This window comes from Anser cygnoides, chromosome 30 (genome assembly GCF_040182565.1).
Source record: "Anser cygnoides isolate HZ-2024a breed goose chromosome 30, Taihu_goose_T2T_genome, whole genome shotgun sequence".
Lineage (NCBI taxonomy): Eukaryota > Metazoa > Chordata > Aves > Anseriformes > Anatidae > Anser > Anser cygnoides.
Window position 1 is genome coordinate 3,826,510 of NC_089902.1, and position 139,710 is coordinate 3,966,219.

The following is a 139,710-nucleotide window of genomic DNA, read 5'->3' on the forward strand; positions in this document are numbered from 1 at the left end:
TTGGACGGGTATATGCTTCCTTGGATTAAAAACTGTATGGGTGGCTGGGCCCAAAGAGTTGTGGGACATGGAGCTAAATGGAGTTGGAGGCCGTTCTCTAGTGGTGACCCCCAGGGCTCAGTTCTGGGGCCAGTTTCCTGGAATATTTTCATCAGTGATCTGGACAAGGGGATTAAGTGCACCCTCAGTATGTTTGCAGACAACACCAAGTTAGAAGCGAGTGTTGGTCTGCTCAACAGTAGGTGGGCTCTGCAGAGGGTCCTAGATAGGCTGGACTCATGGGCCAAGGCCAAATCTATGAAGTTCAACAAGGCCAAGTGCTGGGTCCTGCACTTGGGGCACGACAACCTCATGCAATGCTGGGGAATGGCGGGTGGAATGCTGCCCATCGGAAAGGGACTTGGGGGTATTGGTGGATAGTCGGCTGAATAGGAGCCAGCAGGGTGCTCAGGTGGCCAAGAAGTCCAACAGCATCTGGGCAGAATGAATCCAGAGGAGGGCCACGAGGATGATCAAGGGGCTGGAGCACCTCTCCTCTGAAGACAGGCTGTGGGATTTGGTGTTGTTCAGCCTAGAGAAAAGAAGGCTCTGGGGAGACCTTATGGCGGCCTTCTAATACCTAAAGGGGGCTGTAGGAAAGCTGGGGAGGGACTCTTCATCAACTAGCATAGTGATAGGACTAGGGGAAATGGTTTTCAATTGAAAGAGGGTAGGTTTAGATTAGATATTAGGCAGAAGTTCTTTTCTCAGAGGGTGGTGAGGCACTGGAACAGGCTGCCCAGAGATGTTGTGGATCCCCCCTCACTGGAAGTTTTGAAGGCCAGCTTGGATGGGGCTTTCAGCAAGCTGGTCTAGTGGAAGGTGTCTCTGCCCACGGCAGAGGGCTTGGAATTTTAGGATCTTTAAGGTCCTTTCCTACCCAAACTACTCTGTGATTCGCTGATTCTGTAAATCCAAAACACAGCACCACACCAGCTCCTAGGAAGAAAAAATTAAGTCAATCCCAGCTAAAACTCGGACTATATCCACCCCTGACTCCATACCATTGTTCCTATGTCATGCTCAGGTCTGACACTTTCTAAATAACTATCACCACTTTTCCTCTCTTTTGATATACACACAGAGATATCTTGCCCTTAGTCTATTTGTGTCCTGGTTTTGGTTAGGATTAATTTCCATCCTAGTATCATAGAATTGTAGAATGGCTTGGGTTGGAAGGGACCTTAAAGATCATCTAAGTGAACTCCCCCCAGATTCCACCCACTAGATCAGGTTGGCCAAGGCCTCATCCAGCCTGGACTTGAACACCTCCAGGGCTGGGGCATCCACAACTTCTCTGGGCAACCTGTTCCAGTACCTCACTACCCTTACAGGGAAGATTTTCCTCCTGATGTCTAGTCCAAATCTCCCCTCTTTTAGTTTAGACCACATCCTCCTGTCATTATCTACCCGAGTAAAGAGTTCTTCTCCAGTTTTTTTAAAAGACCCATTTAAGGATTGAAAAGCTGCAAGGAGGTCTCCCTGGAGCCTTCTCTTCTCTAGGCTGAACAAACCTAACTCCTTCAGCCTGTCTTCACAGGTGAGGTGCTCCAGCCCTCTGATCTTCTTTGTAGCCCTTCTCTAAATTTTGCTGTGAGACGTTCATATCTTTCTTGTGCTGGTGGCCCCAAACCTGGACACAGTACTCCAGGTGAGGCCTCACAAGGGCAGAGCAGAGGGGGACAATCACCTGCCTCTATCTGCTGGCCGCCCCTCTCTTGATGCAGCCCAGGATGCACTTGGCCTCCTGGGCTGTATGTGTACACTGCTGGCTCATGTTGAGCTTTTCATCCAGCAGAACCCCCAAGTCCTTCTCTGCAGGGCTTCTCTCAATGAGTTCTTCTCTCAGCCTATCCCCATGTCTGCGATTTCCCCGCCCCAGGTGGAAATGAAAGATTTCAGGGAAATGAAAGACTTGGGAAGCCTGACTGGCAGTGAAGACTGAGGAGAAGACGTTGCTGAGTCCCTCAGCCTTCTCCATGGCTGTCATTACCAGTTCACCCTTCTCATCCATCAGAGGGGGTACAGTCTCCTTGGCCTTTCTTTTCTGATCAATGTATCTCTAGAATCTCTTCCTCTATTTCCTTGCTTCACTTGATAAGCTCAGTTCCATGAACTGAAAGCATGCATGAAACTGAATCATGCGTGAGGGCTTGGGGAAAGTAACCCTGGATCCACAGAAGGCATTGGGGAAACAAAATTTATACGTAGGAAGTGTAATTTTGTGGAGGTGCAGAGCTGATGGGCACATTGTGCAGGGTGCTCCTAAAGACCTTTGTGCCCTTTTCCCTCCTGACTACAATGCCACTTCTGTCTCAAGACTAGAGTAGCCAACAGAGGTGAGACAGATACTCTGGGATCAAGAATGTCACAAGAAAGCTGATCCCAATAAAATATGGGGAGGCCAGGAGCAGCCTGGACAAGAGAGATGTGAGATTTTGGGGTGGGAAGAAGAGCTTGGCCAGCAGAAACGTATGATTTCATAGAGGTAAGAGGGTTCATGTAATGTAGATGCTGTGGTAACACTGACTTAAAACAGCCATGTATGGCCCTTACCTTACTTGAACCAGGAATTTTAATCCCTCAACCTAAATGCTACTCCAACACTCTGACAGGAATCCACTTTCTCTCTTGCTAACCCTAATGCCTTCCCTTAACACTAGCATTAAAATGGTCTCTTTAACCCTAGACTTCTTGGCAGACCTAAATAAAACCCTAAGCCAGAGAGCTAGTCCATACCTTAACCACAGAACTGACACCACAAGCAGAACACCAAACACTCCCACTAAAACTCTGCTTAATCTCTAACCCAGAAAGTGAAAAACAGGTACCGAGGGGGCTCTGGAGGTCAGCTACGTTTCCCCTAGGTCAGCTCTGCCTCAGGCTCTCCTGCCCCAGCAGGAGGAATGTGACTGGGGCAGTGACTGGGAGGTCACTTCTGTCTCTGCAGCTGATAGGGCAGCAGCAGGAACGTGTCACGCAAAGGGACTGTGAGGTCCCTTGTGTCTGGAGGTGGCAGGTCAGCCTTGGCTTCTCCCTGGGATGTGCACTTTGGGGCTGCCATCTGCCAGTGGCCCTGCTAGGCCAGCAGAAGGCCCCTGCTTGGCATGCTGCCTGTGGGATCCCCTCTGCCTCCATCCCCAGGACGACCCAGACAGAAAGAAGGCCCGCACAGGGGTTGTCCTGTCCCTTCTGCTTGAGGCCAGGACTGGACAGCAGGAGGCACAAGGCTTGGCTGTGTCTAGCCAAGAAGCTGCAAGGCCAGCAGCAGGCCCAGGCCTTGGCAGATGCTGGTGAGGTGACTTCTGTGTACTTGGCTGACAGGCCGCAAGGAGCCTGATGGGTTGGGATGCCTGCTTCAGGCGTGGTTTCCACCCTGATGGAGCTTTCTTTGGTAGCAGGAAAGAGCAGGAGAGCTCTTTCTCTGCCACAAAGTACACCTTGGAAGGTTGGCACTCGCCACGAGGAGGAAGAAATGTCCAGGGAAACAACTGGTCTTCCTCCTAGAGCTTGAGGCAGAGAAGATATTAAGTGCCTAAGCCTTTACTTCATATCTCGTCACCAGGTTTCCCCCACATCCATTAAAGGATGATGATTCTCCTTAATCCTCCTTTATTAACATATTTATATAAAATTTTTTTATTTTTATATTTTGCCTTTGACAAAAATCTGTCCCTCAGATAGCCTGGTGTGGAGAGGACAGAGGCCTCTAACAAGGCTGAGAGTCCCAGCAGGACCCAGGGCTTTGTGTCCATGGCTCTGGTTGTTTTCTCTGCCACTGAGGCCTAGGAGGAGACAGCTTATCGGTAAAGCACCAGGGCCTCATTGCCTCCTCGCCCCCACCCATGAACCAGGCAGGGCTCGTAGCATTCTGCTGCACTTGGCCATGCACATCCCCATTTCCTCCTGCCCCACGAAGAGCCCTGAGCAGTGTGTGAAGGGAAAGGATCTCCCTTCCCAGGGGCTGGGGGTCAAGGCCTGGTTCTTTTGCTTGGTGACACACATCCAGTTTCCTACACATATGGTTCACCTTCATATTGCCTTTGTCTCCTTGTCCTCACTGCCTCCAATGCTGTGCTCTAACGAGCTCCAAGGGAGGCTGTGTCAGTGCTGGCCCTCAGGGGGACACTGCAGGAAACTTGCCTCTGACTTGGACTTGTTGAGAGATGTCTTCAATTGTCTCTCAGTGCCTGAGGTTCGTGGGCTCCTCAGCAAAGCCCCCCGAGGGGGGATTCCAATGCCTTGGGCTGGGCGTGTGTTGCTGAGTTTGGCCTGGCTCGTGGGACAGAGAGAGCTCGTGGCAAGAGGGCCGTGGTGCAGAGAGAGAGCTGTGCCCAGGAGCAGCTCCTGTGCACAGCGCAGCAGGGCTGGGGGCTCTGACCGCAGCTGGCACGGGGAGAGGAGAGAAGGAGAGAGGGCTTGGAGGTAGTGAGGAGCGCAGCAACAGAGGGCAGCGTGTGGCAGGACAGATCTGCAGGCCCTTGGCACCGTGAGTCTCTGGCAGCAGGGCCATGCAGGTGGGGTTGCCAGAGGGCAACTTCTACAGTTCTGCTGTAGGAGTTCTACTGTAGATGTTCTACTTCTACTTCTACTTCTTCTTCTACAGCTGGCACATCCGATGGCTGATAGCAGCTGTCGGGATGGGTCTCTCTGTTTCTCCAGTGAGGAGTAGAAGATACTTTAGTGAATGGCATTTATGATTGCAATTTTCAAGAGAAAGACCAAGCCAGGCGCTACCAGAAAAGCAAGTCTTTTTCTGCACTCCGTGCCTGAAGAATCCTGCGGTGGAGGGGAGGCAGGTTTCATGGTAATGAGTTGTCAGGATTGTACAGGAGATTGAGACTCCTAGAGCATTGCAGAGAGGGACCAATATGCCATCAATGAACTTCATAAAGTCCCTTCCCGCACCTCAGCCCACAGACTGCACCAACATCATCATTGTGGTCCTCTCAGGCTTTATCCTAGCTGATATTTAGGAGCCGCAAACCCTCCGATGCCCAGTGCCCTGCCTTTGGGAGGTCTCTGCAGGCTTGAGGTGAGCACAGATCATTTTCAATGAGCAGGAGCTGCCTCCTCTGCAGGCAGAGCTGCAGCACAGGAGGGTGTGCTGAGTGTCCGTCTGTCCCTCCCTGGCCTTGCCTCCCCTGGCAGCAGCACGCTGCCATTCCTCCTGGCTTCTCCACCTGGCCGTGCTGCTGCTGCTCTTGTTCCCAGGCTGCCTGGGGATGGGGGTTTCACCTGCCCATGGGGTGAGCCCTCGGGGTGCTTGTGGGAAGGGGAGTACGAGCACAGGGTGAGGGGTCTGGAGATGGGCACTTGGAGCCTGGCTTCTGCTCTCAGCAGTGTTCAAACTCTTCTCAGGAGAACCTCCTTAGTGGAATTGTCCTGCAGTCAAAGAGATGCCCGCACAGAGCAACTGAATCCAACGCAGGAAAGGGATCTGCCAACTACCTGTGTGCAATTGGGCAAGTGCTATGAGGGACTTAACTGTGAAATGGGAATGGTTTTCTCAGGTCACTCTGCCGTATTATTAGTGTATTTCTGTTCCTTGGGCAGGACACCATGCCCGGAGGCAGGAAATGCCCAATAGCAGCTTTGTGAGCGAGTTCCTCCTGCTGGCATTCGCAGACACGCGCGAGCTGCAGCTCCTGCACTTCGGGCTCTTCCTGGGCATCTACCTGGCTGCCCTCCTGGGCAACGGCCTCATCCTCACCGCCGTAGCCTGCGACCACCGCCTCCACACCCCCATGTACTTCTTCCTCCTCAACCTCGCCCTCCTCGACCTGGGCTGCATCTCCACCACTCTGCCCAAAGCTATGGCCAATGCCCTCTGGGACACCAGGGCCATCTCCTATCAGGGATGTGCTGCACAGGTCTTTCTGTCTGTCTTCTTGATTTTGTCAGAATTTTATGTTCTCACCATCATGGCCTATGACCGCTACGTTGCCATCTGCAAGCCCCTGCACTACGGGAGCCTCGTGGGCAGCAGAGCTTGTGCCCAGATGGCAGCAGCTGCCTGGGGCAGTGGCTTTCTCAACGCTGTCCTGCACACGGCCACTACATTTTCCCTGCCTCTCTGCCAAGGCAATGCTGTGGACCAGTTCTTCTGTGAAATCCCCCAGATCCTCAAGCTCTCCTGCTCAGATGCCAACCTCAGGGAAGTTGGGGCACTTGTGTATAGTGTTTCTTCAGTCTTTGGTTGTTTTGTTTTCATTGTGGTGTCCTATGTGCAGATCTTCAGGGCTGTGCTGAGGATGCCCTCTGAGCAGGGCCAGCACAAAGCCTTTTCCACGTGCCTCCCTCACCTGGCAGTGGTCTCTATGACTGTTAGCACTGGCATGTTTGCCTACCTGAAGCCCCCTTCCATCTCCTCTCCGTCCCTGGATCTTGTTGTGGCAGTTTTCTACTCGGTTGTGCCTCCAGCACTGAACCCCCTCATCTACAGCATGAGGAACCAGGAGATCAAAGATGCAGTGAGGAAAATATTTCTATACGTGCTTCTTCATCATCAATAATGACTTCATTACTGTGATTATCATCATATCATTTTTGTCATTTTACTTATTATCAAAATGTAATAATAGAAATAATCCTAACAGGACTACCTGGTTATTTGGGAAACTGATAGAACGATTTCCTTAAGTATTTTTATTAATATTTTAACAACATTTTATATTGATAGAAATAATGTTATTCTTGTCCTCCTGCATACCAAGTGTTAAAATTATTTTTAACCAGTCATAGAGTCATGGAATCACAGAATGGCCTGGGCTGGAAAGGACCTCAAAGATCATCTAGTTCCAACCCCCCTACCATGGGCAGTGACACCTCCCAGGAGATCATGGTTGCTCAAGACTTCATCTAACTTGCTCTTGAAGACCTGCAGAGATGGGGCATCCAATACCTCTGTGGAAAACCTGTTCCAGTGTCCCACTATCCTCTGAGTGAAAACCTTCCTTCTAACCTCTAATAGGAATCTCCCCTCTTTTACCTTAAAACCATTCCCCCTTGTCCTATCATTATCTACCTGAGTAAAGAGTCTTTCTCCATCCCTTTTATAAGGCCCCTTTAAGGACTGAAATTCTGCAGTGACATCACCCCGGAGCCTTCTCTTCTCCAGGCTGAACAGCCCCAACATTCTCAGCCTTTCTTCATAGGAGAGGTGCTCCAGACCCTTGATCATCTTCGTGGCCCTCCTATGGACCCACTCTAATAGGCCACATCCTTCTTGTGCTGGGGGCCCCAGATCTGGATGCAGGACTCCAAGTGGGGCCTCACAAGTGCAGAGGAGAGGGGGACAATCACCTGCCTCCACCTGCTGGTCGCCCCTCTCTTGATGCAGCCCAGGATGCAGTTGGCCTTCTGGGCTACAAGCACACACTGCTGGCTCACGTCAAGCGTTTCATGCAGCAGAACCTCCAAGTCCTTCTCTGCAGGGCTACTCTCAATGAGTTCTTCTCCCAGCCTATCCCTGTGTCTGGGATTTCCCCGGCCCAGGTGCAGCACCTTGCACTTGGACTTGTTGACCCTCCTCAGGTTAACATGGGCCCAAATTTCAAGCTTGTCCAGGACCCTTTGGATGGCATCCCTTCCTCTGTTGCATCCACTACACCCCTCAGCTTGGTGTCATATGCACACTTGTTGAGGGTGCACTCTACCCCACTGTCCCTGTCATTGATAAAGATATTAAACAGCACTAGTCCCAGGACAGACCCCTGTGGGACACCACTCATCACCAGCTTCCATTTGGACATAGAGCTGTTGACCATCTCTCTCTGGGTGTGACCTTCAAGCCAACTCCTTATCCACTCAATGGTCCACCCATCAAATGTGTATCTCTACAATTTGGTGACCAGATTATCATGGCGGACTGTGACAACACAATTCCAAGTAGATGACATCGGTCGGTTTTCCCTTGTTGTCTGATGTGGTCACTCCATTGTAGAAAGCCACCAGATTGGGCCAAAACAATTTACCCTTTGGTGAAGCCATGCTGGCTGTCTCTGATCACCTCTTTGTCTTGCATGTGCCTTGACATTGATTCCAGGAGGATCTTTTCCATGATCTTGCCAGGCACAGAGGTGAGGCTCACCATTCTGTAGTTCCCTGGGTCCTCCTTTCTACCCTTAATCAAAAGTGGAGTGACGTTTCCCTTTTTCCAGTCACCAGGGACTTCACCTGACTACCAGGACTCTTCAAATATGATGGAGAGAGGCTTGGCAACTACATCAGCCAGTTCCCTCAGTATCTGCGGTGCAAGTCATCAGACCCCATAGACCTGTGCATGTTTAGTTTCATCAGGTGGTCTCGAACCTGCTCTTCACTTACAGCAGGTGGGACTTTGACCCCAGCTTCCATCTCTGGGTTCAGGGAAATGAAAGACTTGGGAAGCCTGACTGGCACTGAAGACTGAGGAGAAGACATTGTTGGGTTCCTCAGCCTTCTCCATGTCTGTCATTACCAGTTCACCCTTCTCATCCATCAGAGGGGGTACACTCTCCTTGGCCTTTCTTTTCTGAGCCATGTATCTGTAGAATCGCTTCCTGTTATTCTTAGCTTCACTTGATAAGCACAGTTCCATCTTTGCCTTGGCTTTCCTTATCCCATCCCTGCACATCCGAAACAAAACCATGCGGGAGGGCCTGGAAAAAGGAACCCTGGACCATCGAAGCCATTCTGGAAACAAAACTTGTAGGTAGGAAGCGCAGTTTTGTGGAGGTGCAGAGCTGATGGGCACATTGTGCAAGATGATCCTAAAGACCTTTGTGCCCTTTTCCCTCCTGACTACAATGCCACTTCCTTTTCAAGACTAGAGTAGCCAACAGAGGTGAGACAGATACTCTGGGATCATGAATGTCATCAGAAAGCTGATCCCAATAAGATATGGGGAGGTCAGGAGCAGCCTGGACAAGAGAGATGTGAGATTTTGGGGTGGGAAGAAGAGCTTGGCCAGCAGGAATTAATGATTTCGTAGCGGTAAGAGTGGTCATGTAATGCTGATGCTGCAGTAACACTGACTTAAAAGAGTCACGTATGGCCCTTATCTTACTTGAACCAGGAATTTTAATCCCTAAACCTAAATGCTACTCCAATACTCTGAAAGGAATCCATTTTCTCTCTTGTTCACCCTGATCCCTTTTCTTAACACTAGCATTAAAATGCTCTATTTAACCCTAGACTTCTTGGCAGACTTAAAACACCCCTAAACCACAGAGCTTGTCCATACCTTAACCACAGACCTGACACCACAAGCAGAACACCAAACACTCCCACTAAAACTTTGCTTGATCTCTAAGCCAGAAAGTGAAAAACAGGTACTGAGGGGGCTAGAGAGAGGTCAGCTCAGCCTCAGGATCTCCTGCCCAAGAAGGAGGAATGTGACTGTGTCTTTGGATACATGCTTATCCAACGTTGATAAAGGGCCAATTACCTTAAGAGAACTCTCAAAAAATATTATGACAATCTTTGGTTTTTCTTTCTCTGTATTATTACTTTCTTACAAGTATGAAAATATATTTATTTAAATATTTTATAGGTATCCTCTAATCTCTTGATTATTATATTTACTTTGATCCAATACTATCACATAGCTGTGTAACCGGGCATCATGGGTACTTACATACAATAAAAGAATCCAAAAGAATTTCACTGTTTCTAAGTCCTATCTCTTTTCTTCTTCTGGAGGTGGGGGAGCAGCCCCAGCACGCAGGAGGGGCTCAGGGCCCAGAGCCCAGCTGCCACAGGGAGGAGCAGCCCCGCTGGCCCTCGCGGCTGCCCCTCACTGCCCGCTGGGCTCTGCCTCTCTGCTGCCTTCGGGTCGGGGCTGCTGCTTCCCTGGAGCCATGGCCATGGCCAGCAGCAGGACGTGGCCTTTCCACTGCTGCTCTCTTCTGGCTTCCACATTGTGCTTCTTGTATTTGGATAAGCCCTGAGATCTCATGTATGTTGGTGACAGTCCTGTTACCTCTACATTGGCATCTCTTCAATATCTCTGCAAGCCTCTTGCAAACCTGGTTTCAGGAATACACCCAAGGAGCTGCTTCCTGAACAGACCTCTTGCTTTTCTGGGCCTCAGAATGGATCAGAACCCCAGAGTGACCAGTGAAGGACCAAGGGCTGGACCAGGAGCTCCTTTCTTGCTTGCCTATGGCGAGAAAACAATAACTGGTCCCTGAAATATCTACTTGGGACTGTCCCAGTGGTGCTGGGTCTGATGGCAAATGGCATCCTGGAGAGGAACCTGGAGCTGCTCTGTGCCTGGGCCAGGCCTCTTGTGCTGGCCTGGGGAGCGGGGCTGGCCCTGCGGGGCACAGGCACTCTGTGCTGGGGATGTCCCAGGCAGGAGAGCAGGGCTCCTGCAGCTTCACGGCCCTCCATCTCCTGAGCCGTGGCTGGCCCCAGCGCGGGGGCTGCTGGGGAGGCCCAGAGCCGCCTTTGTGCCAGCAGCTGCGGTGCCTTGCGAGGGGCTGGGGCTGTGCTGGCCGTGCCCAGAGCCCTGCAGCAGGCTGCGGTGGGCACTGGCCTGGGGCCAGCCCAGCCTGGGCTGCTGGGCTGGGGAGAGGTCCGGGAGGTGGGGAGAGGTGGGCAGGGGCTGGGCTGGGCTGGGCAGTGCCCGGCAGAGGGCACCAGCAGCGTCAGGGAGCGGTGGCAGCATGCAGGGGAGGGCTCCCAGCAGGGCTTGGTGCTGCAGAGCCAGGGCTGGGGAAGGGAGCCCCGAGCTGCAGGGGCAGGGGACACGAGGCCGCTCGGGGCCCTTGCTGGCCAGGGCAGAGCAGGAAGGGGAACCAAGACATTCGTCCCCTCACCGCAGCCTGCCACAACCTGCACGGCGCTCACGCAGGGCCAGGATCTGCCTCGTGGTGCGCAGGGAGAGGGCAAAGCCTCTCTGAAGAAGAGGCTGAAACTGAAAAAGATCCCTCCGCTGCCCCATGGTGTGACAGGGCCAGGGTTGGAAACGTTACCTTTATTTGATACAGTTCTTGTATAATTTGCATTGGTGATGGCACAAAAAGACAGCTCCTTCACCAGTGATGTACATCCTTCTTCATGTTGGGACACAACTCAACGTCCTTCACTCTGCTTTATCTCACAGATGAACTGGATTAGGTCTCCTTGATTACTCTGAGGCACAGTGCAGTGCTTTTTGCCTTCTGACACTCCAGCACAATATGTGTGACTTTCCCTTACTCTGTGCATTGACCTGACGGGTCATTTCACATTTTTCACTTTCATATCCCTAGTTGGAAGGGGATGATTCCCCAAAGTGGGGCAAGCTGATGGGTTCTGCCTCAGCCATTTGAAGTGTCCTGCTCTTGAGTCTTTCAGGCTGAGTTTTCCACACAGGACCCATATCGTAAATGGATGTTTAGGTGTCTACTAGGAAGGAGGAAGAGTGTCTTGGGATCCCAATGGTCATTTCAAATTAAAATCTATCCCAAAGAATGGCTGAAGAAGGAATTTGCCTTGAAGGGGTTTCCTGTGCTGGGCTGGGCTGCAGTTTCAAGGAGAAACACCACTGCTGGCAGTGGAGGTGCCCGGGAAACATCACCTGTCCCCACCTTATCCACCAACGGGCTCTGGTCTCCTGCAGGTCCTTTCAGACAGCTTCCATTCCAGGGAATTACTCTAACTGCACCAGAGCCTCTGGAGGCCTAATGTTTTCATTGAAACCGTAACCAGGAAATGTGATTTCAAGGAAATATTTCAAATGTGAGTAAACTTCTCTGAAGACCTTGGCACTGGTTGTATATGGTCAGACAGCAAAGCTCTGTCTCAGTACCCAGTATTTTCTTCCGAACTTAAGTCATAAAGCTCATTACCTCATTACCTCAAACGATTCAATCCCTTCCGTAAAATGTCACACAGTGTAATTTCTCTCATGAAGAAATATGCATTTTCAGGATGTATATTTGTCACAGAAAAAGAAATACTGGTGTTCACCTGCACTTGCATTGTCATTGCTCTGTCTATCATTGCGTGCTCCCTCATCTTCCAGATACATCCACACGTCTGGATTAAACAGTCCATGCTGAATGTCCCCTTTCCAGCTGCCTGTCTGGACCTATGCACTTCCCATGGTTCTCCTGGCTTGCCCTCCCCTTCCTCCTGGATCACTCAGACCGCCCTCACCAACCCAGGTGCTGCTTTGAGGAGCAACTGGTTTGAGGAGCAAATCCTCAGAGGAGGCATACAGGATGAGGAGCTTGCTTTGCTTTTGGAAACTTGCTGCATGTTTTCCTGTTGATTGGTTTGAAATAAGGAGAAACCCTTCTGCGCCTGTGTGCATCCAGGTCTCTAAGGCAAGCAGGAGGGAGCTGGTGCAAAGGAGCTGTAACATCCAGCTGCAGGCTTCTGGGCCGAAGTCTGGTGGAAGGAGAAGTGATGCAAGCGCCAAAGAGAGAAATGTCAGGGCTGGGGTGCTGAGGAGCAAGGTTCTCCATGCAGTGTCAGACCTCAAGAGTCTGCTTTTCCTCCCTATGCAGGTCTCCAAAGGAGACACCCTGGATCAATATCAGTTAGAGAATAATGCTCCAAAGTGAAATTCAACTAAACGCATCCTTGAGATGAGAAAAGATTTTTTTCAGGTGCTTCTTGAAATCTTCCTCCTTAACTACACCATGAAAGCTCTCCAATTAGCGCACAAGTCTTGAAGTCTTGAAGAAAATTATGGGAGAGATATGTCTGCTTAGGACGTTCTGCATTTTAATGAGTTCCATGGTGTATTTTGGTGCTCAGTCTATGAAGCTCAGGTACTGAGAGGAGAATGATGTAACCGCTTGAGAAGGTATAGTCAGAAGGAAAAGCTGAAGTGACTTGGAGTATTAATGGGCCCCACTGAGGGCTGTTACTATCAAAACCTCCCCAGGGACTTGCTAGGGCAGATCATTGGAGGCCATGATTCCAGACAGGCAAAGCGCTGTGCTGAGAAAAGTCTTGGTTGGTTTTGGTGAAGCAGAAGGTCCAAGGCCTGACCCCAGCCACTGGGAGGGGAGATCCTGCACCCCCACGTCTGGCTCAGGGCTCTTCTTGGGGTCTGTATGATGTGGTGGTCAGTGTGATGCCACGGGAAGAACCTCATTAGGACACCTCCCCACCCCTGCACAGGGTATCAAGGAAGCAGTGAGGCCCCATTGCAATGACTATATTTCGTCTCCTCAGAAGCTCTAGCCAAAGGGACAAAAACATCATGGCTGTTGGGGCCTTCCGTTCCCGCCAGCACCCTCTGCCTTCTCCTCTGCAGGCTTTCCTATGCTGTTCCACACTTTGCCCTATTTCCTTGAAGTCTGCAGACACCCATCTCTGTCCACCACCTTGCTCTCATCCCAGCATTTCCATCATTTCACCAATATCTCATCAACCCTCACCAGCTGTTCCTTGAAACACAAAGCTAGGGTGTGATCATAGATACTCACCAGCATCTCCCAAGGCCTGGGCCTGCTGCTGGCCTTGCAGCTTCTTGGCTAGACACAGCCAAGCCTTGTGCCTCCTGCTGTCCAGTCCTGGACTCAAGCAGAAGGGACAGGACAGCCCCTGTGCGGGCCTTCTTTCTGTCTGGGTCCTCCTGGGGACGGAGGCAGAGGGGATCCCACAGGCAGCATGCCAAGCAGGGGCCTTCTGCTGGCCTAGCAGGGCCACTGGCAGATGGCAGCCCCAAAGTGCACATCCCAGGGAGAAGCCAAGGCTGACCTGCCACCTCCAGACACAAGGGACCTCACAGTCCCTTTGCGTGACACGTTCCTGCTGCTGCCCTATCAGCTGCAGAGACAGAAGTGACCTCCCAGTCACTGCCCCAGTCACATTCCTCCTGCTGGGGCAGGAGATCCTGAGGCAGAGCTGAGCTCAGCAGAGCATTCCCACCCATCTCCTCCTTGTGGCCCACAAGCTGATCAGATCCATGGCCCCTCACATCCATCTCTGAATGCCATGTGGCTGCAGAGAAGTCTCACAGTTCCTGCCTTGCCCCAAGGGGCCAAGCACCTTAAGTTAAGGGTTAGTAGAGGGGCTGAAGGTGAGGAGGTTAATGCACAGGGACAGGGGCTTTATGTGTTAGATTTTCATGAATGGAATTAGGGACTAGGTCTCATATTTCTGGGTTAGAGATTAAACAATGCACAGGAGTTCAGGGTTTGGATGTTAGTTGTTCATGTATGGCATTAGGGACTACGGGGAACATTTCTGGGTGTGAGCTTAAGCAAATATTGAGTGGGAGGGTTTGGTGTTGGGCTTTGGGTTTCAGGTTTGTGGTTAGGGTATGTGCAAGCTCTTTGGTTTAGCATTTTGTTTAGGTCTGCAAGAAGGCTTGGGTTAAATAGAGCATTTTAATGCTTGTGTTAAAGGCAGGGATCAGGGTGAGCAAGAGAGTAAAGTTAATGGAAAGGTGTTATGGACTAATTTTGGCTTCAAGGGATATTGTGGTCAATACTTAGAGCAGTGGATTCCTGTCAGGGTGTGGAGTGGCATTTAGATTTAGGTATTAATGTTACAGGTTAAAATAGGGCAATGGCCTCACATGTCTGCTTTAAGTCAGCTTTACTGCAGGATCAACATTACCTGAGCATTCTTACCTCTCCAAAATCATTAGCTTCTGCTGGCCAAGCTCCTCTTCCCTCCCCCAGATCTCACATCTCTCCTGGGCAGGCTTCTCCTGACTTCCCCATATCAGTCATCTTCTTAGGGGCAGCTTTCTGATGGTTTTCATGAACTCAGAGTATCTGTCTCACCTCGGTTGGCTACTCTGCTCCTGAGAAAGAAGCATTTCCTAAGCCAGCACAGAGAAGGACACAAAGGCTGTAGGAGCACCCTGCACAATGTCCCCAGCAGCTCTGCACCACCCTGAAATTGTGCTTCCTGCCTCCAGCTTTTGGATCTAGAATGGCTCCTATGGATCACAGTATCACACAGTATCACAGATTTCTAGGTTGGAAGAGACCTCAAGATCATCGAGTCCAACCTCCGACCTAACACTAAGTACTCCACTAAACCATATCGCTACGCTCTACATCTAAACGTCTTTTAAAGACCTCCAGGGATGGTGACTCCACCACCTCCCTGGGCAGCCCGTTCCAATGCTTAATAACCCTTTCGGTAAAGAAGTACTTCCTAACATCCAACCTAAAACTCCCCTGTCGCAACTTTCGCCCATTCCCCCTCGTCCTGTCACCAGGCACGTAGGAGAACAGACCAACCCCCACCTCTTTACAGCCTCCTTTAAGGTAACTGTAGAGAGCGATGAGGTCGCCCCTGAGCCTCCTCTTCTCCAGGCTGAACAAGCCCAGCTCCCTCAGCCGCTTCTCGTAAGACTTGTTCTCCAGACCCCTCACCAGCTTCGTCGCCCTTCTCTGGACTCGCTCGAGCACGTCCATGTCCTTCCTGTAGCGAGGGGCCCAAAACTGAACACAATACTCGAGGTGCGGCCTCACCAGAGCCGAGTACAGGGGCACAATCACTTCCCTAGACCTGCTGGCCACACTGCTTCTTATACAGGCCAGGATGCTGTTGGCCTTCTTGGCCACCTGGGCACACTGCTGGCTCATATTCAGCCGACTATCAACCAATACTCCCAGGTCCTTCTCGGCCAGGCAGCTTTCCAGCCACTCATCTCCCAGCCTGTAGCTCTGCTTGGGGTTGTTGCGCCCCAGGTGCAGGACCCGGCACTTGGCCTTGTTGAACTTCATACAGTTGACAGCCCATCGCTCCAGCCTATCCAGATCCTCCTGCAGAGCCTTCCTGCCCTCGAGCAGATCGACACACGCACTTAGCTTGGTGTCATCTGCAAACTTACTGAGGGTGCACTGGACGCCCTCATCCAGGTCATCGATAAAGATATTAAAGAGGACCGGCCCCAGTACCAAGCCCTGGGGGACACCACTAGTGACCGGCCTCCAACCAGATTTGACTCCATTCACCACAACTCTCTGGGCCCGGCCATCCAGCCAGTCTCCAACCCAGCGAAGCGTACGCCAGTCCAAGCCCCGAGCAGCCAGTTTCTTGAGGAGAATGTTGTGGGAAATGGTGTCAAAAGCCTTACTGAGGTCAAGGTAAACCACATCCACAGCCTTTCCCTCATCCACCAATCGCGTCACTTGGTCATAGAAGGAGATCAGGTTCGTCAAGCAGGACCTGCCTTTCATAAACCCATGCTGACTGGGCCTGATCGCCTGCTTGCCCTGCAAGTGCCGCGTCATGACCCTCAAGATAATCTGCTCCATGAGCTTTCCTGGCACTGAGGTCAAACTGACAGGCCTATAGTTCCCCGGGTCTGCCCTGCGGCCCTTCTTATAGATGGGCATCACATTGGCTAGCCGCCAGTCAACTGGGACCTCCCCCGATAGCCAGGACTGCCGATAAATGATGGAAAGCGGCTCGGCCAGCTCCTCCGCCAGTTCTTTCAGTACTCTCGGGTGCATCCCATCCGGCCCCATCGACTTGCACACATCCAAGCTCCGTAGCAGATCGCCAACCATTTCCTCATGGATAGCGAAGGCCACATCCTGCTCCCCATCCCCTTCCACCAGCTCAAGGCACTGGGTATCCAGAGAACAACCGGTACTGCCGCTAAAGACTGAGGCAAAGGCAGCATTAAGCACCTCAGCCTTTTCCTCATCCTTAGTAACTAGGTTTCCCCTCGCATCCAGTAAAGGTATGGGTGCAGGGTAACTTCTCCCAGGCCCTCATGCATGCCTCAGTTTGCCCCTGGCATCTTGGAGGCAGTGGCCACTTCTTTGCAGAGACCTGAAAGCAGTCCTGAAGGATGACTTTAGGCAAAAGCTGACACCTCTGACATGACGACCCCTGTCCAAGACCTCTTCCACTACAGGGCCTACTAATACTTAGGAAGAGAGGATCTCACAAACTGTGTGCAAAGCAGGTGCCTTCTGCTGGCCTATCATGGACCCTGGCAGATGTGAGCCTAAAGGCACTGATCCCAGCCAGGAGCCAAGGAGGGACCTGTCTGCCGCTTCAGAAAGAGCTCAACACACAATCCGCTTTAGAGACATTGACTTAGGAAAAGATTAGGAATTTCTGAGGCAACACTTACCTCATAATACCATACCTACAAAACACCCCCTTTTTGGCCCAGGACCTGCCCACGTAGAAGTGATCTGGTTGTGACCCTTCAAGCCCGTGGCACTGCTGCTGGGCTCCCAGACCTTCTGATGCATGGGAGCCAGTTCCGTGCCGGTTCTGGGAGGTGCTAGGGCAGGAGGGACCTTGCAGGCAATGTTTCAGTCCCGTGCCTGTTGGCGGTCTCTCAGCTCCTTGCACACAGCAAAGAACACGCTCACATCCAGAAGCCATGTGCCTGAAGCTGGCCTAGAAGACACTCAGGGGAAGCGCCCTCCCAGCCCCAGCCCCAGCTCCAGCCCCAGCCCCAGCTGGCGGTGCTGCTCTGCAGAGCGAGGGGGCTGTGGTGCCCAGGGCACAGGGGCACTCTGCAGGGCCGTGCTGGGCAGGCTGGGAGGCAGACCCAGCTCATGGGGTCACTGCTGTTGTCCCAGGGCTGCAAGGAATCTCTCGCCAGACTCCTTTGGTGGGACTGCTGCATGCCCTGGGGCTGCAGAGCTTTCCTCTGCCTGCTCACAGCAGATTGAGCACTTGAGCTCTGGTCAGTCCACATGGGACAGGCTCACGCTCTGCAGGCTCCATTCACTGCTGTCTCCCGTGCTCACGCTGCCCCTGCAAATATACCCAAATGCTTTGCACACACTACTCTTGCCCGCAGGTCCCACGTGGCTCTCCAACCTTCCCCTCTTCCCCTGCAGTAGTGGCATCTCACTGGAGGAGCTCTGTGCATCCCCCTTAGCACATGGTCCCCTCAGATTTGACTTTTCCTTTACCAGACTGTTCTTTGGATGGTCACTCATTTTATGAAGTTTTCTATTCACTACCCACTGAGCTCCTTGTCCCTGGAGATCCCCTGACATCTTCTGGCAGCTCCAGATTCCTCTCCAGGCTGACATCGGCCATCAGACCCACTGCGGGAGGCACAGTCCCGTGCTGATAAGTCCAAGACCAGTTGTTGTCTGCTTGGGGAAGTGCCACCACAAATTGAGCTCTTGGTCCATCACTTTGTTCCTTCACAGACCACCCTGGACTTTCAGCCGGTGTCCTTCGCTCCATGAAGAAGCCCAGGAAACAGAAGAGCAGGGAGCAACCCCTTGGCTCTATTCCTGATAGCACATTTGGAAGAGGTGCCCAGGCTTCTGGGTTTGCCCTGAGCAGCCCCTTTTGTTACTGTGGTGCTAGAAGGGAGGCCAGCTGTGACCCAGGGCTGCACAGTGCCTGCTGCTGCCTGCAGCCACAGGGATGTCACTGCAGAGACAACAGGACTGTCACCAAGGTACATGAGACCTCAAGACTAACACAGATAAAAGAGCACAAGAAAACAATGAGGAACCAAAAAGAGAGCAGCAGTGGAAAGGCCACGTCCTGCTGCTGGCCATGGCCATGGCTCCAGGGAAGCAGCAGCCCCGACCCGAAGGCAGCAGAGAGGCAGAGCCCAGCGGGCAGTGAGGGGCAGCCGCGAGGGCCAGCGGGGCTGCTCCTCCCTGTGGCAGCTGGGCTCTGGGCCCTGAGCCCCTCCTGTGTGCTGGGGCTGCTCCCCCAGCTGCACAGGAGATGGGAAGAGACGGCAGCTGATAACAATGAATTTCTCCTGGCTTCTTTACTGTATTTATCTACATGTGAAGCCCAGTTTTACATGAGACTATTGGGTCAAAGTAAGTTAGAAAAAATAACAGGCAGAATGTCAAGAATAACTTTATTTAAATGAAAACCACAACTTGGAGAAAATATTCATAAAGACAAATAATAAAAAATATTTTCCAGTTTCTGAAATAAACCTGGAACTCAAGTGAACATTAATGGTTCAAAAAAAGCATGTATCCAAAGAGGTTCTTCATGGCCTCCTTGAGGTCCTGGTTCCTCATGCTGTAGATGAGGGGGTTCAGTGCTGGAGGCACCACCGAGTACAGAACTGCCACCACCAAGTCCGGGGTTGGGGAAGAGATGGAGGGGGACTTTAGGTAGGCAAACATGGCAGTGCTGACAAAGAGGGAGACCACAGCCAGGTGAGAGAGGCACATGGAAAAGGCTTTGTGCCGACTATGCATATTAATAATAATAATAATAGTAATAATAATAATGTGTACAAACAAGTGATGCACAATGCAATTGCTCACCACCTGCTGACGGATGCCCAGCCTATCCCCAAGCAGCCGGCCACCCTATCGTGGCCAGTACCCCCATATAAATTGTTCAGCATGACGTCAGATGGTATGGAATACCCCTTTGGCCAGTTTGGGTCAGCTGTCCTGGGTCTGTCCCCTCCCAGCTCCTGCTGCACCCCCAGCCTGCCTGCTGGCAGGACAGAGCGAGAAGCTGAAAAGTCCTTGGCTTGGTGTAAGCACTGCTCTGCAACAATTAAAACATCAGCATGTTATCAGCGCTCTTCTCATCCTAATCCAAAACAGAGCACCCTACCAGCTACTAGGAGGAAAATTAACTCTGTCCTAACTGAAACCAGGACAAATGCTACACCTAAGGGTCACAACTTGCCTGAGATTAACTTGAGTTAAACTAGAAAGGAGAGATAGACAGTTCCTTAGTAAGTAAATAATACAACTAGAATCAGTTTCTTCAGTGTGGCTTTCAGCTCCTGGTTCCTCATGCTGTAGATGAGGGGGTTCACTGCTGGAGGTACTACCACATATAAAACTGCCACCACCAGGTCCAAGGATGGGGAGGAGATGGAGGGGGGCTTCAGGTAGGCAAACAGGGCAGTGCTGAGAAAGAGGGAGACCACAGCCAGGTGAGGGAGGCACGTGGAAAAGGCTTTGTGCCGGCCCTGCTCAGAGGGCATCCTCAGCACGCCTCTGAGGATCTGCACATAGGACACCACAATGAAAACAAAACAGCCAAATGCTAAACATGCACTAACAACCAGAAGTACAACTTCCTTTAGGTAGTCTGAACCTGAGCAGGAGAGCTTGATGATCTGGGGCACTTCACAGAAGAACTGGTCCACAACATTGCCTTGGCAGAGGGGCAGGGAAAAGGTAGTGGCCGTGTGCAGGACAGCATTGAGAAAGCCACTGCCCCAGGCAGCTGCTGCCATCTGGGCACAAGCTCTGCTGCCCACGAGGCTCCCGTAGTGCAGGGGCTTGCAGATGGCAACATAGCGGTCGTAGGACATGACTGTGAGAACATAAAATTCTGCTCCAATCAAAAAGGCAAAGAAAAAGACCTGTGCAGCACACCCTTCATAAGAGATGGCCCTGGTGTCCCAGAGGGCATTGGCCATGGCTTTGGGCAGAGTGGTGGAGATGCAGCCCAGGTCGAGGAGGGCGAGGTTGAGGAGGAAGAAGTACATGGGGGTGTGGAGGCGGTGGTCGCAGGCTACGGCGGTGAGGATGAGGCCGTTGCCCAGGAGGGCAGCCAGGTAGATGCCCAGGAAGAGCCCGAAGTGCAGGAGCTGCAGCTCGCGCGTGTCTGCGAATGCCAGCAGGAGGAACTCGCTCACACAGCTGATGTTGAGCATTTGCTAACATTAAACACAGCTGTCTGTTGAAGAGGATAAGGCAGAAAAAAGTTAAAACAGACTTCTCTGAGGAAAACCTATTGCAAGCCTTAGAGCACCCCTAGCCCAAGCCTCTCTCTTCGCAGGAGAACCTTTTTGCAGCTCTCCTGCTTCAGCTGCAGCTGGTGCTGGCTGAGAGTGGCCCTGGGAGCAGGGGCTGCTGTGGGCTCCAGAGGAGTCCTTCCTGCTGTGCAGCAGGAGGGAGGCAGGAACATGGGGGAAACTCAAGTTCAGTCCACTGGTCAGACCAGAAGATTTGCAGTGTTGCTTCAAGGAAAGTATCCAACGATTGTGTAGAACAAGAGGCATTTATTTGCTTCATTTTCTGGTAGCTACGCCTGTAATGTTTAGGAAGAACCATCTATTCGGTTTTCCCCTGAGAAGAAACTACCGACAGCTGGGAGCAGAGAAGCCCCAGACCAAGTGCAGCTGGACAGGATCCTCACCTGGTCTTGCATGAGCAGGATCTCAGCTTTTCCCTCTTTGCCAGGGCTGCAGAGGCCTCACTCCAGCTGCCCACAGACAGCCATCCAGCAGCACGGACATGGCCTTAGCACAGAGGTGTCTTCTCCTTGGGGCACCTGGATAACACAAGGATGCCACGAGAGAGCTGCATCCTTCTGGAGAGAAGCCTGCAGACCAGAAGAACACCCCACAGACAGACATGAATATTTTCAGTCCGGGCTGTTCCACTATCCCATCTGCATCCCCTGCAGTATCTGGAGGAGGATTGGCCACTCCAATCTTGGCTGACCAGGGGCAGCTGGGTTATGACACTCCAAGGGGCTTCTGCCAGACTTCCTCACCTCGCAGTGCCATCCAGCAGGACCCCCAAAGCCTACTGCATTGCCCACTGCCCCCCCAGCAACAAGACCCAGCAGGAGACCCTTCCAGGACGTGCAGCTGCATGGCCCTGCAGCCAGAGACGTACCTTGTCAAGGGCTGTGCAGATTTCTCCTGCAGGCAGCTCTCAGCATCCTCCCACTGCCAACTGCCTCCAAGCCCTCTCTCCTTCTCTCCTCTCCCCGTGCCATCTGCGGTCAGAGCCCCCCAGCCCTGCTGCGCTGTGCACAGGAGCTGCTCATGGGCAGAGCTGTCTCTCTGCACCACGGCCCTCTTGCCACGAGCTCTCTCTGTCCCACGAGCCCGGCCCAGCTCAGCACCACACGCCCAGCCCAAGGCATTGGAATCCCCCCTCGGGGGGCTCTGCTCAGGAGCCCACGAACCTTTGAACAATTGAACAATTGAAGAATCACGAACAATTGAAGACATCTCTCAACAAGTCCGAGTCAGAGGCAAGTTTCCTGCAGTGTCCCCCTGAGGGCCAGCCCTGACACAGCCTCCCTTGGAGCTCGTTAGAGCAGAGCATTGGAGGCAGTGAGGACAAGGAGACAAAGGCAGTGTGAAGGTGACCCTGATGTCACTTTTGCAAGCTGGATGAATTTCATCAAGCACAAGGGTCAGGCCTTGACCCCTGGAACCCTGGAAGAGAGACCTGTTCCTGTCACACCTTGCTCAGGGCTCTTTCTTGGGCTGGAGGAGATGGGGATGTGGATGGGCAAGTGCAGGAGAATGGTACGAGCCCTACCTGGTTCATGGCTGGGGGCAAGGAGGCAATGAGGCCCTGGTGTTTTACCGATAAGCTGTCTCCTCCTAGGCCTCAGTGGCAGAGACAACAGCCAGAGCCATGGACACAAAGCCCTGGGTCCTGTTGGGACTCTCAGCCTTGTCACAGCCCTTGCTGCTCTCCACACTAGGCTGTCCTAGGGACTTCCAGACCTGTACCTGTTTTCTTGCTGGCTGCAGACCCTTGTCCATGTGGTATCTCAGAGGATCTGAGCTGAGTCTGATAACTCAGATCTTCTTGGTGGCCATGCTCCTCGTAAGGCAGCTCTGCAGGAAGCTGGCCTGGTTCCCGGTGAGCAGCACCACTGCTCGTATGGCATCCCTCGTGGTGCCCAGGCCCTCCTCCTCCTGGGCACTGCTCACTCAGCAGGGTCCCAGTCTGCCCTGATGTGTGGGGTTATTGTTCTTCTGGTGCAGGACTGGGCTCTTCTCCTTGTAAATGCCACGATGTTTCCGTAGGCAAAATCCTGCAGTTTCTCAAGGTTCTCCCACATGGATGCTGCATTCTGTCAGCTGTTAACATCTGCAGGCAGACAGTTCAACCTTCGTGGGATTGTGCTTTCTCTGACAAGACAGCGGCATGAGGAGCTGCAGGAAGGTTTGGATAACACAGGAGTAACCAGCTGAATGGAATCGCAGCACAGAGTCACAGAAGGGCAGGGGATGGAAGGCTGCCAGGTTCCACCTCCTCTGTGCTTCCTTCTCATGCATGCTGTCAGTTTGTCTGGAGCTGTGTCCTGAATGTTATGGGACTGTGCAGGTCAAAGTTAGCAGGGCCAAAGCGCTGGTAGAGCTCAATCTGTCTATTACTGTCAAAGACAATAAAAACCGTTTATATAAACACTTTAATAAAGGAGGACTAAGAAGACTCATCATCCTTTAATGGATGTGGGGGTAAACCTGATGACAAGAGATGAGGTAAAGGCTGAGGCACATACTTCCTTCTTTGCCTCAGTCTCTAGGAGCTAGACCAGTTGTTCCCCTGGACATTTCTTCCTCCTCATGGCCAGTGCCACCCTTCCTAAGTGATTCTGTGGCAGTTTTTTCTCTCCTGCTCTTTCCTACTACCAAAGAAAGCTCCATCAGGGTGGAAACCACTCCTGAAGTAGGCATCCCAACCCATCAGGCTCCTTGCGGCCTGTCAGCCAAGCACACAGAAGTCACCTCAGCAGCATCTCCCAAGGCCTGGGCCTGCTGCTGGCCTTGCAGCTTCTTGGCTAGACACAGCCAAGCCTTGTGCCTCCTGCTGTCCAGTCCTGGCCTCAAGCAGAAGGGACAGGACAAGCCCTGTGCGGGCCTTCTTTCTGTCTGGGTCCTCCTGGGGATGGAGGCAGAGGGGATCCCACAGGCAGCATGCCAAGCAGGGGCCTTCTGCTGGCCTAGCAGGGCCACTGGCAGATGTCAGCTCCAAAGTGCACATCCCAGGGAGAAGCCAAGGCTGACCTGCTACCTCCAGACACAAGGGACCTCACAGTCCCTTTGCGTGACACGTTCCTGCTGCTGCCCTATCAGCTGCAGAGACAGAAGTGACCTCCCAGTCACTGCTACAGCCACATTCTTCCTGCTGGGGCAGGAGATCCTGAGGTAGATCTGAGCTCTCTCTAGACCTCTCGGTACCTGTTTTTTCTTTCTGGGGTAGACATTAAGCAAAGTTTTAGTGGGAGTGTTTGCTGATCTGCTTGTGGTGTCAGATCTGTGTTTAAAGTATGGACAAGCTCTATGCTTTAGGTTTTTGTTTAGGTCTCCCAAAAAGTCTAGGTTTAAATAGAACATTTTAATGCTAGTGTTAAGGGAAGGCATTAGGATTAGCAAGAGAGAAAACTGATTCCTGTCAGAGTGTTGGAGTAGCATTTAGGTTTAGGGATTAAAATTCCTCGTTCAAGTAAGATAAGGGCCATACGTGACTGTTTTAAGCCAGTGTTACCGCAGCATCAACATTACATGAACCCTCTTACCTCTGCGAAATCATTAATTTCTGCTGGCCAAGCTCTTCTTCCCACCCCAAAATCTCACATCTCTCTCGTCCAGGCTGCTCCTGACCTCCCCATATCTTATTGGGATCAGCTTTCAGATGACATTCTTGATCCCAGAGTGTCTGTCTCACCTCTGTTGGCTACTCTAGTCTTGAGACAGAAGAGGCATTGTAGTCAGGATGGAAAAGGACACAAAGGTCTTTAGGATCATCCTCCACAACGTGCCCATTGGCTCTGCACCTCCACAAAACTGCGCTTCCTACCTACAAGTTTTGTTTCCAGAATGGCTTCGATGGTCCAGGGTTCCTTTTTCCCAGGCCCTTATGCATGGATTTGTTTTGGATGTGCAGGGATGGGATAAGAAAATCCAAGGCACGGATGGAACTGAGCTTATCAAGTGAAGCAAAGAATAACAGGAAGCGATTCTACAGATACATGGCTCAGAAAAGAAAGGCCAAGGAGAGTGTTCCCCCTCTGGTGGATGAGAAGGGTGAACTGGTAATGACAGACATGGAGAAGGCTGAGGGACTCAGCAACGTCTTTGCCTCAGTTTTCACTGCCACTCAGGCTTCCAGGGTCTTTCATTTCCCTGAACCCAGAGATGGAGACTGGGGGTCAAAGTCCCACCCACTGTAAGTGAAGAGCAGGTTTGGGAACACCTTGTGAAACTAAACACGTACAAGTCTATGGGGCCTTATGACATGCACCCCAGGTCCTGAGGGAACTGGCTGATGTAGTTGCCAAGCCTCTCTCCATCATATCTGAAGAGTCCTTGCAGTCGGGTGAAGTCCCTGGTGACTGGAAAAAAGGGAAACATCATTCCCCTTTTGATGAACGGTAGAAAGGAGGACCCAGGGAGCTACAGAATGGTGAACCTCACCTCTGTGTCTGGCAAGACCATGGAAAAGATCCTCCTGGAATCAGTGTCAGGCACATGCAAGACAAAGAAGTTATCCGAGACACCCAGCATGGCTTCACCAAAAAGTAAATCGTGCCATATCGAATTGGTGGCTTTCTACAATGGAGTGACCACATCAGATGATAAAGGAAGACTGACCAATGTCATCTACTGAGACTTCTGTAAGACCTTTGACACGGTCCCACATGACATCCTGGTCTCCAAATTGGAGAGAGATGCATTTGATGGGTGCACCATTCAGTGGCTAAAGGTCAAAACCACAGAGTGGCAATCAATGGATCTATATCCAAGTGGAGGGTCGTGACAAGTGCTTTACCTCAGGGGTCTGTCCTGGGACCAGTACTGTTTAATGTCTTCATCAATGACATAGACAGCGACATTGAGTGCAGATGACACCAAGCTGAGTGGTGGATACTATAGATACTATAGTGATATACTAGTGATACTATAGAAGGAAGGGATGGCATCCAAGGGGTCCTGGACAGGCTTGAGCACTGGGCCCATGTGATCCTTATGACGTTTAGGAAGTCCAAGTGCAAGGTGCTGCACCTGGGCCAGGGAGATCCCAGACATGGGGATAGGCTGGGAGAAGAACTCATTGAGAGCAGCCCTGCAGAGAAGGACTTGGGGGTTCTGCTGCATGAAATGCTCAACATGAGCCAGCAGTGAGCACATACAGCCCAGAAGGCCAAGTGCATCCTGGGCTGCATCAAGAGAGGAGTGGCCAGCAGGTGGAGGCAGGTGATTGTCCCCCTCTGCTCTGCACTTGTGAGGCCCCACTTGGAGTCCTGCATCCAGGTCTGGATACCCCAGCACAAGAAGGCTGTGGGCTGTTAGAGTGGATCCAAAGGAGGGCCACGAAGATGATCAAGGGGCTGGAGCACCTCTCCTATGAAGAAAGGCTGAGAGAGCTGGGGCTGTTCAGCCTGGAGAAGAGAAGGCTCCGGGGTGATGTCATTGCAGATTTTCAATACTTAGAGTGGTCTTATAAAGTGGATGCAGAAGGACTCTTTACTCAGGTAGACAGTGATAGGACAAGGGGAAGTGGTTTTAAACTAAAAGGGGAGATTCCTATTAGAGGTTAGAAAGAAAGTTTTCACTCAGAGGATAGTGGGGCACTGGAACAGGTTTTCCACAGAGGTATTGGATGCCCCATCCCTGCAGGTCTTCAAGAGCAAGGTAGATGAAGTCTTGAGCAACCACGATCTCTTGGGAGGTGTCACTGCCCATGGTAGGGGGATTGGAACTAGATGATCTTTGAGGTCCTTTCCAGCCCAGGCCATTCGATGATTCCATGATTCTATGACCGGATGAAAATAATTTTATAACTTGTTATGTAGAAAGATAAGAATAACATTATTTCTATCAATATAAAATGTTGTAAAAATATTAATAAAAATAGACTTAACGAAATCATTCTCTCATTTTCCCAAATAAACAGGTAGTCCTGTTAGGATTATTTCTAATATTATATTTTGAAAATAAGTATAATGACAAAAATGATATGATAATAATCACAATAATGAAGTCATTCTTGATGATGAAGAAGCATGTATAGAAATATTTTCCTCACTGCATCTTTGAGCTCCTTGTTCCTCATGCTGTAGATGAGGGGGTTCACTGCCGGAGGCACCACTGAGTACAGAAATGACACCACCAGGTCCAGGGATGGGGAGGAGATGGAAGGGGGCTTCAGGTAGGCAAACAAGCCAGTGCTAACAGTCATAGAGACCACGGCCAGGTGAGGGAGGCACATGGAAAAGGCTTTGTGCCGGCCCTGCTCAGAGGGCATCCTCAGCACTGCCCTGAAGATCTGCACATAGGACAGCACAATGAAAACAAAACAACCAACACCTATACAGAAGCTGACAGCAGTAAGCCCAACTTCCCTGAGGTAGGCATCTGAGCAGGAGAGCTTGAGGATCTGGGGGATCTCACAGAAGAACTGGTCCACAGCATTGCCTTGGCAGAGGGGCAGGGAAAAGGTAGTGGCCGTGTGCAGGACAGCATTGAGAAAGCCACTGCCCCAGGCAGCTGCTGCCATCTGGGCACAAGCTCTGCTGCCCACGAGGCTCCCGTAGTGCAGGGGCTTGCAGATGGCAACATAGCGGTCATAGGACATGATGGTGAGAACATAAAATTCTGACAAAATCAAGAAGACAAACAGAAAGACCTGTGCAGCACATCCTTGATAGGAGATGGGCCTGGTGTCCCAGAGGGCATTGGCCATGGCTTTGGGCAGAGTGGTGGAGATGGATCCCAGGTCGAGGAGGGCAAGGTTGAGGAGGAAGAAGTACATGGGGGTGTGGAGGCGGTGGTCGCAGGCTACGGCGGTGAGGATGAGGCCGTTGCCCAGGAGGGCAGCCAGGTAGATGCCCAGGAAGAGCCCGAAGTGCAGGAGCTGCAGCTCGCGCGTGTCTGCGAATGCCAGCACGAGGAACTCGGTGATGGAACTTCTGTTGGACATCTGCTGTTTAGAGGCATTGGGTTCTGCTCAAAGAATAGAAAGACATTCATAATGTACAACCGACTTAGCAGAGGAAAACTCCTACCATTTCTCATTTAAACCTCCCCAAATGATTCTCCACATCCAGGCAGGCATATGGCAGGTCCCTTTCCTGAGTTCTACTTGGTCCTGCCTTAGGGTGTCCCTGGGAGCAGGAGACTTTGTTGTGGGCAATGGAAGAGTCAGTCCTGTCCTACAGCCAGACATAAAGAGGAATTTGGTTTTATCTCAGCTTTACTTTACTCCTAATACCAAAGACTTTTGCCGCAGTTTGGCTCACATTCAAACCAACTGTTGAGGAGTGCTGTTGGGATTTTTTATTTTTATTTTGTATTTTTTATTCTAGCTGCCCCAAGACACCTGAAGGCTGCTTCTAAGTCCGAGTTAAGGCCCGAAGTCCATCAGTCCTGCTATCAGCTGCCCTCTGTGGGCATTTCTTTGATCTACAAGACAGCTGCACTCAGAAGAACATCTCAAAAAAAACATGGACGCTGCTCAGAGCAGAGGAAACCAGGCTCCCAGTGCCCATCTCCAGACCCCTCACCCTGTCCCCGTACTCCCCTTCCCCCAGGCACCCCGAGGGCTCACTCCATGGGCAGGTGAAACCCCCATCCCCAGGCAGCCTGGGAACAAGAGCAGCAGCAGCACGGCCAGGTGGAGAAGCCAGGAGGAATGGCAGCGTGCTGCTGCCAGGGGAGGCAAGGCCAGGGAGGGACAGACGGACACTCAGCACACCCTCCTGTGCTGCAGCTCTGCCTGCAGAGGAGGCAGCTCCTGCTGGGGACAGCGGGGGCTTGAGGGCAGAGGCTGTGCTGGTGGCAGAGGAGAGCAGGGGGTGTCCCAGGGAAGGCGCCTGCCCTGCTGGGGCTGGCAGGGAGGTGCCTGAGCCTTCCCTCGCACAGCATTTCTGGCAGCAGCTCCCTCTGACCGCCTGCCCATGTCCCTGCTGCCTGCCTGTGTTCCTGCTGGGAGCCGCTTCTGTGTCCCCACGTCTCCTCCCTGTCCATGCTCACAGACCCATCCCACAAGATGTGTACTTGGATTCACTCAGATTCCCCTCCACTGCAGGAATCTGAAAGTACAGAATTCAAAAAAAGCTCAGATAAACTGATGCTCAGTCTTCCTCTTGAAATGCCCCCTTATAAATGACATTCTCTACAGCATCTTCTACACTTTTCTGGAAAAACAGAGATACAACTATCCCGACAGATGCTGTCAGGCATCGGATTTGCCAGCTGTAGAAGACCCCTCTGGCAACCCCACCTGCATGGCCCTGCTGCCAGAGACTCACGGTGCCAAGAGCCTGCAGATCTGTCCTGCCACACGCTGCCCTCTGTTGTTGGCTCCTCACTGCCTCCAAGCCCTCTCTCCTTCTCTCCTCTGCCCGTGCCAGCTGCGGTCAGAGCCCCCAGCCGTGCTGCGCTGTGCACAGGAGCTGCTCCTGGGCACAGCTGTCTCTCTGCACCACGGCCCTCTTGCCACGAGCTCTCTCTGTCCCACGAGCCCGGCCCAGCTCAGCACCAGACGCCCAGCCCAAGGCATTGGAATCCCCCCTCGGGGGGCTCTGCTGAGGAGCCCACGAACCTCAGGCACTGAGAGACAATTGAAGACATCTCTCAACAAGTCCAAGTCAGAGGCAAGTTTCCTGCAGTGTCCCCCTGAGGGCCAGCACTGACACAGCCTCCCTTGGAGCTCGTTAGAGCAGAGCATTGGAGGCAGTGAGGACAAGGAGACAAAGGCAATGTGAAGGTGGCACTGATATGTAGGAAAACTGGATGTGTTTCACCAAGCAGAAGGGCCAGGCCTTGACCCCCAGCCCCTGGGAAGGGAGATCCTTTCCCTTCACACACTGCTCAGGGCTCTTTGTGGGGCAGGAGGAGATGGGGATGTGCATGGCCAAGTGCAGCAGAATGCTACGAGCCCTGCCTGGTTCATGGGTGGGGGCGAGGAGGCAATGAGGCCCTGGTGCTTTACCGATAAGCTGTCTCCTCCTAGGCCTCAGTGGCAGAGACAACAGCCAGAGCCATGGACACAAAGACCTGGGTCCTGTTGGGATTCTCAGCCTTGTCACAGCCCTCTGTCCTGTCTACACCAGCCTGTCCTAGGGACTCGCAGACCTGCACATCTTTTCCTGCTGGCTCTAAGCCCTTGTCCGTGTGGTGTCACACCGGATCTGAGCTGAGTCTGATAACTCAGATTGTCTTGGTGGCCATGCTCCTCGTAAGGCAGCTCTCTAGGAAGCTGGCCTGGTTCCTGGTGAGCAGCACCACTGCTCGTATGGCATCCCTCGTGGTGCCCAGGCCCTCCTCCTCCTGGGCACTGCTCACTCAGCAGGGTCCCAGTCTGCCCTGATGTGTGGGGTTCCTCTTCCTCTGCTGCAGGACTGGGCTCTTCTTCTTGTAAAGATCAAGTGGTTCATTTAGGCCAAATCCTGCAGTTTCTCTAGGTTCCCCTGGACAGATGCTTCTTTCTGTCAGCTGTTAATGTCTGCAGGCAGATGGCTCACCCTGATTATGCCGTCTCTCACAAGGTAACAGCAGCAGGAATTTGCAGGACAGTTTGGACAATACGGCAGCAACCAGTTGAATGGAATTACAGCACAGAATCATTTAAGGGTACGGGATAGAAGGCTGCCCAATTCCACTTTTTCTCTTCTTCCTTCTCATGCATGCTGTTATTTTGTCTGGAGCTGTGTCCTATATACAAACACTGCACCATACCAGCTAATAGGAAGAAAATAAAGTCTATCCCAGCCACAACGAGGACAATATCCACCCCATATTCCACACCATCTGCATCGTGCTCAGCTCCAGTACTTTCTAATTAATCTCCACCACCTTTTCTCTTTTGATATACACACAGAGATATCATGCCCTTAGTCTGTGGGTGTCCTGGAGTTGGCTAGGATGGAGTTAATTTTCCTCCTAGTAGCTGGTATGATGCTGTGTTTTGCATTTAGCATGAGAAGAATGATTATCACACACTGATGGCTTAGTTGTTGCCCAGCAGTGGAGGGCTGGGGGTGCCTGAGGAGCTGGGGGGGACAGAAGCAGGACAGCTGACCCCAAGTGGCCAAAGGGATGTTCCATACCGCAGCCGTCATGCTGAACAATCAATATGGGGTGGCTGGCCAGGGTAGGGGGTACCACTGCCGCGGGACAGGCAATCACCATCACGGTCATCGTCATCATTGTCCGTATTATTTGTCTTCCCTTTCTGTCCTATTAAACTGTCTTTATCTCAACCCATGACTTTTTTTTTTCAGTTTATTTTATTTTTTTCCCCCTCCTCATTCTGTCCTGCATTCGCTGGGGGTGTAGCAGGGTGTGTGTGTGAGGGAATGGCTGTGTGGTGCTGAGCTGCCTGCTGGGTTAAAACACGCTCTTTTTGGTGCCCGACATGGAGCATAAAGTTTGAGCCAATGACAGATCTCACCACAGCATGTTAAAAGTAAACCTTTATAAGCATGAGTTGATTTTAATAGTTGCTGATCACAAACTTGATTTTCTTTCTTTTTTTATTTTTTTTTTTAATCTCAGGTCTGTTGTGCTCAATTTCAGAACTGTGTTGTATAGCACATGACTTCCTGTATGTCTCCCCTGTCATGCTGTTTATCTTTTCTGATGGCTGCTTCAAGTTTATTCTTTTGTTGTATCGTGTAACACTGGCTTATGATATGACTCAGAAACTATTAAGAATTACACTCTTGACCTTTTCTCCTCAGGAAACCAAGCCATGGGGGAGACAAGGGGAGGACACTTTTCCCCACTGCTTCACTCTCCCTTTCTCCTTCACCTCCCCCTTCTCCTCCAGCCTAATTACACTAGCTCTTCAAAGCTCTGAATATCCTTGGGATGGTCAAACCAGCATGTTCCTATTGTTATGTCTCCTGCATATTTTTCAGCTTTTGTTTATGTTTAAGCAACTACTTAATGCATGCCATCCAGAGATCTGTCCAGAGGCAGGAGAGTGAGGAGTGGCAGGGACTGTGGGAGGATCTGGGCAGGCACCTAGAGCAGGGGGCACCTCCAAAGCTTTGGAACTTCATCCCTGAGAAAGTACAGAATCCTAAAAAACTGCGAAATGCTTGAAAAAGTGGTGTTATCACCCTGGCATTTCCAAAGAGACACATACCACTGCAGTGTGTTTGGTCTCGGCCTGTGCTTACAGAGCCACAATCAATGATCAATGCCACTCCAACCTCTGTGACAAGCCCTGCAGCCACTCCAACCCCTCTGACAGACCCTGCAGCCACTACAGCATCTGCAAAATGCCCTGCAGCAACTCCAGCTCCTTTTATGGGCCCTGTGTCTGCGCCAGAAAACCAATCTTTTGTCTGTATCAGTTGCTCGTATATGGAAGAAAAAACAGTGGATATGGAAGTCAGTTTTTCTTTATTTATTTTTATTTGTTTATTTTTTTTTTAAGAAAGGAAAGGAACTCCTACCCAGACAAGAAAGGAGGAGAAAGAAGATGAGGCAGGCTTCAGAAAAGCTGGGCCATCATGTGAGTAGGAGGACCAAGAGGAAGAGGTCCTAAGAGCATCAGTAATCACGCGATCCCTATCCCTGTGCTGCTCTGGTGCTGGGAGAAACGGGGCCCCTCCCTGGACTCAGGGGGCAGGAAAGGAGAGATGGTGGGTACACATTGTGTGTCACCCTGTGGTTTCACCTGTGTGACCATGGAGAGGACATGAGAAAGTGGGATGGAAAATCTGCCTCAACCCTAGAGGCACGGGTACGTGAGTGGCAAGGAAAAACAACCCCTAAAAGGGGTTCTTAGAGAACTGCTGCTCCACTTTCCAGCGGGCAGTCCTGCAGACACAGTAAGGAATACTATGAGCAGGACTAGAGGGGCCCTGCCTCCAGCCAGGGGGAGGAAGGGGACCATCGGCTGTATTGGACTGTGTGGATTTGATGGCCTTGCACATCAGGCCCCCAGAAGTCTCAGGCTCCAGTGGACACCACTGCACAGCGTACCCTAGTGCCATCAAGCTGTGGAGGGGTGAACCCATTTGTATGTCTGGAGTGACAGGGGGATGCCAACACTGACCTGTACTGGAGGCTGAAGTGAGTCTAAGTGGGAAGGAGTGGCAAAAGCACCCCACTGGGACTGCCCCCGGACTCTGTGCATCCTTGGAAGAGACTGCTTCAGGAGAGGAGAGATATTTCAAGGACCCAAAAGGGTATGGGTGGGCTTTTGGCACAGCTGCCTTGGAGACGGAGGACATGATGCTGTTGTCTGCCTTGCCTTGGTCTCTCACAGGACCCTTCTGTTGTGGGGTTGATGAGGGCTGAAGGACAGCTGGTGCCAATCACTGCCACAGCCGTGCACCTCAGTCAGTAGAGCACCAACCGAGTCCGCTGACAGAGGATTGTCGTGGCCTGAAGGAAGTCATGCAGTGCTGAGTGCTGCCATGCCGGACACGGTAGAGCTTCCCTGCACACTGGGATCAAAGGCACCCAAGCGTTTTGCCACAACTGATATCGCTAATGCATTTTTCTCCATCCGTTTGCCAGCAGATTGAAGGCCACAGCTTGCTTTCAACCTGGCATCGACTGCCCCAGGGCAGGAAACTCAGCCCTACCATTTGCCATGGACTGATCCAGAGTGCCCTGGAAGAGGAGGAAGCTCCTGAACACCTGCAGTACATCGATGGCATCGTTGTGTGGGGTGACAGAGCAGAGGAAGTGTTTGAGAAAGGGAAGAAAATACTCCAAATTCCTCTGAAAGCTGATTTTGCACTAAAAGAACTGAAGGTCAAGGGACGTGCACAAGAGATCCTGCTGCAGGCTGGCCAGGGTCAGGGGGACCAATGTTCAGGGACAGGCTGAGCATTGGTGAGGGGCTTCTCAGCAATTGCATGGTGCATCACTTGCTTTGTACATATTATTCTTATTAATGTTATTATTATTATTGTTATTATTACTATTTTAACTTCCTTTTCTGTCTTCTCAAATTTTAAATCATTCACTATTGTCTGGGCCCTTGTGCTAGTTGAAACAAATACACTGTCTACACATCAGGGTCACCTTGACATTGCCTTTGTCTCCTTGTCCTCACTGCCTCCAATGCTCTGCTCTAACGAGCTCCAAGGGAGGCTGTGTCAGTGCTGGCCCTCAGGGGGACACTGCAGGAAACTTGCCTCTGACTTGGACTTGTTGAGAGATGTCTTCAATTGTCTCTCAGTGCCTGAGGTTCGTGGGCGCTTCACCAGAACCCCCCCAGGGGGGATTCCAATGCCTTGGGCTGGGCGTCTGGTGCTGAGCTGGGCCAGGCTCCTGGGACAGAGAGAGCTCGTGGCAAGAGGGCCGTGGTGCAGAGAGACAGCTGTGCCCAGGAGCAGCTCCTGTGCCCAGCGCAGCAGGGCTGGGGGCTCTGACCGCAGGTGGCACGGGGACAGGAGAGAAGGAGAGAGGGCTTGGAGGCAGTGAGGAGCGCAGCAACAGAGGGCAGCGTGTGGCAGGACAGATCTGCAGGCTCTTGGCACCGTGAGTCTCTGGCTGCAGGGCCATGCAGGTGGGGTTGCCAGAGGGGTCTTCTGCAGCTGGCACATCCGATTCCTGATAGCATCTGTCGGGATTCTTGTCTCTCTGTTTCTCCAGCAAAGTGTATAAGATGCTGTAGAGAATGTCATTTATATGAGGAAATTTCCAGAGGAAGACTGAGGCTTGGTTTATCTTTTGGGAAAGGCTTTTTTTTTTTGGATTCTGTGCTTTCAGATTCCTGTTCTGGAGGGGAATCTGAGTGAATCTGAGCACACAGCTTGTGGGATAAGTCTGTGAGCATGGACAGGGAGGAGACGTGGGGACACAGAAGCGGCTCCCAGCAGGGACACGGGCAGGCAGCAGGGACATGGGCAGGCGGTCAGAGGGAGCTGCTGCCAGAAATGCTGTGCGAGGGAGGGCTCAGGCACCTCCCTGCCAGCCCCTGCAGGGCAGGCGCCTTCCCTGGGACACCCCCTGCTCTCCTCTGCCACCAGCACAGCCTCTGCCCTCAAGCCCCCGCTGTCCCCAGCAGGAGCTGCCTCCTCTGCAGGCAGAGCTGCAGCACAGGAGGGTGTGCTGAGTGTCCGTCTGTCCCTCCCTGGCCTTGCCTCCCCTGGCAGCAGCACGCTGCCATTCCTCCTGGCTTCTCCACCTGGCCGTGCTGCTGCTGCTCTTGTTCCCAGGCTGCCTGGGGATGGGGGTTTCACCTGCCCATGGAGTGAGCCCTCGGGCTGCTTGGGGGAAGGGGAGTACGGGGACAGGGTGAGGGGTCTGGAGATGGGCACTTGGAGCCTGGATTCCTCTGCTCTCAGCAGTGTTCAAACTCTTCTCAGGAGAACCTCCTTAGTGGAATTGTCCTGCAGTCAAAGAGATGCCAGCACAGAGCAGCTGAATCCAATGCAGGAAAGGGATCTGCCAACTACCTGTGTGCAATTGGGCAAGTGCTATGAGGGACTTAACTGTGAAATGGGAATGGTTTTCTCAGGTCACTCTGCCGTATTATTAGTGTATTTCTGTTCCTTGGGCAGGACACCATGCCCGGAGGCAGGAAATGCCCAATAGCAGCTCTGTGAGCGAGTTCCTCCTGCTGGCATTCGCAGACACGCGCGAGCTGCAGCTCCTGCACTTCGGGCTCTTCCTGGGCATCTACCTGGCTGCCCTCCTGGGCAACGGCCTCATCCTCACCGCCGTAGCCTGCGACCACCGCCTCCACACCCCCATGTACTTCTTCCTCCTCAACCTCGCCCTCCTCGACCTGGGCTGCATCTCCACCACTCTCCCCAAAGCCATGGCCAATGCCCTCTGGGACACCAGGGCCATCTCCTATCAAGGCTGTGCTGCACAGGTCTTCTTTTTTGTCTTCTTAGTTGGAGCGGAGTACTGGTTTCTCACCATTATGGCCTATGACCGCTACGTTGCCATCTGCAAGCCCTTGCACTACGGGAGCCTCGTGGGCAGCAGAGCTTGTGCCCAGATGGCAGCAGCTGCCTGGGGCAGTGGCTTTCTCAATGCTGTCCTGCACACGGCCACTACCTTTTCCCTGCCCCTCTGCCAAGGCAATGTTGTGGACCAGTTCTTCTGTGAAATCCCCCAGATCCTCAAGCTCTCCTGCTCAGATGCCTACCTCAGGGAAGTTGGGGCACTTGTGTTTAGTGTTTCTTTATTATTTGGCTGTTTTTTTTTCATTGTTTTTTCCTATGTGCAGATCTTCAGGGCCGTGCTGAGGATCCCCTCTGAGCAGGGCCGGCACAAAACCTTTTCCATGTGCCTCCCTCACCTGGCCGTGGTCTCCTTCTTTGTCAGCACTGCCATGGTTGCCTACCTGAAGCCCCCCTCCATCTCTTCACCATCCCTGGACCTGGTGGTGGCAGTTCTGTACTCGGTGGTGCCTCCAGTACTGAACCCCCTCATCTACAGCATGAGGAACAAGGAGCTTAAGCAAGCACTGTGGAAATTAATGACTAGATGTGTTTCAGAAGCAATAAATTTCCATTCTACCTTTGCAGATGACTAGTAATATCAATGACTAGAAGAACAACTAATATTATATATGTAATTATTTTTGTGTTTGTGTATTTATGAGTGTTTTCATTACAGAACTTTCTTTGTTTCAATGTCTAAAGTTGCCCATTAAAATGATATGATTCATCTCATTCAATCTCAGAGAGTCTGTATATGAGGAGCCAGGCCCTCTGTGAATTGAAATAAAAGAAAGGAGCCTGCACTGCCTTCCTTGTGTGACGTCCTTCCTCTGAGAGCTGCTCTGGCTCTGCAGGGGCAGTGCCATGTGCAGGGCTGCAGAGGAAAAGAGTCCCATCCCAGCAGCACGGGCAGGGAGCACCAGCGCTTGGGGCATGCCGAGCTGCTCTCTTGCCACTGCCCCCCTCTGGTGCTGAGCCCTGCTGGTGGGGTCAGGCCCGGCTGCTCCTGTAGCTTGGTGCCAGTGCTGCTGTGGGGCTGTGCTGGGACTGCAGGCAGGGACAGGCAGTGGGCACGGCAGTGGCACAGCCGGCCTCCAGAGAAGCATTTCAGTACTCAGAAAGAATCTCCTCAGGGCACTGCTTGAAGGCTGACGACTTCTTAAAAAACTGTGGTCAAGAACATTTCCAAGGAATCGACAAAAAAGAGGATATTTGCCTTTCGTGTTCCTCCACTAGATCCATGTGCTGAAATCAGGGTCACAGCACGGTCTTGCAAGGACTGAGGGCTCGGCAAGGACTCATCTGCTGTTCGTTGCACCTGGCAGGCAGCGAAAACCACAGAGCCGTTAGCTCACTGCCACCACGTGAATCGAAAACAGAAGAAATACAAGAACTCATAGGTTGAGGTAAAGTCAGTCTAATAAGAAAACAAACAAACAACAACAAAAAAAGAAAAAAATTAAAAAAATAAAAAATATAAAAATAATAAAAACAATAATAAATAAAAATAAAAATAAAAATAAAAATAAAAATAAAAATAAAAATAAAAATAAAAATAAAAATAAAAATAAAAATAAAAATAAAAATAAAAATAAAAATAAAAATAAATAAAAACTAAAACTAAAACTAAAACTAAAACTAAAACTAAAAATAAAATAAAAATAAAAATAAAAATAAAAATAAAAATAAAAATAAAAATAAAAATAAAAATAAAAATAAAAATAAAAATAAAAATAAAAATAAAAATAAAAATAAAAATAAAAATAAAAATAAAAATAAAATAAAAAAGTGCTCCCTGTTTGTCAGCAATGCCATGTTTGCCTACCTGAAGCCCCCCTCCATCTCCTCACCATCCCTGGGCCTGGTGGTTTCATTTCTGTACTTGGCAGTACCTCCAGCAGTGAACCCCCTCATCTACAGCATGAGGAACCGGGACCTGAAAGACACAATGAAGAAAATGATTCTAGTGGTAATATTTACTTAGCAATGAATCGGCTATCTCCCTTTTCTAGTTTATCTCCAGTTAATCTCAGGCAATTTTTGACCTTTAGGTAAGTATTCTTTAAAATTCTGTTTGCAGATAAATATTTGCTTTCATTTCTCTTTTCCAGATGACCAACCCTCTGTGTGACCCAGAGGCTTTCTCTGAATGTGTTTATTCCTAAATGACATCTGGCCTCTGTTGTGGCATCTTGTTAATAAAAGTGAAGTTGCTCATTGCTCAGGGCTCTTCTTCCCAAACTGGAGTGCAGAAGGCGCTCAGGGAATGCCAGGCTCAAGGCCTCACTCTTGTGCTTGGGTGCCACCTGGACACAGGGACAGGAGGGCATGGGGTGGGGGGGTGAGGGAGTCAGGGCTGGACTGAGTCGTCACTGGTGGAATCCCAGTGCCCCTGGAGGCCCTGACTGGTCAAGAAGCAGCTTCCTGGGATTGCAATGTGATAGGGCTGGCGGCATCAGGGAGGTATCGGGAGCCACCAGGATACCCTAAGGGTTCTCCTGGGATGCCGTGTGCCTTGTGTTGGGTGGGCAGCGAGTGGGTCTTCACAGTAAAGCCAAGCCAAAGGATGCACGGGCTGATGGGAGCTCTGCAATGCCAGGACACACAGCGAGGCCACAGCACAAAGGTCTCAGAGTCCTTCAGTGAACAGTAGGAAAGGGCCAAGATTGGGTGACCAGGCAAGGGCAGGGGAGTGGGGAGAGGTGGGCAGGGGCTGGGCTGGGCTGGGCAGTGCCCGGCAGAGGGCACCAGCAGCGTCAGGGAGCGGTGGCAGCATGCAGGGGAGGGCTCCCAGCAGGGCTTGGTGCTGCAGAGCCAGGGCTGGGGAAGGGAGCCCCGAGCTGCAGGGGCAGGGGACACGAGGCCGCTCGGGGCCCTTGCTGGCCTGGGCAGAGCAGGAAGGGGGCCCAGGGCATTCGTCCCCTCACCGCAGCCTGCCACGACCTGCACGGCGCTCACGGAGCATCCAGGGCCAGGCTCTGCCCTGTGGTGCGCAGGGAGAGGGCAAAGCCTCTCTGAAGAAGAGGCTGAAACTGAAAAAGGTCCCTCCGCTGCCCTGTGGTGTGACAGGGCCAGGGTGGGACAGCTGACCTTTATTTGATGTAGTTCTTGTGTAATTTGCATTGGTGATGGCACAAAAAGACAGTTCCTTCACCAGTCATGTACATCCTTCTTCATGTTAGGACACAACTCAACGTCCTTCACTCTGCTTTATCTCACAGATGAACTGGATTAGGTCTCCTTGATTACTCTGAGGCACAGTGCAGTACTTTTTGCCTTCTGACACTCCAGCACAATATGTGTGACTTTCCCTTCATCTGCGCATTGACCTGACGGGTCATTTCACACTTTTTGCTTTCATATCCCTAGCTGGAAGGGGATGATTCCCCAAAGTGGGGCAAGCTGATGGGTTCTGCCTCAGCCATTTGAAGCATGCTATACTTGAGTTTTTCAGCCTGAGTTTGCTAAAGATGACCCAGGATGGTAAATGGATGTTTAGGTGTCTAGTACGAATAAGGGAAAGTATCTCAGGTTCCCAAAGGCCATTTCAAATCTAGGTCAATCCCAGGAACTCACAGAAGAAGGGGTTTGTCTTTGAAGGGGTTTCCTGTGCTGGGCTGGGCTGCAGTTACAGGGACAAAGACCACTGCTGGCAGTGGAGGTGCCCTGGGAACTCCACCTGGCTCCACCGGATTTCCCCAAAGGGCTCCGGTCTCCTGCAGGTCTTTTCTGACATCTGCTGGTCCAGGGAAGTGCCTCAAACACAACGGGGCCACAGGAGGTTTTCCCTGGTTATGCTTATGGTCAGACAGCAAAGCTCTGCCTCAATACCAAGTAATTTTTTTAGTACTTAACTAATAAAGCAACTACTCTTCAGCTCAAATGATTCAACCCCTTCCATTAAATGTCTCACGTGAATGATAATTTCTATCATGATGAAATGTTAATTTTCAGGATGTGTATTCATTACAGGAGGAGAAATACTGATGTTCACCTGTACTTGCATTGTCATCGCTTTGTCTATCGTGGTGTGCTCCCTCATCTTCCAGGCTCAAAAGCCGTCTTCATTACACAGACCCTGCTGAATGCCCCTTTGCAGCTGCCTGTCTGGACCTATGCACTTCCCATGGTTCTCCTGCTTTGCCCTCCCCTTACTCTTTGATCATTCAGACCGCCCTCACCAACCCAGTTGCTGCTTTGCGTTTCAGTGAGTTCCAGCTCGCCCATCCCTCAGCATTCTGTCTAATGGTTTCCTTAGCAAGAAACTCATCATTTATCATTGAATTAGTAAGATATGGATTAATACTAACACTATGATTTTAAATTTCCTATTAATCAGTGTAAAATACATCAAGTACCATCATCCTTTTGGGAAGGTAAACGTCACTGGAGGCAACAAAATGAAGAACTTGAACTTTGTTCGTTTTTTTTTTTTGAAAATTGCAACATGATTTCTTGTGTTGTTTTTTGTTTGTTTGGTTGGTTTTTTTTAATAGAAAAAACCCTACTCTTCCTACCTAAGCAGGGCTTCGAAGGAGTAACCCTAGCCCACTATCTATAGGAAAATGATGCTCCAAACTGAAATGCAACAAAATTCAGCCTTTAAAATGAGGAAAGATTTCTATTAGATGCTCTTTGAAATCTTCCTCCTTAACTACACCATGAAAGCTCTCCAATTAGCTCTACAAGTCTTGAAGACGTGAAGAAAATTATGGGAGAGATATGGCTGCTTAGGACATTCTGCATTTTAATGAGTCCCATGGTGTATTTTGGTGCTCAGTCTATGAAGGAGAATGATGTAACCGCTTGAGAAGGTAAAGTCAGAAGGAAAAGTTGAAGTGACTTGGAGTATTAATGGGCCCCACTGAGGGCTGTCACTAACAAAGCCTCCCCAGGGACTTGTTAGGGCAGATCATTGGAGGCCATGATTGCAGACAGGCAAAGCGCTGTGCTGAGAAAAGTCTTGGTTGGTTTTGGTGAAGCAGAAGGGCCAAGGCCTGACCACAGCCACTGGGAGGGGAGATCCTGCACCCCCCCGTCTGGCTCAGGGCTCTTCTTGGGGTCTGTATGATGTGGTGGGCAGTGTGATGCCACGAGAAGAACTTCATTAGGACACCTCCCCACCCCTGCACAGGGTATCAAGGAAGCAGTGAGGCCCCATTGCAATGACTAAATCTTGTCACCTCAGAAGCTCTAGGCAAAGGGACAAAAACGTCAGGGCTGTTGGGGCCTTCCCTTCTTGCCAGCACCCTCTGCCTTCTCTTCTGCAGCCTTTCCTATGCTGTCCCACGCTTTGCCCTATTTCCTTGAAGTCTGCAGACACCCATCTCTGTCCACCGCCTTGCTCTCATCCTGGCATTTCCATCATCTCACCCATGTCTCTTCAACCCTCAGCTGTTCCTTGAAACACAAAGCTAGGGTCTAATCTTTCGGTGACCTCTGGCACCACAGCATTACTCTTTGAGGGACATTTCTTCCTCCTCGTGGCCAGTGACACCCTTCCAAGGTGCACTTTGTGGCGGTTTTTCTCTCCTGCTCTTTCCTACTACCAAGGAAAGCTCCATCAGGGTGGAAACCACTCCTGAAGCAGGCATCCCAACCCATCTGGCTCCTTGTGGCCTGTCAGCCAAGCAGACAGAAGTCACCTCCCCAGCATCTTCCAAGGCCTGGGCCTGCTGCTGGCCTTGCAGCTTCTTGGCTAGACACAGCCAAGCCTTGTGCCTCCTGCTGTCCAGTCCTGGCCTACAGCAGAAGGGACAGGACAAGCCCTCTGCGGGCCTTCTTTCTGTCTGGGTCCTCCTGGGGATGGAGGCAGAGGGGATCTCTGAGGGGATCTTCTCTCCCCTGAGAAGAGGAGGCTCAGGGGCGACCTTATCGCTCTCTACAGTTACCTTAAAGGAGGCTGTAAAGAGGTGGGGGTTGGTCTGTTCTCCTACGTGCCTGGTGACAGGACAGAGGGGATCCCACAGGCAGCATGCCAAGCAGGGGCCTTCTGCTGGCCTAGCAGGGCCACTGGCAGATGTCAGCCCCAAAGTGCACATCCCAGGGAGAAGCCAAGGCTGACCTGCCACCTCCAGACACAAGGGACCTCACAGTCCCTTTGCGTGACACGTTCCTGCTGCTGCCCTATCAGCTGCAGAGACAGAAGTGACCTCCCAGTCACTGCCCCAGTCACATTCCTCCTGCTGGGGCAGGAGATCCTGAGGCACAGCTGACCTCTCTCTAGAACCCTTGGTACCTGTTTTTCACTTTCTGGGTTAGAGATTAAGCAAAGTTTTAGTCGGAGTGTTTGGTGTTCTGCTCGTGGTGTCAGGTCTGTGGTTAAGGTATGGACAAGCTCTGTGTTTTAGGGTTTTTTAGGTCTGCCAAGAAGTCTAAAGTTACATAGAAAATTTTAATTTTAGTGTTAAGGGAAAGGATTAACTGTGAACAAGAGAGATAATGGATTCCTTTCAGAGTCCTTTCAGGATTCCTTTCAAATATCTGTAGGATCATCCTCCACAATGTGCCCATCAGCTCTGCACCTCCACAAAACTGCGCTTCCTAACTTCAAGTTTTGTTTCCAGAATGGCTTCTATGGTCCAGGGTTCCTTTTTCCAGGCCCTCACACATGGTTTTGTTTCGGATGAGCAGGGATGGGATAAGGAAAGCGAAGGCACAGATGGAACTGACCTTGGGAGGGGATGCAAAGAATAACAGGAAGAGATTCTACAGATACATGGCTCAGAATAGAAAGGCCAAGGTGTTCCCCCTCTGATGGATGAGAAGGGTGAACTGGTAATGACAGACATGGAGAAGGCTGAGGGACTCAGCAACTTCTTCTCCTCAGTCTTCAGTGCCAGTCAGGCTTCCCAAGTCTTTCATTTCCCTGAACCCAGAGATGGAGGCTGGGGGTCAAAGTCCGACCTGCTGGAAGTGAAGAGCAGGTTTGGGAACACCTGATGAACCTAAACACGTACAAGTCTATGGGGCCTGATGACTTCCACCCCAGGTCCTGAGGGAACTGGCTGATGTAGTTGCCAAGCCTCTCTCCATCATATTTGAAGAGTCCTGGCAGTCGGGTGAAGTCCCTGGTGACTGGGAAAAGGGAAACATCATTCCCCTTTTGATTAAGGGTAGAAAGGAGCACCCAGGGAACTTCAGAACGTTGAACCACACCTCTGTGCCTGGCAAGATCATGGAAAAGATCCTCCTGGAATCAATGTCAAGGCACATGCAAGAGAAAGAAGTTTATCTGAGACAGCCAGCATGGCTTCACCAAAGGGTAGGTTGTGCCGGACCAATCTGGTGGCTTTCTACCATGGAGTGACCACATCAGACGACAAGGGAAGACCGACCGATGTCATCTTCTTGGAATTGTGTTGTCACAGTCCCCCATGACATCCTGGTCTCCAAATTGGAGAGATACACATTAGATGTTTGGACCATTGAGTGGATAAGGAGTTGGCTTGAAGGTCACACCCAGAGAGTGATGGTCAATGGCTCTATATCCAAGTGGAGGCTGGTGATGAGTGGTGTCCCTCAGGGGTCTATCCTGAGACCGGTACTGTTTAATATCTTTATCAATGACAGGGACAGGGGGGTTGAGTGCACCCTCAGCAAGTGTGCAGATGACACCAAGCTGAGGGGAGTAGTTGATGCAACAGAGGAAGGGATGCCATCCAAAGGGTCCTGGACAAGCTTGAAATTTGGGCCCATGTGAACCTAAGGAGGGTCAACACGTCCAAGTGCAAGGTGCTGCACCTGGGCCAGGGAAGTCCCAGACATGGGGATAGGCTGGGAGAAGAAATCATTGAGAGCAGCCCTGCAGAGAAGGACTGGGGGGTTCTGCTGCATGAAAAGCTCGACATGAGCCAGCAGTGTGCGCTTGTAGCCCAGAAGGCCAACTGCATCCTGGGCTGCATCAAGAGAGGGGTGGCCAGCAGATAGAGGCAGGTGATTGTCCCCCTCTCCTCTGCACTTGTGAGGCCCCACTTGGAGTCCTGCGTCCAGGTCTGGAGCCCCCAGCACAAGAAGGTTGTGGGCTGTTAGAGTGGGTCCAGAGGGAGGCCACAAAGATGTTTAAGGGGATGGGGCACCTCTCCTATGAAGAAAGGCTGAGAATGTTGGGGCTGTTCAGCCTACCAGAGGAGAAGGCTGTGGGGTGGTGTGGTTGCAGACTTTCAATACTTAAAGAGCCTTATAAAAGGGATGGAGAAGGACTCTTTACTCAGGTAGATAATGATAGGACAAGGGGTAGTGGTTTTAAATTAAAAGGGGAAATTCCTATTAAATGTTAGCAAGAAATTTTTCACTCAGAGGGTAGTGAGGCACTGGAACAGGTTTTCCACAGAGGTATTGGATGCCCCGTCTCTGCAGGTCTTCAAGAGCAAGTTAGATGAAATCTTGAGCAACCATTATCTCCTGGGAGGTGTCACTGCCCATGGTAGGGGGGTTGGAACCAGATGATCTTTGAGGTCCTTTCCAGCCCAGGCCATGCAATGATTCCATGATTCTATGACTGGTTAAAAAAACTTGTTATGCAGAAGGACAAGAATAACAGTATTTCTATCAATATAAAATGTTGAATTATTAATAAAAATACACTTAAGGAAATCATTCTCTCAGTTTCCCAAATAACCAGGTAGTCCTGTTAGGATTATTTCTAATATTACATTTTGAAAATAAGTTTAATGACAAAAATTGTATGATAATAATCACAATAATGAAGTCAATCTTGGTGACGAAGAAGCATGTATAGAAATAGTTTCCTCACTGCATCTTTGAGCTCCTGGTTCCTCATGCTGTAGATGAGGGGGTTCACGGCTGGAGGCACCACCGAGTACAGAAAAGACAGCACCAGGTCCAGCGATTGGGAGGTGATGGAGGGAGGTTTCAGGTAGCCAAACAAGCCACTGCTAACAGTCATAGACACTACGGCCAGGTGAGGGAGACACGTGGAAAAGGCTTTGTGCCGGCCCTGAGAAGAGGGCATCCTCAGCACAGCCCTGAAAATCTGCACATATGACAGCACAATGTAAAGAAAACAAAAAAACACCAAAGAAAGAGTAAAGACAAGTGCCCCAACTTCCCTGAGGTAGGTGTCTGAGCAGGAGAGCTTGAGGATCTGGGGGATTTCACAGAAGAACTGGTCCACAGCATTGCCATGGCAGAGGGGCAGGGAAAATGTTGTGGCCGTGTGCAGGACAGCATCGAGAAAGCCACTGCCCCAGGCAGCTGCTGCCATCTGGGCACAAGCTCTGCTGCCCACGAGGCTCCCGTAGTGCAAGGGCTTGCAGATGGCAGCGTAGCGGTCGTAGGCCATGCTGGTGAGAAGGGAAAACTCTGCTCCAATGAAGAAGACTAAAAAGAAGACCTGTGCAGCACAGCCTTGATAGGAGATGGCCCTGGTGTCCCAGAGGGCATTGGCCATGGCTTTGGGGAGAGTGGTGGAGATGCAGCCCAGGTCGAGGAGGGCGAGGTTGAGGAGGAAGAAGTACATGGGGGTGTGGAGGCGGTGGTCGCAGGCTACGGCGGTGAGGATGAGGCCGTTGCCCAGGAGGGCAGCCAGGTAGATGCCCAGGAAGAGCCCGAAGTGCAGGAGCTGCAGCTCCCGCGTGTCTGCGAATGCCAGCAGGAGGAACTCGCTCACAGAGCTGCTGTTGGCCATTTGCTGCTTCTGGGCATGGGGTCCTGCCCATGGAGCAAAAGCACAGTAAGATAGTACAGAATTACCTGATAATAACTAATTCCATTTTGTCCTCTCAAGCAGACATTGGTCAGGTCCCTTTCATGAGTTTTAACTGACGCTGACTGAGGGTGTCCCTGGAATAAGGGGACTTTGCTGTGGTCAATGTAGTAATCAGTCCTCACCTATAACAATAAGGAAAGGGGAACATGTGGTAATCCCTGATTAAATTCACTCCTGATATCAAGTGATTATCCACATTGCTCTTCCAAATTCACCCAACTGCATAGCAGGGCTGTTAGAATTTCTGTTTCTTTTTTCTTTTATATTTTCGTTCCTTCTGTACTCCAAGTGAAACCTTGTCGATCCTCACATACAAAGGGACTGTCCCTTTAGTGCAGACTGTCCTTCCGAGTGGACAGCCAGTCTGTCAAGAAAGGCTGGTCTCTTCTGCTGGCATGTCTATGAGCGGCGGGATAACTACATGTTCACCTGAAAAGAACTAGGACACTGCTGAATCAGGGCTCAACGTGCCCATCTCCAGACCCCTCACCCTGTCCCCGTACTCCCGTTCCCCAAAGCACACCGAGGGCTCACTCTATGCTCTATGGGCATGTGAAACCCCCATCCCCAGGCAGCCTGGGAACAAGAGCAGCAGCAGCATGGCCAGGTGGAGAAGCCAGGAGGAATGGCAGACTCTACTTCATGTTGAAGAAAGAGAGAGATCTATCCTGTCAGATGCTATCAGGAATCGGATGTGCCAGCTGTAGAAGACCCCTCTGGCAACTGCAGCTGCATGGCACTGCTGCCAGAGACTCACGGTGCCAAGAGCCTGCAGATCTGTCCTGCCACACGCCGCCCTCTGTTGCTGCGCTCCTCACTGCCTCCAAGCCCTCTCTCCTTCTCTCCTGTCCCCGTGCCACCTGCGGTCAGAGCCGCCAGCCCTGCTGCGCTGTGCACAGGAGCTGCTCCTGGGCACAGCTGTCTCTCTGCACCAGGGCCCTCTTGCCACGAGCTCTCTCTGTCCCACGAGCCCGGCCCAGCTCAGCACCACACGCCCAGCCCAAGGCATTGGAATCCCCCCCTCGCGGGGCTTTGGAGAGAAGCCCACGAACCTCAGGCACTGAGAGACAATTGAAGACATCTCTCAACAAGTCCAAGTCAGAGGCAAGTTTCCTGCAGTGTCCCCCTGAGGGCCAGCACTGACACAGCCTCCCTCGGAGCTCGTTAGAGCAGAGCATTGGAGGCAGTGAGGACAAGCAGACAAAGGCAGTGTGAAGGTGGAACTGATGTGTAGGAAAACTGGATGTGTTTCACCATATAGAAGAAGGGCCAGGCCTTGACCCCCAGACCCTGGGAAGGGAGATCCTTTCCCTTCACACACTGCTCAGGGCTCTTCCTGGGGCAGGAGGAGATGGGGATGTGCATGGCCAAGTGCAGGAGAATGGTACGAGCCCTGCCTAGTTCATGGGTGGGGGCAAGGAGGCAATGAGGCCCTGGTGCTTTCACGATAAGCTGTCTCCTCCTAGGCCTCAGTGGCAGAGACAACAGCCAGAGCCATGGACACAAAGCCCTGGGTCCTGTTGGGACTCTCAGCCTTGCTACAGCCATTGCTCCTCTCCACACCAGGCTGTCCTAGGGACTCCCAGACCTGCACCTCTTTTCCTGCTGGCACTAGACCCTTGTCCGTGTGGTATCTCACAGGATCTGAGCTGAGTCTGATAACTCAGATCTTCTTGGTGGCCATGCTCCTCGTAAGGCAGCTCTGTAGGAAGCTGGCCTGGTTCCTGGTGAGCAGCACCACTGCTCGTATGGCATCTCTCATGGGGGATGGTCATGAGTCTATGGAGCTAGATGGGATCCCCCTCATGGTACTGAGGGAGCTGGCAGAAGTGCTCAACAAGCCGCTTTCCATCATTTATCAGCAGTCCTGGCCATCAGGGGTGTTCCCAGTCAACTGGTGACAAGGAAATATGATGCCCACCTACCAAATGGCTGGAAGGAGGATCTGGGGAACTACAGGCCTGTCAGTCTGACCAGTGACGGGGAAGTTCATGGAGCACATTATCTTGAGTACCATCATGCAACTCTCAGAAGACAACCAGGTGATCAGGCGCAGTCAGGAGGGCTTTATCAAAGTCAGGTCCTACTTGACAAATCTTAACTCCTTCTATGTCAAAGTGATGCACTCAGTGGATGACGTAATGGCTGTGGATGTGGTTTATCTAGACCTCAGTAAGGATTCTGAAACTGTTTCCTACAGCGTTCTCCCAGAGAAACTGGCTGCTTGAGGCTTGGACGGGTATATGCTTCCTTGGATTAAAAACTGTATGGGTGGCTGGGCCCAAAGAGTTGTGGGACATGGAGCTAAATGGAGTTGGAGGCCGTTCTCTAGTGGTGACCCCCAGGGCTCAGTTCTGGGGCCAGTTTCCTGGAATATTTTCATCAATAATCTGGACAAGGGGATTAAGTGCACCCTCAGTAAGTTTGCAGACAACACCAGGTTAGAAACGAGTGTTGGTCTGCTGGACGGTAGGTGGGCTCTGCAGAGGGTCCTACATAGGCTGGACTCATGGGCCAAGGTCAAATCTATGAAGTTCAACAAGGCCAAGTGCTAGGTCCTGCACTTGGGGCACGACAACCCCATGTAATGCTGGGGAATGGCGGGTGGAATGCTGCCCATCGGAAAGGGACTTGGGGGTGTTGGTGGACAGTCGGCTGAATAGGAGCCAGCAGGGTGCTCAGGTGGCCAAGCAGGCCAACAGCATCTGGGCTTGTACCAGGAATGGTGTGGTCAGCAGGAGTAGGGAAGTGATTGTGCCTCTCTACTCAGCCCTGGTGAGGCCACACGTCAGGTATTGTGTTTAGCTGTGGGGCCCCCAGCATAAGAAGGACACGGATCTATTTGAATGAATCCAGAGGAGGGCCACGAGGATGATCAAGGGGCTGGAGCACCTCTCCTCTGAAGACAGGCTGTGGGATTTGGTGTTGTTCAGCCTAGAGAAAAGAAGGCTCTGGCGAGACCTTATGGCGGCCTTCTACTACCTAAAGGGGGCTGTAGGAAAGCTGGGGAGGGACTCTTCATCAACTAGCGTAGTGATAGGACTAGGGGAAATGGTTTTACATTGAAAGAGGGTAGGTTTAGATTAGATATTAGGCAGAAGTTCTTTTCTCAGAGGGTGGTGAGGCACTGGAACAGGCTGCCCAGAGATGTTGTGGATCCCCCCTCACTGGAAGTTTTGAAGGCCAGCTTCGATGGGGCCTTCAGTAACCTGGTCTAGTGGAAGGTGTCTCTGCCCACGGCAGAGGGCTTGGAATTTTAGGATCTTTAAGGTCCTTTCCTACCCAAACTACTCTGTGATTCGCTGATTCTGTACATCCAAAACACAGCACCACACCAGCTCCTAGGAAGAAAAATTCAGTCTATCCCAGCTAAAACTCGGACTATATCCACCCCTTACTCCATACAATTGCTCCTATGTCATACTCAGGTCTGACACTTTCTAAATAACTATCACCACTTTTCCTCTCTTTTGATATACGCACAGAGATATCTTGCCCTTAGGCTATTTGTGTCCTCGTTTTGGATAGGATTCAGTTAATTTTCATCCTAGTATCATAGAATCATAGAATGGCTTGGGTTGGAAGGACCTTAAAGATCATCTAAGTGAACTCCCCCCAGATTCCACCCACTAGGTCAGGTTGGCCAAGGCCTCATCCAGCCTGGCCTTGAACACCTCCAGGGATGGGGCATCCACAACTTCTCTGGGCAACCTGTTCCAGTACCTCACTACCCTTACAGAGAAGATTTTCCTCCTGATGTGTAGTGTAGGTCTCCCCTCTTTTAGTTTAAGACAAATCCCACATCCTCCTGTCATTACCTACCCGAGTAAAGAGTCCTTCTCCATTGTTTTTAAAAGACCCCTTTAAGGATTGAAAAGCTGCAAGGAGGTCTCCCTGGAGCCTTCTCTTCTCCAGGCTGAACAAACCTAACTCCTTCAGCCTGTCTTCACAGGTGAGGTGCTCCAGCCCCTTGATCATCTTTGTAGCCCTCCTCTAGATTTGCTGTAGGAGGTCCACATCCTTCTTGTGCTGGTGCCCCAAACCTGGACACAGTACTCCAGGTGGGGCCTCACAAGGGCAGAGCAGAGAGGGACAATCACCTGCCTCTATCTGCTTGCCGCCCTTCTCTTGATGCAGCCTAGGATACAGTTGGCCTTCTGGGCTACAGTCACGCACTGCTGGCTCATGTTGAGCATTTCATGCAGCAGAACCCCCCAGTCCTTCTCTGCAGGGCTGCTCTCAATGAATTCTTCTCCCAGCCTATCCCCATGCCTGGGTTTTCCCCGGCCCAGGTGCAGCACCTTGCACTTGGACTTGTTGACCCTCCTTAGGTTAACATGGACCCAAATTTCAAGCTTGTCCAGGACCCTTTGGATGGCATCCCTTCCTCTGTTGCATCAACTACACCTCTCAGCTTGGTGTCATCTGCACACTTGCTGAGGGTGCACTCTACCCCACTGTCCCTGTCATTGATAAAGATATTAAAGAGTACCGCTCTCAGGATAGACCCTGAGGGACACCACTCATCACCAGCCTCCACTTGGACATAGAGCCACTGACCATCACTCTCTGGGTGTGACCTTCAAGCCAAATCCTTATTCACTCAATGGTCCAAACATCTAATGCGTATCCCTCCAATTTGGAGACCAGGATGTTGGGTGGGACCGTGTCAAAGGTCTTACAGAAGTCCAAGTAGATGACATCGGTCGGTCTTCCCTTGTCATCTGATTTTGTCACTCCATTGTAGAATGCCACCAAGTTGGTCCGGCATGACTTACCCTTTGGTGAAGCCATGCTGGCTGTCTCAGATCACCTCTTTCTCTTGCATGTGCCTGACGTTGATTCCAGGAGGATCTTTTCCATGATCTTGCCAGGCACTGAGGTGAGGCTTACCGTTCTGGAGTTCCTTGGGTCATCCTTTCTACCCTTTTTAGAAATGGGACTGATGTTTCCCTTTTTCCGGTCACCAGGGACTTCACCCAACTGCCAGGACTCTTCAAATAGGATGGACAGAGGCTTGGCAACTACATCAGCCAGTTCCCTCAGTACCCTGGGGTGCAAGTCATCAGGCCCCATAGACTTGTACTTGTTGAGTTTCATCTGGTGTTCCCAAACTTGCTCTTCACTTACAGCAGGTGGGACTTTGACCCCAGGCCTCCATCTCTGGGTTCAGGGAAATGAAAGACTTGGGAAGCCTGACTGGCAGGGAAGACTGAGGAGAAGGAAGACTGAGGGAAGACTGAGGAGAAGACGTTGCTGAGTCCCTCAGCATTCTCCATCTCTGTCATTACCAGTTCACCCTTCTCATCCATCGGAGGGGGAACACTCTCCTTGGCCTTTCTTTTCTGAGCAAAGCATCTATAGAATCCCTTCCTGTTATTCCTTGCTTCACTTGATAAGCACAGTTCCATCCGTGCCTTGGCTTTCCTTATTCCATCTCTGCACATGTAAAACTGAAACATGCATGAGGGCCTGGGAAAAGGAACCCTGGATCCATAGAAGCCATTTGGGAAACAAAAGTTATAGGTAGGAAGTGTGATTCTGTGGAGGTGCAGAGCTGATGGGCACATTCTGCATGATGCTCCTAAAGACCTTTGTGTCCTTTTCCCTCCTGACTACAACACCACTTCCTTCTCAGGAATGGAGTAGCCGACAGAGGTGAGACAGATACTCTGAGGACAGGAATGTCATCAGAAAGCTGATCCCAATAAGATATGGGGAGGTCAGGAGCAGTCTGGATATGAGAGATGTGAGACTTTGGGGTGGGAAGAGGAGCATGGCCACCTGAAATAAGATAATTCACGTAATGTTAAAGCTGTGGTAACACTGACTTAAAACAGCCATGTGTGGCCCTTACCTTATTTTAACCAGTAGTTTTAATCCCTAAAACTAAATGCTACTCCAACACTCTGACAGGAATCCCCTACTCGAATGCTTGAACTCAAAGTATTCCTTGAAGCAAAACTCACCCATAGCCCCTTTCCCTTCCTATTACTCTCTTGCTCACCCTAATCCCTTCCCTTGACACTAGCATTAAAATGCTATATTGAGGCCTAGACAAGTTCTTGGCAGACCTAAAAAGACCCTAAACCAAAAAGCTTTCCCATACGCTAACCACAGAAGAAGACCAAACCTTCCCATTAAACCTTTGTTTACTCTCTGACCCACAAAGGTGAGCCCTATTCCCGTGGGGACGAGAAAGTGGTCAGCTCTGCCTCAGGATCTCCTGCCCCAGCAGGAGGAACATGACTGGGGCAGTGACTGGGAGGTCACTTCTGTCTCTGCAGCTGATAGGGCAGCAGCAGGAACGTGTCACGCAAAGGGACTGTGAGGTCCCTTGTGTCTGGAGGTGGCAGGTCAGCCTTGGCTTCTCCCTGGGATGTGCACTTTGGGGCTGACATCTGCCAGTGGCCCTGCTAGGCCAGCAGAAGGCCCCTGCTTGGCATGCTGCCTGTGGGATCCCCTCTGCCTCCATCCCCAGGAGGACCCAGACAGAAAGAAGGCCCGCAGAGGGCTTGTCCTGTCCCTTCTGCTTGAGTCCAGGACTGGACTCAGGAGGCACAAGGCTTGGCTGTGTCTAGCCAAGAAGCTGCAAGGCCAGCAGCAGGCCCATGGCTCGGAAGATCATAGAATCATAGAATCATAGAATCATAGAATATCCCGAGTTGGAAGGGACCCATAAGGATCATCAAGTCCAAATCCTGGCACCATACAGGTCTGCCCAAAAGTTCAGACCGTGTGACTGAGTGCACAGTCCAATCTCTTCTTAAATTCAGACAGGCTTGGTGCAGTGACTACTTCACTGGGGAGCCTGTTCCAGTGTGTGACCATCCTCTCGGTGAAGAACCTCTTCCTGATGTCCAGCCTAAACCTCCCCTGCCTCAGCTTGACACCTTTCCCACAGGTCCTGTCACTGGCGATAACAGTGAATAGGTCACCTGCCTCTCCACTCCCCCTCGTGAGGAAGTTGTAGACTGTGATGAGGTCTCCCCTCAGCCTCCTCTTCTCCAGGCTGACCAGGCCAAGACCTCAGCCGCTCCTCATACGTCTTCCCCTCTAGGCCCTTCACCATCTTCGTTGCCCTCCTCTGGACACTCTCCAATTGTTTATAGTTTAGTTCGTTTAGATTATATAGTTAAAGATGCTGGTGAGGTGACTTCTGTCTGCTTGGCTGACAGGCCGCAAGGAGCCTGATGGGTTGGGATGCCTGCTTCAGGAGTGGTTTCCACCCTGATGGAGCTTTCTTTGGTAGTAGGAATGAGCAGGAGAGAAAAACTGCCACACGGTGCACCTTGAAAGGGTGGCACCAGCCATGAGGTGGAAAAACTGTCCAGGGGAACAACTGGTCTTGCTGCTAGAGACTGAGGCAAAGAAGACATTAAGTGCCTCAGCCTTTACCTCATCTCTTGTCAAAAGGTTTCCCACCACATCTAAGAAAGGATGATGATTCTCCTTAATCCTCCTTTATTAAAGTATTTATGTAAACAGTTTGTCTTTGACAGTAATAGACGGATTTAGCTCCAGCAGGGCTTTGGCCCTTCTAATTTTTACCTGCACAGTCCCATAACATTCAGGACACAGCCCCAGCCAGAATGAAACCATGCATGAGAAGGAAGCACAGAAGAGGTGGAACCTGGCAGCCTTCCATCCCCTGCCCTTCTGTGACTCTGTGCTGCAATTCCATTCAGCTGGTTACTCCTGTGTTATCCAAACTTTCCTGCAGCTCCTGATGCTGCTGTCTTGTCAGAGATAGCACAATCACACGAAGGTTGAACTGTTTCCCTGCAGACATGAAAAGCTGACAGAACAGAGCATCACCGTGGCTGAACCTAAAGAAACTGCAGGATTTTGCATGAAGGAACATCTTGATGTTTACTACTAGGAGAAGAGCCAGTGCTGCACCAGAGGAAGAGGAACCCCACACATCAGGGCAGACTGTGACCCTGCTGAGTGAGCAGTGCCCAGGAGGAGGAGGGCCTGGGCACCACGAGGGATGCCATACGAGCAGTGGTGCTGCTCACCAGGAACCAGGCCTGCTCCCTACAGAGCTGCCTTACGAGGAGCATGGCCACCAAGAAGATCTGAGGTATCAGACTCAGCTCAGATCCGGTGTGACACCGCACGGACAAAAGTCTGTAGCCACCAGAGAAAGAGGTGCAGGTCTGGGAGTCCCTCAGATAGCCTGGTGTGGAGAGGACAGAGGCCTCTGACAAGGCTGAGACTCCCAACAGGACCCAGGGCTTTGTGTCCATGGCTCTGGCTGTTGTCTCTGCCACTGAGGCCGAGGAGGAGACAGCTTATCGGTAAAGCACCAGGGCCTCATTGCCTCCTCGCCCCCACCCATGAACCAGGCAGGGCTCGTACCATTCTCCTGCACTTGGCCATGCACATCCCCATCTCCTCCTGCCCCACGAAGAGCCCTGAGCAGTGTGTGAAGGGAAAGGATCTCCCTTCCCAGGGTCTGGGGGTCAAGGCCTGGCCCTTGTGCTTGGTGAAACACATCCAGTTTTCCTACACATCAGGGTCACTTTCACATTGCCTTTGTCTCCTTGTCCTCCCTGCCTCCAATGCTCTGCTCTAACGAGCTCCAAGGGAGGCTGTGTCAGTGCTGGCCCTCAGGGGGACACTGCAGGAAACTTGCCTCTGACTTGGACTTCTGGAGAGATGTCTTCAATTGTCTCTCAGTGCCTGAGGTTCGTGGGCTCCTCCCCAAAGCCCCCCGAGGGGGGATTCCAATGCCTTGGGCTGGGCGTGTGGTGCTGAGCTGGGCCGGGCTCGTGGGACAGAGAGAGCTCGTGGCAAGAGGGCCCTGGTGCAGAGAGACAGCTGTGCCCAGGAGCAGCTCCTGTGCACAGCGCAGCAGGGCTGGGGGCTCTGACCGCAGGCACCCAGGCAGAAAGGGATTCCAGGCAGCCTGCAGGGTGCGGGCAGAGAAGAGCTCAGTGCAGGAGAAACCTTCACAGCTCTGCCCATGGTAAATCTCTGGCTGCAGGACAGTGCAGGGGAGGTTCCTGGAAGGGGCTCCTGGGTCTGGGACCTCTCTGCCTTGCCAGGAGCTGCCAGGATGTCTCTCATGGCTTGTGCGGTGTGGAGGAGAAGGTGCTGCAGGGCAGCCCTGGGCAGAGGAAGAGGAGGGCAGGGGCTGCCTGCAAAGAGAAGGCACTTTCTACAGTTTCTGCCTGCATTTTCCTGCTGATTCTTTTGCAGGCTCTGTGTTAACAGAGTTGTAGGGATTGCACAGGTGATGGAACTTCCTACTGCATTGAATCGAGACATAAACAGGTTAGTGAGGAACCTGAGAATATCCCTTCCCTTCTCCCTGCTTACAGACGGCACCAGGGCTTTTCTGAGCTGGTCTTTAGGACCTGCAGACAGGGAGATGTCCCCAGAGCTGTCCCCATCCCCGGGAGGTGTCTGCAGGTCAGAGCTGGGCACACAGCAGGTGGGATGGGGTCTGTCAGCATGGATGGGAGGAGACGTGGGGACAGAGAAAGAGCTGCTGGCAGGGACAGCTGCAGGCAGCAGGGACATGGGCAGGTGGTGAGAGGGAGCTGCTGCAGAGCATACGTTAGAGTTTTTGTTATACGCGAGGTCCCTTGATCTCTTCCTGTGAATCAGCATCCTTGCCATGTACTTGTTCTTGAATTTTGCATTGCTGGGCTGAAAGGGAGGCATTTCCACCTGCACTTGGAGCTTGTGCCCTCTCCTCCCAGCACATCCCAGGTGATTTTTCAGCACAACCTCTGAGAGCCATCCCCCTGCTGAGTGCTGCAAGCAGCCAGCAGCTGGGCACCAGGGGATGGACAGAGCAGCCCTCCTGGATGTGACCTCTGGCTGAGTCTTGCAAACTCAACAACAGGTAGCACTGCAGTGGAGAAAAGGTGGCCCATGGGGAGCTGAAGGGCAGAGGTGGCTGCTGTGTACAGGACACTCAGCAAGCACACAGCAGGGCTTCAGCCCGGGAGAGAGACAAAGGTCACCTGGAAAGAAAGGCAATATGGAGGCTTTTATGAGGAATGATATGAGTATAGCTAAAAGAAATTTCCCCTACAGTCTATATTTTCTCTTCTTTTCAGTCTCCCTGATGAAGGGCAGGAAATGGCCAACAGCAGCTCTGTGAGTCAGTTCCTCCTGCTGGCATTCGCAGACACGCGGGAGCTGCAGCTCCTGCACTTCGGGCTCTTCCTGGGCATCTACCTGGCTGCCCTCCTGGGCAACGGCCTCATCCTCACCGCCGTAGCCTGCGACCACCGCCTCCACACCCCCATGTACTTCTTCCTCCTCAACCTCGCCCTCCTCGACCTGGGCTGCATCTCCACCACTCTCCCCAAAGCCATGGCCAATGCCCTCTGGGACACCAGGGCCATCTCCTATCAGGGATGTGCCGCACAGGTCTTTTTCTTTCTCTTCTTCATATCAGCAGAATATTATACTCTTACTGTCTTGTCCTATGACCGCTATGTTGCCATCTGCAAGCCCCTGCACTACAGGAGCCTTGTGGGCAGCAGAGCTTGTGCCCAGATGGCAGCAGCTGCCTGGGGCAGTGGCTTTCTCTATTCTGTCCTGCACACGGCCACTACCTTTTCCCTGCCCCTCTGCCAAGGCAATGCTGTGGACCAGTTCTTCTGTGAAATCCCCCAGATCCTCAAGCTCTCCTGCTCAGACGCCTACCTCAGGGAAGTTGGGCTTACTGCAATCACCTTCTGTTTAGGTGTTGGTTGTTTTGTTTTCATTGTGCTGTCCTATGTGCAGATCTTCAGGGCTGTGCTGAGGATCCCGTCTGAGCAGGGCCGGCACAAAGCCTTCTCCACGTGCCTCCCTCACCTGGCCGTGGTCTCTATGACTGTTAGCACTGCCATGTTTGCCTACCTGAAGCCCCCCTCCATTTCTTCCCCATCCCTGGACCTGGTGGTGGCAGTTCTGTACTCGGTGGTGCCTCCAACACTGAACCCCCTCATCTACAGCATGAGGAACAAGGAGCTCAAAGATGCACTGAGGAAAATATTTCTATAAATCCTTCTTCCTCATCAATAATGACTTCATTATTGTGATTATTACAATACCATTTTTTCATTAAACTTATTATCGAAATGTAATATGAGAAATAATCCTAAAAAGACTACCTGGTTATTTGGGAAACTGATAGACTGATTTCTTTAAGTATATTTTATTAATAATTTCACAAAATTTTATATTGATAGAAGTAATGTTATTCTTGTCCTCCTGCATACCAGGTTTTAAAATTATTTTTAATCAGGCATAGAATCGTTTAAGCATAGAATAACCTGGGCTGGAAAAGACCTGAAAGATCATTGTCCAATCGTTATCTACCTGAGTAAAGAGTCCTTCTCCATCCCTTTTATAAGACCTCTTTAAGGACTGAAAGTCTACAGTGACATCACCCCGGAGCCTTCTCTTCTGGTAGGCTGAACAGCGCCAGCTCTCTCAGCCTTTCTTCATAGGAGAGGTGCTCCAGCCCCTTTGTCCTCTTTGTGGCCTTCCTCTAGACGAGCTCTAACAGCCCACAACCTTCTTGTGCTGGGGGCCCCAACCTGGACGCAGGACTCCAAGTGGGGCCTCACAAGGGCAGAGCAGAGGGGGACAATCACCTGCCTCCACCTGCTGGCCACTCCTCTCTTCATGCAGCCCAGCATAAAGTTGGCCTTCTGGACTACAAGTACTCACTGCTGGCTCATGTTGAGCATTTCATGCAGCAGAACCCCCAAGTCCTTCTCTGCAGGGCTGCTCTCAATGAATTCTTCTCCCAGCCTATCCCCATGTCTGGGATTTCCCCAGCCCACGTGCAGCACCTTGCACTTGGACTTGTTGACCCTCCTTATGTTAACATGGGCCCAAATTTCAAGCTTGTCCAGGACCCTTTGGATGGCATCCCTTCCTCTGTTGCATCCACTACACCTCTCAGCTTGGTGTCATCTGCACACTTGCTGAGGGTGCACTCTACCCCACTGTCCCTGTCATTGATAAAGATATTAAACAGTACCGGTCCCAGGATAGGCCCCTGATGGACACCACTCATCACCAGCCTCCACTTGGACATAGAGCCGTAGACCATCGCTCTCTGGGTGTGACCTTCAAGCCCACTCCTTATCCACTCAATGCTCCACCCATCAAATGTGTATGTCTCTAATTTGGAGACCAGGATGTCGTGTGGGACCATGTCAAAGGTCTTACAGAAGTCCAAGTAGATGACGTCGGTCGGTCTTCGCTTGTCGTCTGATGTGGTCACTCCATTGTAGAAAGCCACCAGATTGGTCCCGCACAACCTACCCTTTGGTGAAGCCATGCTGGCTGTCTCTGATCACCTCTTTGTTTTGCATGTGCCTGACATTGATTCCAGGAGGATCTTTTCCATGGTCTTGCCAGGCACAGAGGTGAGGCTCACTGTTATGGAGTTCCTTGGGTCCTCCTTTCTACCCTGAATCAAAAGGGGAGTGATGTTTCCCTTTTTCCAGTCACCAGGGACTTCACCCAACTGCCAGGACTCTTCAGATATGATGGAGAGAGGCTTGGCAACTACATCAGCCAGTTCCCTCAGTACCCTGGGATGCAACTCATCAGGCCCCATAGACTTGTATTTGTTTAGTTTCATCAGGTGGTCTCGAACCTGCTCTTCACTTCCAGCGGGTGGGATTTTGACCCCCAGCCTCCATCTCTGGGTTCAGGGAAATGAAAGACTTGGGAAGCCCGACAGGCAGGGAAGACTGAGGAGAAGACGTTGCTGAGTCCCTCAGCCTTCTCCATGGCTGTCATTACCAGTTCACCCTTCTCATCCATCAGAGGGGGAACACTCTCCTTGGCCTTTCTTTTCTGAGCAAAGCATCTACAGAATCCCTTCCTGTTATTCCGTTCATCCCTTGACAAGCACAGTTCCATCTGCGCCTTGGCTTTCATTATTCCATCTATGCACATCCAAAACTGAAGCATGCATGAGGGCCAGGGAAAAGGAACCCTGGATCCATAGAAGCCATTTGGGAAACCAAAGTTTTATGTAGGAAGTGTGATTCTGTGGAGGTGCAGAGCTGATGGGCCCATTGTTCAGGATGATCCTAAAGACCTTTGTGTCCTTTTTGCTCCTGGAAACAGCACCACTCCTTCTCAGGAATAAAGTAGACAAAAGAGGTGAGACAGATACTCTGGGATCAAGAAAGTCATCAGAAAGTTGATCCCAGTAAGATATGGGGAGGTCAGGAGCAGCCTGGACAAGAGAGATGTGAGATTTTGGGGTGGGAAGAAGAGCTTGGCCAGCAGAAATTAATGATTTCATAGAGGTAAGAGGGTTCATGTAATGTAGATGCTGTGGTAACACTGAGTTAAAACAGTCATGTATGGCCCTTACCTTACTTGAACCAGGAATTTTAATCCCTCAACCTAAATGCTACTCCAACACTCTGAGAGGAATCCATTTTCTCTCTTGCTAACCCTTATGTCTTTCGTTAACACTAACATTAAAATCTTCTCTTTAACCGTAGACATCTTGGCAGACCTAAAACACCTGTAAACTACAGAGCTTGTCCATAACTTAACCGCAGACCTGACACCACAAGCAGAACACCAAGCACTCCCACTCAATATTTGCTTAATCTTCAACCCAGAACGTGAAAAACAGGTACCGAGGGGGCTAGAGAGAGGTCAGCTCAGCCTCAGGATCTCCTGCCCAAGAAGGAGGAATGTGACTGGGGCAGTGACTGGGAGGTCACTTCTGTCTCTGCAGCTGATAGGGCAGCAGCAGGAACGTGTCACGCAAAGGGACTGTGAGGTCCCTTGTGTCTGGAGGTGGCAGGTCAGCCTTGGCTTCTCCCTGGGATGTGCACTTTGGGGCTGACATCTGCCAGTGGCCCTGCTAGGCCAGCAGAAGGCCCCTGCTTGGCATGCTGCCTGTGGGATCCCCTCTGCCTCCATCCCCAGGAGGACCCAGACAGAAAGAAGGCCCGCAGAGGGCTTGTCCTGTCCCTTCTGCTTGAGGCCAGGACTGGACAGCAGGAGGCACAAGGCTTGGCTGTGTCTAGCCAAGAAGCTGCAAGGGCAGCAGCAGGCCCAGGCCTTGGAAGATGCTGCTGAGGTGACTTCTGTCTGTTTGGCTGACAGGCCGCAAGGAGCCTGATGGGTTGGGATGCCTGCTTCAGGAGTGGTTTCCACCCTGATGGAGCTTTCCTAGGGGTAGGAAAGAGCAGGAGAGGAAAAACTGCCACAAAGTGCACCTTGGAACAGCGGCACTGGCCAGGAGGAAGAAGAAATGTCCAGGGGAACAACTGGTCTTGCTGCTAGAGCCTGAGGCAAAGAAGGCATTAAGTGCCTCTGCCTTTCCTCATCTCTTTTCACCAGGTTTCCACCCACATCCATTAAAAGATGATGATTCTCCTTAATCCTACCTTATTGAAATATTTATATAAACAATTTATATTTTTATTTATTTTTGTCTTTGACAAGAATCTGTCCCTCAGATAGCCTGGTGTGGAAAGGACAGAGGCCTCTGACAAGGCTGAGACTCCCAACAGGACCCAGGGCTTTGTGTCCATGGCTCTGGCTGTTGTCTCTGCCACTGAGGCCTAGGAGGAGACAGCTTATCGGTAAAGCACCAGGGCCTCATTGCCTCCTCGCCCCCACCCATGAACCAGGTATGGCTCGTACCATTCTCCTGCACTTGGCCATGCACATCCCCATCTCCTCCTGCCCCACGAAGAGCCCTGAGCAGTGTGCGAAGGGAAAGGATCTCCCTTCCCAGGGTCTGGGGGTCAAGGCCTGACCTTTGTGCTTGGTGAAACACATCCAGATTTCCTACACATCAGGGTCACCTTCACACTGCCTTTGTCTCCTTGTCCTCCCTGCCTCCAATGCTCTGCTCTAACGAGCTCCAAGGGAGGCTGTGTCAGTGCTGGCCCTCAGGGGGACACTGCAGGAAACTTGCCTCTGACTTGGACTTCTGGAGAGATGTCTTCAATTGTCTCTCAGTGCCTGAGGTTCGTGGGCTCCTCACCAAAGCCCCCTGAGGGGGGATTCCAATGCCTTGGGCTGGGCGTCTGGTGCTGAGCTGGGCCGGGCTCGTGGGACAGAGAGAGCTCGTGGCAAGAGGGCCGTGGTGCAGAGAGACAGCTGTGCCCAGGAGCAGCTCCTGTGCACAGCGCAGCAGGGCTGGGGGCTCTGACCGCAGCTAGCACGGGGACAGGAGAGAAGGAGAGAGGGCTTGGAGGCAGTTGGCAGTGGGAGGATGCTGAGAGCTGCCTGCAGGAGAAATCTGCACAGCCCTTGACAAGGTACGTCTCTGGCTGCAGGGCCATGCAGCTGCACGTCCTGGAAGGGTCTCCTGCTGGGTCTTGTTTCTGGGAGGGCAGTGGGCAATGTAGTAGGCTTTGGGAGTCCTGCTGGATGGCACTGCGAGGTGAGGAAGTCTGGCAGAAGCCCCTCGGAGTGCTCTAAGCCAGGTGCCTCCAGTCAGCCAAGAGCGGGGTGGCCCAGCCTCTTTCAGGCACTACAGGGGATGCAGATGGGATATTGGGATACCGCAGCTTGCGGATATTCATGTCTGTCTGTGGGGTGTTCTTCTGGGTTGGAGGCTTCTGTCCAGCAGGATGCAGCTCTCTCGTGGCATCCTTGTGTTATCCAGGTGCCCCAAGGAGGAGACACCTCCGTGCTAAGGCCATGTCCGTGCTGCTGGATGGCGTTCAGTGGGCAGCTGGAATGAGGCCTCTGCAGCCCTGGAGAAGAGGGAAAAGCTGAGATCCTGCTCATTCAAGACAAGGTGAGGATCCTGTCCATCTACACGTGGACTGGGGCTTCTCTGCTTTAAGCTGTTGCCACTTCTTTGGAAACACAAGAGTGTGATCACTGTCCTAAGCATATTTGCCTTTCTCTACACTGTGGTTGGATGAGTTTTTTGCAACAACACTGCAAAGTTTATGGATCTCATAAGTGGACTGAACTTGAGTTTCCCCCGTGTTCCTGCTTCCCTCCTGCTGCACAGCAGGAAGGACTCCTCTGGAACCCACAGCAGCCCCTGCTCCCAGTGCCACTCTCAGCCAGCACCAGCTGCAGCTCAAGCAGGAGAGCTGCAGAAAGGTTCTCCTGCAAAGAGAAAGGCTCGTGCTAAGGTTTCTCTGAGAGTTGAAATAGGTTTTCTTCAGAGAAGTCTGCTCTAACCTTTTTCTGCCTTATTCTCTTCAACAGACAACTGTGTCCAGAGTCAGATAATGCCCTACAGCAGCTCTGTGAGTGAGTTCCTCCAGCTGGCATTCGCAGACACGCGGGTGCTGCAGCTCCTGTTCTTCGGGCTCTTCCTGGGCATCTACCTGGCTGCCCTCCTGGGCAACGGCCTCATCCTCACCGCCGTAGCCTGCGACCACCGCCTCCACACCCCCATGGACTTCTTCCTCCTCAACCTCGCCCTTCTCGACCTGGGCTGCATCTCCACCACTCTCCCCAAAGCCATGGCCAATGCCCTCTGGCACCAGGGTCATCTCCTATCAGGGATGTGCTGCCCAACTCTTTTTCGTTGCTTTCTTCTTTGAGGCTGAGATTTCCCTTCTCACCATCACGGCCTATGACCGCTACGTGGCCATCTGCAAGCCCCTGCACTACGGGAGCCTTGTGGGCAGCAGAGCTTGTGCCCAGATGGCAGCAGCTGCCTGGGGCAGTGGCTTTCTCAGTGCTGTCCTGCACACGGCCACTACATTTTCCCTGCCCCTCTGCCAAGGCAATGCTGTGGACCAGTTCTTCTGTGAAATCCCCCAGATCCTCAAGCTCTCCTGCTCAGATGCCTACCTCAGGGAAGTTGGAGTACTTGTTTTTAGTGTTTTTTTAGGTTTTTGTTATTTTCTTTTCATTGTGCTGTCCTATGTGCAGATCTTCAGGGCCGTGCTGAGGATGCCCTCTGAGCAGCGCCGGCACAAAGCCTTTTCTATGTGCCTCCCTCACCTGGCTGTGGTCTTCCTGTTTGTCAGCACTGCCATGTTTGCCTACCTGAAGCCCCCCTCCATGTCTTTTCCATCCCTGGACCTGGTGGTGGCAGTTCTGTACTCGGTAGTGCCTCCAGCAGCGAACCCCCTCATCTACAGCATGAGGAACCAGGACCTCAAGGTGGCAGTGAAGAAACTCTTTGGATACATGCTTGTTTTGAACCATTAATGTGCACTTGAGTTCCAGGTTTATTTCAGAAACAGGAAAATATTTTTATTATTTTTCTTTATTAATATTTTCTCCAAGTTGTGTTTTTTGCTTAAATAAAGTTATTCTTAACATTCTGCTTGTTATTTTTTCTAACTTACTTTGACCCAATAGTCTCATGTACTTATAAAACTGGTCTTCACGTCTAGATAAATACAGTAAAGAAGCCAAGAGAAATTCACTGTTATCAGCTGCCGTCTCTTCCCATCTCCTGTGCAGCTGGGGGAGCAGCCCCAGCACGCAGGAGGGGCTCAGGGCCCAGAGCCCAGCTGCCACAGGGAGGAGCAGCCCCGCTGGCCCTCGCGGCTGCCCCTCACTGCCCGCTGGGCTCTGCCTCTCTGCTGCCTTCGGGTCGGGGCTGCTGCTTCCCTGGAGCCATGGCCATGGCCAGCAGCAGGACGTGGCCTTTTCACTGCTGCTCTCTTTTGCTTCCACATTGTGCTTCTTGTATTTGGATAAGCCCTGAGATCTCATGTATGTTGGTGACAGTCCTGCTGTATCTGCAGTGAGATCCCTGTGGCTGCAGGCAGCAGCAGGCGCTGTGCAGCCCTGGGTCACAGCTGGCCTCCCTGCTAACACCACAGTAACAAAAGGGGCTGCTCAGGGCAAACCCAGAAGCCTGGGCACCTCTTCCAAATGTGCTATCAGGAATAGAGCCAAGGGATTGCTCCCTGCTCTTCTTTTTCCTGGGCTTCTTCATGGAGCGAAGGACACTGGCTGAAAGTCCCAGGGTGGTCCCTGAGGGACCAAGGGCAGGACTAAGAGCTCCCGTTATGGCAGCACTTGCCTAAGGAGATGACAACTGGTCTTGGACTCACTGACATGGGACCGTGCCCCCTGCAGTGGGGCTGATGGCCAATGCCAGCCTGGAGAGGAATCTGGAGCTGCCAGGAGATGTCAGGGGATCTCCAGGGACAAGGAGCTCAGTGGGTAGTGAATAGAAAACTTCATAAAATGAGTGACCATCCAAAGAAAAGTCTGGAAAGGGAAAAGTCAAATCTGAGGGGACCATGTGCTAAGGGGGATGCACAGAGCTCCTCCAGTGAGATGCCACTACTGCAGGGGAAGAGGGGAAGGTTGGAGAGCCACGTGGGACCTGCGGGCAAGAGCAGTGTGTGCAAAGCATTTGGGGATATTTGCAGGGGCAGCGTGAGCCTGGGAGACAGCAGTGAATGGAGCCTGCAGAGCGTGAGCCTGTCCCATGTGGACTGACCAGAGCTCAAGTGCTCAGTCTGCTGTGAGCAGGCAGAGGAGAGCTCTGCAGCCCCAGGGCACGCAGCAGCCCCAGCAAAGGAGTCTTGCGAGCGATTCCTTGCAGCCCTGGGCCAACAGCAGTGACCCCATGAGCTGGGTCTGCCTCCCAGCCTGCCCAGCACGGCCCTGCAGAGTGCCCCCGTGCCCTGGGCACAACAGCCCCCTCGCTCTGCAGAGCAGCACCGCCAGCTGGGGTTGGGGCTGGAGCTGGGGCTGGGGCTGGGGCTGGGGCTGGGAGGGCGCTTCCCCTGAGTGTCTTCTAGGCCAGCTTCAGGCACATGGCTTCTGGATGTGAGCGTGTTCTTTGCTGTGTGCAAGAAGCTGAGAGACCGCCAACAGGCACGGGGATGGAACATTGCCTGCAAGGTCCCTCCTGCCCTAGCACCTCCCAGGACTGGCGCGGAACTGGCTCCCATGCATCAGAGGGTCTGGGAGCCCAGCAGCAGTGCCACGGGCTTGAAGGGTCACAACCAGACCACTTCTACCTGGGCAGATTCTGGGCCAAAAAGGGGGTGTTTTGTAGGTGTGGCATTATGAGCTCAGTGGTGCCTCACAAATTCCTAATCTGTTCCTAAGTCAATGTCTCTAAAGTGGGTTGTGAGTTGAGCTCTTTCTGAAGCAGCTGACAGGTCATCCCTTGGCTCCTGGCTGGGATGTGTGCCTTTAGGCTCACATCTGCTGGTCTCCATGATAGGCCAGCAGATGCATCTGCTTTGCACACAGTTTGAGATCCTCTGTTCCTAAGTACCTGGTAGGCCCCATAGAGGAAGAGGTCTTGAATAGGTGTTGACATGTTAGAGGTATTCACTTTTGCCTGAACTCATCCTTCAGGGCTGCTTTTGTGGTGGTGCAGAGCTGCTGGGCACATTGTGCAGGGTGCTCCTACAGCCATTGTGTCCTTCTCCATGCTGGCTTGGGAGCTGCTTCTTTCCCAGGAGCAGAGTTGCCAACAGAGGTGAGACAGATACTCTGAGTTCATGAAAGCCATCAGAAAGCTGCCCCTAAGAAGATGACTGATATGGGGAAGTCAGGACAAGGCTGACCAGAAGAGATGTAAGATCTGGGGGAGGGAAGAAGAACTTGGGCAGCAGAAGCTAATGATTGTGGAGAGGTAATAATGCTCAGGTAATGTTGATCCCACCATAAAGCTGACTTAAAGCAGTCATGTGAGGCCCTTACCTTATTTTAACCTGTAACATTAATACCTAAATCTAAATGCCACTCCACACCCTGACAGGAATCCACTGCTCTAAGTTTTGACCACAATATCCCTTGAGCCAAAATTAGTCCATAACACCTTTCCCTTATATTTACTCTCCTGCGCACCCTGATCCATGCCATTAACAAAAGTATTAAAATGCTCTAATAAAATCTAGTATTCTTGCAGAGCTAAACAAAACGCTAAACAAATGAGCTTGCACATACCCTAACCACATATCTGACACCCCAAGCACAACACCAAACCCTCCCACTAATCATTTGCTTAAGCTCTCACCCAGAAAGGTTCGCAGTAGTCCCTAATGCCGTACATGAACAACTAACATCCAAACCCTGTCCTCCTGTGCATTAACCTCCCCACCTTCAACCCCTCTCCTAACATTTAACTTTAGGTTCTTCTTCCCTTGGGGTAAGGCAGGAACCGTGAGGATGTCGTGCAGTCACATGGCATTCAGAGATGGATGTGAGGGGCCATGGATCTGATCAGCTTGTGGGCCACAAGGAGGAGATGGGTGGGAATGCTCTGCTGAGCTCAGCTCTGCCTCAGGCTCTCCTGCCCAGCAGGAGGAATGGGACTGGGGCAGTGACTGGGAGGTCACTTCTGTCTCTGCAGCTGATAGGGCAGCAGCAGGAACGTGTCACGCAAAGGGACTGTGAGGTCCCTTGTGTCTGGAGGTGGCAGGTCAGCCTTGGCTTCTCCCTGGGATGTGCACTTTGGGGCTGACATCTGCCAGTGGCCCTGCTAGGCCAGCAGAAGGCCCCTGCTTGGCATGCTGCCTGTGGGATCCCCTCTGCCTCCATCCCCAGGACGACCCAGACAGAAAGAAGGCCCGCACAGGGGTTGTCCTGTCCCTCCTGCTTGAGTCCAGGGCTGGACAGCGGGAGGCACAAGGCTTGGCTGTGTCTAGCCAAGAAGCTGCAAGGCCAGCAGCAGGCCCAGGCCTTGGGAGATGCTGGTGAGGTGACTTCTGTCTGCTTGGCTGACAGGCCGCAAGGAGCCTGATGGGTTGGGATGCCTGCTTCAGGAGTGGTTGCCACCCTGATGGAGCTTTCCTTGGTAGGAGAAAAGAGCAGGAGACAAAAACTGCCACAAAGTGCACCTTGGAATGTTGGCATGGGACATGAGGAGGAAGAAATGTCCCTCAAAGGGCAGTGCTGTAGTGACAGAGGTCACCCAAAGAGTGTCTTTGATCACACCATGACTTTAAGTTTTAAGGAACAGCTGATTAAGTTTGTCGAGACATGGGTGAGATGATGGAAATGCCAGGATGAGAGCAAGGTGGTGGACAGAGATGGGTGTCTTCAGACTTCAAGGAAATAGGATAAAGTGTGGGACAGCATAGGAAAGCCTGCAGAGGAGAAGGCAGAGGGTGCTGGCAAGAATGGAAGGCCCCAACAGCCCTGACGTTTTTGTCCCTTTGGCTAGAGCTTCTGAGGAGACGAGATATAGTCATTGCAATGGAGCCTCTTTGCTTCCTTGATACCCTGTGCAGGGGTGGGGAGGTGTCCTAATGAAGTTCTTCTCGTGGCATCACACTGCCCACCACATCATACAGACCCCAAGAAGAGCCCTGAGCCAGACGTGGGGGTGCAGGATCTCCCCTCCCAGGGGCTGGGGTCAGGCCTTGGCCCTTCTGCTTCACCAAAACCAACCAAGACTTTTCTCAGCACAGCGCTTTGCCTGTCTGCAATCATGGCCTCCAATTATGTGCCCTAACAAGTCCCTGGGGAGGCTTTGTTAGGAACAGCCCTCAGTGGGGCCCATTAATACTCCAAGTCACTTCAACTTTTCCTTCTGACTTTACTTTCTCAAGCAGTTGCATCATTCTCCTCTCAGTATCTGAGCTTCATAGACTGAGCACCAAAATACACCATGGAACTCATTAAAACAGAGAAAGTCCTAAGCAGCCATATCTCTCCCACAGTTTACTTCACGTCTTTAAGACTTGTAGAGCTAATTGGAGAGCTTTCATGGTGTAGTTAAGGAGGATTATTTCAAAGAGCAACTAATAGAAATCTTTCCTCATTTTAAAGGCTGAATTTTGTACCATTTCAGTTTAGAGCATCATTCTCCTATAGACACTGTTCTAGGGTTTCTCCTTTGGAGCCCTGCTTAGGGTAGGAAAAGCAGGGTTTTTCCTATTTAAAAACAAAGAATAGGAAACGATGCTGCAGTTTTCAAACCAAAAAAAAAAAATAAAGTTCAAGTTCCTCATTTTGTTGCCTCCAGTGAAGTTTACCTTCCCAAAAGAATGACTGTACATGATGTATTTTACACTGATTAATAGGAAATTTTTAATAGTAGTGTTAATATTAATCCATATCATACTAATTCAATGATAAATGATGAGTTTCTTGCTAAGGAAACCATTAAACAGACTGCTGAGAGATGGGCGAGCTGGAACTCACTGAAACTCAAAGCAGCAACTGGGTTGGTGAGGGCGGTCTGAATGATCAAAGAGTAAGGGGAGGGCAAAGCAGGAGACCCATGGGAAGTGCATAGGTCCAGACAGGCAGCTGGAAAGGGGACATTCAGCAGGGTCTGTGTAATCAAGTCAGGTTTTGTACCTGTAAAATGAGGGAGCACACCATGATAGACAAAGGGATGACAATGCAAGTACGGGTGAACACCAGGATTTCTTCTCCAGTGCTGAATATAGATCATAGAAATTAGCATTTCCTCATGATAGAAATTCCACTTCACCTGAGACTTTTTACGGAAGGGATTGAATCATTTGAGGTAATGTGTAGTCGCTTTATTAGTTAAGTACTAAAAAAATTACTGGGTATTCAGGCAGAGCTTTGCTGTCTGACCATAAGCATAACCAGGGAAAACCTCCTGTGGCCCCGTTGTGTTTGAGGCACTTCCCTGGACTGGCAGATGTGAGAAAAGACCTGCAGGAGACCGGAGCCCCTTGGGAAAATCAGGTGGAGCAAGGTGGAGTTCCCAGGGCACCTCCACTGCCAGCAGTGGTCTTTGTCCCTGTAACTGCAGCCCAGCCCAGCACAGGAAACCCCTTCAAAGACAACACCTTAGTTCAGTGGGTTCCTGGGATTGACCTAGATTTGAAATTGCCATTGGGAACCTGAGATATTTCCCTTATTCCTACTAGACACATGAATATCCATTTACGTTCCTGGGTCATCTCTACCAAATTCAGGCTGAAAAACTCCAGTATAGCGTGCTTCAAATGGCTGAGGCAGAACCCATCAGCTTGCCCCACTTTGGGGAATCATCCCCTTCCAACTAGGGATATGAAAGTGAAAAGTGTGAAAGGACCCGTCAGGTCAATATGCAGAGAAAGGGAAAGGCATAGGTATTGTGCTGGAGTGTCAGAAGGCAAAAAGCACTGCACTGTGCCTCAGAGTAATCAAGGAGACCTAATCCAGTTCATCTGTGAGATAAAGCAGAGTGAAGGATGCTGAGTGGTGTCCTAACATGAAGGACGTACATAACTGCTGAAGGAGCTCTCTTTTTGTGCCATCACCAATGCAAATTACACAAGAACTACATCCATTAAAGGTAAGCTGTCCCACCCCGGCCCTGTCACACCACGGGGCAGCGGAGGGACCTTTTTCAGTTTCTGCCTCTTTTCTAGACAGGCTTTGCCCTCTCCCTGCGCACCACGGCGCAGAGCCTGGCCCTGGATGCTCCGTGAGCGCCGTGCAGGTCGTGGCAGGCTGCGGTGAGGGGACGAATGCCCTGGGCCCCCTTCCTGCTCTGCCCAGGCCAGCAAGGGCCCCGAGCGGCCTCGTGTCCCCTGCCCCTGCAGCTCTGGGCTCCCTTCCCCAGCCCTGGCTCTGCAGCACCAAGCCCTGCTGGGAGCCCTCCCCTGCATGCTGCCACCGCTCCCTGACGCTGCTGCTGCCCTCTGCCGGGCACTGCCCAGCCCAGCCCAGCCCCTGCCCACCTCTCCCCACCCCCCTGCCCTCGCCTTGTCACCCACATTTGGCCCTTTCCGCTTGTTCACTGAAGGCCTCTGAGACCTCTGTGCTGTGGCCTCGCTGTGTGTCCTGGCATTGCAGAGCTCCCATCAGCCCGTGCATCCTTTGGCTTAGCTTTACTGTGAAGACCCACTCGCTGCCCACCCAACACAAGGCACACGGCATCCCAGGAGAACCCTTAGGGTATCCTGGTGGCTCCCAATACCTCCCTGATGCCACCAGCCCTGTCACGTTTCAATCCCAGGAAGCTGCTTCTTGACCAGTCAGGGCCTCCAGGGGCACTGGGCATCCACCAGTGATGACTCAGTCCAGCCCTGACTCCCTCACCCAGCACCCCGTGCCCTCCTGCCCCTGTGTCCAGGTGGCACCCAAGCACAAGAGTGAGGCCTTGAGTCTGGCATTCCCTGAGCGCCTTCTGCACTCCAGTTTGGGAAGAAGAGCCCTGAGCACTGAGCAACTTCACTTTTATTAACAAGATGCCACAACAGAGGCCAGGTGTCATTTAGGAATAAACACAATCAGAGCAAGCCTCTGAGTCACACAGAGGGTTGGTCATCTGGAAAAGAGGAATGAAAGGAAATATTTATCTGCAAAGAGAATTTTAAAAATACGCACCTAAAGGTCAAGAATTGCCTGAGATTAACTTGAGGACAACAAGAAAAGGGAGATAGCCAATTTATTGCTAAGTAAATATTACCACTAGAATCATTTTCTTCAGAGTGGCTTTCAGGTCCTGGTTCCTCATGCTGTAGATGAGGGGGTTCACTGCTGGAGGTACTACCACATATAAAACTGCCAGCAGCAGGTTCAAGGATGGGGAGGAGATGGAGGGGGTGCTTCAGGTAGGCAAACATGGCAGTGCTGACAAACAGAGATACAACGGCCAGGTGAGGGAGGCACGTGGAAAAGGCTTTGTGCCGGCCCTGCTCAGAGGGCATCCTCAGCACTGCCCTGAAGATCTGCACATAGGACAGCACAATGAAGACAAAACAGCCAAATACTAAACAAACACTAAGCACAAGTGCCCCAGCCTCGCTGAGGTAGGCATCTGAGCAGGAGAGCTTGAGGATCTGGGGGATTTCACAGAAGAATTGGTCCACAGCATTGCCTAGGCACAAGGGCAGGGAAAAGGTAGTGGCCGTGTGCAGGACAGCATTGAGAAAGCCACTGCCCCAGGCAGCTGCTGCCATCTGGGCACAAGCTCTGCTGCCCACGAGGCTCCCGTAGTGCAGGGGCTTGCAGATGGCAACGTAGCAGTCATAGGCCATGATGGTGAGAAGGAAGTACTCTGCTCCAACGAAGAAGAATAAAAGGAAGACCTGTGCAGCACACCCTTGATAGGAGATGGCCCTGGTGTCCCAGAGGGCATTGGCCATGGCTTTGGGCAGAATGGTGGAGACGGATCCCAGGTCAAGGAGGGCGAGGTTGAGGAGGAAGAAGTCCATGGGGGTGTGGAGGCGGTGGTCGCAGGCTACGGCGGTGAGGATGAGGCCGTTGCCCAGGAGGGCAGCCAGGTAGATGCCCAGGAAGAGCCCGAAGTGCAGGAGCTGCAGCTCACGCGTGTCTGCGAATGCCAGCAAGAGGAACTCGGTGATGGAGCTGCTGTTGGGCATCTGCTGTTTAGAGGCATCGGGTTCTGCTCAAAGAATAGAAAGACATTAATAACGTACAACCGACTTATCAGAGGAAAACTCCTACCGTTTCTCATTTAAACCTCCCCAAATGATTCTCCACATCCAGGCAGGCATATGGCAGGTCCCTTTCCTGAGTTCTACTTGGTCCTGTCTTATGGTGTCCCTGGGAGCAGGAGACTTTGCTGTGGGCAGTGGAAGAGTCATTCCTGTCCTACAGCCAGACACAAAGAGGAATTTGGTGTCATCTCAGCTTTACTTTACTCCTAATACCAAAGACTTTTGCCCAAGTTTGGCTCACATTCAAACCAACTGCTGAGGAGTGCTGTTGGGTTTTTTTTGTTGTTGTTGTATTTTTTATTCTAGCTGCCCCAAGACACCTGAAGGCTGCTTTTAAGTCAGAAGTCCAGGCATCTCTCCTGCACTCCAAGTAAGACCCTCTGGATCCTCAGAGACAAAGGCACTGTACAGCCCAGAGTCCTTTAGAGTGTTAAGACCCTAAGTCCATCAGTCCTGCTATCAGCTGCCCTCTGCTGGCATTTCTTTGATCTACAACACAGTTGCAATGAGAAGTGCAACTCAAAAAAACCTGGACGCTGCTGAGAGCAGAGGAATCCAGGCTCCAAGTGCCCATCTCCAGACCCCTCACCCTGTCCCCGTACTCCCCTTCCCCCAAGCACCCCGAGGGCTCACTCCATGGGCAGGTGAAACCCCCATCCCCAGGCAGCCTGGGAACAAGAGCAGCAGCAGCACGGCCAGGTGGAGAAGCCAGCAGGAATGGCAGCGTGCTGCTGCCAGGGGAGGCAAGGCCAGGGAGGGACAGACGGACACTCAGCACACCCTCCTGTGCTGCAGCTCTGCCTGCAGAGGAGGCAGCTCCTGCTGGGGACAGCGGGGGCTTGAGGGCAGAGGCTGTGCTGGTGGCAGAGGAGAGCAGGGGGTGTCCCAGGGAAGGCGCCTGCCCTGCAGGGGCTGGCAGGGAGGTGCCTGAGCCCTCCCTCGCACAGCATTTCTGGCAGCAGCTCCCTCTCACCGCCTGCCCATGTCCCTGCTGCCTGCCCGTGTCCCTGCTGGGAGCCGCTTCTGCGTCCCCACGTCTCCTCCCTGTCCATGCTCACAGACCCATCCCACAAGCTGTGTGCTCAGATTCACTCAGATTCCCCTCCACTGCAGGAATATGAAAGCACAGAGTCCAAAAAATCTCTTCCCTTCAGATAAACCAATCCTCAGTCTTCCCTTCGAAATTTCCTCTTATAAATGCCATTCTCTACAGCTTCTTCTACACTTTTCTGGAGAAACAAAGAGACAACTATCCCGACAGATGCTGTCAGGCATCGGATGTGCCAGCTGTAGAAGACCCCTCTGGCAACCCCACCTGCATGGCCCTGCGGCCAGAGACGTACCTTGTCAAGGGCTGTGCACATTTCTCCTGCAGGCAGCTCTCAGCATCCTCCCACTGCCAACTGCCTCCAAGCCCTCTCTCCTTCTCTCCTGTTCCCTTGCCAGCTGCGGTCAGAGCCCCCAGCCCTGCTGCGCTGTGCACAGGAGCTGCTCCTGGGCACAGCTGTCTCTCTGCACCAGGGCCCTCTTGCCACGAGCTCTCTCTGTCCCACGAGCCCGGCCCAGCTCAGCACCAGACGCCCAGACCAAGGCATTGGAGTCCCCCCTCGGGGGGCTTTGGTGAGGAGCCCACGAACCTCAGGCACTGAGAGACAATTGAAGACATCTCTCAAGGAGTCCAAGTCAGAGGCAAGTTTCCTGAAAATTTGAAAAGACAGAAAAAGGAGTTAAAACAGTAATAATAACAATAATAACAATAACAAGAATAACAATAATATGTACAAAGCAAGTGATGCACCATGCAATCACTGAGAAGCCCCTCACCGATGCTCAACCTGTCCCTGAGCATTGGTCCCCCTGACCCTGGCCAGCCTGCAGCAGGATCTCTTGTGCACGTCCCTTGACCTTCAGTTCTTTTAGTGCAAAATCAGCTTTCAGAGGAATTTGGAGTATTTTCTTCCCTTTCTCAAAGACTTGCTCTTCTCTGTCACCCCACACAACGATGCCATCGATGTACTGCAGGTGTTCAGGAGCTTCCTCCTCTTCCAGGGCGGTCTGGATCAGTCCATGGCAAATGGTAGGGCTGAGTTTCCTGCCCTGGGGCAGTCGATGCCAGGTTGAAAGCAAGCTTTGGCCTTCAGTCTGCTGGCAAATGGATGGAGAAAAATGCATTAGCGATATCAGTTGTGGCAAAACGCTTGGGTGCCTTTGATCCCAGTGTGCATGGAAGCTATACCGTGTCCGGCATGGCAGCACTCAGCACTGCATGACTTCATTCAGCCCAGGACAATCCTCTGTCAGCGGACTCCCTTGGTGCTCTACTGACTGAGGTGCACGGCTGTGGCAGTGATTGGCACCAGCTGTCCTTCAGCCCTCATCAACCCCACAACAGAAGGGTCCTGTGAGAGACCAAGGCAAGGCAGACAACAGCATCATGTCCTCCGTCTCCAAGGCAGCTGTGCCAAAAGCCCACCCATACCCTTTTGGGTCCCTGAAATATCTCTCCTCTCCTGAAGCAGTCTCTTCCAAGGATGCACAGAGTCCGGGGCCAGTCCCAGTGGGGTGCTTTGGCCACTCCTTCCCACTTAGACTCACTTCAGCCTCCAGTACAGGTCAGTGTTGGCATCCCCCTGTCACTCCAGACATACAAATGGGTTCACCCCTCCACAGCTTGATGGCACTAGGGTACGCTGTGCAGTGGTGTCCACTGGAGCCTGAGACTTCTGGGGGCCTGATGTGCAAGGCCATCGAATCCACACAGTCCAATACAGCCGATGGTCCCCTTCCTCCCCCTGGCTGGAGGCAGGGCCCCTCTAGTCCTGCTCATAGTATTCCTTACTGTGTCTGCAGGACTGCCCGCTAGAAAGTGGAGCAGCAGTTCTCTAAGAACCCCTTTTAGGGATTGTTTTTCCTTGCCACTCACATACCCGTGCCTCTAGGGTTGAGGCAGATTTTCCATCCCACTTTCTCATGCCCTCTCCATGGTCACACAGGTAAAACCACAGGGTGACACATCGTGTGTACCCACCATCTCTCCTTTCCTGACCTCTGAGTCCAGGGAGGGGCCCCGTTTCTCCCAGCACCAGAGCAGCATAGGGATAGGGATCGCGTGGTTACTGATGCTCTTAGGACCTCTTCCTCTTGGTCCTCCTACTCACATGGTGGCCCAGCTTTTCTGAAGCCTGCCTCATCTTCTTTCTCCTCCTTTCTTGTCTGGGTAGGAGTTTCTTTCCTTTCTTAAAAACAAACAAACAAACTTAGTAAAAAACTGACTTCCATATCCATCGTTTTTTCTTGCGTATAGGAGCAACTGATACAGACAAAGATTAGTTTTGTGACCCAGACACAGGGTTCATAAAAGGAGCTGGAGTTGCTGCAGGGCATTTTGCAGATGCTGTAGTGGCTGCAGGGTCTGTCAGAGGGGTTGGAGTGGCTGCAGGGCTTGTCACAGAGGTTGGAGTGGCATTGATTGTGGCTCTGTAGGCATAGGCCGAGACCCAGCACACTGCAGTGGTATGTGTCTCTTTGGAAATGTCAGGGTGATAACACCACTTTTCCAAGCATTTCACAGTTTTTTAGGATTCTGCACTTGATCAGGGATGAAATTCCAAAGCTTTGGAGGTGCCCCCTGCTCTAGGTGCCTGCCCAGATCCTCCCACACTCCCTGCCACTCCTCACTCTCCTGTCTCCATGCACACCTCTGGATGGCATGCTTAAGTAGTTGCTTAAACATAAACAAAAGATGGAACACGTGCAGGAAATGTAACAATAGGAACATGCTGGTTTGACCATCCCAAGGATATTCAAAGCTTTGAAGAGCTATTGTAATTAGCGGGGAGGAGAAGGGGGAGGTGAAGGAGAAAGGGAGAGTGAAGAAGTGGGGAAAGGCCTCCCCCACTGTCCATACCAGTTCCACCCCCCACCTCCTGCCCCACCCCACATAGATTTACTCCCTGAGGAGAAAAGGCAAAAAGTGTAAAAGAGTGTAATTATTAAGAGTTGCTAAGTGATGAAGAGATGGTTCCGTAGGTACAGAGGTGGCAATACTTTTATCCTATCCTAAGTCAGAGTTATCCAATACAGCAAAAGATTAACCTTAAACCTGTCCCCAGAATTGATGAACAGCATGACATGGAAGGCGGACAGTTAGCAATGTGCTATACAACACATTTCTGAAAACAAGCACAACAGACCCCAGATCAAAAAGGTCGACATTGTGTTCAGCAACTGCTAAACTGATCTAATGCTTAAAACAACTTACTTTTAAAACGCTCTGGTCAGATCTGTCATCTCAGCCTTTGTGCTCCACACTAGGCACCAAGAAAACTTGCTGTGGTTTGACCCGGCAGGCAGCTCAGCACTACAAAGCTATTCATCCACTGGGATGGAGGAGAGAACTGGGAGGAAAGGAAAAAAGAAAAAAAAAAATTATGGGTTGATATAAAAGCAGATTAATAGGACACAAAGGAAATAATAATAACAATAATAACAACAACAACAACATATTAATAATAGAATATATTATTATGATTATTACTATAGACACAAATAGGCTAAGGAGATGATCTTTTTGTGTGCATATCAAAAGACAGAAAAGACAGGTGGTGGTGATTAATTGGAAAGTGTTGGACCGGAGCATGACAGACATGGTATGGAATAAGCGGTGAATATTGTCCTAGTTTTTGCTGCAAAAGACTTAATTTTTCTTCCTAGTAGCTGGTATGGCGCTGTGTTTCATATTTACAGAATTACAGAACAGTTTGGGTATGAATGGACCTTATAGATCACATCATTCCAACTCACCTGCCCTGGGCAGAGACACCTTCCACTAGACCAGGTTGCTGAAGGCTCCATCCAACCTGGCCTTGAACGCCTCCAGGGATGGGGCATCCACAACTTCTCTGGGCAGCCTGTTCCTCTCACCCTTTGAGTAAAGAACTTCTTTCTAATGTCTAATCTGAATCTACCCTCTTTCAGTTTAAACCATTACCCCTAGTCCTATCGCTGCTCTCTTTGATGAAGAGTCCCTCCCCAGCTTTCCTGGAGGCCCCTTTAGGTACTGGAAGGCCGCTGTAAGGTCTCCCCAGCGCCTTCTCTTCTCCAGGCTGAACAACCCCAACTCCCTCAGCCTGTCTTCATAGGAGAGGTGCTCCAGCCCCTTGATCATCCTCGTGGCCCTCCTCTGGATTCATTCAAATAGATCCGGGTGCTTCTCATGCTGGGGGCCCCACAGCTAAACACAATACCTGACGTGTGGCCTCACCATGGCCGAGTAGAGAGGCACAATCATTTCCCTGTTCCTGCTGACCACACCATACCTGGTACAAGCCCGGATGCTGTTGGCCTGCTTGGCCACCTGAGCACCCTGCTGGCTCATATTCAGCTGACTATCCACCAATATCCCCAGATCCTTTTCCCCTGGGCAGCTGTCCAGACACCCTTCTCCCAGAATTATTCTGGGCTGTTGTGCCCCAAGTACAGGACCCGGCACTTGGCCTTGTTGAACTTCATACAGTTGACCTCAGCCCATGGGTGCAGCCTATCCAGATCCCTCTGCAGAGCCCTCCTACCCTTGAGTCGATCTGCACTTGCATCTAACTTGGTGTCGTCTGCAAACTTACTGAGGGTGCACTCGATCCCTTCATCCAGATCACTGATGAAATTATTGAAAAAGAAGATACAGCCAATTTTTAACCCAAGAAAGCATACATCCCTCATGGCCTTGAGCAGCCAGTTTCCCCAGGAGAATGCTGGGGGAAGCAGTTTCAAAAGCCTTACTGAGGTCTGGGTAGACCACATCCACAGCCTTTCTCTTCTCCACTGAGCACATCACCTTGTCTTAGAAGGAGATCAGATTTGTCAAGCAGGACCTGGCTTTGGTAAACTCATGCTGACTGGGCCTGGTCACCTGGTGGTCCTGGAAGTGTTATGTGGTGGTACTCAAGATAATCGTCTCCATGAGCTTCCCCAGCACCGAGATCAGACTGACAGGCCTGTAGTTCCCCAGATCCTCCTTCTGCCCCTTCTTGTAGGTGGCCGTCACATTGGCTAGTCACCAGTCAACTGGGACCTTGCCTGATAGCCAGGACTGCTGATAAATGATGGAAAGCGGCCTGGTGAGCACTTCTGCCAGCTCCCTCAGTACCAACACGTGGATCCCATCTGGCCCCATAGACTTGCGTACATCTAAGTGGAGTAGCAGGTCTCAGAACCTTTCCTCACGGATTATGAGGGCTTCATGCCACTCGCTGTCCCTATGTACCAGCTCAGGAGTCTGAGTACCAGGGGAACAACTGTTCTTGCTGCTGGAGACTGAGGCAAAGGAAGCAATAAAAACCTCAGCATTTTCCTCATCACCTTTACCTATGTTTCCCCCCACAACCAATGGAGGATGAAGATTCTCATTACTCCTCCTTTTATTTTTTTTATTTTATGAATTAAAAAAATAATAATTATTATTTTTTTATAATAATTTTAATAATAATTATTATTTTTTTAATTATCCTTAATAGATAGGTTGGGCTCCAGTTGGTTTTTTGACCTTCTAATTTTGTCCCTGCACAGCCTCACAACATTTAGAATGCGGTTCCAAACAAAATGACAGCATACATGAGAAGGAAGCAGAGAAAAGGTAGAATCCAGTGGAATTCAATCCCCTATAATTCCGTGATAGTATGCTGCAGTTTTATTCCACTAAATCCTGTGTTGTCCAAATTATCCTGCAATTGTTGATGAAGTTATCTTGTAATAGACAGCATAACCAGGGTGAGCCATCTGCCTGCAGATATTAACAGCTGAGAGAATGGAGCATCAGCGTGGAGGAACAACGAAAAAATGAAGGATTTCTCCTGCAGAAACCTCTTGACATTTGCAAGGAGAAGAGCCCAGTCCTGCACCACAGGAAGAGGAACCCCACACATCAGGGCAGACTGGGACCCTGCTGAGTGAGCAGTGCCCAGGAGGAGGAGGGCCTGGGCACCACGAGGGATGCCATACGAGCAGTGGTGCTGCTCACCAGGAACCAGGCCAGCTTCCTACAGAGCTGCCTTACGAGGAGCATGGCCACCAAGAAGATCTGAGGTATCAGACTCAGCTCAGATCTGGTGTGACACCGCACAGATAAGAGTCTACAGCCAGCAGGGAAAGAAGTACAGGTCTGGGAGTCCATAGGACAGCCTTGTGTGGAGAGGAGCAAGGGCTGTGGCAAGGCTGAGAATCCCAACAGGACCCAGGGCTTTGTGTCCATGGCTCTGGTTGTTGTCTCTGCCACTGAGGCCTAGGAGGAGACAGCTTATCGGTAAAGCACCAGGGCCTCATTGCCTCCTTGCCCCCACCCATGAACCAGGCAGGGCTTGTACCATTCTCCTGCACTTGCCCATGCACATCCCCATCTCCTCCTGCCCCACAAAGAGCCCTGAGCAGTGTGAAGGGAAAGGATCTCCCTTCCCAGGGGCTGGGGGTCAAGGCCTGGCCCTTGTGCTTGATGACACACATCCAGTTTTCCTACACATCAGAGCCACCTTCACACTGCCTTTGTCTCCTTGTCCTCACTGCCTCCAATGCTCTGCTCTAACGAGCTCCAAGGGAGGCTGTGTCAGTGCTGGCCCTCAGGGGGACACTGCAGGAAACTTGCCTCTGACTTGGACTTGTTGAGAGATGTCTTCAATTGTCTCTCAGTGCCTGAGGTTCGTGGGCTCCTCAGCAGAGCCTCCCGAGGGGGGATTCCAATGCCTTGGGGTGGGCGTCTGGTGCTGAGCTGGGCCGGGCTCGTGGGACAGAGAGAGCTCGTGGCAAGAGGGCCCTGGTGCAGAGAGACAGCTCTGCCCAGGAGCAGCTCCTGTGCACAGCGCAGCAGGGCTGGGGGCTCTGACCGCAGGCACCCAGGCAGAAAGGGATTCCAGGCAGCCTGCAGGGTGTGAGCAGAGGAGCGCTCAGTGCTGGAGAAACATTCACAGCCCTGCCAATGGTTAGTCTCTGGCTGCAGGACAGTGCAGGGGAGGTTCCTGGAAGGGGCTCCTGCGTCCGGGACATCTCTGCCTGGCCAGGAGCTGCCAGGATGTCTCTCGTGGCTTGTGCAGTGTGAAGGAGAAATTGCTGCAGGGCAGCCTTGGGCAGAGAAAGGGCAGGGCAGGGGCTGCCTGCAAAGAGAAGGCACTTTCTGCAGTCTCTGTCTGTTTTTCCTGCTCTGATTCTGGGGCAGGCTGTGTGTTGAGTGGTTGGATTTGCACAGGTGACTGAGCTTCCCCTGCATTGAACTGAGACCTAAGCAGGTTACTGACGAACCTCAGAATATCCCCTCCCTTCTCTCTACTTACAGACTGCACCAGGGTTTATCTGTGCTGTTCTTTAGGACCTACAGACAAGGAGATGTAATTTTTTAGCACAGCCTCTGAGTGCAGCCATGCCACACCTGAGTGCTGCAAGCAGCCAGCAGCTGCGCACTAGGGGATGGACAGAGCAGCCCTCCTGGATGTGACCTCTGGCTGAGGTGTGCCGCCACAGCAACAACATTTACCACCGCAGTCGAGCAGAGGTGGCGCACTGGGGGCTGATGGGCAGAGGTGGCTGCTCAGTACAGGACACTGAGCAAGCACAAAGCAGGGCTACAACCAGGGAGAGACACAAAGGTAACCCTGAAAGAAAGACAATGTGAAAGCTTTAATGAGAAAAGAAACGAGTATTGCTCAGGGAAAATTCCCCTAACAGTCAGTATTTTTTCTTCTTTGCAGTGCCTTTGATGAAGGGCAGCAAATGCCCAACAGCAGCTCTGTGAGCGAGTTCCTCCTGCTGGCATTCGCAGACACGCGGGAGCTGCAGCTCCTGCACTTCGGGCTCTTCCTGGGCATCTACCTGGCTGCCCTCCTGGGCAACGGCCTCATCCTCACTGCCGTAGCCTGCGACCACCGCCTCCACACCCCCATGTACTTCTTCCTCCTCAACCTCGCCCTCCTCGACCTGGGCTGCATCTCCACCACTCTGCCCAAAGCCATGGCCAATGCCCTCTGGGACACCAGGGCCATCTCCTATCAAGGATGTGCTGCTCAGGTCTTTTTCTTTCTCTTCTTTATAGCAGCAGAATATTCTGTTCTTACTCTCATGTCCTACGACCGCTACGTTGCCATCTGCAAGCCCCTGCACTACGGGAGCCTCGTGGGCAGCAGAGCTTGTGCCCAGATGGCAGCAGCTGCCTGGGGCAGTGGCTTTCTCAATGCTGTCCTGCACACAGCTAATACATTTTCCCTGCCCCTCTGCCAAGGTAATGATCTTGATCAGTACTTCTGTGAGCTTCCTCAAATCCTCAAGCTCTCCTGCTCAGTGTCATTTCTCAGGGAGGTTGGGCTTATTGTAGTTACTGTGTGTTTAGCATTTGGTTGCTTTGTTTTCATTGTGCTGTCCTATGCGCAGATTTTCAGGGCCGTCCTGAAGATCCCTCTAAGCAGGGCCGGCACAAAGCCTTTTCCACGTGCCTCCCTCACCTGGCCGTGGTCTCCCTATTTATCAGTACTGGCATATTTGCCTACCTGAAGCCCCCCTCCATCTCCTCCCCATCCCTGGACCTGGTGGTGGCAGTTCTGTACTCGGTGGTTCCTGCTGCCATGAACCCCGTCATCTACAGCATGAGAAACAAGGAGCTCAAGGATGCATTGAGGAAACTCTTTGGATATATTTCTTCATCATTAATAATCGGCGCAAAGTCCTAACAGGACACTATTTTTTTTTCTTTTTTCTTAATATGTTGGAACAGTCTTACTTCACTTTTATACTATTTTCTGAACCTTGTGATTTTCATTCAGTAATGATCTACTTACTATCCTATGTGTTTATCATTGTATTTTAGTTTTGAACCAAGTATCTCATGCACTTATGGAAGTGGGCTTCCCATTTAGCTAAAGACAAAAAAGAGTCGAGCAGAAATTCATTGGTCTCAGCTTCCATCCCTTCCCATCTTTTCTGGAGGTGGGGGAGCAGCCCCAGCACGCAGGAGGGGCTCAGGGCCCAGAGCCCAGCTGCCACAGGGAGGAGCAGCCCCGCTGGCCCTCGCGGCTGCCCCTCACTGCCCGCTGGGCTCTGCCTCTCTGCTGCCTTCGGGTCGGGGCTGCTGCTTCCCTGGAGCCATGGCCATGGCCAGCAGCAGGACGTGGCTTTTTCACTGCTGCTCTCTTTTTGGTTCCACATTGTGCTTCTTGTGCTCTTGTATCTGTGTTAGTCTTGAGGTCTCATGTACCTTGGTGACAGTCCTGTTGTCTCTGCAGTGACATCCCTGTGGCTGCAGGCAGCAGCAGGCACTGTGCAGCCCTGGCTCACAGCTGGCCTCCCTGCTAGCACCACAGTAACACGAGAGGCTGCTCAGGGCAAACCCAGAAGCCTGGGCACCTCTTCCAAATGTGCTATCAGGAATAGAGCCAAGGGGTTGCTCCCTGCTCTTCTTTTTCCTGGGCTTCTTCATGGAGCGAAGGACACTGGCTGAAAGTCCCAGGGCGGTCTCTGAAGGAACAAAGTGATGGACCAAGCGCTCAGTTTGTGGTGGCACTTCCCCAAGCAGACAACAACTGGTCTTGGACTTCTCAGCACGGGACTGTGCCTCCCGCAGTGGGGCTGATGGCCGATGCCAGCCTGGAGAGGAATCTGGAGCTGCCAGGAGATGTCAGGGGATCTCCAGGGACAAGGAGCTCAGTGGGTAGTGAATAGAAAACTTCATAAAATGAGTGACCATCCAAAGAACAGTCTGGTAAAGGAAAAGTCAAATCTGAGGGGACCATGTGCTAAGGGGGATGCACAAACCTCCTCCAGTGAGATGCCACTACTGCAGGGGAAGAGGGGAAGGTTGGAGAGCCACGTGGGACCTGCGGGCAAGAGCAGTGTGTGCAAAGCATTTGGGGATATTTGCAGGGGCAGCGTGAGCCTGGGAGACAGCAGTGAATGGAGCCTGCAGAGCGTGAGCCTGTCCCATGTGGACTGACCAGAGCTCAAGTGCTCAGTCTGCTGTGAGCAGGCAGAGGAGAGCTCTGCAGCCCCAGGGCACGCAGCAGCCCCAGCAAAGGAGTCTGGTGAGCGATTCCTTGCAGCCCTGGGGCAACGGCAGTGACCCCATGAGCTGGGTCTGCCTCCCAGCCTGCCCAACACGGCCCTGCAGAGTGCCCCCGTGCCCCGGGCACCACAGCTCCCTCACTCTGCAGAGCAGCACCGCCAGCTGGGGCTGGGGCTGGAGCTGGGGCTGGGAGGGCGCTTCCCCTGAGTGTCTTCTAGGCCAGCTTCAGGCACATGGATGGCTTCTGGATGTGAGCGTGTTCTTTGCTGTGTGCAAGAAGCTGAGAGACCGCCAACAGGCACGGGATTGGAACATTGCCTGCAAGGTCCCTCCTACCCTAGCACCTCCCAGGACCGGCACGGAACTGGCTCCTGTGTGTCAGAGAGGCTGGGAGCCCAGCAGCAGTGCCACGGGCTTGAAGGGTTACAACCAGATCACTTCTACCCGGGCAGATTCTGAGCCAAAAAGGGGGTGTTTTGTAGGTGTGGTATTATGAGGTAAGTGCTGCCTCAGAAATTCCTAATCTTTTCCTAAGTCAATGTCTCTAAAGTGGGTTGTGAGTTGAGCTCTTTCTGAAGCAGCTGACAGGTCCCCCCTTGACTCCTGGCTGGGATCTGTGCCTTTAGGCTCACATCTGCTGGTCTCCATGATAGGCCAGCAGATGCATCTGCTTTGCACACAGTTTGAGATCCTCTGTTCCTAAGTACCTGGTAGGCCCCATAGAGGAAGAGGTCTTGAATAGGTGTTGACATGTTAGAGGTATTCACTTTTGCCTGAACTCATCCTTCAGGGCTGCTTTTGTGGAGGTGCAGAGCTGCTGGGCACATTGTGCAGGGTGCTCCTACAGCCATTGTGTCCTTCTCCATGCTGGCTTGGGAGCTGCTTCTTTCCCAGGAGCAGAGTAGCCAACCGAGGTGAGACAGATACTCTGAGTTCATGAAAGCCATCAGAAAGCTGCCCCTAAGAAGATGACTGATATGGGGAAGTCAGGACAAGGCTGACCAGGAGAGATGTAAGATCTGGGGGAGGGAAGAGGAACTTGGGCAGCAGAAGCTAATGATTGTGGAGAGGTAAGAATGCTCAGGTAATGTTGATCCCACCATAAAGCTGACTTAAAGCAGTCATGTGAGGCCCTTACCTTATTTTAACCTGTAACATTAATACCTAAATCTAAATGCCACTCCACACCCTGACAGGAATCCACTGCTCTAAGTTTTGACCACAATATCCCTTGAGCCAAAATTAGTCCATAACACCTTTCCCTTATCTTTACTCTCCTGCGCACCCTGATCCATGCCATTAACAAAAGTATTAAAATGCTCTAATAAACTCTAGTATTCTTGCAGACCTAAACAAAACGCTAAACAAATGAGCTTGCACATACCCTAACCACAGATCTGACACCCCAAGCACAACACCAAACCCTCCCACTAATCATTTGCTTAAGCTCTCACCCAGAAAGGTTCGCAGTAGTCCCTAATGCCGTACATGAACAACTAACATCCAAACCCTGTCCTCCTGTGCATTAACCTCCCCACCTTCAACCCCTCTCCTAACATTTAACTTTAGGTTCTTTTTCCCTTGGGGCAAGGCAGGAACCGTGAGGATGTCGTGCAGTCACATTGCATTCAGAGATGAGTGTGAGGGGCCATGGATCTGATCAGCTTGTGGGCCACAAGGAGGAGATGGGTGGGAATGTTCTGCTGAGCTCAGCTCTACCTCAGGATCTCCTGCCCCAGCAGGAGGAATGTGACTGGGGCAGTGACTGGGAGGTCACTTCTGTCTCTGCAGCTGATAGGGCAGCAGCAGGAACGTGTCACGCAAATGGACTGTGAGGTCCCTTGTGTCTGGAGGTGGCAGGTCAGCCTTGGCTTCTCCCTGGGATGTGCACTTTGGGGCTGACATCTGCCAGTGGCCCTGCTAGGCCAGCAGAAGGCCCCTGCTTGGCATGCTGCCTGTGGGATCCCCTCTGCCTCCATCCCCAGGAGGACCCAGACAGAAAGAAGGCCCGCACAGGGCTTGTCCTGTCCCTTCTGCTTGAGGCCAGGACTGGACAGCAGGAGGCACAAGGCTTGGCTGTGTCTAGCCAAGAAGCTGCAAGGCCAGCAGCAGGCCCAGGCCTTGGGAGATGCTGGTGAGGTGACTTCTGTCTGCTTGGCTGACAGGCCGCAAGGAGCCTGATGGGTTGGGATGCCTGCTTCAGGAGTGGTTTCCACCCTGATGGAGCTTTCCTTGGTAGGAGAAAAGAGCAGGAGACAAAAACTGCCACAAAGTGCACCTTGGAATGTTGGCATGGGACATGAGGAGGAAGAAATGTCCCTCAAAGGGCAGTGCTGTAGTGACAGAGGTCACCCAAAGAGTGTCTGATCACACCATGACTTTAAGTTTTAAGGTACAGCTGATTAAGTTTGACGAGACATGGGTGAGATGATGGAAATGCCGGGATGAGAGCAAGGTGGTGGACAGAGATGGGTGTCTTCAGACTTCAAGGAAATAGGATAAAGTGTGGGACAGCATAGGAAAGCCTGCAGAGGAGAAGGCAGAGGGTGCTGGCAAGAATGGAAGGCCCCAACAGCCCTGACGTTTCTGTCCCTTTGGCTAGAGCTTCTGAGGAGACGAGACAGAGTCATTGCAATGGGGCCTCTTTGCTTCCTTGATACCCTGTGCAGGGGTGGGGAGGTGTCCTAATGAAGTTCTTCTCGTGGCATCACACTGCCCACCACATCATACAGACCCCAAGAAGAGCCCTGAGCCAGACGGGGGGGTGCAGGATCTCCCCTCCCAGTGGCTGGGGTCAGGCCTTGGCCCTTCTGCTTCACCAAAACCAACCAAGACTTTTCTCAGCACAGCGCTTTGCCTGTCTGCAATCATGGCCTCCAATTATGTGCCCTAACAAGTCCCTGGGGAAGCTTTGTTAGGAACAGCCCTCAGTGGGGCCCATTAATACTCCAAGTCACTTCAACTTTTCCTTCTGACTTTACTTTCTCAAGCAGTTGCATCATTCTCCTCTCAGTACCTGAGTTTCATAGACTCAGCACCAAAATACACCATGGAACTCATTAAAACACAGAACCTCCTAAGCAGCCATATCTCTCCCACAGTTTTCTTCACGTCTTTAAGACTTGTAGAGCTAATTGGAGAACTTTCATGGTGTAGTTAAGGAGGATTATTTCAAAGAGCAACTAATAGAAATCTTTCCTCATTTTAAAGGCTGAATTTTGTACCATTTCAGTTTAGAGCATCATTCTCCTATAGACACTGTTCTAGGGTTTCTCCTTTGGAGCCCTGCTTAGGGTAGGAAAAGCAGGGTTTTTCCTATTTAAAAACAAAGAATAGGAAACGATGCTGCAGTTTTCAAACCAAAAAAAAAAATAAAGTTCAAGTTCCTCATTTTGTTGCCTCCAGTGAAGTTTACCTTCCCAAAAGGATGACTGTACATGATGTATTTTACACTGATTAATGGGAAATTTTTAATAGTAGTGTTAATATTAATCCATATCATACTAATTCAATGATAAATGATGAGTTTCTTGCTAAGGAAACCATTAAACAGACTGCTGAGAGATGGGCGAGCTGGAACTCACTGAAACTCAAAGCAGCAACTGGGTTGGTGAGAGCGGTCTGAATGATCAAAGAGTAAGGGGAGGGCAAAGCAGGAGACCCATGGGAAGTGCATAGGTCCAGACAGGCAGCTGGAAAGGGGACATTCTGCAGGGTCTGTGTAATCAAGTCAGGTTTTGTACCTGTAAAATGAGGGAGTACACCATTATAGACAAAGGGATGACAATGCAAGTACGGGTGAACACCAGGATTTCTTCTCCAGTGCTGAATATAGATCATGGAAATTAGCATTTCCTCATGATAGAAATTCCACTTCACGTGAGACTTTTTACGGAAGGGATTGAATCATTTGAGGTAATGAGTAGTCGCTTTATTAGTTAAGTACTAAAAAAATTACTGGGTATTCAGGCAGAGCTTTGCTGTCTGACCATAAGCATAACCAGGGAAAACCTCCTGATGCCCCGTTGTGTTTGAGGCACTTCCCTGGACCAGCAGATGTCAGAAAAGACCTGCAGGAGACCGGAGCCCCTTGGGAAAATCAGGTGGAGCCAGGTGGAGTTCCCAGGGCACCTCCACTGCCAGCAGTGGTCTTTGTCCCTGTAACTGCAGCCCAGCCCAGCACAGGAAACCCCTTCAAAGACAACACCTTAGTTCAGTGGGTTCCTGGGATTGACCTAGATTTGAAATGGCCTTTGGGAACCTGAGATATTTCCCTTATTCCTACTAGACACATGAATATCCATTTACGTTCCTGGGTCATCTCTACCAAATTCAGGCTGAAAAACTCCAGTATAGCGTGCTTCAAATGGCTGAGGCAGAACCCATCAGCTTGCCCCACTTTGGGGAATCATCCCCTTCCAACTAGGGATATGAAAGTGAAAAGTGTGAAAGGACCCGTCAGGTCAATGCGCAGAGTAAGGGAAAGTCACACATATTGTGCTGGAGTGTCAGAAGGCAAAAAGCACTGCATTGTGCCTCAGAGTAACTAAGGAGACCTAACCCAGTTCATCTGTGAGATAAAGCAGAGTGAAGGACGTTGAGTTGTGTCCTGACATAAAGAAGGATGTACATCACTGGTGAAGGAGCTGTCTTATTGTGCCATCACCAATGCAAATTACACAAGAACTACCTCAAATAAAAGTAAGCTGTCCCACCCTGGCCCTGTCACACCACGGGGCAGCGGAGGGACCTTTTTCAGTTTCAGCCTCTTTTTCAGAGAGGCTTTGCCCTCTCCCTGTGCACCACGGCGCAGAGCCTGGCCCTGGACGCTCCGTGAGCGCCGTGCAGGTCGTGGCAGGCTGCGGTGAGGGGACGAATGCCCTGGGCCCCCTTCCTGCTCTGCCCAGGCCAGCAAGGGCCCCGAGCGGCCTCGTGTCCCCTGCCCCTGCAGCTCTGGGCTCCCTTCCCCAGCCCTGGCTCTGCAGCACCAAGCCCTGCTGGGAGCCCTCCCCTGCATGCTGCCACCGCTCCCTGACGCTGCTGGTGCCCTCTGCCGGGCACTGCCCAGCCCAGCCCAGCCCCTGCCCACCTCTCCCCACCCCCCTGCCCTTGCCTGGTCACCCAGTCTTGGCCCTTTCCTACTGTTCACTGAAGGACTCTGAGGCCTTTGTTCTGTGGCCTCGCTGTGTGTCCTGGCATTGCAGAGCTCCCATCAGCCCGTGCATCCTTTGGCTTGGCTTTACTGTGAAGACCCACTCGCTGCCCACCCAACACAAGGCACACGGCATCCCAGGAGAACCCTTAGGGTATCCTGGTGGCTCCCCATACCTCCCTGATGCCGCCAGCCCTATCACATTGCAATCCCAGGAAGCTGCTTCTTGACCAGTCAGGGCCTCCAGGGGCACTGGGCATCCACCAGTGACAACTCAGTCCAGCCCTGACTCCCTCATCCCCCACCCCATGCCCTCCTGCCCCTGTGTCCAGGTGGCACCCAAGCACAAGAGTGAGGCCTTGAGCCTGGCATTCCCTGAGCGCCTTCTGCACTCCACTTTGGGAAGAAGAGCCCTGAGCACCGAGCAACTTCACTTTTATTAACAAGATGCCACAACAAAGGCCAGGTGTCATTTAGGAATAAACACATTCAGAGAAAGCCTCTGGGTCACACAGAGGGTTGGTCATCTGGAAAAGAGGAATGAAAGCAAATATTTATCTGCAAACAGAATTTTAAAGAATACGTACCTAAAGGTCAAGAATTGCCTGAGATTAACTTGAGGACAACAAGAAAAGGGAGATAGCCAATTTATTGCTAAGTAAATATTACCACTAGAATCATTTTCTTCAGAGTGGCTTTCAGGTCCTGGTTCCTCATGCTGTAGATGAGGGGGTTCACTGCTGGAGGTACTACAACATATAAAACTGCCAGTAGCAGGTCCAAGGATGGTGAGGAGATGGAGGGGGGCTTCAGGTAGGCAAACACGGCAGTGCTGACAAAGAGGGAGACCACGGCCAGGTGAGGGAGGCACGTGGAAAAGGCTTTGTGCCGGCCCTGCTCAGAGGGCATCCTCAGCACGGCCCTGAGGATCTGCACATAGGACAGCACAATGAAGACAAAACAACCAAATCCTAAAGAAACACTAAACACAAGTGCCCCAACTTCCCTGAGGTAGACATCTGAGCAGGAGAGCTTGAGGATCTGGGGGATTTCACAGAAGAACTGGTCCACAGCATTGCCTTGGCAGAGGGGCAGGGAAAATGCAGTGGCCGTGTGCAGGACAGCATTGAGAAAGCCACTGCCCCATGCAGCTGCTGCCATCTGGGCACAAGCTCTGCTGCCCACGAGGCTCCCGTAGTGCAGGGGCTTGCAGATGGCAACGTAGCGGTCGTAGGCCATGATGGTGAGAACATAAAGTTCTGCTGATATGAAGAAGAGAAAGTAAAAGACCTGAGCAGCACATCCCTGATAGGAGATGGCCCTGGTGTCCCAGAGGGCATTGGCCATGGCTTTGGGCAGAGTGGTGGAGATGCAGCCCAGGTCGAGGAGGGCGAGGTTGAGGAGGAAGAAGTACATGGGGGTGTGGAGGCGGTGGTCGCAGGCTACGGCGGTGAGGATGAGGCCGTTGCCCAGGAGGGCAGCCAGGTAGATGCCCAGGAAGAGCCCGAAGTGCAGGAGCTGCAGCTCCCGTGTGTCTGCGAATGCCAGCAGGAGGAACTCAGTGATGGAGCTGCTGTTGGACATCTGCTAATTCTGGTCATCAGGTCCTGTACAAGGAGGACAAAGGCAGTGATAATGTACCACAGGCATATCAGAGGAAAACTCTTTCCATTTTCTCACTTAAAATCACCAAAAATTGCCCATTTCTAGGCAGATATTTTGAAGGTCCCTTTCATTGATTTTGCCTGAGAGTGTCTCTGGGAGCAGGGGACTCATCTGTGGGCAATGCAAGAATCAGTCCTGCACTACAGCCAGAGGTAGTAGCATGGTAGTAACATGGTAGTAACATGGTAGGAACATGGGGTAGTCTCAGATTCACTTTACTGCTGATATCAAAGAGATTTCCCCAGTTTTGCTCCTAGTTCACCCAACTGCAGAGCAGAGGTGTGGAGATTTAGTTATTTAATTATTTGTTTTGTATTTTTGGTTCTAGCTGCCCCACCACACCTGAGGAGTGATTCTAAGGCATAAGTCCTGGGTGTTCTGTTGCACTCCAAGTAAAACCTTGTGGATCCTCAGAGGCAAAGAGACTGTCCCTTTAGTGCAGAGTGTCCCACACAGACAACACCCAGTCTGTACATCAGTGCTGGTCTGAGCTGTGCTGGCATCTCTTTGAGCTGCAGGACAATATTCTTCAGAGGTTGTCCTGACAAGAACCTGGAAACTGTTGAATTCAGAAGAAGCCAGGCTCAAAGCGCCCATCTCCAGACCCATCACCCTGACCCCGTACTCCCCTTCCGCCAAACACCCCAAGGGCTCACTCCATGGGCATGTGAAACCCCCATCCCCAGGCAGCCTGGGAACAAGAGCAGCAGCAGCACGGCCAGGTGGAGAAGCCAGGAGGAATGGCAGCGTCTACTTCATATTGGAGAATAAGAGAGATCTATCCTGTCAGATGCTATCCACCATGAGATGTGTTGGCTTCAGAACAACTCTTTGGAAATCCCATTTACATGTTCCTGCTGCCAGAGACTCACGGTGCCAAGAGCCTGCAGATCTGTCCTGCCACACGCTGCCCTCTGTTGCTGCGCTCCTCACTGCCTCCAAGCCCTCTCTCCTTCTCTCCTCTCCCCGTGCCAGCTGCGGTCAGAGCCCCCAGCCCTGCTGCGCTGTGCACAGGAGCTGCTCCTGGGCAGAGCTGTCTCTCTGCAGCGCTGCCCACTTGCCACGAGCTCCCCTTGGGCCCAGGAGCCCGGCCCAGCTCAGCAGCACAGCACCCGACCATGGCATCGCTTGCTCTGTGCCATTGGGCTCCCTCGAGCTGTAACCAAGGCCTCAGGGCTGACAGCTCCCAAAGGCAGCAAGGTCTCTCCTGTGGTGTGGTGCTTGGAGCAGACTGAAGTCATCACCGACTGCTCCTCTCTGAACAGGGGAGAGGCTGGTTTTAGAAGTGTGATTTGTGCTATTAAAGCTATTTTCTTCCCTTTCTCAAATACTTCTTGAGATGTGTTGCCCCATGTGATGACGACATCAATGCACTGGAGGTGTTCAGGAACTTCCCTGTGTTGCAGGGCAGTCTGGATCAGCCCATTGCAAACGGTGGAGCTGTGTTTCTACCCCTGGCGCAGTCCATTCCAGGTGGACAGGACGCCCCTCCAACTGAAAGCAAAGTGTGGCCTTCACACTGCTGTCAAAGGGATGGAGAAAAATGCATTAACAATATAAATTGTGGCATAGCGCTTGGCTGCCTTTAACTCCAGTTCGTACTGAATGAAGTTCTAGCATGCCCAGCACAGCAGCACTCAGAGGTGGTGTGACTTCAGTCAGGCCACAGAAGTCCACCGTTCTCTTCCACTCACCATTAGAATTTTGCACTGTCCATATGGGGCTACTAAAGGGTGAGCAAGTGTTGCTGATCACTCCTTGGCTCTGCAGTCAATGAACCAGCTCATGCATGGGAATCAGGGAGTCTCTGTGAGTGCAATACTGCCTCAGGTGCGCTGTTGTGGTAGCGATTGGCAGCTGCTGCTCATTGGCCATCAGCACCTGCACAGCAGAAGGGTCCTGTGAGAGAGTGGGCAAGGTAGACAACTGTTTGATGTCCTCCATCTCCAGGGGAGTCATGCCCAAAGTCCATCCAGTAAACGTTTGGATCTTTGAAGTACCCCCTCCTGAAGTAGTCTATGTCAAGGTTGCACAGAGCCTCCAGGCCAGTCCCAATGGGTTGCTTTTGCCACTCTTTCCCAGTTAGACTCATTTCAGCCTCCAGTACAGTTAACTCTTGGGTTTGATGTGCCAGGCCAATACTCCTCAGAGTCCAATGCACCCGATTGTCCCCTTCCTCCCCCTGGATGGAGGCTGGGCCCCTCTAGTCCTGCTCATAGTATTCATTACTCTGTTTGGAGGACTGCCTGCTAGAAACTGGAGCAGCAATTTTCTCAGAAGAACCACTTTTTGTGAATGTTTTTCCTTGTGCTTCATGGAACCACAAAACCACATAGTATGCACCCACTACATCAACTTTCTTGAGCAAAGGGATGCTTACACCTGATAGCTGAGCTATTGGTTCATGCAGGTGGGGAGGAGGATGTATCCTCTTGTAGTTCTAGCATCTCGTGAGAAAGTTTCTCTCTAGACGAGATGCAGGCCCATAGGGAAGAAGAGAGACTTTTCTTGTAATGCTGTAGTTGGCTACATCCAACTACATCCGATTCATCCATGTGGGTTCCTCTTGGTCTTTCCAGGTCATAACTGCCTATGAGTTCGCATATGCTGATGGTGCGCTCTGTACAAACTTCTGCCACATGGGTTGTGTGCACTTGACTTCATCCGGATCTTTGGACAGCTGTTTGTTGTCTAGGTCACTATCAATCACCTTCAGCATGGCTAATTCCTTCAGGTACCGGATACCCCTCTCCATGTTGGTCCACTTTCCTGGTTGACATACAAGATCTTTCTTGAAGGGAGAACTTTCCGTGACGCCTGACAGGATTAAATTCCTTGTGCCCTTTTCCAATGGCTTTGTCAATCACTCCTTCTCTAGAGGGGGATCCCAGCTGCTTGGCTTCCCTGCCCTCTAATTCCAGGCTATTGGCCCTGTTCTCCCAGCACTGGAGCAGCCAGGTGACAATGTGCTCACCAAGATGATGGCTGAAATCTTTTCCCTTATCTCATAGCTTACCCTGGGAAAGGGATCACGTGGTTTCTGATGTTTAGGTGATTTCTTCTTCTTTGTCCTCCTGCTTCCATGGTGGCCCTTCTTTGGTGAAACCTGCCTTATCTTCTTCTTCCTCCTTTCTTGTCTGGGTAGGAGTTTCTTCACTTTCTAAAGAAAAACTGACTTCCACACCCATTGTTTTCTCTTGCATAAAGAGGCAACCAATAGTGGCACAGGCTGGTTCTCTGGCCCAGCCATGGGGCCCATTTCAGGGGCTGGAGTGGCTGCAGGGCCCATCACAGGAGTTGTTCTGGCTGCAGGGCCTTTCAGAGGAGTTGGAGTGGCTGCAGTGCATATCGCAGATTTTGGAGTGGCTCTAGGGCCTGTCACAGGGGTTGGTTTAAATTTAGGCCCATCTCAGGGGGTATGGTGCTTGAAGCAGACTGAAATCATCAGCGACTGCCCTTCTCTGTACACAGGAGAGATGAATTTTACAAGTGCGATTTGTGCTATTAGAGTGTGGTTGTCAAACATGTTGTCCTTTAATCTGGCAAGTAGCTCAGCACCACACAGCAGTTAGCTCACACCAAGCCCCCAAATGCTTATGTGTTGAGATAAGGGCAGTTTAACGGACTGAAAGGGAAGAGAAATAATAATAATAGTAGCTTTTATGATGATGATGATGATGACGATGATGATGATGATAATGATGATTATGATGATATTTATTATCTTTATTATTGTTATGTACAAAGCAAGCTATGCACAGCGCAAGTGCTCATTACTTACTTATGTCCATCCTGTCCCCAAATGGTAGAACATTGTGGTAACCACCTGCACCTGCTCTTCTTTGACCTTCAACAGTTCCACAAACGGAAGGCTCCTCCCAGAGACTGGGCAAGGTAGACAACTCTTTAATATCCTCTGTCTCCAAGGCAGCTGTCCCAAACCCCACCTGTAACCTTTTGGATCTTTGAAGTACCCCCTCGTGGGGAAGTCTGTGTCAAGGTTTCATAGATCAACATTCTTCTTCCTCCTTTCTTTTCTGGGTAGTAGTTCTTTTCCATTCTAAGGAGCCTGATTTTCACACCCATTGTTTTCTCCTGCATATAGAGGCAACGGATACTGGAACAGGTTGGTGCTGTGGCCTAGCAAGACCAGACCTGGGGGGTCTGGTCTAGTCCCCAGACTAGACCTGGGGCCTGTCCCAGGGGCTGGAGCGGCTGCAGGACATGTCAGAGGTGTTGGAGTAGCTGCAGGGCCTGTCACAGGGGTTGCAGTGGCACTGACTGAGGCTCAGTAAGCACAGACCAAGTCCCAGCACATTCCAGTGATTTGTGTCCCTTTGGAATTGCCAAGGTGATAACACCTCCTTTTCAAGCACTTCTACAGTTCTTAAGGATTCTGCACATGCTCAGGGGGGAAGTTCCAAAGCCCTGGAGGTGCCCACTGCTCTAGGTGCCTGCCCAGATCCTCCCACTTTCCCTGCCTCTCTTAACTATCCTGCCCTGGGGCAAGTCTCTGGAGGGCATTCTTAAATAGTTGTTTATCCTTAAACAGAAGTTGAAACACATTCAGGAGACATCACAATAGGAGCATCCCAAGGATATTCAAAGATTTGTAGAGCTAGTGTAATTAGCCTGGAGGAGAAGGGGGAGGTGAAGGGGAAAGGGGGACTGAATAAGTGGAGAAGTGTCCCTCCCTTTTCTCCCCCTAGATTGGCTCCCTAAAGCAAAAAGGTCAAGAGTGTAATTCTTAAGTTTCTGAGTGATGGTTCCTGAGGTACAGAGGTGATGGCAATGCTCAGTACGAATAGCACATTGTCACATGACCAGACATTTTATAGACTCATAAGCCAGTGTTACACGACATAGCAAAATAACTTTAAACCAGCCCCAGAAATGATAAACAGCACAATGGGAACACATGCAGTAAGTAATGTGCTATACAACACATTTCTGAAAGCAAGCACAACAAACCTGAGATCCAAAACGTCGACATTGTGATCAGCAACTACTAAACTGGTCTAGTGCTTATAACAATTTAATTTTAGCACTCTCTGGTAAGATCTGTCATTATCTCAACCCTTCGTGCCCCACTCTGCGTGCCAAAAAGACTGCTGTGGTTTAACGCGGCAGTTCGAGTACATGGAATTATTTGAACAGGTCCAGAGGAGGGCCACAGAGATGGTCAAGAGGCTGGAGCACGTCTGCTGTGAAGGCATGCTGAGCGAGCTGGTACTGCTCATCCTGGAGAAGACAAAGCACTGGAGAAACCTTAGAACAACCTTGCAGTACTTAAAGAAGACCTGCAGGAAAGCTGGGGAGACAGTCTTTGTCAGGGAGTGTAGTGATAGGACAAGGAGTAATGACCTTAAACTAAAAGAGGGTAGGTTTAAATGAGATATATGGAAGGAATTCTTTAGAATTCTTCAGAGGGATCTGGATAGGCTGGATTGCTGGGCTGAGGTGAATGGGATGAAGTTCAACAAGGCCAAGTGCAGGGTCCTGCAATTTGGCCACAATAACTCCATGCAACGCTATAGGCTTGGGGCAGAGTGACTAGAAGACTGTGAAAAGGAAAGGGACCTGGGAATGTTGATTGATGCTCGGCTGAACATGAGCCAGCCGTGTGCCCAGGTGGCCAAGAAGGCCAACGGCAACCTGGCTTGTATAAGAAACAGCGCGGCCAGCAGGAGCAGGGAGGTGATTGTCCCCCTGTACTCTGCTCTGGTGAGGCCGCACCTCGAGTACCGTGTTCGGTTTTGGGCCCCTCACTACAAGAAGGACATCGAGGCCCTGGAGTGTGTCCAGAGTAGGGCAACCAAACTGGTGAGGGGTCTGGAGCACAAGTCTTATGAAGAGTGGCTGGGATTGTTTAGTGTGGAGAAGAGGCTCAGGGGAGACTTTATTGCACTCTACAACTTCCTGAAGAGATGTTGTGGTGAGGCGGGGGTCAGCCTCGTCTCTCAGATAACTAACGATAGGACTCATGGAAATGGCCACAGGTTGCGCATGGGGAGATTTAGATTAGATGTCACGAAAGACTTCTTCTTTCAAAGCGTAGTCAGGCACTGGAATGGTCTGCCCAGGGAGGTGGTGGAGTCACCGCCTCTCGCAGTGTTCAAGAAGCACCAGGACAAGGTGCTACGGTATCTGATTTAGTAGCTTAGTGGGTAGTAGTAGTGATAGGATGGTTGGACTAAATGATCCCTTCCAACTTCGTGTTTCTATGATTTCTATGATTCTATGATAGGACAAGGGGAATGATTTTAAACTTGAAGAGGGTAGATTTAGAGTAGATAGTCAGATGAAATTCTTGACTTGGAGGTGAGGCACTGGCACTGGTGCTGTGGGTCCAGAGGTCACCCAGCGGGAGTCTGGATCAGCCCATGCCCTTGTGTTTGAAGGAACAGCTGGCGAGAGTGGAGAGGCATCAGTGAAATCCTGGCAATACCAGAGTGAGAGCCAGGTGGGGAAGAGAAGTGGCTGTCTGCAGCCTTCAGAGAGGTGTGGGACAGCACAGGAAAGCCTGCAGAGGAGAAGGCAGAGGGCTCTGACAAGAGCAGAAGGCTGCAGCAGCACTGACACCTTTGTCTCCGCAGCCATGGCTTATGAGGAGACGTGTTATACTTATGGCACTGGGACCATATATTTTCCTTTCAACCATGTGCAAACACTGGGAGGTGTCATACCATTGTCCTTCACATGATCTTATGGGCATCGTCCCCTACCCCACAGACCCCAGGAAGAGCCCTGAGTGAGACATGGGGGTGCAGGATCTGTCCTCCAGTGGCTGGGGTCAGGTCTTGGCCCTTCTGCTTCACCAAAACAAAACGAGATTTTCTCAGCACAGCGCTTTGCCTGTCTGTAATCACGGCCTCCAGTTAGCTGCCCTAACAAGTCCCTGGGGAGGCTTTGTTAGTAACAGACTAGAATAGCCAACAGAATGTATAGTGTACTCTAATACTACAGGATAGAGTAACCAACAGAGGTGAGACAGGTACTCTGAGATCATGAAAGGCATCAGATAGCTGATCCCAGTTAGATGACTGATATGGGGAGGTCAGGAGTAGCCTGGCAAGGAGATATGTGAGATTTGGGGGTGGGAAGAGGAAGGGAAGAGGAGCTTGGAAGCTTCCTTTCTAGAGGTTAGAGGGTTCATGTAATGTTGATGCTGTAACACTGACTTCAAACAGTCATCTGTGTCCCTTACACTATTTTCAACAGTAACAAAAATCCCTCAACATAAACATTAGTCCACCACCCTGACAGGAATCCACTACTCTAATGCAGAAGTCAAAGTATCACTTCTAGGAAAACTCAGCCCATAGCCCCTTTCCCTTACCTTTCCTTTCTTGCTCACCTTAATCACTGCCCTTAATATTAACATTGAAACGCTCTATTTAAACCCAGACTTTTTGAGAAACCTAAGCAAAACCCTTAACCATAGTGCATGCCCATACCCTAACCAGAGACCTGACTCCACAAGCAGAAATCCAAAAACACCCACTAAAACTTTGCTTAATCTCCAACCGAGAAAGTGAAAAACACGTACCGAGGGGGCTCTCTACGTCAGCTGCGTCTCCCCTAGGTCAGCTCTGCCTCAGGACCTCCTGCCCCAGCAGGAGGAATGTGACTGGGGCAGTGACTGGGAGGTCACTTCTGTCTCTGCAGCTGATAGGGCAGCAGCAGGAACGTGTCACGCAAAGGGACTGTGAGGTCCCTTGTGTCTGGAGGTGGCAGGTCACCCTTGGCTTCTCCCTGGGATGTGCACTTTGGGGCTGACATCTGCCAGTGGCCCTGCTAGGCCAGCAGAAGGCCCCTGCTTGGCATGCCGACTGCGGGATCCCCTCTGCCTCCATCCCCAGGAGGACCCAGACAGAAAGAAGGCCCGCACAGGGGTTGTGCTGTCCCTTCTGCTTGAGTCCAGGACTGGACAGCAGGAGGCACAAGGCTTGGCTGTGTCTAGCCAAGAAGCTGCAAGGCCAGCAGCAGGCCCAGGCCTTGGAAGATGCTGCTGAGGTGACTTCTGTGTGCTTGGCTGACAGGTTGCAAGGAGCCTGGTGAGTTGGGATGCCTGCTTCAGGAGTAGTTTCCACCCTGATGGAGCTTTCTTTGGTAGTAGGAAAGAGCAGGAGAGAAAAAAGTGCCACAGAATTCACTTTGGAATGTTGGCACTCACCATGAGGAGGAGGAAAAGTCCACGGGAACAAATGGTCTTGCTGCTAGAGCCTGAGGCAAAGAAGACATTAAGTGCCTCAGCCTTTACCTCATCTCTTGTCACCAGGTTTACCCCCACATCCATTAAAGGATGATGAGTCTTCTTAGTCCTCCTTTATTAAAGTGTTTATATAAACGGTTTTTATTGTCTTTGACAGTAATAGACAGATTGAGCTCTACCAGCGCTTTGGCCCTGCTAACTTTGACCTGCACAGTCCCATAACATTCCGGACACAGCTCCAGACAAACTGACAGCATGCATGAGAAGGAAGCACAGAGGAGGTGGAACCTGGCAGCCTTCCATCCCCTGCCCTTCTGTGACTCTGTGCTGCGATTCCATTCAGCTGGTTACTCCTGTGTTATCCAAACCTTCCTGCAGCTCCTCATGCCGCTGTCTTGTCAGAGAAAGCACAATCACACAAAGGTTGAACTGTCTGCCTGCAGATGTTAACAGCTGACAGAATGCAGCATCCATGTGGGAGAACCTTGAGAAACTGCAGGATGTTGCCTACGGAAACATCGTGGCATTTACAAGGAGAAGAGCCCAGTCCTGCACCAGAAGAACAATAACCCCACACATCAGGGCAGACTGGGACCCTGCTGAGTGAGCAGTGCCCAGGAGGAGGAGGGCCTGGGCACCACGAGGGATGCCATACGAGCAGTGGTGCTGCTCCCCAGGAACCAGGCCAGCTTCCTACAGAGCTGCCTTACGAGGAGCATGGCCACCAAGAAGATCTGAGGTATCAGACTCAGCTCAGATCCTGTGAGATACCACACGGACAAGGGTCTGCAGCCAGCAAGAAAACAGGTACAGGTCTGGAAGTCCCTAGGACAGCCTGTTGTGGAGAGCAGCAAGGGCTGTGACAAGGCTGAGAGTCCCAACAGGACCCAGGGCTTTGTGTCCATGGCTCTGGCTGTTGTCTCTGCCACTGAGGCCTAGGAGGAGACAGCTTATCGGTAAAGCACCAGGGCCTCATTGCCTCCTCGCCCCCACCCACGAACCAGGCAGGGCTCGTACCCTTCTCCTGCACTTGGCCATGCACATCCCCATCTCCTCCTGCCCCACGAAGAGCCCTGAGCAAGGTGTGACAGGAACAGGTCTCTCTTCCAGGGTTCCAGGGGTCAAGGCCTGACCCTTGTGCTTGATGAAATTCATCCAGTTTGCAAAAGTGACATCAGGGTCACCTTCACATTGCCTTTGTCTCCTTGTCCTCACTGCCTCCAATGCTCTGCTCTAACGAGCTCCAAGGGAGGCTGTGTCAGTGCTGGCCCTCAGGGGGACACTGCAGGAAACTTGCCTCTGACTTGGACTTGTTGAGAGATGTCTTCAATTGTCTCTCAGTGCCTGAGGTTCGTGGGCTCCTCAGCAAAGCCCCCCGAGGGGGGATTCCAATGCCTTGGGCTGAGCATCTGGTGCTGAGCTGGGCTGGGCTCGTGGGACAGAGAGAGCTCGTGGCAAGAGGGCCGTGGTGCAGAGAGACAGCTCTGCCCAGGAGCAGCTCCTGTGCACAGCGCAGCAGGGCTGGGGGCTCTGACCGCAGCTGGCACGGGGAGAGGAGAGAAGGAGAGAGGGCTTGGAGGCAGTTGGCAGTGGGAGGATGCTGAGAGCTGCCTGCAGGAGAAATCTGCACAGCCCTTGACAAGGTACGTCTCTGGCAGCAGGGCCATGCAGCTGCACGTCCTGGAAGGGTCTCCTGCTGGGTCTTGTTCCTGGGAGGGCAGTGGGCAATGCAGTAGGCTTTGGGAGTCCTGCTGGATGGCACTGCGAGGTGAGGAAGTCTGGCAGAAGCCCCTTGGGGTGTCATAACCCAGCTGCCCCTGGTCAGCCAAGATTGGAGTGGTCAATCCTCCTCCAGATACTGCAGGGGATGCAGATGGGATATTGGAACAGGCTGGCTTGCAGATATTCATGTCTGTCTGTGGGGTGTTCTTCTGGTCTGCAGGCTTCTCTCCAGAAGGATGCAGCTCTCTCGTGGCATCCTTGTGTTATCCAGGTGCCCCAAGGAGAAGACACCTCCGTGCTAAGGCCATGTCCGTGCTGCTGGATGGCTGTCTCTGGGCAGCTGGAGTGAGGCCTCTGCAGCCCTGGTGAAGAGGGAAAAGCTGAGATCCTGCTCATGCAAGACCAGGTGAGGATCCTGTCCAGCTGCACTTGGTCTGGGGCTTCTCTGCTCTCAGCTTTCGGTAGTTTCTTCTCCTGGGAACACCAAATAGATGGTTCTTCCTAAACATTACAGGCGTAGCTACCAGAAAATGAAGCAAATAAATGTCCCTTGTTCTACACAATCGTTGGGTACTTTCCTTGAAGCAACACTGCAAATCTTCTGGTCTGACCAGTGGACTGAACTTGAGTTTCCCCCATGTTCCTGGTTCCCTCCTGCTGCACAGCAGGAAGGACTACTCTGGAGCCCACAGCAGCCCCTGCTCCCAGGGCCACTCTCAGCCAGCACCAGCTGCAACTGAAGCAGGAGAGCTGCAAAAAGGTTCTCCTGTGAAGAGAGAGGCTTGGGCTGGGGGTGCTCTAAGGCTTGCAGTAGGTTTTCCTCAGAGAAGTCTGTTTTAACTTTTTTCTGCCTTATCCTCTTCAACAGACAGTTGTGTTTAATGTTAGCAAATGCCCAACATCAGCTGTGTGAGTGAGTTCCTCCTGCTGGCATTCGCAGACACACGGGAGCTGCAGCTCCTGCACTTCGGGCTCTTCCTGGGCATCTACCTGGCTGCCCTCCTGGGCAACGGCCTCATCCTCACCGCCGTAGCCTGCGACCACCACCTCCACACCCCCATGTACTTCTTCCTCCTCAACCTCGCCCTCCTCGACCTGGGCTGCATCTCCACCACTCTCCCCAAAGCCATGGCCAATGCCCTCTGGGACACCAGGGCCATCTCCTATCAAGGGTGTGCTGCACAGGTCTTTTTCTTTGCCTTTTTGATTGGAGCAGAATTTTATGTTCTCACAGTCATGTCCTACGACCGCTATGTTGCCATCTGCAAGCCCCTGCACTACGGAAGCCTCGTGGGCAGCAGAGCTTGTGCCCAGATGGCAGCAGCTGCATGGGGCAGTGGCTTTCTCAATGCTGTCCTGCACACGGCCACTACATTTTCCGTGCCCCTCTGCCAAGGCAATGCTGTGGACCAGTTCTTCTGTGAAATCCCCCAGATCCTCAAGCTCTCCTGCTCAGGTTCAGACTACCTAAAGGAAGTTAGACTTCTGGTTGTTAGTGCATGTTTAGCATTCAGCTGTTTTGTTTTCATTGTGGTGTCCTATGTGCAGATCCTCAGAGCCGTGCTGAGGATGCCCTCTGAGCAGGGCCGGCACAAAGCCCTTTCCACGTGCCTCCCTCACCTGGCCGTGGTCTCCCTCTTTCTCAGCACTGCCCTGTTTGCCTACCTGAAGCCCCCCTCCATCTCCTCCCCATCCTTGGGCCTGCTGGTGGCAGTTTTATATGTGGTAGTACCTCCAGCAGTGAACCCCCTCATCTACAGCATGAGGAACCAGGAGCTGAAAGCCACACTGAAGAAACTGATTCTAGTTGTATTATTTACTTACTAAGGAACTGTCTATCTCTCCTTTCTAGTTTAACTCAAGTTAATCTCAGGCAAGTTGTGACCCTTAGGTGTAGCATTTGTCCTGGTTTCAGTTAGGACAGAGTTAATTTTCCTCCTAGTAGCTGGTAGGGTGCTCTGTTTTGGATTAGGATGAGAAGAGCGCTGATAACATGCTGATGTTTTAATTGTTGCAGAGCAGTGCTTACACCAAGCCAAGGACTTTTCAGCTTCTCGCTCTGTCCTGCCAGCGAGCAGGCTCGGGGTGCAGCAGGCGCTGGGAGGGGACAGACCCAGGACAGCTGACCCCAACTGGCCAAAGCGGTATTCCATATCATCTGACGTCATGCTGAACAATTTATATGGGGGTACTGGCCACGATAGGGTGGCCGGCTGCTTGGGGATAGGCTGGGCATCGGTCAGCGGATGGTGAGCAATTGCATTGTGCATCACTTGTTTGTACACATTATTATTATTACTATTATTATTATTATTAATATGCATAGTCGGCACAAAGCCTTTTCCACGTGCCTCCCTCACCTGGCCGTGGTCTCCCTCTTTGTCAGCACTGCCATGTTTGCCTACCTAAAGCCCCCCTCCATCTCTTCCCCAACCCCGGACTTGGTGGTGGCAGTTCTGTACTCGGTGGTGCCTCCAGCACTGAACCCCCTCATCTACAGCATGAGGAACAAGGACCTCAAGGAGGCCATGAAGAAACTCTTTGGATACATGCTTTTTTTGAACCATTAATGTTCACTTGAGTTCCAGGTTTATTTCAGAAACTGGAAAATATTTTTTATTATTTGTCTTTATGAATATTTTCTCCAAGTTGTGGTTTTCATTTAAATAAAGTTATTCTTGACATTCTGCCTGTTATTTTTTCTAACTTACTTTGACCCAATAGTCTCATGTAAAACTGGGCTTCACATGTAGATAAATACAGTAAAGAAGCCAGGAGAAATTCATTGTTATCAGCTGCCGTCTCTTCCCATCTCCTGTGCAGCTGGGGGAGCAGCCCCAGCACACAGGAGGGGCTCAGGGCCCAGAGCCCAGCTGCCACAGGGAGGAGCAGCCCCGCTGGCCCTCGCGGCTGCCCCTCACTGCCCGCTGGGCTCTGCCTCTCTGCTGCCTTCGGGTCGGGGCTGCTGCTTCCCTGGAGCCATGGCCATGGCCAGCAGCAGGGTGTGGCCTTTCCACTGCTGCTCTCTTTTTGGTTCCTCATTGTTTTCTTGTGCTCTTGTATCTGTGTTAGTCTTGAGGTCTCATGTACCTTGGTGACAGTCCTGTTCTCTCTGCAGTGACATCCCTGTGGCTGCAGGCAGCAGCAGGCACTGTGCAGCCCTGGCTCACAGCTGGCCTCCCTGCTAGCACCACAGTAACACGAGAGGCTGCTCAGGGCAAACCCAGAAGCCTGGGCACCTCTTCCAAATGTGCTATCAGGAATAGAGCCAAGGGGTTGCTCCCTGCTCTTCTGTTTTCTGGGCTTCTTCATGGAGCGAAGGACACAGGCTGAAAGTCCCAGGGTGGTCTGTGAAGGAACAAAGTGATGGACCAAGAGCTCAGTTTGTGGTGGCACTTCCCCAAGCAGACAACAACTGGTCTTGGACTTATCAGCACGGGACCGTGCCTCCCGCAGTGGGTCTGATGGCCGATGCCAGCCTGGAGAGGAATCTGGAGCTGCCAGGAGATGTCAGGGGATCTCCAGGGACAAGGAGCTCAGTGGGTTGTGAATAGAAAACTTCGTAAAATGAGTGACCATCCAAAGAACAGTCTGGTAAAGGAAAAGTCAAATCTGAGGGGACCATGTGCTAAGGGGGATGCACAGAGCTCCTCCAGTGAGATGCCACTACTGCAGGGGAAGAGGGGAAGGTTGGAGAGCCACGTGGGACCTGCGGGCAAGAGTAGTGTGTGCAAAGCATTTGGGGATATTTGCAGGGGCAGCGTGAGCCTGGGAGACAGCAGTGAATGAAGCCCGCAGAGCGTGAGCCTGTCCCATGTGGACTGACCAGAGCTCAAGTGCTCAGTCTGCTGTGAGCAGGCAGAGGAGAGCTCTGCAGCCCCAGGGCACGCAGCAGCCCCAGCAAAGGAGTCTGGTGAGCGATTCCTTGCAGCCCTGGGGCAACAGCAGTGACCCCATGAGCTGGGTCTGCCTCCCAGCCTGCCCAGCACGGCCCTGCAGAGTGCCCCCGTGCCCCGGGCACCACAGCCCCCTCGCTCTGCAGAGCAGCACCGCCAGCTGGGGCTGGGGCTGGGGCTGGGAGGGCGCTTCCCCTGAGTGTCTTCTAGGCCAGCTTCAGGCACATGGCTTCTGGATGTGACGTGTTCTTTGCTGTGTGCAAGAAGCTGAGAGACCGCCAACAGGCACGGGACTGAAACATTGCCTGCAAGGTCCCTCCTGCCCTAGCACCTCCCAGGACTGGTGCGGAACTGGCTCCCATGCATCAGAGGGTCTGGGAGCCCAGCAGCAGTGCCACGGGCTTGAAGGGTCACAACCAGATAACTTCTACCTGGGCAGATTCTGGGCCAAAAAGGGGGTGTTTTGTAGGTGTGGTATTATGAGGTAAGTGCTGCCTCAGAAATTCCTAATCTGTTCCTAAGTCAATGTCTCTAAAGTGGATTGTGAGTTGAGCTCTTTCTGAAGCAGCTGACAGGTCATCCCTTGGCTCCTGGCTGGGATCTGTGCCTTTAGGCTCACATCTGCTGGTCTCCATGATAGGCCAGCAGATGCATCTGCTTTGCACACAGTTTGAGATCCTCTCTTCCTAAGTACCTGGTAGGCCCCATAGAGGAAGAGGTCTTGAATAGGTATTGACATGTTAGAGGTATTCACTTTTGCCTGAACTCATCCTTCAGGGCTGCTTTTGTGGTGGTGCAGAGCTGCTGGGCACATTGTGCAGGGTGCTCCTACAGCCTTTGTGTGCTTCTCCGTGCTGGCTTGGGAGCTGCTTCTTTCTCAGGAGCAGAGTAGCCAACAGAGGTGAGACAGATACTCTGAGTTCATGAAAGCCATCAGAAAGCTGCCCCTGAGAAGATGACTGATATGGGGAAGTCAGGACAAGGCTGACCAGAAGAGATGTAAGATCTGGGGGAGGGAAGAAGAACTTGGGCAGCAGAAGCTAATGATTTCGGAGAGGTAAGAATGCTCAGGTAATGTTGATCCCACCATAAAGCTGACTTAAAGCAGTCATGTGAGGCCCTTACCTTATTTTAACCTGTAACATTAATACCTAAATCTAAATGCCACTCCACACCCTGACAGGAATCCACTGCTCTAAGTTTTGACCACAATATCCCTTGAGCCAAAATTAGTCCATAACACCTTTCCCTTATCTTTACTCTCCTGCGCACCCTGATCCATGCCATTAACAAAAGTATTAAAATGCTCTAATAAACTCTAGTATTCTTCCAGACCTAAACAAAACGCTAAACAAATGAGCTTGCACATACCCTAACCACAGATCTGACACCCCAAGCACAACACCAAACCCTCCCACTAATCATTTGCTTAAGCTCTCACCCAGAAAGGTTCGCAGTAGTCCCTAATGCCGTACATGAACAACTAACATCCAAACCCTGTCCTCCTGTGCATTAATCTCCCCACCTTCAACCCCTCTCCTAACATTTAACTTTAGGTTCTTTTTCCCTTGGGGCAAGGCAGGAACCGTGAGGATGTCGTGCAGTCACATGGCATTCAGAGATGGATGTGAGGGGCCATGGATCTGATCAGCTTGTGGGCCACAAGGAGGAGATAGGTGGGAATGCTCTGATGAGCTCAGCTCTGCCTCAGGATCTCCTGCCCCAGCAGGAGGAATGGGACTGGGGCAGTGACTGGGAGGTCACTTCTGTCTCTGCAGCTGATAGGGCAGCAGCAGGAACGTGTCACGCAAAGGGACTGTGAGGTCCCTTGTGTCTGGAGGTGGCAGGTCACCCTTGGCTTCTCCCTGGGATGTGCACTTTGGGGCTGACATCTGCCAGTGGCCCTGCTAGGCCAGCAGAAGGCCCCTGCTTGGCATGCTGCCTGTGGGATCCCCTCTGCCTCCATCCCCAGGAGGACCCAGACAGAAAGAAGGCCCGCAGAGGGGTTGTCCTGTCCCTTCTGCTTGAGTCCAGCACTGGACAGCAGGAGGCCCAAGGCTTGGCTGTGTCTAGCCAAGAAGCTGCAAGGCCAGCAGCAGGCCCAGGCCTTGGAAGATGCTGCTGAGGTGACTTCTGTCTGCTTGGCTGACAGGCTGCAAGGAGCCTGATGGGTTGGGATGCCTGCTTCAGGAGTGGTTTCCACCCTGATGGAGCTTTCCTTGGTAGGAGAAAAGAGCAGGAGACAAAAACTTCCACAAAGTGCACCTTGGAAAGGTGGCACTGGCCATGAGGAGGAAGAAATGTCCAGGGGAACAACTGGTCTTCCTGCTACAGACTGGGGAAAAGAAGACATTAAGTGCCTCAGCCTTTACCTCATCTCTTGTCAAAAGGTTTCCCCCCACATCCATTAAAAGATTATGATTCTCCTTAATCCTCTTTTATTAAGGTATTTATATAAACATTTTTTATTTTCTTTGACAGTAGTAGAAAGATTGAGCTCCAGCAGGGCTTTGGCCCTTCTAATTTTGACCTGCACAGCCCCATAAGATTCAGGACACAGCTCCAGACAAACTGACAGCATGCATGAGAAGGAAGCACAGAGGAGGTGGAACCTGGCAGCCTTCCATCCCCTGCCCTTCTGTGACTCTGTGCTGCGATTCCATTCAGCTGGTTACTCCTGTGTTATCCAAACCTTCCTGCAGCTCCTCATGCCGCTGTCTTGTCAGAGAAAGCACAATCACACGAAGGTTGAACTGTCTGCCTGCAGATGTTAACAGCTGACAGAATGCAGCATCCATGTGGGAGAACCTTGAGAAACTGCAGGATGTTGCCTACGGAAACATCGTGGCATTTACAAGGAGAAGAGCCCAGTCCTGCACCAGAAGAACAATAACCCCACACATCAGGGCAGACTGGGACCCTGCTGAGTGAGCAGTGCCCAGGAGGAGGAGGGCCTGGGCACCACGAGGGATGCCATACGAGCAGTGGTGCTGCTCCCCAGGAACCAGGCCAGCTTCCTACAGAGCTGCCTTACGAGGAGCATGGCCACGAAAAAATCTGAGTTATCAGACTCAGCTCAGATCCTGTGAGATACCACATGGACAAGGGTCTGCAGCCAGCAAGAAAACAGGTACAGGTCTGGAAGTCCCTAGGACAGCCTGTTGTGGAGAGCAGCAAGGGCTGTGACAAGGCTGAGAGTCCCAACAGGACCCAGGGCTTTGTGTCCATGGCTCTGGCTGTTGTCTCTGCCACTGAGGCCTAGGAGGAGACAGCTTATCGGTAAAGCACCAGGGCCTCATTGCCTCCTCGCCCCCACCCACGAACCAGGCAGGGCTCGTACCCTTCTCCTGCACTTGCCCATGCACATCCCCATCTCCTCCTTCCCCACGAAGAGCCCTGAGCAAGGTGTGACAGGAACAGGTCTCTCTTCCAGGGTTCCAGGGGTCAAGGCCTGAACCTTGTGCTTGGTGAAACTCATCCAGTTTGCAAAAGTGACATCAGGGTCACCTTCACACTGCCTTTGTCTCCTTGTCCTCACTGCCTCCAATGCTCTGCTCTAACGAGCTCCAAGGGAGGCTGTGTCAGTGCTGGCCCTCAGGGGGACACTGCAGGAAACTTGCCTCTGACTTGGACTTGTTGAGAGATGTCTTCAATTGTCTCTCAGTGCCTGAGGTTCGTGGGCTCCTCAGCAAAGCCCCCCGAGGGGTGACTCCAATGCCTTGGGCTGGGCGTCTGGTGCTGAGCTGGGCCGGGCTCCTGGGACAGAGAGAGCTCGTGGCAAGAGGGCCCTGGTGCAGAGAGACAGCTGTGCCCAGGAGCAGCTCCTGTGCACAGCGCAGCAGGGCTGGAGGCTCTGACCGCAGGCACCCAGGCAGAAAGGGATTCCAGGCAGCCTGGAGGGGGTGGGCAGAGGAGAGCTCAGTGCAGGAGAAACCTTCACAGCCCTGCCCATGGTAAGTCTCTGGCTGCAGGACAGTGCAGGGGAGGTTCCTGGAAGGGGCTCCTGGGTACGGGACATCTCTGCCTGGCCAGGAGGTGCCAGGACGTCTCTCGTGGCTTGTGCGGTGCAGAGGAGAAATTGCTGCAGGGCAGCCTTTTGCAGAGGAAGGGGAGGGCAGGGGCTGCCTGGAAAAAGAAGGCACTTTCTGCAGTCTCTGCGTGTTTTTCCTGCTCTGATTCTGGGGCAGGCTCTGTGTTGAGTGGTTGGATTTGCACAGGTGACTGAGCTTCCACTGCATTGAACTGAGACCTAAGCAGGTTAGTGACGAACCTCAGAATATCCCCTCCCTTAGAGGGGATATTCTCCCTTATCCCATACTTAGAGACTGCACCAGGGTTTTTCTGTGCTGTTCTTTAGTACCTGCAGACAAGGAGGTGTAATTTTTTAGCACAGCCTCTGAGTGCAGCTATCCCACACCTGAGTGCTGCAAGCAGCCAGCAGCTGCGCACTAGGGGATGGACAGAGCAGCCCTCCTGGACGTGACCTCTGGCTGAGGTGTGCCGCCACAGCAACAACATTTACCACTGCAGTGGAGCAGAGGTGGCGCGTTGGGGGCTGATGGGCTGAGGTGGTTGCTAAGTACGGGATACTCAGGAAGCACAAAGCAGGGCTACAACCAGGGAGAGACACAAAGGTAACCCTGAAAGAAAAAAATTGTGAAGACTTTAATGAGAAAAGAAAAGAGTATTCCTCAGGGAAAATTACCCTAACAGTCTGTATTTTTTCTTCTTTGCAGTGGCTTTGATGAAGGGCAGGAAATGCCCAACAGCAGCTCTGTAAGCGAGTTCCTCCTGCTGGCATTCGCAGACACGCGCGAGCTGCAGCTCCTGCACTTCGGGCTCTTCCTGGGCATCTACCTGGCTGCCCTCCTGGGCAACGGCCTCATCCTCACCGCCGTAGCCTGCGACCACCGCCTCCACACTCCCATGTACTTCTTCCTCCTCAACCTCGCCCTCCTCGACCTGGGCTGCATCTCCACCACTCTCCCCAAAGCCATGGCCAATGCCCTCTGGGACACCAGGGCCATCTCCTACCAAGGATGTGCTGCTCAAGTTCTCTTTTTTGTCTTCTTCTTTGGTTCAGAGTATTCCCTTCTCTCAGTCATGTCCTACGACCGCTATGTTGCCATCTGCAAGCCCCTGCACTACGGGAGCCTCGTGGGCAGCAGAGCTTGTGCCCAGATGGCAGCAGCTGCCTGGGGCAGTGGCTTTCTCAATGCTGTCCTGCACACAGCTAATACATTTTCCCTGCCCCTCTGCCAAGGTAATGAGCTTGATCAGTTCTTCTGTGAGCTTCCTCAAATCGTCAAGCTCTCCTGCTCAAAGGCATTCCTCAGGGAGGTTGGGCTTATTGTATTTTGTGCCTGTTTATCATTTGCTTGTTTTGTTTTCATTGTGCTGTCCTATGTGCAGATCTTCAGGGCGGTGCTGAGGATGCCCTCTGAGCAGGGCCGGCACAAAGCCTTTTCCACGTGCCTCCCTCACCTGGCCGTGGTCTCCCTGTTTATCAGCACTGCCATGTTTACCTACCTGAAGCCCCCCTCCATCTCCTCGCCATCCCTGGACCTGGTGGTGGCAGTTCTGTACATGGTGGTACCTCCAGCAGTGAACCCCCTCATCTACAGCATGAGGAACCTGGAGCTGAAAGATGCTTTGAGGAAACTGATGCCTTGATGTTCTTCAAAATCAAGATATTGCCCTTCGTCTTCAGCCCTTCATCTTCTAATCTAACACATTACTGGCACAAGGGTTATTCTATTGGTATTGTGGTCATTTTTAATACTCTTCCGGGCAGGGCAGCAACTCGGGGCTGTGTAGAAAGTGGGTTGCATGGGGAAGGGTTGCCACAGTGTCTGTCCAGGCCAGCGCAGACGTGCTCACCTGGCAAATGCTCCTTGGGAGATGGGATGTCATGGGAGAAGAGCAGGTCCCCCTGTGTGTGCAGGAGAAAAATGGGAAGAGAAACCCTTTGCTGGTGGTGCCATCGCATGCATGTGGAGAGATGAACATGAGTGAGCACCAAGGCCATGAGCTATTCCTACAAGCCTCTTGAAGGCCAGTGGGGCAGATAGTGCCACAAGTCCAAGTAACATCCCCTGGGAAGCCACCTGAGTGCAGCTCTGGGATGTGCCTCCTTGAACCGAGGTCCCTGTGCCCACTCCTCATGCCTTGGGGCATCTCAGAGGAGGGCAGAGCAGGGTGAAGCACCGCAGGGCTGAGGTGCCTCCCAGCCTCTATCAGTGGCTGCAGGAGCCAGAGGGACACTGCAAGTGCTGCAGTGCACTGCCTGTGGGTGTGCAAGGCAGGGGCTCATGTCTCTCAACAGCCCCGTGTGTGTGAGGAGCACAGGAGGCCAACTCAGATGTGGAGACCTCACAGAGCCCTGACACTGCCCTGTGTGACTCCAGAAACTATCCCTGGTGTCCTTGTGAGATTCCTGTAACCCCCGCTTGCACAGGTTCAGTGCAGATGCTCCTGTCTGCCATGTCACAATACCCCGCCTTTCTGGACTGGGCTGTCAAAGGTTTGGATCAGAGATTTCTGGGGACTTGGAAAAGGCAGGCATCAAACCCATCTTCAGGAAGGGAAACAAAAAGGATTGGCAGAAGTGCAATTGTCAACTCTACTCCTGGTAACACGATGGGGAAAGTCCTGCCACAGCCATCTTCAGGCACTTGGAGGAAAACCAAGAGATTGCTGAAGCAGTAGGGGAGGGGAAAGAAGGGAACATGGTGAACCTAGACATTAGCAAGGCCTTTGCCATGGTCTCCTGGGGTCTCCCTCTAGCCAGACTGGTGATAATTGGACTGAAGAAAGAGATGATGATGTGGGGGGGAGGGTGCCTGGACATAAGTGGTACAAAGTCCTCCTGCCAGCCAGACACCAGCAGCATCCCTCAGTGATGGGGCACGTGGGTCAACACCGTTTAACATCTTTGTTATCTCCCTTTATGATGGTATGGAGTGCATTTTTCAGCTCAGTTGTGGATGATGCCAAGCTAGGAGGAGTCCTTGGCAACTTCACCTTGTGCAGAGCACACTATGTGGGCCGCTGCAGGGAAAGTTAACTCCATCCCAGACAGACCCAGTACAAGCAGACACCTGGTTGGCATGCTGACTGTGAGATCCCCTCTGCCTACATACCCAGTAGGACCCTTAGAGGAAGAAGGCCTGGCTATAGGTTGTCATGTTCCTTCTTGGGGGTAAGGAACTGGACAGGCTCGAGAGGTTGCTTGTGGAAACCTCATGAGACCCCACCTGCTCTCATGAGACGCCACCTGGAGTACTGCGTTCAGCTCTGGGGCTCCCAATGTAAGAATGACATGAAGCTATTAGAGTGAGTCCAGATAAGGACCACAAGGATGATCAAGGGGCTGGAGCACCACTCCTGTTGAAATAGGCTGAGGGAGTTGGGGTTTTTCAGCCTGGAGAAGACAAGGTCTCTGAGGAGACCTTATAGCATCCATCCAGTACTTAAAGGGGGCCAACAGAAAAGCTGGGGAGAGACTTTTTCTCACAGTGTGCAGTGATAGGACAAGGGGAATGGTTTTAAGCTTAGAGAGGGTAGATTTAGACTAGATAGTCAGATGAAATTCTTGACTTGGAGGTGAGGCACTGGCACTGGTGTTGTGAGTCCAGAGGTTTGGATCAGCCCATGCCCTTGTGTTTGAAGGAACAGCTGGCGAGAGTGGAGAGGCATCAGTGAAATCCTGGCAATACCAGAGTGAGAGCCAGGTGGGGAAGAGAAGTGGCTGTCTGCAGCCTTCAGAGAGGTGTGGGACAGCACAGGAAAGCCTGCAGAGGAGAAGGCAGAGGGCTCTGACAGGAATGGAAGGCCGCAGCAGCACTGACATCTTTGTCTCCGCAGCCATGGCTTATGAGGAGACGTGTTATACTCATGGCACTGGGACCTTGTATTCTCCTTTCAACCATGTGAAAACACTGGGAGGTGTCATACCATTGTCCTTCACATGATCTTATGGGCATCGTCCCCTACCCCACAGACCCCAGGAAGAGCCCTGAGTGAGACATGGGGGTGCAGGATCTCTCCTCCAGTGGTTGGGGTCAGGCCTTGGCCCTTCTGCTTCACCAAAACAAAACGAGACTTTTCTCAGCACAGTGCCTTTGACTATCTGTACTCATGGCTTCCAATTGTCTGCCCTAACAATTCCCGTGGGAGGCTTTCATAGTAACAGACTAGAATAGCCAACAGAGTGTATAGTGTACTCTAATACTACAGGATAGAGTAACCAACAGAGGTGAGACAGGTACTCTGAGATCATGAAAGCCATCAGAAAGCTGATCCCAGTTAGATGGGGAGGTTAGGAGTAGCGTGGCCAGGAGAGATGTGAGATTTAGGAGAGGGAAGAGGAAGGGAAGAGGAGCTCGGAAGCTTACTTTCTAGAGGTTAGAGGGTTCATGTAATGTTGATGCTGCTGTAACACTGGCTTAAAACAGTCTTCTGTGTCCCTTACACTATTTTCAACAGTAACAAAAATCCCTCAACATAAACATTAGACCACCACCCTGACAGGAATCCACTACTCTAATGCAGAACTCAAAGTATCACTTAAAGGAAAACCCAGCCCATGGCCCCTTTCCCTTAACTTTCCTTTCTTGCTCACCCTAATCACTGCCCTTAACACTAACATTAAAATGCTCTATTTAAACCCAGACCTTTTGAGAAACCTAAGCAAAACCCTTAACCATAGTGCATGCCCATACCCTAACCAGAGATCTGACTCCACAAGCAGAAATCCAAAAACGCCCACTAAAACTTTGCTTAATCTCTAAGCCACAAAGTGAAAAACAGGTACCGAGGGGGCTAGAGAGAGGTCAGCTCTGCCTCAGGATCTCCTGCCCCAGCAGGAGGAATGTGACTGGGGCAGTGACTGGGAGGTCACTTCTGTCTCTGCAGCTGATAGGGCAGCAGCAGGAACGTGTCACGCAAAGGGACTGTGAGGTCCCTTGTGTCTGGAGGTGGCAGGTCACCCTTGGCTTCTCCCTGGGATCGGCACTTTGGGGCTGACATCTGCCAGTGGCCCTGCTAGGCTAGCAGAAGGCCCCTGCTTGGCATGCTGCCTGTGGGATCCCCTCTGCCTCCATCCCCAGGAGGACCCAGACAGAAAGAAGGCCCGCACAGGGGTTGTCCTGTCCCTTCTGCTTGAGGCCAGGACTGGACAGCAGGAGGCACAAGGCTTGGCTGTGTCTAGCCAAGAAGCTGCAAGGCCAGCAGCAGGCCCAGGCCTTGGAAGATGCTGCTGAGGTGACTTCTGTGTGCTTGGCTGACAGGCCGCAAGGAGCCTGGTGGGTTGGGATGCCTGCTTCAGGAGTGGTTTCCACCCTGATGGAGCTTTCTTTGGTAGTAGGAAAGAGCAGGAGAGAAAAAGTGCCACAGAATTCACTTTGGAATGTTGGCACTCACCATGAGGAGGAGGAAGAGTCCACGGGAACAACTGGTCTTGCTGCTAGAGACTGAGGCAAAGAAGACATTAAGTGCCTCAGCCTTTACCTGTTCTCTTGTCACCAGGTTTACCCCCACGTCCATTAAAGGATGATGAGTCTTCTTAATCCTCCTTTATTAAAGTGTTTATATAAACGGTTTTTATTGTCTTTGACAGTAATAGACAGATTGAGCTCTACCAGCGCTTTGGCCCTTCTAACTTTGACCTGCACAGTCCCATAACATTCAGGACACAGCTCCAGACAAACTGACAGCATGCATGAGAAGGAAGCACAGAGGAGGTGGAACCTGGCAGCCTTCCATCCCCTGCCCTTCTGTGACTCTGTGCTGCGATTCCATTCAGCTGGTTACTCCTGTGTTATCCAAACCTTCCTGCAGCTCCTCATGCCGCTGTCTTGTCAGAGAAAGCACAATCACACAAAGGTTGAACTGTCTGCCTGCAGATGTTAACAGCTGACAGAATGCAGCATCCATGTGGGAGAACCTTGAGAAACTGCAGGATGTTGCCTACGGAAACATCATGGCATTTCCAAGGAGAAGAGCCCAGTCCTGCACCAGAAGAACAATAACCCCACACATCAGGGCAGACTGGGACCCTGCTGAGTGAGCAGTGTCCAGTTGGAAGAGGGCCTGGGCACCACGAGGGATGCCATACGAGCAGTGGTGCTGCTCCCCAGGAACCAGGCCAGCTTCCTACAGAGCTGCCTTACGAGGAGCATGGCCACGAAAAAATCTGAGTTATCAGACTCAGCTCAGATCCTGTGAGATACCACATGGACAAGGGTCTGCAGCCAGCAAGAAAACAGGTACAGGTCTGGAAGTCCCTAGGACAGCCTGTTGTGGAGAGCAGCAAGGGCTGTGACAAGGCTGAGAGTCCCAACAGGACCCAGGGCTTTGTGTCCATGGCTCTGGCTGTTGTCTCTGCCACTGAGGCCTAGGAGGAGACAGCTTATCGGTAAAGCACCAGGGCCTCATTGCCTCCTCGCCCCCACCCACGAACCAGGCAGGGCTCGTACCATTCTCCTGCACTTGGCCATGCACATCCCCATCTCCTCCTGCCCCACGAAGAGCCCTGAGCAAGGTGTGACAGGAACAGGTCTCTCTTCCAGGGTTCCAGGGGTCAAGGCCTGACCCTTGTGCTTGGTGAAACTCATCCAGTTTGCAAAAGTGACATCAGGGTCACCTTCACACTGCCTTTGTCTCCTTGTCCTCACTGCCTCCAATGCTCTGCTCTAACGAGCTCCGAGGGAGGCTGTGTCAGTGCTGGCCCTCAGGGGGACACTGCAGGAAACTTGCCTCTGACTTGGACTTGTTGAGAGATGTCTTCAATTGTCTCTCAGTGCCTGAGGTTCGTGGGCTCCTCACCAAAGCCCCCTGAGGGGGGATTCCAATGCCTTGGGCTGGGCGTCTGGTGCTGAGCTGGGCCGGGCTCGTGGGACAGAGAGAGCTCGTGGCAAGAGGGCCGTGGTGCAGAGAGACAGCTGTGCCCAGGAGCAGCTCCTGTGCACAGCGCAGCAGGGCTGGGGGCTCTGACCGCAGGTGGCACGGGGACAGGAGAGAAGGAGAGAGGGCTTGGATGCAGTGAGGAGCGCAGCAACAGAGGGCATCGTGTGGCAGGACAGATCTGCAGGCTCTTGGCACCGTGAGTCTGTGGCAACAGGAACATGCAGGTGGGGTTGTCAGGGGGGTCTTCTACAGCTGGCACATCCGATGGCTGATAGCAGCTGTTACGATGGGTCTCTCTGTTCCTCCAGCGAGGAGTAGAAGATGCTGTAGAGAATGGCATTTATGGTTGGATGTTTCAAGAGAAAGACCAAGGCAGTTGATACCTGAAAGTCAAGATTTTGTCTGTAGCCTGTGCTTGAAGAATCCTGCAGTGTAGGGGAGGCAGGTTTCATGGTAATGGACTGTCAGGATTGTACAGTAGTCTGAGACTCCTAGAGCATGGCAGTGAGGGACCAATATGTCATCAATGAAATTCATAAAGTCCCTTCCCACACCTCAGCCCACAAACTGCAACGACTTCATCATTGTGGTCCTCTCAGGCTTTGTCCTAGGTGATCTTAGGGAGCTGCAAACACTCCGATGCCCAGTGCCCTGCCTTTGGGAGTGTCTGCAGGCTTGAGGTGAGCACAGATCATTTGCAATGAGCAGGAGCTGCCTCCTCTGCAGGCAGAGCTGCAGCACAGGAGGGTGTGCTGAGTGTCCGTCTGTCCCTCCCTGGCCTTGCCTCCCCTGGCAGCAGCACGCTGCCATTCCTCCTGGCTTCTCCACCTGGCCGTGCTGCTGCTGCTCTTGTTCCCAGGCTGCCTGGGGTGGGGGTTTCACCTGCCCATGGAGTGAGCCCTCGGGGTGCTTGGGGGAAGGGCAGTACGGGGACAGGGTGAGGGGTCTGGAGATGGGCACTGGGAGCCTGGATTCCTCTGCTCTCAGCAGCGTCCAGGTTTTTTTCAGGTGCACTTCTGAGTGCAACTCTCCTGTAGATCAAAGAAATGCCCACAGAGGGCAGCTGATAGCAGGACTGATGGACTTAGGGTCTTAACAGTCTAAAGGACTCTGGGCTGTACAGTGCCTTTGTCTCTGAGTATCCAGAGGGTCTTACTTGGAGTGCAGGAGAGATGCCTGGACTTCTGACTTAAAAGCAGCCTTCACGTGTCTTGGGGCAGCTAGAATAAAAAATACAACAACAACAAAAAAATCCCAACAGCACTCCTGAGCAGTTGGTTTGAATGTTAGCCAAACTGGGGCAAAAGTCTTTGGTATTAGGAGTAAAGTAAAGCTGAGATGACACCAAATTCCTCTTTATGTCTGGCTGTAGGACAGGACTGACTCTTCCATTGCCCACAACAAAGTCTCCTGCTCCCAGGGACACCCTAAGGCAGGACCAAGTAGAACTCAGGAAAGGGACCTGCCATATGCCTGCCTGGATGTGGAGAATCATTTGGGGAGGTTTAAATGAGAAACGGTAGGAGTTTTCCTCTGCTAAGTCGGTTGTACATTATGAATGTCTTTCTATTCTTTGAGCAGAACCCGATGCCTCTAAACAGCAGATGTCCAACGGCAGCTCCATCACCGAGTTCTCCTGCTGGCATTCACAGACACACGGGAGCTGCAGCTCCTGCACTTCGGGCTCTTCCTGGGCATCTACCTGGCTGCCCTCCTGGGCAACGGCCTCATCCTCACCGCCGTAGCCTGCGACCACCGCCTCCACACCCCCATGGACTTCTTCCTCCTCAACCTCGCCCTCCTCGACCTGGGCTGCATCTCCACAACTCTGCCCAAAGCCATGGCCAATGCCCTCTGGGACACCAGGGCCATCTCCTATCAAGGATGTGCTGCACAGGTCTTTTTCTTTCTGTTGTTTATATCAGCAGAATATTTTACTCTTACTGTCATGTCCTACAACAGCTACGTTGCCATCTGCAAGCCCCTGCACTACGGGAGCCTCGTGGGCAGCAGAGCTTGTGCCCAGATGGCAGCAGCTGCCTGGGGCAGTGGCTTTCTCAATGCTGTCCTGCACATGGCCACTACATTTTCCCTGCCCCTCTGCCAATGGCAATGCTGTGGACCAGTTCTTCTGTGAGCTTCCTCAAATCCTCAAGCTCTCCTGCTCAGAGTCATTCCTCAGGGAGGTTGGGCTTATTGTAGTTAGTGTCTGTTTAGTATTTGGCTGTTTTGTCTTCATTGTGCTGTCCTATGTGCAGATCTTCAGGGCAGTGCTGAGGATGCCCTCTGAGCAGGGCCGGCACAAAGCCTTTTCCACGTGCCTCCCTCACCTGGCCGTGGTCTCCCTATTTGTCAGTACTGGCATATTTGCCTACCTGAAGCCCCCCTCCATCTCCTCCCCATCCCTGGACCTGGTTGTGGCAGTTCTGTACTCTGTGGTTCCTGCTGCCATGAATCCCCTCATCTACAGCATGAGAAACAAGGAGCTCAAGGATGCATTGAGGAAACTCTTTGGATACATGCTTCTTCATCAATAATAATGGGCGCAAGGTCCTAACAGGACACTTTATTTTTCTTTCTTTTTTTTTTTTTTTTTCTTTACTGAATAAGTGTTAGGACAGTCTTACTTTACTTTTATACTATTTTATGAACCTTGTGATTTTCATTCAGAAATGATCTATTTAATATCCTATGATCTATTTAATATCCTATGTGTTTAACATTCTATTTTATTTTTGAACCAACTATCTCATGTACTTATGGAAGTGGGCTTCCAGTTTAGATTAAGACAAAAAAGAATCTAGAAGAAATTAACTGGTCTCAGCTTCCATCCCTTCCCATCTTTTCTGGAGCTGGGGGAGCAGCCCCAGTACGCAGGAGGGGCTCAGGGCCCAGAGCCCAGCTGCCACAGGGAGGAGCAGCCCCGCTGGCCCTCGCGGCTGCCCCTCACTGCCCGCTGGGCTCTGCCTCTCTGCTGCCTTCGGGTCGGGGCTGCTGCTTCCCTGGAGCCATGGCCATGGCCAGCAGCAGGACGTGGCCTTTTCACTGCTGCTCTCTTCTGGCTTCCACATTGTGCTTCTTGTATTTGGATAAGCCCTGAGATCTCATGTATGTTGGTGACAGTCCTGTTACCTCTACGTTGGCATCTCTTCAATGTCTCTGCACGCCTCTTGCAAACCTGGTTTCAGGAATACACCCAAGGAGCTGCTTCCTAAACAGACCTCTTGCTTTTCTGAGCTTCACAATGGATCAGAACCCCAGAGTGATCAGTGAAGGACCAAGGGCTGGACCGGGAGCTGCCTTCTTGCTTGCCTATGGCCCAGCAAACAATAACTGGCCCTTGAATTATCTGCTTGGGACTGTCCCAGTGGTGCTGGGTCTGATGGCAAATGGCATCCTGGAGAGGAATCTGGAGGTGCTCTGTGCGTGGGCCAGGCCTCTTGTGCTGGCCTGGGGAGCGGGGCTGGCCCTGCGGGGCACAGGCACTCTGTGCTGGGGATGTCCCAGGCAGGAGAGCAGGGCTCCTGCAGCTTCACGGCCCTCCATCTCCTGAGCCGTGGCTGGCCCCAGCGCGGGGGCTGCTGGGGAGGCCCAGAGCCGCCTTTGTGCCAGCAGCTGCGGTGCCTTGCGAGGGGCTGGGGCTGTGCTGGCCGTGCCCAGAGCCCTGCAGCAGCCTGCGGTGGGCACTGGCCTGGGGCCAGCCCAGGCTGGGCTGCTGGGCTGGGGAGAGGTCCGGGAGGTGGGGAGAGGTGGGCAGGGGCTGGGCTGGGCTGGGCAGTGCCCGGCAGAGGGCAGCAGCAGCGTCAGGGAGCGGTGGCAGCATGCAGGGGAGGGCTCCCAGCAGGGCTTGGTGCTGCAGAGCCAGGGCTGGGGAAGGGAGCCCAGAGCTGCAGGGGCAGGGGACACGAGGCCGCTCGGGGCCCTTGCTGGCCTGGGCAGAGCAGGAAGGGGGCCCAGGGCATTCGTCCCCTCACCGCAGCCTGCCACGACCTGCACGGCGCTCACAGAGCGTCCAGGGCCAGGCTCTGCTCCATGGTGCGCAGGGAGAGGGCAAAGCCTCTCTGAAGAAGAGGCTGAAACTGAAAAGGTCCCTCTGCTGCCCCGTGGTGTGACAGGGCCAGGGTGGGACAGGTTACCTTTATTTGACGTAGTTCTTGTGTAATTTGCATTGGTGATGGCACAAAGAGAGAGTTCCTTCACCAGTCATGTACATCCTTCTTCATGTTAGGACACAACTCAACGTCCTTCAGTCTTCTTTATCTCACAGATGAACTGGATTAGGTCTCCTTGATTACTCTGAGGCACAGTGCAGTGCTTTTTGCCTTCTGACACTCCAGCACAATATGTGTGACTTTCCCTTACTCTGCGCATTGACCTGACGGGTCATTTCACATTTTTCACTTTCATATCCCTAGTTGGAAGGGGATGATTCCCTAGAGTGGGGCAAGCTGATGGGTTCTGCCTCAGCCATTTGAAGCATGCTATACTTGAGTTTTTCAGCCTGAGTTTGCTAAAGATGACCCAGGAAGGTAAATGGATGTTTAGGTGTCTAGTACGAATAATGGAAAGTATCTCAGGTTTCCAAGGCCATTTCAAATCTAGGTCAATCCCAGGAACCCACTGAAGAAGGGGTTTGTCTTTGAAGGGGTTTCCTGTTCTGGGCTGGGCTGCAGTTACAGGGACAAAGACCACTGCTGGCAGTGGAGGTACCCTGGGAACTCCACCTGGCTCCACCTCATTTTCCCAACATGATCCGGTCTCCTGCAGGTCTTTTCTGACATCTGCTGGTTCAGGGAAGTGCCTCAAACACAACGGGGCCACAGGAGGTTTTCCATGGTTATGCTTATGGTCAGACAGCAAAGCTCTGCCTGAATACCCAGTAATTTTTTTAGTCCTTAACTAATAAAGCAACTACTCTTCAGCACAAATGATTCAACCCCTTCCATTAAATGTCTCACGTGAATGATAATTTCTATCATGATGAAATGTTAATTTTCAGGATGTGTATTCATTACAGGAGGAGAAATCCTGATGTTCACCTGTACTTGCATTGTCATCGCTTTCTCTATCATGGTGTGCTCCCTCATCTTCCAGGCTCAAAAGCCGTCTTCATTACAAAGACCCTGCTGAATGCCGCCTTTCCAGCTGCCTGTCTGGACCTATGCACTTCCCATGGTTCTCCTGCTTTGCCCTCCCCTTACTCTTTAATCATTCAGACCGCTCTCACCAACCCAGTTGCTGCTTTGAGTTTCAGTGAGTTCCACCTCGCCCATCTCTCAGCAGTCTGTCTAATGGTTTCCTTAGCAAGAAACTCATCATTTATCATTGAATTAGTAAGATATGGATTAATACTAACACTATGATTTTAAATTTCCTATTAATCAGTGTAAAATACATCAAGTACCATCATCCTTTTGGGAAGGTAAACGTCACTGGAGGCAACAAAAGGAAGAACTTGAACTTTGTTCGTTTCTATTTTTTTTTTAAATTGCAACATGATTTCCTGTGTTGTTTTTTTTGTTTGTTTGTCTGTTTGTTTTTAATAGAAAAAACCCTACTCTTCCTACCTAAGCAGGGCTTCGAAGGAGTAACCCTAGACCACTATCTATAGGAAAATGATGCTCCAAACTGAAATGCAACAAAATTCAGCCTTTAAAATGAGGAAAGATTTCTATTAGATGCTCTTTGAAATCTTCCTCCTTAACTACACCATGAAAGCTCTCCGATTAGCTCTACAAGTCTTGAAGACGTGAAGAAAATTATGGGAGAGATATGGCTGCTTAGGACGTTCTGCATTTTAATGAGTTCCATGGTGTATTTTGGTGCTCAGTCTACGAAGGAGAATGATGTAACCGCTTGAGAAGGTAAAGTCAGAAGGAAAAGTTGAAGTGACTTGGAGTATTAATGGGCCCCACTGAGGGCTGTTCCTAACAAAGCCTCCCCAGGGACTTGTTAGGGCAGATCATTGGAGGCCATGATTCCAGCCAGGCAAAGCGCTGTGCTGAGAAAAGTCTTGGTTGGTTTTGGTGAAGCAGAAGGGCCAAGGCCTGAGCCCAGCCACTGGGAGGGGAGATCCTGCACCCCCACGTCTGGCTCAGGGCTCTTCTTGGGGTCTGTATGATGTGGTGGGCAGTGTGATGCCACGAGAAGAACTTCATTAGGACACCTCCCCATCCCTGCACAGGGTATCAAGGAAGCAGTGAAGCCCCATTGCAATGACTCTATCTCGTCTCCTCAGACGCTCTAGCCAAAGGGACAAAAACGTCAGGGCTGTTGGGGCCTTCCATTCCTGCCAGCACCCTCTGCCTTCTCCTCTGCAGGCTTTCCTCTGCTGTCCCACACTTTGCCCTATTTCCTTGAAGTCTGCAGACACCCATCTCTGTCCACCGCCTTGCTCTCATCCTGGCATTTCCATCATCTCACCCATGTCTCTTCAACCCTCAGCTGTTCCTTGAAACACAAAGCTAGGGTCTAATCTTTTGGTGACCTCTGGCACCACAGCATTACTCTTTGAGGGACATTTCTTCCTCCTCGTGGCCAGTGACACCCTTCCAAGGTACACTTTGTGGCAGTTTCTCTCTCCTGCTCTTTCCTACTACCAAAGAAAACTCCATCAGGGTGGAAACCACTCCTGAAGCAGGCATCCCAACCCATCAGGCTCCTTGCGGCCTGTCAGCCAAGCAGACAGAAGTCACCTCAGCAGCATCTTCTAAGGCCTGGGCCTGCTGCTGGCCTTGCAGCTTCTTGGCTAGACACAGCCAAGCCTTGGGCCTCCTGCTGTCCAGTCCTGGCCTCAAGCAGAAGGGACAGGACAAGCCCTCTGCGGGCCTTCTTTCTGTCGTGGTCCTCCTGGGGATGGAGGCAGAGGGGATCCCACAGGCAGCATGCCAAGCAGGGGCCTTCTGCTGGCCTAGAAGGGCCACTGGCAGATGGCAGCCCCAAAGTGCACATCCCAGGGAGAAGCCAAGGCTGACCTGCCACCTCCAGACACAAGGGACCTCACAGTCCCTTTGCGTGACACGTTCCTGCTGCTGCCCTATCAGCTGCAGAGACAGAAGTGACCTCCCAGTCACTGCCCCAGTCACATTCCTCCTGCTGGGGCAGGAGATCCTGAGACAGAGCTGACCTCTCTCTAGCCCCCTCGGTACCTGTTTTTCACTTTCTGGGTTAGAGATTAAGGAAAGTTTTAGTGGGAGTGTTTGGTGTTCTGCTTGTGGTGTCAGGTCTGTGGTTAAGGTATGGACAAGCTCTGTGTTTTAGGGTTTTTTAGGTCTGCCAAGAAGTCTAAAGTTACATAGAAAATTTTAATTTTAGTGTTAAGGGAAAGGATTAACTGTGAACAAGAGAGTTAATGGATTCCTTTCAGAGTCCTTTCAGGATTCCTTTCAATGGAATGGAAACCAAATGGAAACCAAATGTCTGTAGGGTCATCCTCCACAATGTGGCCATCAGCTCTGCACCTCCACAAAACTGCGCATCCTACCTACAAGTTTTTTTTCCAGAATGGCTTCTATGGTCCAGGGTTCCTTTTTCCAGGCCCTCACGGATGGTTTTGTTACAGATAAGCAGGGATGGGATAAGGAAAGTGAAGGCACAGATGGAACTGAGCTTGGGAGGGGATGCAAAGAATAACAGAAAGAGATTCTACAGATACATGGCTCAGAAAAGAAAGCCCAAGGTGTTCCCCCTCTGATGGATGAGAAGGGTGAACTGGTAATGACAGACATGGAGAAGGCTGAGGGACTCAGCAACGTCTTCTCCTCAGTCTTCCCTGCCAGTCAGGCTTCCCAAGTCTTTCATTTCCCTGAACCCAGAGATGGAGGCTGGGGGTCAAAGTCCCACCTGCTGGAAGTGAAGAGCAGGTTTGGGAACACCTGATGAACCTAAACACGTACAAGTCTATGGGGCCTGATGACTTGCATCCCAGGTCCTGAGGGAACTGGCTGATGTAGTTGCCAAGCCTCTCTCCATCCTATTTGAAGAGTCCTGGCAGTCGGGTGAAGTCCCTGGTGACTGGGAAAAGGGAAACATCACTCCCCTTTTGATTAAGGGTAGAAAGGAGCACCCAGGGAACTTCAGAACGTTGAACCTCACCTCAGTGCCTGGCAAGATCATGGAAAAGATCCTCCTGGAATCAATGTCAGGCACAAGCAAGAGAAAGAAGTTTATCTGAGACAGCCAGCATGGCTTCACCAAAGGGTAAATTGTGCCGGACCAATCTGGTGGCTTTCTACAATGGAGTGACCACATCAGATGACAAGGGAAGACCGACCGACGTCATCTACTTGGAATTGTGTTGTCACAGTCAGCCATGACATCCTGGTCTCCAAATTGGAGAGATACGCATTAGATGTTTGGACCATTGAGTGGATAAGGAGTGGGCTTGAAGGTCACACCCAGGAGCGATGGTCAAAGGCTCTATATTCAAGTGGAGGCTGGTGATGAGTGGTGTCCCTCAGGGGTCTATCCTGAGACCGGTACTGTTTAATATCTTTATCAATGACAGGGACAGGGGGGTTGAGTGCACCCTCAGCAAGTGTGCAGATGACACCAAGCTGAGGGGAGTAGTTGATGCAACAGAGGAAGGGATGCCATCCAAAGGGTCCTGGACAAGCTTGAAATTTGGGCCCATGTTAACCTAAGGAGGGTCAACACGTCCAAGTGCAAGGTGCTGTACGTGGGCCAGGGAAATTCCAGACATGGGGATAGGCTGGGAGAAGAACTCATTGAGAGCAGCCCTGCAGAGAAGGACTTGGGGGTTCTGCTGCATGAAAAGCTCGACATGAGCCAGTAGTGTGCGCTTGTAGCCCAGAAGGCCAACTGCATCCTGGGCTGCATCAAGAGAGGGGTGGCCAGCAGATAGAGGCAGGTGATTGTCCCCCTCTGCTCTGCCCTTGTGAGGCCCCACTTGGAGTACTGTGTCCAGGTCTGGAGCCCCCAGCACAAGAAGGATGTGGGCTGTTAGAGTGGGTCCAGAGGGAGGCCACAAAGATGTTTAAGGGGATGGGGCACCTCTCCTATGAAGAAAGGCTGAGAATGTTGGGGCTGTTCAGCCTACCAGAGGAGAAGGCTGTGGGGTGGTGTGGTTGCAGACTTTCAATACTTAAAGAGCCTTATAAAAGGGATGGAGAAGGACTCTTTACTCAGGTAGATAATGATAGGACAAGGGGTAGTGGTTTTAAATTAAAAGGGGAAATTCCTATTAAATGTTAGCAAGAAATTTTTCACTCAGAGGGTAGTGAGGCACTGGAACAGGTTTTCCACAGAGGTATTGGATGCCCCGTCTCTGCAGGTCTTCAAGAGCAAGTTAGATGAAATCTTGAGCAACCATGATCTCCTGGGAGGTGTCACTGCCCATGGTAGGGGGGTTGGAACCAGATGATCTTTGAGGTCCTGTCCAGCCCAGGCCATGCAATGATTCCATGATTCTATGACTGGTTAAAAATAAGTTTAAAACTTGTTATGCAGAAGGACAAGAATAACAGTATTTCTATCAATATAAAATGTTGAATTATTAATAACAATACACTTAAGGAAATCATTCTCTCAGTTTCCCAAATAACCAGGTAGTCCTGTTAGGATTATTTCTAATATTACATTTTGAAAATAAGTTTAATGACAAAAATCGTATGATAATAATCACAATAATGAAGTCAATCTTGGTGATGAAGAAGCATGTATAGAAATAGTTTCCTCACTGCATCTTTGAGCTCCTGGTTCCTCATGCTGTAGATGAGGGGGTTCACGGCTGGAGGCACCACCGAGTATAGAAAAGACAGCACCAGGTCCAGCGATTGGGAGGTGATGGAGGGAGGTTTCAGGTAGCCAAACAAGCCACTGCTAACAGTCATAGACACTACGGCCAGGTGAGGGAGACACGTGGAAAAGGCTTTGTGCCGGCCCTGCTCAGAGGGCATCCTCAGCACAGCCCTGAAGATCTGCACATAGGACAGCACAATGTAAAGAAAACAAAAAAACACTAAAGAAAGAGTAAAGACAAGTGCCCCAACTTCCCTGAGGTAGGTGTCTGAGCAGGAGAGCTTGAGGATCTGGGGGATTTCACAGAAGAACTGGTCCACAGCATTGCCTTGGCAGAGGGGCAGGGAAAATGTTGTGGCCGTGTGCAGGACAGCATCGAGAAAGCCACTGCCCCAGGCAGCTGCTGCCATCTGGGCACAAGCTCTGCTGCCCACGAGGCTCCCGTAGTGCAGGGGCTTGCAGATGGCCACGTAGCGGTCGTAGGCCATGCTGGTGAGAAGGGAAAACTCTGCTCCAATGAAGAAGACTAAAAAGAAGACCTGTGCAGCACACCCTTGATAGGAGATGGCCCTGGTGTCCCAGAGGACATTGGCCATGGCTTTGGGCAGAGTGGTGGAGATGCAGCCCAGGTCGAGGAGGGCGAGGTTGAGGAGGAAGAAGTACATGGGGGTGTGGAGGCGGTAGTCGCAGGCTACGGCGGTGAGGATGAGGCCGTTGCCCAGGAGGGCAGCCAGGTAGATGCCCAGGAAGAGCCCGAAGTGCAGGAGCTGCAGCTCGCGCGTGTCTGCGAATGCCAGCAGGAGGAACTCGCTCACAGAGCTGCTGTTGGCCATTTCCTGCTTCTGGGCATGGGGTCCTGCCCATGGAGCAAAAGCGCAGTAAGATAGTACAGAATTACCTGATAATAACTAATTCCATTTTGTCCTCTCAAGCAGACATTGGTCAGGTCCCTTTCATGAGTTTTAACTGACGCTGACTGAGGGTGTCCCTGGAATAAGGGGACTTTGCTGTGGTCAATGTAGTAATCAGTCCTCACCTATAACAATAAGGAAAGGGGAACATGTGGTAATCCCTGATTGAATTCACTCCTGATATCAAGTGATTATCCACATTGCTCTTCCAAATTCACCCAACTGCATAGCAGGGCTGTTAGAATTTCTGTTTCTTTTTTCTTTTATATTTTCGTTCCTTCTGCACTCCAAGTGAAACCTTGTCGATCCTCACATAAAAAGGGACTGTCCCTTTAGTGCAGACTGCCCTTCCGAGTGGACAGCCAGTCTGTCAAGAAAGGCTGGTCTCTTCTGCTGGCATGCCTATGAGCTGCAGGATAACCACATGTTCACCTGAAAAGAACCAGGACACTGCTGAATCAGGGCTCAACGTGCCCATCTCCAGACCCCTCACCCTGTCCCCGTACTCCCATTCCCCAAAGCACACCGAGGGCTCACTCTGTGCTCTATGGGCATGTGAAACCCCCATCCCCAGGTAGCCTGGGAACAAGACCAGCAGCAGCATGGCCAGGTGGAGAAGCCAGGAGGAATGGCAGACTCTACTTCATGTTGAAGAAAGAGAGAGATCTATCCTGTCAGATGCTATCAGGAATCGGATGTGCCAGCTGTAGAAGACCCCTCTGGCAACTGCAGCTCCATGGCCCTGCTGCCAGAGACTCACGGTGCCAAGAGCCTGCAGATCTGTCCTGCCACACGCCGCCCTCTGTTGCTGCGCTCCTCACTGCCTCCAAGCCCTCTCTCCTTCTCTCCTGTCCCCGTGCCAGCTGCGGTCAGAGCCCCCAGCCCTGCTGCGCTCTGCACAGGAGCTGCTCCTGGGCAGAGCTGTCTCTCTGCACCAGGGCCCTCTTGCCACGAGCTCTCTCTGTCCCACGAGCCCGGCCCAGCTCAGCACCAGACGCCCAGACCAAGGCATTGGAATCCCCCCTCGGGGGGCTCTGCTGCGGAGCCCACGAACCTCAGGCACTGAGAGACAATTGAAGACATCTCTCAACAAGTCCAAGTCAGAGGCAAGTTTCCTGCAGTGTCCCCCTGAGGGCCAGCACTGACACAGCCTCCCTTGGAGCTCGTTAGAGCACAGCATTGGAGGCAGTGAGGACAAGGAGACAAAGGCAGTGTGAAGGTGACCCTGATGTGTAGGAAAACTGGATGTGTGTCACCAAGCACAAGGGCCAGGCCTTGACCCCAGCCCCTGGGAAGGGAGATCCTTTCCCTTCACACACTGCTCAGGGCTCTTCCTGGGGCAGGAGGAGATGGGGATGTGCATGGCCAAGTGCAGGAGAATGGTACGAGCCCTGCCTGGTTCATGGGTGGGGGCGAGGAGGCAATGAGGCCCTGGTGCTTTACCGATAAGCTGTCTCCTCATAGGCCTCAGTGGCAGAGACAACAGCCAGAGCCATGGACACAAAGCCCTGGGTCCTGTTGGGACTCTCAGCCTTTCTACAGGCCTTGCTGCTCTCCACACCAGACTGTCCTAGGGACTTCCAGACCTGCAAATCTTTTCCTCCTAGCTCTAGCCCCTTATCTGTGTGGTGTCACACTGGATCTGAGCTGAGTCTGATAACTCAGATCTTCTTGGTGGCCATGCTCCTCGTAAGGCAGCTCTGTAGGAAGCTGGCCTGGTTCCTGGTGAGCAGCACCACTGCTCGTATGGCATCCCTCGTAGTGCCCAGGCCCTCCTCCTCCTGGGCACTGCTCACTCAGCAGGGTCCCAGTCTGCCCTGATGTGTGGGGTTCCTCTTCCTCTGGTGCAGGACTGGGCTCTTCTCCTTGTAAGTGTCAAGAGGTTTTTATAGGAAAAATCCTTCATTTTTTCATTGTTCCTCCACACTGATGCTCCATTCTGTCAGCTGTTAATATCTGCAGGCAGATGGCTCACCCTGGTTATGCTGTCTATTACAAGATAACTGCATCAACAATTGCAGGACAATTTGGACAATAGAGTATGTAGTGGAATAAAGCTGCATCATATCATCACGTAATTATAGGGGATTGAATTCCACTGGATTCTATCTTTTCTCTGCTTCCTTCTCATGCGTTCTGTCATTTTGTTTGGAACCGCATTCTGAATGTTGTGAGGCTGTGCAGGGAAAAAATTTGAAGGTCAAAAGACCAACTGGAGCCCAATCTATCTATTAAGGATAATTAAATAATAATTTATATTTTAATTCATAAAACATTCTCATTCTCCAGCAGCAAGAACAGTTGTTCCCCTGGTACTCAGACTCCTAAGCTGGTACATAGGGACAGCGAGTGGCATGAAGCCCTCATAATCCATGAGGAAAAGTTTTGAGACCTGCTACTCCACTTAGACGTACACAAGTCTATGGGGCCAGGTGGGATCCACGTGTTGGTACTGAGGGAGCTGGCAGAAGTGCTCACCAGGCCACTTTCCACCATTTATCAGCAGTCCTGGCTATCAGGCAAGGTCCCAGTTGACTGGCGACTAGCAAATGTGACGGCCATCTACAAGAAGGGGCAGAAGGAGGATCTGGGGAACTACAGACCTGTCAGTCTGACCTCGGTGCTGGGGAAGGTCATGGAGATGATTATCTTGAGTAGCATCACATAACACTTAGAGAACCACCAGGTGATCAGACCCAGTCAGAACGAGTTTACCAAAGCCAGGTCCTCCTTGGCAAATCTGATCTCCTTCTAAGACAAGGCGATGTGCTCAGTGGAGAAGAGAAAGGCTGTGGATGTGGTCTACCTAGACCTCAGTAAGGTTTTTGAAACTGTTTCTCCCAGCATTCTCCTGGGGAAACTGGCTGCTCAAGGCCAGGAGGGATGTATGCTTTCTTGGGTTAAAAATTGGCTGTATCTTCTTTTTCAATAATTTCATCAGTGATCTGGATGAAGGGATCGAGTGCACCCTCAGTAAGTTGGCAGACGACACCAAGTTAGATGCAAGTGCAGATCGACTCAAGGGTGGGAGGGCTCTGCAGAGGGATCTGGATAGGCTGCACCCATGGGCTGAGGCCGACTGCATGAAATTCAACAAGGCCAAGTGCTGGGTCCTGTACTTGGGGCACAACAGCCCAACATAATGCTGGGGGAAGGGTGTCTGGACAGCTGCCCAGGGGAAAAGGATCAGGGGATATTGGTGGATAGTCGGCTGAATAGGAGCCAGCAGGGTGCTCAGGTGGTCAAGAAGGCCAACAGCATCCGGGCTTGTACCAGGAATACTGTGGCCAGCAGGAGTAGGGAAGTGATTGTGCCTCTGTACTCAGCCCTGGTGAGGCCACACCTTGAGCACTGCATTCAGCTCTGGGGCCCCCAGCACAAGAAGGACATGGATCTATTCGAATGAGTCCAAAGGAGGGCCATGAGGATGATCAAGGGGCTGGAGCACCTCTCCTATGAAGACAGGCTGAGGGAGTTGGGGTTGTTCAGCCTGGAGAAGAGAAGGCTCCGGGGAGACCTTACAGCGGCCTTCCAGTACCTAAAGGGGCCTACAGGAAAGCTGGGGAGGGACTCTTCATCAAAGAGAGCAGTGATAGGACTAGGGGTAATGGTTTAAACTGAAAGTGGGTAGATTCAGATTAGACATTAGAAAGAAGTTCTTTACTCAGAGGGTGAGAGGAACAGGCTGCCCAGAGAAGTTGTGGATGCCCCGTCCCTGGAGGCGTTCAAGGCCAGGTTGGATGGGGCCTTCAGCAACCTGGTCTAGTGGAAGGTGTCTCTGCCCATGGCAGGGGAGTTGGAATGATGTGATTTTTAAGGTCCTTTCATACCCAAACTGTTCTGTAATTCTGTAAATATGAAACACAGCACCATACCAACTACTAGGAAGAAAAATGTACTCTTTTGCAGCAAAAACTAGGACAATATTCACCGCTTATTCCATACCATGTCTGTCATGCTCAGGTCCAACACTTTCCAACTAATCACCACCACCCGTCTTTTCTTTCTTTTGATATGCACACAAAAAGATCATCTCCTTAGTCTATTTGTATCTATAATAATAATAATAATAATAATATATTCTATTGTTATTATGTTGTTGTTATTATTGTTGTTATTATTTCCTTTGTGTCCTATTAATCTGCTTTTATATCAACCCATAAATTTTTTTTTTTTTTTCCTCCCAGTTCTCTCCTCCATCCCAGTGGATGAATAGCTTTGTAGTGCTGAGCTGCCTGCTGGGTCAAACCACAGCAAGTCTTCTTGGTGCCTAGCGTGGAGCACAAAGGTTGAGATGACAGATCTGACCAGAGCGTTTTAAAAGTAAGTTGTTCTAAGCATTAGATCAGTATAGCAGTTGCTGATCACAATGTCGACCTTTTTGATCTGGGGTCTGTTGTGCTTGTTTTCAGAATTGTGTTGTATAGCACATTGCTAACTGTCTGCCTTCCATGTCAGGCTGTTCATCAATTCTGGGGACAGGTTTAAGGTTAATCTTTTGCTGTATTGGATAACTCTGACTTAGGATAAGATAAAAGTATTGCCACCTCTGTACCTCGGGAACCATCTCTTCATCTCTTAGAAACTCTTAATAATTACACTCTTTTACACTTTTTGCCTTTTCTCCTCAGGGAGTAAATCTATGTGGGGTGGGGCAGGAGGGGGGGGGTGGAACTGGTATGGACAGTGGGGGAGGCCTTTCCCCACTTCTTCACTCTCCTTTTCTCCTTCACCTCCCCCTTCTCCTCCAGGCTAATTACAATAGCTCTCCAAAGCTTTGAATATCCTTGGGATGGTCAAACTAGCATGTTCCTATTGTTACATTTCCTGCATGTGTTCCATCTTTTGTTTATGTTTAAGCAACTACTTAAACATGCCATCCAGAGATGTGCATGGAGACAGGAGAGTGAGGAGTGGCAGGGAGTGTGGGAGGATCTGGGCAGGCACCTAGAGCAGGGGGCACCTCCAGTGCTTTGGAACTTCATCCCTGAGAAAGTGCAGAATCCTAAAAAACTGTGAAATGCTTGAAAAAGTGGTGTTATCACCCTGGCATTTCCAAAGAGACACATACCACTGCAGTGTGCTGGGTCTCGGCCTGTGCTTACAGAGCCACAATCAATGATCAATGCCACTCCAACCTCTGTGACAAGGCCTGCAGCCACTCCAACCCCTCTGACAGACCCTGCAGCCACTACAGCACCTGCAAAATGCCCTGCAGCAACTCCAGCTCCTTTTGTGGGCCCTGTGTCTGGGCCAGAAAACCAATCTTTTTCTGTATCAGTTGCTCCTATATGGAAGATAAAACAGTGGATATGAAAGTCAGTTTTTGTTTTGTTTGTTTGTTTGTTTGTTTTTCTTTTTAAGAAAGGAAAGAAACTCCTACCCAGACAAGAAAGGAGGAGAAAGAAGATGAGGCAGGCTTCAGAAAAGCTGGGCCATCATGTGAGTAGGAGGATGAAGAGGAAGAGGTCCTAAGAGCATCAGTAATCACGCGATCCCTATCACTGTGCTGCTCTGGTGCTGGGAGAAACGGGGCCCATCCCTGGACTCAGAGGGCAGGAAAGGAGAGATGGTGGGTACACACGATGTGTCACCCTGTGGTTTCACCTGTGTGACCATGGAGAGGACATGAGAAAGTGGGATGGAAAATCTGCCTCAACCCTAGAGGCACGGGTATGTGAGTGGCAAGGAAAAACAATCCCTAAAAGGGGTTCTTAGAGAACTGCTGCTCCACTTTCCAGCGGGCAGTCCTGCAGACACAGTAAGGAATACTATGAGCAGGACGAGAGGGGCCCTGCCTCCAGCCAGGGGGAGGAAGGGGACCATCGGCTGTATTGGACTGTGAGGATTCGATGGCCTTGCACATCAGGCCTCCAGAAGTCTCAGGCTCCAGTGGACACCACTGCACAGCGTACCCTAGTGCCATCAAGCTGTGGAGGGGTGAACCCATTTGTATGTCTGGAGTGACAGGGGGATGCCAACACTGACCTGTACTGGAGGCTGAAGTGAGTCTAAGTGGGAAGGAGTGGCAAAAGCACCCCACTGGGACTGGCCCCGGACTCTGTGCGTCCTTGGAAGAGGCTGCTTCAGGAGAGGAGAGATATTTCAAGGACCCAAAAGGGTATGGGTGGGCTTTTGGCACAGCTGCCTTGGAGACGGAGGACATGATGCTGTTGTCTGCCTTGCCTTGGTCTCTCACAGGACCCTTCTGTTGTGGGGTTGATGAGGGCTGAAGGACAGCTGGTGCCAATCACTGCCACAGCCGTGCACGTCAGTCAGTAGAGCACCAACCGAGGCCGCGGACAGAGGATTGTCGTGGCCTGAAGGAAGTCATGCAGTGCTGAATGCTGCCATGCCGGACACGGTAGAGCTTCCCTGCAAACTGGGATCAAAGGCACCCAAGCGTTTTGCCACAACTGATATTGCTAATGCATTTTTCTCCATCCGTTTGCCAGCAGACTGAAGGCCACAGCTTGCTTTCAACCTGGCATCGACTGCCCCAGGGCAGGAAACTCAGCCCTACCATTTGCCATGGACTGATCCAGAGTGCCCTGGAAGAGGAGGAAGCTCCTGAACACCTGCAGTACATCGATGGCATTGTTGTGTGGGGTGACACAGCAGAGGAAGTGTTTGAGAAAGGGAAGAAAATACTCCAAATTCCTCTGAAAGCTGATTTTGCAGTAAAAGAAATGAAGGTGAAGGGACATGCACAAGAGATCCTGCTGCAGGCTGGCCAGGGTCAGGGGGACCAATGCTCAGGGATAGGTTGAGCATCGGTGAGGGGCTTCTCAGGGATTGCATGGTGCATCACTTGCTTTGTACATATTATTGTTATTCTTGTTATTATTGTTATTATTACTGTTTTAACTCCTTTTTCTGTCTTTTCAAATTTTCAATCATTCACTATTGTCTGGGCCCTTGTGCTTAGTGAAACACATCCAGTTTTCCTACACATCAGGGTCACCTTTACAGTGCCTTTGTCTCCCTGTCCTCACTGCCTCCAATGCTCTGCTCTAACGAGCTCCAAGGGAGGCTGTGTCAGTGCTGGCCCTCAGGGGGACACTGCAGGAAACTTGCCTCTGACTTGGACTTGTTGAGAGATGTCTTCAGTTGTCTCTCAGTGCCTGAGGTTCGTGGGCTCCTCAGCAAAGCCCCCCGAGGGGGGATTCCAATGCCTTGGTCTGGGCGTCTGGTGCTGAGCTGGGCCACGCTCGTGGGACAGAGAGAGCTCGTGGCAAGAGGGCCCTGGTGCAGAGAGACAGCTGTGCCCAGGAGCAGCTCCTGTGCACAGCGCAGCAGGGCTGGGGGCTCTGACCGCAGCTGGCACGGGGACAGGAGAGAAGGAGAGAGGGCTTGGAGGCAGTTGGCAGTGGGAGGATGCTGAGAGCTGCCTGCAGGAGAAATGTGCACAGCCCTTGACAAGGTACGTCTCTGGCAGCAGGGCCATGCAGGTGGGGTTGCCAGAGGGGTCTTCTACAGCTGGCACATCCGATTGCTGATAGCATCTCTCGGGATTCTTGTCTCTCTGTTTCTCCAGCAAAGTGTAGAAGAAGCTATAGAGAATGGCATTTATAAGAGGAAATTTCCAGAGGAAGACTGAGGCTTGGTTTATCTTTTGGGAAAGGCTTTTTTTTTTGGATTCTGTGCTTTCAGATTCCTGTTCTGGAGGGGAATCTGAGTGAAACTGAGCACACAGCTTGTGGGATAAGTCTGTGAGCATGGACAGGGAGGAGATGTGGGGACACAGAACCATCTCCCAGCAAGGACATGGACAGGCAGCAGGGACATGGGCAGGCGGTGAGAGGGAGCTGCTGCCAGAAATGCTGTGCGAGGGAGGGCTCAGGCACCTCCCTGCCAGCCCCTGCAGGGCAGGCGCCTTCCCTGGGACACCCCCTGCTCTCCTCTGCCACCAGCACAGCCTCTGCCCTCAAGCCCCCGCTGTCCCCAGCAGGAGCTGCCTCCTCTGCAGGCAGAGCTGCAGCACAGGAGGGTGTGCTGAGTGTCCGTCTGTCCCTCCCTGGCCTTGCCTCCCCTGGCAGCAGCACGCTGCCATTCCTGCTGGCTTCTCCACCTGGCCGTGCTGCTGCTGCTCTTGTTCCCAGGCTGCCTGGGGATGGGGGTTTCACCTGCCCATGGAGTGAGCCCTCGGGGTGCTTGGGGGAAGGGGAGTACAGGGACAGGGTGAGGGGTCTGGAGATGGGCACTTGGAGCCTGGCTTCTTTTGCTCTCAGCAGTGTTCAAGCTCTTCACAGGAGAACCTCCTTAGTGCAATTGTCCTGCAGTCAAAGAGATGCCCGCACAGAGCAGCTGAATCCAATGCAGGAAAGGGCTCTGCCAACTACCTGTGTGCAATTGGGCAAGTGCTTTGAGGGGCTTAATTAAGAAATGGGAAGGGTTTTCTCAGGTCACTCTGCCGTATTATTAGTGTATTTCTGTTCCTTGGGCAGGACGCCATGCCCGGAGGCAGGAAATGCCCAACAGCAGCTCTGTGAGCGAGTTCCTCCTGCTGGCATTCGCAGACACGCGGGAGCAGCAGCTCCTGCACTTCGGGCTCTTCCTGGGCATCTACCTGGCTGCCCTCCTGGGCAACGGCCTCATCCTCACCGCCGTAGCCTGCGACTACCGCCTCCACACCCCCATGTACTTCTTCCTCCTCAACCTCGCCCTCCTCGACCTGGGCTGCATCTCCACCACTCTGCCCAAAGCCATGGCCAATGCCCTCTGGGACACCAGGGCCATCTCCTATCAAGGATGTGCTGCACAGGTCTTCTTTTTTGTCTTCTTAGTTGAAGCGGAGTACTGGTTACTCACCATCATGGCCTACGACCGCTACGTTGCCATCTGCAAGCCCCTGCACTACGGGAGCCTCGTGGGTAGCAGAGCTTGTGCCCAGATGGCAGCAGCTGCCTGGGGCAGTGGCTTTCTCTATTCTGTCCTGCACACGACTAGTACATTTTCATTGCCCCTCTGCCAAGGCAATGCTGTGGACCAGTTCTTCTGTGAAATCCCCCAGATCCTCAAGCTCTCCTGCTCAGATGCCTACCTCAGGGAACATGGGGCACTTGTGTGTAGTGTTTCTTTAGCTTTTGGCTGTTTTGTTTTCATTGTTTTTTCCTATGTGCAGATCTTCAGGGCCGTGTTGAGTATCCCCTCTAAGCAGGGCCGGCACAAAGCCTTTTCCACGTGCCTCCCTCACCTGGCCGTGGTCTCCCTGTTTCTCAGCACTGTCATGTTTGCCTACCTGAAGCCCCCCTCCATCTCTTCCCCATCCCTGGACCTGGTGGTGGCAGTTCTCTACTCGGTGGTGCCTCCAGCATTGAACCCCCTCATCTACAGCATGAGGAACCAGGAACTCAAGCATGCGCTCTGGATATTGATGACTAGATGTTTTTCGGAAGCAATAAATTTCCATTCTACCTCTGCAGATGACTAATAATGTCAAGGACTACAAGAACAAGTAATATTATAGATATGATTTTTTTTTGTATGTTTGTATATTGATGAGTGTTTTCGTTACAGGACTAATACGGCTAAAGTTGCCCATTAAAATGATATGATTCATCTCATTTCTTTTACGCTATGTACCTGTCAAGTATAGCTCAGAGATTCTGTATATGAGGAGCCAGGCCCTCTGTGAATTTAAATAAAAGAAAGGAGCCCGTTGTTCCACTACCATTTCAGTATGTACGTGATGAATGCATATACTGAGACTCTATAAACGAGGAGCCTATCTCTCTGTGAACTTAAACAAAGTGAAGGAGCCCGCACTGCCTTCCTTGTGTGACGTCCTTCCTGTGAGAGCTGCTCTGGCTCTGCAGGGGCAGTGCCATGTGCAGGGCTGCAGAGGAAAAGAGTCCCATCCCAGCAGCACGGGCAGGGAGCACCAGCGCTTGGGGCATGCCGAGCTGCTCTCTTGCCACTGCCCCCCTCTGGTGCTGAGCCCTGCTGGTGGGCTCAGGCCCGGCTGCTCCTGTAGCTTGGTGCCAGTGCTGCTGTGGGGCTGTGCTGGGACTGCAGGCAGGGGCAGGCAGTGGGCACGGCAGTGGCACAGCCGGCCTGCGCTGCAGCACTTCCCTCCTAAGGGGGGATCTCCTCCAAGGTGGACTGACCACAGCTCAAGTGCTCAATCTGCTGTGAGCAGGCAGAGGAGAGCTCTGCAGCCCCAGGGCACGCAGCAGCCCCAGCCAAGGAGTCTGGCGAGTGATTTGACTGCAAGGTCCCTCCTGCCCTAGCACCTCCCCGAACTGGCACGGCCCTGGCTCCTGTGTGTCAGAGAGGCTGGGAGCCCAGGAGCTGTGCCATGGGCTGGAAGGATCACAACCAGATCACTTCTACCTGGGCAGATTCTGGGCCAAAAAGGGGGTGTTTTGTAGGTGTGGTATTATGAGCTCAGTGGTGCCTCAGAAGCTCCAAGTCCAGTAGGAAGCTAATGGCTGTTAAGTGGCCTGTGAGGTGACTTTTTTCTGAAGCAGCTGACAGGTCATCCCTTGGCTCCTGGCTGGGATCTGTGCCTTTAGGCTCACATCTGCTGGTCTCCATGATAGGACACCAGATGCATCTGCTCTGCACAGAGTTTGTGAGATCCTCTCTTCCTAAGTAGCTGGTAGCCCCCATAGAGGATGAGGTCTTGAACATGGGTTGTCATGTCAAAGTTTTGAGCTTTTGTCTGAACTCATCTTTCAGGGCTGCTTTTGTGGTGGTGCAGAGCTGCTGGGCACATTGTGCAGGGTGCTCCTACAGCCTTTGTGTGCTTCTCCATGCTGGCTTGAAAGCTGCTTCTTTCTCAGGAGCAGAGTAGCCAACAGAGGTGAGACAGATACTCTGAGTTCATGAACGCCATCAGAAAGCTGCCCCTAAGAAGATGACTGATAAGGGGAAGTCAGGAGAAGGCTGGCCAGGAGAGATGTGAGATTTGGGGGAGGGAAGAGGAGCTTGGGCAGCAGAAGCTAATGATTTTGGAGAGGTAAAAATGCTCAGGTAATGTTGATCCCACCATAAAGCTGACTTAAAGCAGTCATGTGAGGCCTTTACCTTATTTTAACCTGTAACATTAATACCTAAATCTAAATGCCACTCCACACCCTGACAGGAATCCACTGCTCTAAGTTTTGACCACAATATCCCTTGAAGCCAAAATAAGTCCATAACACCTTTCCCTTACCTTTACACACTTGCTCACCCTGATCCCTGCCTTTAACACAAGCATTAACATGCTCTATTTAACCCAAGTCTTTTTGCAGACCTAAACAAAACGCTAAACCAAAGAGCTTGCCCATACCCTACCTACAGACCTGACACCCCAAGCGCAACACCAAACCCTCCCATTCAATATTTGATTAAGCTCTCACCCAGAAAGGTTCGCCACAGTCCTAATGCCATACATGAACAACTAACATCCAAACCCTGTCCTCCTGTGCATTAACCTCCTCACCTTCAAACCCTCTCCTAACCCTTAACGTTAGGTTCCTCTTCCCTTGGAGTAGGGCAGGAACACTGAGGTTGCTCTGCAGTCCCATGGCATTCAGAGATGAGTGTGAGGGGCCATGGATCTGATCAGCTTGTGGGCCACAAGGAGGAGATGGGTGGGAATGCTCTGCTGAGCTCAGCTCTGCCTCAGGATCTCCTGCCCCAGCAGGAGGAATGGGACTGGGGCAGTGACTGGGAGGTCACTTCTGTCTCTGCAGCTGATAGGGCAGCAGCAGGAACGTGTCACGCAAAGGGACTGTGAGGTGCCTTGTGTCTGGAGGTGGCAGGTCAGCCTTGGCTTCTCCCTGGGATGTGCACTTTGGGGCTGCCATCTGCCAGTGGCCCTGCTAGGCCAGCAGAAGGCCCCTGCTTGGCATGCTGCCTGTGGGATCCCCTCTGCCTCCATCCCCAGGAGGACCCAGACACAAAGAAGGCCCGCAGAGGGGCTGTCCTGTCCCTTCTGCTTGAGGCCAAGACTGGACAGCAGGAGGAGGCCCAAGGCTTGGCTGTGTCTAGCCAAGAAGCTGCAAGGCCAGCAGCAGGCCCAGGCCTTGGAAGATGCTGGTGAGGTGACTTCTGTCTGCTTGGCTGACAGGCCACAAGGAGCCTGGTGGGTTGGGATGCATCCCTCAGGAGTGGTTTCCACAGTGATGGAGCTTTCTTTGGTAGTAGGAAAGAGCAGGAGAGAAAAAACTGCCACAAAGTGCACCTTGGAATGTTCGCACTAGCGACGGGGAGGAAAAAATATCCCTCAAAGGGCAGTGCTGTAGTGACAGAGGTCACCCAAAGAGTATCTGTGATCACACCTGTCCTGGTTCCAGTTAGGACAGAGTTAATTTTCCCTCATAGTAGCTGGTAGGGTGCTATGTTTTGGATTAGGATGAGAAGAGCGCTGATAACATGCTGATGTTTTAATTGTTGCAGAGCAGTGTTTACACCAGGCCAAGGACTTTTCAGCTTCTCGCTCTGTCCTGCCAGCGAGCAGGCTGGGGGTGCAGCAGGAGCTGGGAGGGGACAGACCCAGGACAGCTGACCCAAACTGGCCAAAGGGGTATTCCATACCATCTGGCGTCATGCTGAACAATATATAGGGGTGGCTGGCCGGGGTGGGGGGGGCCGGCTGCTCGGGGATAGGCTGGGCATCGGTCAGCGGGTGGTGAGCAATTGCATTGTGCATCACTTGTTTTCTTACACATTATTATTGTTAATACTATTATCATTATCACTATTATTATTATTATTGTTATTATTATATTCCTGTCTTAATAAACTGTCTTTATCTCAACTCACCGGCTTCACTTTCCCGTTTCTCTCCCCCATCCCAGAGAGAGAGGGGGGAGGGTGAGCGAACGGCTGTGTGGTGTTTAGCTGCCAGCCGGGTTAAACCACAACAACACCATGGCTTTGAGTTTCAAGGAACAGCTGATTAAGGTTGAAGAGACATGGTGAGATGATGGAAATGCCGGGATGAGAGCAAGGTGGTGGACAGAGAAGGGCGTCTGCAGACTTCAAGGAAATAGGGCAAAGTGTGGGACAGCATAGGAAAGCCTGCAGAGGAGAAGGCAGAGGATGCTGGCAAGAATGGAAGGCCCCAGCAGCCCTGAAGTTTTTCTCCCTTTGGCTAGAGCTTCTGAGGAGACGAGATATAGTCATTGCAATGGAGCCTCACTGCTTCCTTGATACCCTGTGCAGGGGTGGGGAGGTGTCCTAATGAAGTTCTTCTCGTGGCATCACACTGCCCACCACATCATACAGACCCCAAGAAGAGCCCTGAGCCAGACGTGGGGGTGCAGGATCTCCCCTCCCAGGGGCTGGGGTAAGGCCTTGGCCCTTCTGCTTCACCAAAACCAACCAAGACTTTTCTCAGCACAGCGCTTTGCCTGTCTGCAATCATGGCCTCCAGTTATCTGCCCTAACAAGTCCCTGGGGAGGCTTTGTTAGGAACAGCCCTCAGTGGGGCCCATTAATACTCCAAGTCACTTCAACTTTTCCTTCTGACTTTACCTTCTCAAGCAGTTGCATCATTCTCCTCTCAGTACCCAAGTTTCACTGACTCAGCACCAAAATACAACACGGAACTCATTAAAAAAGAGAATCTCCTAGGCAGCCATATCTCTCCCACAGTTTTCTTCATGTCTTCAAAACTTGTGCATCTAATTGGAGAGCTTTCATAGTGTAGTTAAGGAGGAAGATTTCAAAGAGCATCTAATAGAAATCTTTCCTCATTTTAAAGGCTGATTTTTTTTGCATTTCAGTTTGGAGCATCATTTTCCTATAGATATTGGTCAAGGGTTACTCCTTTGGAGCCCTGCTTAGGTAGGAAGAGCAGGGTTTTTCCTATTTAAAAACAAACAACAGGAAATCATGCTACAGTTTAAAAAAAAAGAAAAAAAAATCAAGTTCCTTATTTTTTTGACTCCAGTGATGTTTACCTTCCCAAAAGGATGACTGTACATGATCTATTTTGCACTGATTAATAGGAAATTTAAAATCATAGTGTTAGTATTAATCCATATCTTACTAATTCAATGATAAATGATGAGTTTCTTGCTAAGGAAACCAGTAGACAGACTGCTGAGAGATGGGCGAGCTGGAACTCGCTGAAACTCAAAGCAGCAACTGAGTTGGTGAGAGCGGTCTGAATGATCCAAGAGTAAGGGGAGGGCAAACCAGGAGAAGCATGGGAAGTGCATAGGTCCAGACAGGCAGCTGGAAAGGGGACATTCAGCAAGGTCTGTGTAATCAAGATGGGTTTTCTTCCTGAAAGATGAGGGAGCACACCATGATAGACAAAGTGATGACAAAGCAAGTACAGGTGAACACCAGGATTTCTTCTCCTGCGATGAATATAGATCATGGAAATTAGCATTTCTTCATCATAGAAATTATACTTCACGTGAGACATTTTACGGAAGGAGTTGAATCATTTGAGCTGATGAGTAGTGGCTTTATTAGATAAGTACTAAAAAAAATTACTGGGTATTGAGGCAGAGTTTTGCTGTCTGACCATAAGCTGAACCGCGGAAAATCTCCTGTGGCCCCATTGTCTTTGAGGCACTTCCCTGGACCGGCATATGTGAGAAAAGACCTGCCGGAGACTGGAGCCTATTGGGAAAATCAGGTGGAGCCAGGTGGAGTTCCCAGGGCACCTCCACTGCCAGCAGTGGTCATTGTCCCTGTAACTGCAGCCCAGCCCAGCACGGGAAATCCCTTCAAAGACAAATCCCTTCTCCAGTGGGTTCCTGGGACTGACCTAGATTTGAAATGGCCATTGGAAACCCATGATATTCTTATTAGTACTTAACCCATGATACCCCTTATTCCTACGAGACACTTGAACATGCATTTACCTTCCTGGGTCATCTTTAGCAAAATCAGGATGAAAAACTCAACTATAGCATGCTTCAAATGGCTGAGCCAGAACCCATCAGCTTGCCCCACTTTGGGGAATCATCCCCTTCCAACTAGGGATATGAAAGTGAAAAATGTGAAATGACCCATCAGGTCAATGCGCAGAGTAAGGGAAAGTCACACATATTGTGCTGGAGTGTCAGAAGGCAAAAAGCACTGCACTGTGCCTCAGAGTAATCAAGGAGACCTAATCCCGTTCATCTGTGAGATAAAGCAGAGTGAAGTACGTTGAGTTGTGTCCTAACATGAAGAAGGATGTACATCACTGGTGAAGGAACTGTCTTTTTGTGCCATCACCAATGCAAATACACAAAACTATATCAAATAAAGGTAACCTGTCCCACTCTGGCTCTGTCACCCCACAGGGCAGGGGAGAGGGAGCTGACAGCCAAGGGACGCATTTGGGTGTGGAAGGTGGGGCCCAGCAGAGACAAGGAGCCAAGGCAGTAGCTGGGGGAGGCCAGGAGAAGCAGCCCAAGGGGTGGTGCTGCTTGTGAGGACACGTTTGTGCCAGCAGCCTGAGTGGGCAGCAGCTGTGCACAGGCGAGGGGAGGCCAGGAAGCGCATGCCAAGAGCGCTCCTGCCAGCAGAGACAAGGCCGGGGCCGAGGGCAAGGGGAGGGGCAGGCCCAGGGCAGGGGGCTGCAAGGGCCATGCTGAGCTCCCTGCCCCTGCAGCAGCTGCACTGGCCCTCAGCAGATGTGCTGGCCGGCACGCACGGGGAGGTGCTGGCGTGCATCAGAGAGCAGCGAGGAGGGCGCTGGAGAGGGCCGGGGTGAGGCGGGTGGCAGAGCCCCATGCAGGGGCTGGCTGGGGGTCCACTCTGCTGCAACCACCGCACGCGGTGTGGCAGGAGGAGGGCTCCCTGTGCACCACGGGGCAGAGCCTGGCCCTGGGCTCTTCCTGACGTCTCTGCAGCTCCTGGCAGGCAGCGGTGAGGTGCCCCTCAGCCTTCCCTCCTGTGCTGCCAGGGCACACGGCTGCCTCCTGCCCAGCTCACTGCCCACCAAG

The 139,710-nt window shown here is 51.8% G+C and overlaps 9 protein-coding genes across 9 annotated transcripts; 6 read left to right on the plus strand and 3 right to left on the minus strand.

Moving 5' to 3' along the window:
• The first annotated feature begins 5,321 nt into the window (after positions 1–5,321).
• On the plus strand, positions 5,322–6,554 carry LOC136787696 (olfactory receptor 14C36-like). The gene has a single exon (XM_066985009.1). The coding sequence runs from the start codon at positions 5,619–5,621 to the stop codon at positions 6,552–6,554; it is 936 nt and encodes a 311-aa protein (XP_066841110.1). The 5' UTR covers positions 5,322–5,618.
• Positions 6,555–26,663: 20,109 nt separating this feature from the next.
• Positions 26,664–68,049, minus strand: LOC136787737 (olfactory receptor 14C36-like). Its single transcript, XM_066985054.1, has 4 exons — positions 68,017–68,049; positions 65,208–65,229; positions 42,457–42,488; positions 26,664–27,602 (listed from the first exon to the last, which is right to left on the minus strand). Exons 1-4 carry the CDS (start codon positions 68,047–68,049, stop codon positions 26,664–26,666), a joined length of 1,026 nt encoding a protein of 341 aa, XP_066841155.1.
• Positions 34,880–36,143, plus strand: LOC136787549 (olfactory receptor 14C36-like). Its single transcript, XM_066984860.1, has one exon. It carries the CDS (start codon positions 35,181–35,183, stop codon positions 36,141–36,143), a length of 963 nt encoding a protein of 320 aa, XP_066840961.1. The 5' UTR covers positions 34,880–35,180.
• LOC136787550 (olfactory receptor 14C36-like) lies at positions 55,256–56,293 on the plus strand. Its single transcript, XM_066984861.1, has one exon. The coding sequence runs from the start codon at positions 55,379–55,381 to the stop codon at positions 56,291–56,293; it is 915 nt and encodes a 304-aa protein (XP_066840962.1). The 5' UTR covers positions 55,256–55,378.
• A 19,352-nt stretch (positions 68,050–87,401) lies between the features above and the next one.
• LOC136787738 (olfactory receptor 14C36-like) lies at positions 87,402–88,331 on the minus strand. The gene has a single exon (XM_066985056.1). The coding sequence runs from the start codon at positions 88,329–88,331 to the stop codon at positions 87,402–87,404; it is 930 nt and encodes a 309-aa protein (XP_066841157.1).
• A 10,909-nt stretch (positions 88,332–99,240) lies between these two features.
• Positions 99,241–100,176, plus strand: LOC136787739 (olfactory receptor 14J1-like). Its single transcript, XM_066985057.1, has one exon. The coding sequence runs from the start codon at positions 99,241–99,243 to the stop codon at positions 100,174–100,176; it is 936 nt and encodes a 311-aa protein (XP_066841158.1).
• Positions 100,177–107,003: 6,827 nt separating this feature from the next.
• Positions 107,004–107,918, plus strand: LOC136787702 (olfactory receptor 14J1-like). Its single transcript, XM_066985016.1, has one exon. The coding sequence runs from the start codon at positions 107,004–107,006 to the stop codon at positions 107,916–107,918; it is 915 nt and encodes a 304-aa protein (XP_066841117.1).
• A 14,888-nt stretch (positions 107,919–122,806) lies between these two features.
• LOC136787740 (olfactory receptor 14C36-like) lies at positions 122,807–123,745 on the minus strand. The gene is made up of 2 exons (XM_066985058.1): positions 123,347–123,745; positions 122,807–123,055 (listed from the first exon to the last, which is right to left on the minus strand). Exons 1-2 carry the CDS (start codon positions 123,743–123,745, stop codon positions 122,807–122,809), a joined length of 648 nt encoding a protein of 215 aa, XP_066841159.1.
• An 8,548-nt stretch (positions 123,746–132,293) lies between these two features.
• Positions 132,294–133,256, plus strand: LOC136787741 (olfactory receptor 14C36-like). The gene has a single exon (XM_066985059.1). It carries the CDS (start codon positions 132,294–132,296, stop codon positions 133,254–133,256), a length of 963 nt encoding a protein of 320 aa, XP_066841160.1.
• Positions 133,257–139,710: the final 6,454 nt, after the last annotated feature.

Excerpts from the sequence above, each read along its gene's own strand:
- LOC136787696 (XM_066985009.1), top strand. The coding sequence starts at position 5,619 with ATGCCCAATAGCAGCTTTGTGAGCGAGTTCCTCCTGCTGGCATTCGCA.
- LOC136787739 (XM_066985057.1), top strand. The coding sequence starts at position 99,241 with ATGCCCAACATCAGCTGTGTGAGTGAGTTCCTCCTGCTGGCATTCGCA.
- LOC136787740 (XM_066985058.1), bottom strand. The coding sequence starts at position 123,745 with ATGGCCAACAGCAGCTCTGTGAGCGAGTTCCTCCTGCTGGCATTCGCA. Across the intron at positions 123,056-123,346 it reads CCCTGCACTACGGGAGCCTC|GGCCGGCACAAAGCCTTTTC; the intron begins GTGGGCAGCAGA and ends CCCTCTGAGCAG.
- LOC136787737 (XM_066985054.1), bottom strand. The coding sequence starts at position 68,049 with ATGTGTCTAGTAGGAATAAGGGAAATATCTCAG. Across the intron at positions 42,489-65,207 it reads ACTACTGCGAACCTTTCTGG|GTGTTCCCAAACCTGCTCTT; the intron begins GTGAGAGCTTAA and ends TAGGTTCATCAG. Across the intron at positions 27,603-42,456 it reads CTGCTCTTCACTTCCAGCAG|ATGTCCAACAGAAGTTCCAT; the intron begins GTCGGACTTTGA and ends TCTAAACAGCAG.
- LOC136787549 (XM_066984860.1), top strand. The coding sequence starts at position 35,181 with ATGCCCAATAGCAGCTCTGTGAGCGAGTTCCTCCTGCTGGCATTCGCA.
- LOC136787738 (XM_066985056.1), bottom strand. The coding sequence starts at position 88,331 with ATGTCCAACAGCAGCTCCATCACTGAGTTCCTCCTGCTGGCATTCGCA.
- LOC136787702 (XM_066985016.1), top strand. The coding sequence starts at position 107,004 with ATGCCCAACAGCAGCTCTGTAAGCGAGTTCCTCCTGCTGGCATTCGCA.
- LOC136787741 (XM_066985059.1), top strand. The coding sequence starts at position 132,294 with ATGCCCAACAGCAGCTCTGTGAGCGAGTTCCTCCTGCTGGCATTCGCA.
- LOC136787550 (XM_066984861.1), top strand. The coding sequence starts at position 55,379 with ATGGCCAACAGCAGCTCTGTGAGTCAGTTCCTCCTGCTGGCATTCGCA.